This window comes from Saccopteryx bilineata, chromosome 2, assembly GCF_036850765.1.
Source record: "Saccopteryx bilineata isolate mSacBil1 chromosome 2, mSacBil1_pri_phased_curated, whole genome shotgun sequence".
NCBI classification, from domain to species: domain Eukaryota; kingdom Metazoa; phylum Chordata; class Mammalia; order Chiroptera; family Emballonuridae; genus Saccopteryx; species Saccopteryx bilineata.
The window spans coordinates 333,037,238-333,178,473 of NC_089491.1; the positions used below are offsets into that span (position 1 = coordinate 333,037,238).

The window sequence follows — 141,236 nt, forward strand, 5'->3', positions numbered from 1 at the left end:
AGAGGTCAGGGATGTGTGGTTCCAGTAACCACCCATCATTACTAATGTCCTCGGCAAATCCACGAACTCCCCAAACCCTGGAGGCTCTCAAAGGGGCACCATCTACCCTGCTTCCTCCCAGGTCAGAAGATCAAATACAATTGAAGTCTACTCCACCCCTTAGATTTTTCCCAGGTCAAGGGCCCATGCCTGCACTTGAGCCATTCACATCTTCTTTCCTAGCAAGCACTGCATGAGGGCCAAAGTGGGTCCTGTGAGGGTAGGCCCCCACCTTTTTGGGGCCACGGACTGGTTTAATGTCAGAAAATATTTTCACAAACTGGCCTTTATGGTGGGACAGATCAATGTATCACGTGACCGAGACAAGCGTCAAGAGTGAGTCTTAGGCCCTGACCGGTTGGCTCAGTGGTAGAGCGTCGGCCTGGCGTGCAGGAGTCCCGGGTTCAATTCCCGGCTAGGGCACATAGGAGAAGTGCCCATCCGCTTCTCCACCCCTCCCCCTCTCCTTCCTCTCTGTCTCTCTCTTCCCCTCCCGCAGCTGAGGCTCCATTGGAGCAAAAGATGGCCCGGGCGCTGGGGATGGCTCCTTGGCCTCTGCCCCAGGCGCCAGAGTGGCTCTGGTCTCGACAGAGCAACGCCCCAGATGGGCAGAGCATCGCCCCCTGGTGGGCGTGCAGGGTGGATCCCGGTCGGGCGCATGCGGGAGTCTGTCTGACTGCCTCTCTGTTTCCAGCTTCAGAAAAATACAAAAAAAAAAAAAAGAGAGTGAGTCTTAGTCGGATGTAACAGAGGGAATCTGGTCATTTTTTAAAAAATAAAACATCGTTCAGACTTAAATATAAGTAAAATGGAAATAATGTAAGTTATTTATTCTTTCTGTGCGGACTGGTACCAAATAGCCCACGGACTGGCACCAGTCCGCGGCCTGGGGGTTGGGGACCACTGCCTTAGAGCACTTACTTTGGAAAACATGTTGTTGGAAGTGCTTTCTCTTTTTTTGAAATGTACACACATCTCTTTAAAAGCTGATTAAGCCTCTTGCTGGCTTTTTGACCAGGCTGGACAGAGAATCGTGTCTTTGAAATGTAATCATCCAGGAAGACAGTGACCTGTCGCCTAGCTTCTGGGAGAAGAGGAGACCCTGACCTCCGCTCAAGTCACAGAACTAGCTCTTGTATAAACAGATAAGGGGTTTATTTTTCCTTTAATGAAGTCAATTAGCACATACAGACGGCCACCCCATTAACCGGGTGACTCTAGGATGAACTGTTCATGACCAACAGTGCAGTCATTCTTACCTGATGGGTTATAGCTGCTCATCTGTAGTCCTGGCCACCTCTTAGCAGAGAGACTGGGATGGGCGTCACATTCCGGGGTGAAACTTATTCAATAGGAAAGCTCTTGGGAGGAGATTTTGTTTTAAACTGAATTTCCCCAGCAATTCCCACACTCTTCTAAAAGAGTTCAGGGCAATGCCTTGCTCAGGCCCTTTGTGGGGGAAGCAATCAGCTCAGTCAAGGTCAGATCCTGGAGCCTGAGGTCACCTGAAAGAAACAGGCTCTACTTCACCCTGGACCAGCCTCGGCAGCTGGCCTGGGCCCCCAGCCCCCAGCTGGCTCTCCTCTTCGCCCTGGGTTCACCTTGCTGTCTTTTAGGCATTGATTGTTCAACTTGTTTTTTGTGTTTTTTTTTTCCCTTCGGAATAACAGTCCTATTCAGCAGTTCTCCTCCACTCTGCGTACAAAGCCTGCCTGGAGCAGATGCACAGCAGAGGTGCACAGACACGGTTTCCGTCTGCCGGTCCCCTTAGCTCCTGGAGGGAGCCTCATTCACCTGGACCCCATTCATGACAATTTTTTCATCACTTTTCTAGGCAAAGACTATAGCACTTGGCTTTTTTCTGTGAGGAAAGATTATGTCAAGTAAATTTGTCAACGAATCTGCTGGGAAGCATTTCGTTGACTTGAGAGCGGTCATTCTTTCTGAACATTTAACAGCATCTTTGCACACTGGGCTGTTGGGTGGTGATCCTGTTTCTCCTTTGTCCTCCGTCCTTTGTCCCCACAGCCAGCTGAGAGGTCAGCAAGGGACAGGCCCCAGGCACCTGGGCTCTGCCCTGGCCAGGCTGCGGCCCGTCAGCTGAGCAAAGGAGGCCATTTGGTTCAACAAGTCCCCAGAGTCTGATTTCAACACTGGCTGCACTTTTATCACCTGGAAAATTTTAAGGCATTTATGATAATGCACATATTTCACCCCAGAGTTTCTACCTTAATGATCCGTAGAGGTGCTCAGCTTAAACGCTCCCACGTGGTTCTAAGGGGAGTGGGGTGGGGCCTCCTCCTGTCCGGCCCCTTCCTGGGGGCTCCTGAGGCGCAGCGCAGCGTAAGCCAGGCCTTTTCTACCTGCATACTCATTAAAGCAGACAGAGCTTTTTAAAAAGACTGATGCCTGGCTCGAAGCTTAGAGATTCTTATTTTGCTAGGCAGGGTTGAGACTTGGGCACCTCTCGAGTCTAGATAACCAACTGGAAAAGGGAAAGCCCTGACCTCTCAGTTAGACTGACCAGGACTGGAATAGGGGCTCTGCTGGGCAACTTTGAACAAGTTAGTTAACCTCTCTGAGCCTCATTCCTAACACTAGAAAGGTGTTACCCACCTTGCAGGATTGATTACAGCCAACACACATGGGGACTTCCTCTACCCCGCCATATGGCATGGGTGGGTGAAATGTCTTAATAACCCTATCTTGTAGAAATTTACAATCAGTAATTAACTGTCCTACCAACAAAAACTCAGTTTTTATCAATAAAAAGGTCCAAGGAACTGAGGATGCCAGGGCCTACTTTTCCTCCCTGTCTTTGGAAAGAGTTCTGATAGCTGCTTCTTATCTCATAAAACTCAAATTTCAGTTCATTAAACCTTCCTTGGCGTAATTTATACTTCAGGGAAACTCTTTCCATGTATTTAAAGTCCTGCATATTGGACCTCATTCTAAAGAAACAAATTCTTTTCTATTAGAAATAATCATATTCTATTGCAATATAAACACGGAACATGAGCCTAAAACTAAAATCTGGTCGCATGGGCCCTAGCCTAGACTATGTGTGTGCCTTTGGCAGTGCCCCTCACCTCTCTTTGTCTCCATTTGCTCAACAGAATTTTAGACTGAGGTTCCAAAAGTGATGTTGAAAACACTGTTGCTACTGTGAAGGGTGTGTGACTCTGCAGCTCGTGCAATACCCCAGGCAGAAGAACGAGGTTTCAGAGCTCTGCAAAGGTGTGAGCGAGGGGCAGCGGAAGAGCCTCCTTCTCCCCGTGTGCCCTGCCGTCAATGTTTGTCATTCTGCTGGTACTGCACTCCACCAGCTGGTGAGAAGGATGAGGATACAATGGATGTGGATTCTCCCGCCTGCCCTCACTAGACTGTGGGCTGGGAGATCCGATAACTCCTGCACGTAGCAAACTTAACACACAGTAGAAACAAGTCCAGCTGTTGGTCAAGGCGGGCTTGCTGAAGGACATAGTGTTTTGACTGTGTCTTGAGGAGGAGCCAGAGAGGCTTCTGTCCCAGTGGCAAGGATGCCAAGGAACCCAGGATGCAAATTGGTTGGAGTGGAGGGGGCACAGAGAACCCATGGGAAATAGATAGGAAGGGCAGGCAGGCAGATCCTGGGGGTTTGGGATGGCTTTAGGGTACTCCTAGAGATGAAATCACTAGTCAAAGGCCTTTGGTGCACATTGCTCAAGTGGCCTCCAGAAAGGGTGCTCGAATGTACACTTCACAGGCAATGAGGCGCCAGCAGCCTTAACCTGCAAATGTGGATGAAGAAGTGCAGGGGCTGAGTTGGTGTGGAGGTTGTTGTTATGTCAGTTCAATAAATATTTAGCAGCCACTGGGTTGGGTGTGCGGGTGCAGAGATGAACAGACACATTCCTGCCCTCGGGGCGGACACTCAACCCACAGCCCCGCGATGTAGGAAGACCTGGGCTCTCTGAAAGCTACAAGCAAGTGTGTGAGCTGGAAAGAGCCAGTCCTTCCTGGGTACTTCCTCTTCGAGGCACCTCGCTCACTTCTGCGGTGGTGTTTACATGATACCCCCAGTTTTCTTCGGTTTACCTGACTCTCCAAGGGGCAGTTACACTTCCGGGCTGCAAATCGGCTCCCTCCACTTTCTGCCAGTCCGGCTCCCAGCCACAGTTCTTCAGCATTAGGAGAATTTCCAAGGTGCTTGGTGGCAACTGCCCGGCACCCTACAAGTGGTATAATTGAGCTTTCTCAGTTCTGCGGGTAAGACAGCTGGCACTGGGGTGGGCGGGGGGTGGTCTTATCCAGGAAGCCCTTGCAGTAGGCAGCCAAGGCCTTAAAATACAAACACCCATTGACCCAGCTTTTAGAAATGATTCTATGTAAACAAGATTGGGAAGCAGCCCAAGTTCCCATGAACAGATAAGTGGATCAAAAAGCAGTGGTGTGTTTCTATCATGGGATACTATATGGCTATAAAAAAGAAGGAAATCTTACCTTTTGTGATAGCATGGACGAACCTGGAGAGCACTAGGCTAAGTTAAATAAGCCAGGCAGAGTAAGACAAGTATCGTATGATTTCACTGATATGTGAACGCTAATGAATAAAATAAACTAATAAGCAAAATAAAAACAGACTCCTAAATCTAGAGACAGACTGACAGCTGTCAGAGAGGAAGTGTGTTGGGAGGCTGGATTACAGAAGGTGAAGGGATTAAGCAAAAAACAAAACAAAACAAAACAACACAACACCTCATAGACACAGACAACAGTATGGTGGTCATCAGAGGGAAAAGGGCATGGGGGAGGTAGAAGAGGGTAAAGGAGGAATAAATAATGATGGAAGGAGACTTGACTTTGGGTGGTAGACGTACAATACAGTGTACAGATAATGTATTACAAATATCGATTGACTTACGACCTATGCAACTTACAACCATTCGACTTTACGACCACAATCGCTAGCCACAACTGCTCCACGTCTGGCAGTGCAAGCGTTGCCCAGCTGGACTTACGACAGTGCGGACCAGCTTCCGGCAGCACTACCATCTCTGCGTGCACCATTTCAACTGTTATCCTAAACTAGGTACAGCAATTTGTGTTTTGTGTCTTGGATATTTTTCATCAAACCCCTCCCAAGATGTCTACCAAGAGGAAATTGTCTTTGCAAATATTAAACCAGTTGTACTGGTAATGCAGTGTTTTACTTAAACCTGACGAATGTAAAAATAAGAAACAAAATGGGCCTGGCCTGTGGTGGCGCAGTAGATAAAGCTTCAGCCTGGAATGCCAAGATTGCCAGTTCGAAACCCTGGGCTTCCCTGGTCAAGGCACATACAGCAAGCAAGCAATGAACAACTAACATGAAGCAACTATGTTGTTACTTCCCACTTCATGCTTCCCTTTCTTTCCTGTCTCTGTAAAATCAATAAAGTATTTTTAAAAAATGGTGTAGAGATGATACAAATGGCATAAAATAAAGAAAATTATGATATATAACAATAATGAAAGAAAATTATGATAAAATATGACTTTAAGATTTTTATAACATCATTTCACAGTACTCTACATATAGCGTACTCAACTTACGACCAAATCATGTTATGACCGGTCTGTCAGAACCAGTCGTGGTTGTAAGTCGAGCACTAGCTGTATAACACTGTACACCTGAAACCTATGTAATTTTATTAAATAATGTCACTCCAATAAATTCAATAAAAGTTAAAAAAATAAAATATCAAAAAAATCCCACCAAAAAACAAGAAAGCAGGAGAAAAAAAAAGGAGAGAAAAGAAATCTTAAGAAAGTAAGCATAAAATTATCTACAAGATTTATCTACAAGATTATGCATGAAATGTACCTATAGATTTATCCACAAGATTATGCGTGAAAACATTGTGACATTGTGTATGAGAAGAAAAAAATCACTGAAAATGATCTGCGCTGACAGCTGCCCAGGGGGCTGGCTAAGGGGGTGGAGGGATTGAGGGAAAAAAAAGAAAGAAAAGAAGAAAATAATCTGAATTTTTCAGCCATACGGATTGGTAAATAATTTATAGCATAATTGTATAATGCCAGAGTTGTAAGTTATATCACGGAAGACTATTTAATGAATGACATGAAAAGAAATTGACAACAATCAAAAATGTCACATTGCAATACAGTATGTACTGTAGAGAACAAAAGTATGTCTACACCTCTGTAGAGACACAGGGAAGAGAGAACAGTTACATACAAAAACACAACTTCAGTGAGTTCAGAGTAGTGGAATTATAAGAAATTTAAATGATCTTCTCTGGATGTTTTCTACAGGAAATTATTTGTATAATCAGAATATAAAAATACTCTATTCTGTAAAGTGACATCTGAGACATGCCCAGGCAGGAGCTAGGTGCTGGGTGCTGGGGGCCACACTGCTGGAAGAGCCAGGCTTGGGGTTCTCCAGAGCCCTGGGGGCCATGCTGCTCAGCCCCGCAGGATGACACGCAGCAACCCCGCTGTGCACTGTGCTGCTGGACTGATGCCCTCGGTGCCTTGCCTCAGTCCTGGGCATAGAGGTCTTCTTGCTCCTCGGCCTCATTGCAGGACACGGTGGGACAAGCCAAGACTCAGGCCCTGTGGTTGCACAAAAGCAGGATGAGTGGATTTTCAGATCACTATGTTCCCCTGGCGGAGCAGGCGCATTTGAACTCTTTCCCTATCTGACCTGCTCACCCACACAAAACAGGCACTTTCTTTAGGGAGCCCTCCAGACTAACCCACCACCATGTTCTGTGCTCTGAATGCCCTTGCCCTAATTGATCACAATAATTAACACTGCTTGAGTGGCCACTGAGTGCTTTACTTGTAACAACCCAAATTATCCTCACAACATCCCCATGAGGTAGTCCAGAAATGCTCTCATTACCAATAAGGAAACTGAGGCAGAGCGTAAGTGACTTACCCAAAACCACATGCTAATAGACAGCAGAGCTGGGATTCTAACCCAAGTGGTGTGGCCCTAGGGCCTGCCCTCGGTGACACCATGCCATACAGCCTCCCTGGCAGACAGTTGGTGTCACAGTCATGTTTCCATGGTGACTTTGTTGTTCCTGGAGTTTCCCTGGAAGACTGTGAACTCCTCAAGGGTAAGAGCGATGCCTTTCACTTCCACACAGTACCTTCAGTAACAGGATGCCAGCTCCTTTACTGCTCTGACTGCAGCAGAAGCCGGTGTGCCCTGTTGAGCTAGGCTCTAGCTGCTCCAGGCAATCAGTATTAAATAAAACACCTGTTAGGGACAAGCACTGGGCCGGAGGCTCAGGAGGTATTAGATCTTAACCTTCTGTAGGATCGAAAGCTTCTTGCTGCCTCTCCACAGTATCTTCCCAAAGACCTGTTCAGCCCCCGGGGTACCTGGGTAGGGTTCAGCTCTATGAAGGCTCATGGCCTGAGTCCTTCCACTCCAACAGGAAAGAGAGATCAGGTGAGAGCAAGAGCACACAGCCCAGACGGTGAGCCTGTCGGAGTCGACCTCTTGGCTATCATTTCATTCTTCTGAGTTTCCAGGCTGGATTCCAAACCAGGATGTACAAGTTGTCACCAAAGTCTGGGCAAAGCAGCACAGCCATGTTACAGGGGTGATCTCTGCGGGGCTGGATCGGGGATGTCTTTCCTCACGGCGCTGCTTCTTTGTATGGTCTAACTTTCTGCGATAAACATGCTTTCTTGGGCAATTAAATAATTAAACAGAGGGGAAGTCACTGTTCTTGCTCTGTTGTTTGCAAGACTCTTTCCCCAGCCTTCTGCTAAGATTGCTAAGCTCCGGGTTGCCCTCTCTTCCATGTGGCTTTCTCAGAGCTCGGCTGCACCCAGCCCAAATTGTTAACCCACAGAATTATGAGCTAGATAAAGGGTCTTTGCTTTAAGTCACTAGGTTTTGGGGGTCGTCTGTCATGTAGCTCACTGGATCTGTAAGATGGTGTTTGCTGACTGGAACAAGGGTGCTCTGAAGACCATCTTTTGACTTCTTGGGTGCAACTGCAGGCATTCTGATGGGGGGTTAAAAACATCCTCTAAAATTGGGGGTTTGTTTTTTATTACTTTGTTTAAGAAGGTTTATAGTGGAGGAGAGAGAGGGGGTAGAAGAAAAGAAGACAAGGAAAAGACAAGAGAGGAATAGAGAGAAAGAAAAGACAAGGTTACATAACCAGCTCGGATCCTTCCTGGCGAAGGTCCCGCCAGAGCCCAGCCAGGAGGACAGCTTGGCCAAAGGAGGCTGAAACCATCTGTCCAAGTGGGTTTCCTCCCCCACTTCCTCCAATACCTGTGCACACAGCCTGCTTGTGAGACTGGCCCGGCCCTGGCTGGATAGCTCAGTTTTTTGGAGCATTGTCCTGAAGCACAGAGGTTGCCAGTTCGATCCCCGGTCACGGCACACACAGGAGCAGAGCAATGTTCCTGTTTCTCTTTCTCTCTGTCTCACTTCCTCTCTCTCTCTCTCTTTCTCTCTGTCTCACTTCCTCTATCTCTAAAATCAATACAATAAACATTAAAAAGAAAAAAAAAATACTGACCAGGACCAGGGCATAGCGTGGAACTGTCTATACCCTAAAAAAAAAAAAGCTCATGGCTTTTTCATTTTTATAGTGCCCACCAACTCTAATGTTCAATTATTGTCTGTGGATGGAAAGTCAGTGTTTTGAGGAGTTTAATAAACACAATGAATCGTTTATTAATGAACAAAATCATCAGGCAGAACTAGAGGGAGTGAAAAATAGGTCAGACCCAAGAGGGAGGGAATGACAATGTGAGTGTGGCCTCACGGAAGCCAGTGCCTCCCTCTGGGGCACCGCTGGCCCTCCTCTGCTTTGTCAAGCTGCAGTCTTCACCCCAGCCTGTCGAAGGTGTGTGCGCACAGAATGCACTGTCGTATTTAGTCAGGTGTTTATTCCATGTGTATTTACTGAGGGCCCACTATGTGCTAGCACTGCTAAAAACTAGGAGCACAAAAATTTGCTCGAAGTTTTACTTAACAGTTCATAGTGCCCTTGTTATGCGTCAGTCCCTAGGCTGGGTATGGGCAGACCCAGACTTGACTTTCACGGAAATTGTATTCTCCTGTTGGAGACCAAAGAATAGACAAATTTGAAATCAGCTAATTGATTGATCACAATTTTTGACTGATGCTATGTAGAAATAAACAGGGTGCTCTGACAGATGATAATAGGGAGAACGTCAGTCATTAGCAGAAGGAACTCAAACCATTCATGCCTCTGACGTTTAAGGAGCCCTTAGTATGGATCAGGCACTGTGCCAGGGGCTGGGAATAGAGGTGAGTAAAGTATATATGTGGCCCCTGCCCTTGGGGAGCTCACCCCTAAGAGGCCACATATATACTTAAAGAACCAATCCAGTACACTTTAGCTTGGGAAAATAATATATCCATCATTTGACTGAATTATCCAGTTGCTTTTTCAGTCCAATCCATCATTGTGTGTAGACCCCCCCTTCCTCAAGGTAGATTGGAAGGGATATTTGTCACAAGAGGAGCTGCTTGGTTGGGATGACCTAAAATCAGAACAGAGATGTAACCTTTGTCTACCTTTCTTCCCCTCCACAGGACACACCACCAACAGTTGTTCCACAAAGCACAGAGCCCTGTGAGGACACCTTCATCCCCCAGCCTACCCACATGAGCCCGCAGCACATGACTGATGTGAGATTTTCCACTGACATCAGTGCAGAACAGTAAGGACCATCTCAACTGAGAACTGTCACATCGAATGCTGCCACTTGCTAGATAAGTCCCGCGCCTGCTCTGAATCTCACTCTCCTCCTGTGACACGGGCCTGGGGCCTGCCCTGCCTCTTTCTGTGTTAAGTCAAATGAGATCAGGGGAGTGATGGGAGGGGAAAAAAGCAATATTCAAAATCAAATTGTTAAAATTACCTTTTAAAAAAAATTGAGAAGGTTGTCAGGACTCAAACAAACAAACAAAAATTTTTAGTCTGATTATTTAATAATTAAGTCGTGTCGATCAGAAGTTTGATAATACACCATAGTTGAGTACTGTAGCAGTGATTTTCAATGAGTGTGCCGCAAGAATTTTTAAAACATTCAATACCTGACTATTTAGTCAAGGGCACTGACCTCTTTTCTCTTAGATTTTCAAAAAAAAAAGAAAAAGAAAAAGAAAAAAGAAAATAAAGAAAAATTAAGGCAGTCAATATAGCAATAGCCATCTGTGTGAATGAAGCAAAATTATACCTATTTTTTTCAGATTGTCAAAAAATAAATTTTTTGATGTGCCACAGAATTTTAGTAATTAGTTTCTGTGTGCCATGAGATGATGAAGGTTGAAAACTGCTGTGCTTAATTTTAACAAGCACTATTGGTTGTGTACCCAAGAGCATTTGTTCTCCCCTTCCAAGCTCATGGAACCCCAATCTCAGGTAAGGACAGAGCTCTGCTTCACCTACCCTGATCTACTCCCGCCCCAGAGGAAGGATTCTGATTGGTCTAACTCAGTCATGGCAATCACCTTCCCTTTTGTCAGTGAATGGTCTAGGTATGGACATATGTCCCAGTTCTAGTCAATGACAAATAAGGGAAAATCTGATTCCCCTCCCCCAACTTGAAGCAAAATTCCAAGAATAGAGGACATGAAGCCTGAACAGGTAGCATCGTATTGCAACTATGAAGCAATAAGCACAGGGCACAATGGAAAAATAGAAGATCGCTCTGGTCAGGTAGCAAAGTTGGTAATAGTGTCGTCCTGACATGCCAAGGCTGTGGGTTCGATCCCCAGTCAGGGCACATACAAGAATCAACCAATTAATGTATAAGTGGAACAACAAATTGATATTTCTTTCTCTCTCTCTCTGCCCCTAAAAATCAATTTTAAAAGGAAGAAGAAAAAGAAGACGATCAGAAGGAGCAGGATTCTCGATGATGCCACCAAATACCGCCTTTGCCCTCTTCCAGGCTTCCAGATAATTAAGTGTTGTTAATGCTTAAGTCACTGTTTTTTGCAGCCAATTGTAAATTGGTGCAATCTCTGAGGAATGTAACTTGGCAGTATATTTCTACATTGAATGTGAATATACTCTGACTCAACGATTCTACTTATCAAAAAATCCCCTGCAGATATACTCACAATGTGCTCAAATAAGTATATTTAAATAAGTTAATTACAACATTATGTATATCTATTATGGTGCAACCATAAAATGAAATCTATGCTGACTCTTAAAAGATCGCCACAGCTCTGTGCATGTCGGTAAGAAATTGTATTATAGTACATCGAGCGAAAGAGCGAGTTCAATAATGGTTGAAGCTGGATGATGGGTACATGGAGATTAGTTACACCATTTTTTCTCATAAATGCATTATGGAAATTTAAAATTTTTCAAAAAAAAAAAAAAGTTAAAGCAAGGGGCAGGACCAGTATAGTACAACATAATTTGTGTGAGTGTGAGTGTGAGTGTGAGTGTGAGTGTGTGTGTGTGTGCTTAAAGAAAATAGGTGTATGAAGGATGGGAAAAGAATGTCCACGAAAGAACACACCAGAAGCTAGTAACAACCATTACATCTAAGGAGAGAAGTTAGGGGGATGGAAACTGAGTTTTCATATCTCATTGTCCCTTTTGAAATTTTTTGAAATAAAATATTTTATCATATAACAATGTTTTATTTAAAAATATAATAATGTATTAATCGGCCAAATGTAAAAATATAAGTAGGTGGTAGGTAGACAGACAGTCCACATTGTCTGTATTCTCACAATGCTGCCTGATGTTCACATAGTAACTCTGGTCCCAGGCCACCCTGTGACTATAAAGAGAATAATACTGGGACAAGTCACCTGGGGCTGCCAAGGTCCCTGCAAATAAGCGAAGCCCTTACTCAGAACCAAGTTACAAAGATGTTGGGGACAAGGAAAACGTAATTGTAGTGAGGGTTACAGCCTGTATATGGAAACAATACAAAACATCATTTCTGTGGAAACTACAAAATTTCTCTTTAAAATGTAATTCCATTGCAGACACTTTTTAAAAGCAGAACGGCACAAAGAAGAGATTGAAATCCTCCCTAATCTCTGTCCCCATAGTGACAACATCTTCAGTGCAAGTGTGTGGACACGCGTACGAGCAGAAAACACACACCGTTTTTTAATCTGATTCTTATCAGATCACAAAATAGAATTATTTTTTTCCTACATTATTAACTATTATTTCACAACATAACTTTTAATGTGTGCATATTACTCTCATGTGGCTTTTCCCAATAATCTTACCAATTTCCTATGTTGGACAGGCAGTAGGTTTCCCACCTTTTGGAAGCAGTATAATTATAAATCAGAGTCGATGCTAACAATTTCTGATTTTCACAAATCTATAGCTCACTTTCCTTCCTTCCTTCCTTCCTTCCTTCCTTCCTTCCTTCCTTCCTTCCTTCCTTCCTTCCTTCTATAAATAGTTATTAAGAGCAAAACAACCAGGCTCAAACAAAGCAACTCTAAAATACATTTTTTGAGATATTTTGGAGAAATCTGAATGTATAAATTGGAACTCTCATGATGTTAAAGAATTACAATTGTGTTATAATCATCCTGCAGTTATATACAAATGCTTCCTTATTTTTTAGAGCTACACACTGAAGCATTGAAGGATAAAATGTCATGATGTTTATAATTTGCTTTCAAATATTTTAGTCAAAAAATAAATGAGGCAAATGCGGAAAAAGAATAATTGTTAAATCTGGGCGATTGATATATTGCCTACTTTTCTCTGTACTTAAAAGTTTCATTTAAAAATATATCTTAAGAATGAAAGCCTGTGTGCCAGGCACTGGGCTCTGACCGGAGGATATAGTAGTGGACAAAGCAACCCCCTGCCGGCCCGGGGAGCAGCAGCCTGTGCAGTTTCCAGTGCAAAGTGGCGAGGCCCTGTGTGAACCTGGCTTTCCTTGTCCACTCCACACCTCCATCACTGCAGGTTTTCCTCAAATTTTAAAAACCTACCCTCCCAGTGGCCTTGAGTCTAGGAATCCCCAAACTCTGGTGGGCTGACGTTGCGTGTCAAAAGTCAGCTCTGTGGTGCGTGGTGCCTCTGAGGTTCAGTTCAGCAAACTTTTCCTAGGCACCCACGTGTGCCTGGCATTGTAAGGGCACCAGGACATAAAAGGTGTGTTCGCTCTCCCCTTACAACCTCGGGGAGGAGGCGGAACAAGTCACCCAAACCAGCTGGAGGTAGGGAGAGTTGCCGGGGAGGGCGCCTCAGAGGAGCCCCCACTGCCACCCGTCTCCCAGAGGCCGCGCCAGAGCCTCCGACCGGACCTGGAGGATTTCTGGCTCCTGCCGGCGGTCCTCAAACTTGCGGGATTACCCGAGGATGCGCGCGTGGCTCCTGGCGCAGCGGAGTCCCTCCCTCGAGGCCCCGGGCCCGCAGCCGCTCTGTCCGGCGCTGCCCACGACGTGGGGCGGGAGCTGGCGCTCAGGGTGCTCGGGGCAGTTGCGGGCAGTTGCGCAAGTTGTGCCCTGGCAGCTATAAGAGGGGCGGGAAGGCATGGAGCCCCGGAGGAGTCGCGGAGCCGCTGCGAGGTAAGGCCCCAGGCGCTCTCCTTTCACCTTTGCGGGTCACCTCTCTCCACCCCACGTCAGCGCCCCGGGGAAACTGAGGCGGGTGACGGGCAGGGAGGAGGGCTTGGTTCTGGACCATGCTAGCTTTGCACTGAGTTCTCACCATAGGAAAGGCTACTGGGAGCGGGGGAGCACTGAATTCGGAGCTGGGCTGTGTCTGTGCCCACCGGGCAGGAATCTATGCGCAGGGAGCCAGAGAGCATAGGGAAATGGTCAGAGCCACCAGCCCAGCCTCTGAGATGCTTTGGAAATTACCTTGAGCTCATCCCCAAAGATCAGGGTAGCTGGCTCCCACCTGAGGGTGTGCAATAAAGTTGAGGTTTTAGGGAATGCAGGGGTATCCAGTTTTTGAGCACTAGATATAACCTTGTTCTGTGGATAAGAATTCAGGCATTATTTTCAAGCATGTGGGGGGGGGGCTCTGAATGTGAGGGGTTATGTAAGGTAGAGGCCGGGGACCAGGATACCCATGAAGGATAGGAGGGTAGAAAAGGCGTCAGGAAGAAATTAAGTCTTCCAGAGAGACTGTGCTGGGTCTTACCACTTCTGGTCTCAAAGCTGTGTAAATGGCTTCCTCATGACGGATAAAGCAGGGTTTCTGTGTGGCGACAGAACAGGTCATGGGCAAGGCCTGTTGCTCACATTCTCACTGTTACTATGTCCCTGGCCAAGACCACCAAATACACCTGTTGGCAGGGGGGGCCCAGATGAGCCCTGCCAGGCCCACCGATAGCCTCTGCCTTCGTCCGTGGCTTGATTTAGATTTCACTGTGGGTGTGGTTGCTTTTACACTCCGGTTTCTACAGCTTGAAGATGCTGGCACCTTAGAAGAGTGACTCATGAATACAGTTAGATCTGAGTGCGACAAGTGGCCTGGTCATCACTGAGAATGGCAGCTTTGGAAAGACAAGATAACTGTTTTCTGCTGGAAGGATGGTCTTCAGGGGAGGTGGGGCAGGGGGCAGGAGCTTGGAGGAACACCACAAGAACATGACACCCCTTTGTAGGGACTGAGCTCCATTGTGTTTGTCCTGTGTGTATATATGCTTCCAAAGCGAGCACTGTGTTTGTTCTATAGAGTTCTGTGGTGGGTAGCAGTCCGCTGGGACTGGTGGGAGAGAGGGCACCCAATCTCTTTGGTCTGCAGGACCATTATTGCTCTCATTCTAATGTCCTCGTGAACAGAAAAGCCAGGTTGACCGTGTCTCTGGTTTTGGTAGCGGGATAAAGCAAGAGAAAACGGTGCATATTTTTAGGTTCTTTCCTTTTCAAGCATTTGAGGACATTGGGCTGAGGGGAATGAGTCCATGTTGGCCGAAGGAGTCTTTCTCATATTTTGTACATATTATGCTCAGAAGAACTCTTCTTGGTATTTGGAGGAAATATTTTCCTCCCCCTCTGTTCCAGGAAATGGCTCCAAGCATCAAGGACAGAGCCAGGGAAATTGCAATTAATTCGGCCCATCAACCCCAGGCAGATGCCTGTCGTGTCTGAGTGGCCCATGCAGGGTGCGGAGGTGGCCAGTTGGGAGAGCTCTCCTCACAGAGCCTGGCTCATGGTCCCTACTCCAGCCTAGATGCCACCCAGGTGTATGTGATGGTCAGGGAGAGAGAAAGGGTCCCAGGAGACAAAGTCCTTGTGTTGTGTGCACCCTCAAATAGCCGACATGTGATTTAAAAAAATCTAGGCAATTTCTCCTGCGATCAGTTCATCAGTAGCCCCCGTCCCCACCAACAGTAGGATCCCAGTGGCGGTGGCTCTGTTTCTGGGCCTGCCAGCCAAGAGCCTTGGAATTCTTCTTTGTCCACACAGGTGTCTCAGAGAAATAGAGAGATTGTTTCTGCTTAGAAACAACACACCCGATCCCTGGGCCCACGGAAGCCTTTGCACTTACTTCACGCGTGACAATGGAAATGCCTTGCTTCTCAGCAGACTGCATTTTACAGTCTCTCCTGCTCAGTTTATCAGCTTCTGGGAAGCAAATCTGTGATCAGTGCCAGTGCCACCATCTCATCCCATAGACTATTTCATTCCCAATTGTGTGCACATTGCATTTGTACTGTGGGGTGCCCCAGGCTGGGGTGCCAAGGAAGAGGGGAGAAGCCACAGGGAAGACAGGAGGGCAGAGCAGAGGTCTCTGAGAAGGGTGGGGGCCCAGAGCACAGGAGCAGGAACCAGGATGATGAATGGAACCAAGACCGGGGGCACCTGCGACAACAGTCAAGATGGAGCACAATCCAGGAAGCCGAAGGGAATTGGGCCAACGTGGTCCTAGAGGACATTTACAAGGGGCAGAAAGCTGACCAAGGTCCCAGTGGAAGGGAGACCTGGGTGCTAAAGCATCTCCTGTCTTCATTAAGAAAGCTTTTAGGAATTTCTGCTGGGCCAAAGTGAATTCTGGGATGTGACATTAAGATGGCTCCTCCCAGTCATTCCCCCATTATTGGGTGTCAGCCAGGGGCCCCTGCCCAATTACTGACAAGTTAATCAGAGAAAACTTCTTTTCACTCTTTTCTGATGCCATGTATAAATTAGTTAGCATTAAGTTTGACCGCATTTACCAGAGACCCCAAATAACAGTGGCTTCACCAAGACAGAGGTTATATCTCTTACTCAGTCCAAAGCCAGTGTGTCATCTCAGTTCCACCGAGTCCTCAGCGATCTGGGCTCCTCCAGCTCCCTACTCTCTACTCTTAAGGTCAGTCAGGCTGTAGTCCTCATGACCCAAGATGGCGCCCAAACGCTGGCTACTGCATCCACAGTTCAGGTATCGGGATGGAGGAAGGGATAGCACACAGCATGAGAGCTGCCACATGGCGGCTCTTTGTATTGAATTGGCCATGATTTAGTCACATGGCCATACCTAGTTGGGAGAAGCTGGGAACTGTACTACTTATTCTGGATGGCTACATCCCTATCTAAACTTGGATGTCCTATTACTTGGGAAGAAGGGAAGACTAAATTAAAAACAACTAGCAGCCTCTGCAAAAAAGGGTTAGGCATACGGGTGTGTGTGTGTGTATGTGTGTGTTACGTGTTGTGTGTTAGTGGGCCAAATTCTCTCCATCACTTTGATCTCAGATGGACCTGTTACCATTTTTTCCTGCAGCCCTCATGGAGGCCTAACCCTGGCCTCTCCTCTCAGGCAGACTCAGCTGCAGCTTCTCAATTCCACGTTTCAAGGAATGGCAGTTTGTTCTCAGCATCCACTGAAGCATATTAGCAGTGGTGATAGAGAGGGCTTGTAAACTGTTTTTCCATTAAGGTATTACAGGGTGGCCATTATGTGAGAACTACTAAAACCAGAGTTAATCTGGTAATAAATTCTCTTGGGAAGGAGGGGTCGTTAACACATAAATCCTAGAAAAGGATAGGATTCAATCTTGTGCACGGTGGCAAGACTCAGAAATACCAGGCACCCTGTTGAGATGGCCCAGGGGAGGCAACAGGCCAAATGCTTGATTTGGGGTTGGCTACAGGTACAGGTAGTGTTGCTGAAGAATTTCAAGCCCTGCCCAGTAATTACACAATTCAAAAACAGCTGGTATTTAACATACTCACATGCATACACACCCCGGCAGGAGCATTCCAGGTTCATGTCGTTTACCGTTTGAGCCAGGTGATGGTCTCAGTTCCATTTTACAGATCAGAACGGATGATTTAGGGAAGTTAAGTGTCTTTCCCAGAGACACACAGCTAACAAGAGCAGAGCTAGCAGCTGAAGCCTCAGGGTCTAACCACTATGCCATCCACCATTGCTAGGGTTTTGTGGGATCACACTGGGGGGTTAGCATCATTTAACTCTGTTCCACAAAGATTTGGTGGAAATGTTTATTCAGGTAATAAGTAGTTAATAGAAGATTTAACTTTTTAAGAGAGCAAACACAAAAACATCTGAAATGCTTCCCTCCCATATTACCAAGTATTTTTTATATTTTAAGTTGATAGCAGGGTACAATCTCATAACTTCATCCTAGAGCGGGATATTTGCTCCCAAATGCCATGGTCCCAGGATCTGCCTTTGGCTGAGTGTTGGAGTGATTTATAATTTGGATTTTACCTTGAAGGCTAGAGAAATGGGGGGAGGAGGGTAGAACGGGCCCCAGCCTTGAAGAATATGAATTCTGACCCTGCCACTTACCTGTTTGACTTTAGGCAAGTTGAATGCAGCTCCTTGAGCCTCATTTTCCCCTTCTATAAAATTCAGATTTGGCCTGACCTGTGGTGGCACAGTGGATAAAGCGTCGACCTGGAAATGCTGAGGTCGCCGGTTCGAAACCCTGGGCCTGCCTGGTCAAGGCACATATGGGAGTTGATGCTTCCAGCTCCTCCCCCCTTCTCTCTCTCTGTCTCTCTGTCCTCTGTCTCTCTCCTCTCTAAAAAAAAATAAAATAAATAAATAAAATTAAATTTAAAAAAGTTATTAAAAAAATTAAAAAAAATAAAATAAAATTCAGATTAAAAAATAGCTTTATTCAAATATTATAAATAGTATATAAACAGACTGCTGATTCTTACTACATTGCCAAGCTATGAATTATAGTAATAATGCCACCTGTGGACAGAAAATGTCTTATCTGTTTTTATCAGGATCCAGATGAGGCAGAAAAAAAAAATCAGAGATTAACTTTTTTGCCATCTCCAGACCCTTTGTGCTAAAATTTATTTACATTTAATTATTATTTCAAGTTCATCCACATACACTTAGCATGGATCATTGGCCACAGGCTCACAAACATTTAACTTGATTACTTGTTGCCTCATTGCCTCATGTATCTCATTAAAACTTTGCAGCTTAATCAGGGATCAGCATATTGTTAATTTTGGAACTCAGGGTTCTGTGATGCTGAAAGTTTCCAGTATTCTGGGGGACCGTGTTATATAGTGTCTCCCGCCTCTGTGCCTTTGCATCTGCTGCTTTCTTGGTGATTATGGAAACCACTTTCTACTCTTTCTCACTCCTGCTCAGTCTTTAATACCCAGCTCAGGTGATACCTCTTCCAGGAACCCCCACCCCCCTTGACTCCTGTTGAACTTGTCCTTCTTACAAAGCTCTTTTTTCCTTAATTGGAATGGCCTGTTTACCTGTTTGTCTCTCTTACCAAACTGTAATCCACTTAAAGGTAGAGGAACCTGTTGTTCACTATTGTATCCTTGGGGCTGAGATCTGCCTGTGACATACTGTCAGACCTTCCATAAGTGCTGGTTGGACTTAGGCTCCCAGTGGGAGAGAGGGGAAGCAATAAAGCCAGTGACCAATGTCCTCAGCAGGCTGCAGTGAGAGCAACCGGAGGACAAGGAAATAATCTCTAATAATGGGGCAGTAATACAGCACATTTCACGATACCTTCACAGCGCTCTCAACACGCATGATCCAATTTGATCCTTATAAAAGCCTGAGGACAGGTATATTGCAGGGGATAAAAGGTGGAGTTTTTAGCAGTTATATGATTTGCCTCAAGTCTTACTGCTGGTAAATGGCTGGATGTAAACCCGACTTTAAAAGTTTACTCTCTTCCCCAAATCAAACAATGAGATCACATCATCATCACCATGTCTGTTTGCTTGCACGCTGGCTTACTGCTTTGCAGTCTACAGCACACCTCCTTGTGGTTTTATTGACCAGGCCTCGCCTCTTCCTAAGGAAATGCTTTTTATTAATGCATGTCTAGATAATGAATTATCTTTGACTCTGAATAAATGATAGCCAGGGCAGAAAGCAAATCTCATTTTTATCCACATCCAATAATGTGGTTGGGAACAGGACATATGGGTGATTTCTGAGCAGCAGCAGCTTGCAATATGTGGTTCCTTTTGTTTTCAGGCCCAAGAAGCACATCTGGGAAGAAAAATGCATTGCGGACCCCTGTGCCGATTGCTGTGGCTTTGGCTCTGTCTGTTCTACGCGAAAGCTCTGCCCATCCAGAAAGTTCAGGGTGACACCAAAGCCCTCATCAAGACGATTGTCGCCAGGATCAATGACATTTCACACACGGTAGGCAGAGTCTGGGGAGACAGAATAGAACTGTGGCTGGCCTGTGGGGAAACTCGGACCTCAGAGGTTAGCAGAGGCCTGTGCAGTGACATGTAGGGGCCAAGATGGCCTTGAATCTTTCTACTGTACCAACAGCTGCCTCCTCTCTTCTCCCATCAGTCTCCGCCTTTTTACTCTTCTTCCTCCCCGACTGGAATCCTAGTGCCTAGGACCAGAGGAAGCTGGAAATGTTGTGTGTCCCACTGGCTGGTGACCAGACCCCCAGGAGCACCTCTCTGGGATCTCCATCAGATCTCTAGAATGTGCTTATCAGTAGGCATTCTTCCTAGTTGTAGCTGAGTCCTGACCCTTAGAAGGACTCCCCATTATTGCCAATCCTGCCTGCCAAGATCACTCAAAAGAGCAAGTCTACCCTCTTTCAGATATAACCCTCTGAGTATTTGCAAAGAGCTATCAATGTCCCTCGGGCCTTTGCGCTGGGACCCAACGGCTTAGCCCTTCTGGCATTTCCCACTGCTCTTCTCATCTCCGGTTCCCAGCTGGAAAATCTTAGGCTAGTTCCTCAATGTCTTTAAGCCTTGGTTTCATCATCTAGATAATGGGACTCTCAATATAGTCTTCATAAGGTCATTATGAGATTAATTTAGAGAAAGCAAGTGACCTCCCACTCCCCACCCCTGCAGAAGCAGAACTAAATGTGCCCGCATCAAAGGTGTGTGGTTGTGGTTTCTGATAGTCCCCAGCCTTAAAAGCCTGCTCTTTGCCCTGTGTGGACTTCCATGTCTCCTGGTCACTGTGGATGTGTGACAGTGGCCTAGGGAAGGGAGAAGTCAGGTGACCAGAAGCAGAAACAACTCAAAGCTAGAAAAGAGTCTTGAGCATTTCACAGAGAGAAACCCTTACGCCTCCTGGCTTTCAAAACAGTCATTTGACAAAGCTGCACATGGTAGGTCCAGAGTGTCCCTCTTGTGTGCTGTAGGGAGTGAGTGTCATGGGCAGCTGGGAAGGGGAGCCCCTCCTGGTAACCAGTTATTGGAGCAGAGGAGAGAGACTGAACACTCGCTGGGGACGGCCTAATGGCGTGAGGTCCGTGGGGGACCTGACTGGAAGGGAGGAATTTACTGAGGAGGAAGGGAATGAAGATGCCTGGGGAGGAGGGGATTAGGGAGGATTCCAGTGCCTGGAGAAGAGACTTAACTCAATACAAAATAGGGCATCATGGCCGGTTCTACGGCAGAGGCCACTTGGTGAAAGAAATGACCTGCGAAGGTTGGTCTGGGAGTGGAGGTCTGGGTTTGGGAAGGCTAAGAGGACAGAAGACTAGGAGGCCAGCTTAGCGGCTTGGCAGCCAACTGGACACAAGAGGTGAGGTCCTAGGCCAGGATGGTGCAGAAGGGGGAATGGAAGTAGCTGAGGGAAAAAACACTCCAAGGAGAGGCTTTAGGGCATGGACGTGTCTCCTGCCTCTCTGAGCTCTCGCTCTCCCTCTTCCTCCTGCACAGCAGTCGGTCTCCTCCAAACAGAGGGTCACTGGTTTGGACTTCATTCCTGGGCTCCACCCAGTCCCGAGTTTGTCCAAGATGGAACAGACATTGGCGATCTACCAGCAAGTCCTCATCAATCTGCCTTCCAAAAATGTGATCCAAATATCTAATGACCTGGAGAACCTCCAGGAACTTCTCCACGTGCTGGCCTTCTCCAACAACTGCCCCCTTTCCCAGACCAGGGATCTGAAGAACTTGGAGGGCCTGGGTGGTGTTCTGGAAGCCTCAGTCTACTCCACAGAGGTCGTGGTCCTGAACAGGCTGCGGCAGTCTCTGCAGGGCATGCTACAGCAACTGGACTACAGCCCCAAGTGCTGAGGCCTGGGAGGCTTGGGGAGGGCCTCTGCGGACAGCTTTTATCCGGTCCTCCAGTCCCCTTTCTTTCTCACTCCTCCAAGTCACCCTTCCAAAGGTCACTTCTGCCTGGACTTGGCCATAGCCAACAGCCAGTTATTCAGGCTAAAGGATCCCCCAAAGCACAGGGCTGACAACATGAGCGCACCTGGCATTGCATGAGTCAGGCTGGGTCTGCAGATCAGCCTTGAGAAGTTCCAGGTTTTCAAATAAGTGAATAAATAACTAAAACCCAAACAAACAGCCCTGGCCAGGTAGCTCCGTTGGTTAGAGCGTCATCCTGATACGCCAAGGTTGTGGGTTCCATTCCTGGTCAGGGAATAGGCAAGAATCAACCAATGAATGCATAAATAAATGGAAGAGCAAACTGATGTTTCTCCCCCCCGCCCTTTCTCAAACTGATCAATAAATAAAAAACATTTTTTAAAAACCCAAGCAAAGATATGCAACTCAATAACGGGCTCAACCAGATACACAGGCCTGGTCTCGTTGCAGGCACTGAGCGGTCACCTCTGCTGTGCATTTGTATCAGAAAATTTTAACCCAAGTCCCGGTGTGGACTCGGGGGCTGGCCCATCCAAGGGGGTCACCTCTGTGGGTGATTTAAGGATCCTCCTCCCACAAAACATCTTGTTGATTGCACTGGATATTTAATGACATAATGACCCAGCACAGTGTCTAGTTCACAGAAGATGTGCATGAAGCTTCTTCCCTTCATCTCACAATTAGCAACAGACTTCAAATGTCAGTGACCCAGGACCAGGAGTACACGGGCACAACTCACCTTTGGGTAGACGACAGAGGCCGAGTCCCTCCTGTGTGCCAGCTTAGGTAGGGAGGAAGGGGAGACCCGAGCAGGGGACAGTCAGATGTGGCTGGAACAGCCTAAGTGGGTCACTTGGCAGCTGGGGGAAGTGGCTGGCTTCTGTGTCAGTCAAGACTCCTTTGGTTGCCAGTGACAGAAAGTCAAGGCAAACCAAATAAACTATGAAAAGGAGAGAATGTTTTTGGCCCGTGTTACTGAGAAGTCTAGGCCATGATCCATCTCTTACAACACATTCCTTTGCACTGATCCCCCGGGACCTAGACGGTGCCGGTGCCATGACCCACCCCAGCCCCTGCCTGCCTAGGTAACAGGCTTGAGGACAATGTGTTTGCTCCTTTGGTGGCCACCAGGGACTGTCTGAGTTGTCCTGTATCTGATCAGTCACGAGCCTGAGAAGCCCCTGTCCTCCTCCTCCCAGCCCCAGTGGCTCAGGAGGCCAGTGCACAGTAATGGGTCTCCGAGAAAAGGCCTAGAGATGCCATGCCCTCCTCTGTGGGCTGACTGCCAGGGCAGCGTGGAAGGGCACATCCTCAGAGCGTCCTTCCAGACCCTTTTCCATCTCCAGGCATTCTCTTGCATCCCCTGAGGCAGCAGCTCACACCTGCCGAACAGCTGGTGGAGTCTGGGGGCAGCACCTGGCGCGTTCAACCTCCAGTGTCAGGGCTTTTGGAGAATGTAGTGAGCAAAGCATCAGGCCCATGCAGCAGGACCTTTCAGAAGACCCCATCCCAGATGCTTGCTGCACAACAGCATTCAACCAAAAATAAGCATACGTCATTTTTACAAAAGGACTGAGCTTTCAACCTCAGGACCTAAGGCTAGTGATGCTTGACTATGCAAATCCACGTGGGTTAAGTTTGCTGGTCTACTGTCATCCTCAGTCCCGAGAGGTCCTGGCCCTGGGAATTTACTTTCTCTGGCCTGCAGATGGGAGATGAGGATGTAAAGACAGTAACAGAGACCCCTGCCCCCGCCCCGGTGCCAGGCAATCACCGCCACCCCATCTCCCAGCCCAGAGGGTGCCTAACCCTTAGGCAAGTTATATAACCTCTCTTTCCCTCAATTTATCATCTGTGCATGGGAGGAATAACATCACCTTCCTCGCAGGTCTTCAGAAGATTAAATGATAAAGTGTTTGGGAAGCTAATAGCCCAATGACTGATTTACAAAAAGCACTTAATAAATCATGTAGTTATTAATATTAATGAGTCAGGGAAGCAAAAGGAATGGGAATTGCTTAGTAGAGTCTGATGTCCTGGTCACGTCTGAGAGCAGCTGCAGCTGTGAGGTGCCATTCCCTGGCACAGCGCTCCTCGAACCTCTCCACCGTGATCCGTGGGGGCCCTCGCAGCCCATGGGGGGCAGCCTGGTAGTGAGGGGAGAGCGACACCCCTGGTGGGGCCGGTCTCAACCAACCAGTGGGGATGAGGCTCTGTGAACACATGCCTCAGCCTATCACCCTCTGTGGAGGCAATTCGGAGGCGCACTGTGCCCAGATTGAGCGCTGGATGCCTCCACCAGCCACCACATCAACGAGGCCCTCTGGGTTGGCTCTTCCTCCTCGTCTGTCTCACTCACACCTTATGATAACTGAATCGAGAAAAGATCAGGTTAACAAACGAGTCTTGGTTATTAAATATTTTCTTCATAAGATGTCTTTATACAACAACGGAGCCTGATGTTGGCAGGTCTTCCCTCCCCTGAGCTCCCATAGGCCCTGTGCACGAGGTCAGAACACAGCATTTCTGTAGGGGTTTCACCACTGGCCCCTGGGGCCCTGCCCTGGGCTGTGTGCCTCTGTGGGCAAGGCCACCCCCCATGCCTGGCCATAGTGTCTGGCACAGCACGGGTTCTCTGAGCAAAGGAATTGAGACGCTTGTATAACAAGCCCATTATTCACATGCAGGCAAATTCTGCAAAAATTAAAATAAAATTAAAAAGCCTGACAACAATCCTAACCCTTAAAGCTTAAACTTCTTATTAGAATTCTGCTCACTCTTCATTTTCTCAGCAAACTTCTTTTTGAGATCAAAGACCTAGGTCCCAACCAACTGTACAAAGACAGCTCTGAGACAATGACAGAAATTTGAATATGGATTCTGTTTTAGGTTATGATAAGGAATTACTGTTAATTTGATTAGCTATGGTGATGATATAGTGATTAATTATGTTTAAATGCTACCCTATTTATTAGAGATTCAGACTGAAGTAGGTTAGGGTACAATGAGATGATATCTGGAATTTGTCTTAAAATGCTTCAGGAAAATACATATATTAGATACAATTAGATAAACAAGATCAGCAAAAGTGTTGATAATTGTTAACCCTGGGTGACAGGCACACAACAGTTCATTATTCCAGGCCCTCTACTTTTGGGTAAGATTTCCAGAGTAAACATTTTGGGGGGAAGATTCCCTTGGCCCCGGTACTACTGCCTGGACATTCTGCATTCTTCAGAAGGAAGGAGTGGGGGTGGGGTGGAAGGAGACTCGAATACAATGTAGAGCCAAGTTATATTTAACTCCACATTTGATTTCACTGCTTGGCAGATGTCCCAGGACCTGGGGGGGATGGCAGACTGTCAGTGTGGGTGTGAAGTAGCGAACTTAAACAGAGATTTAGCAAATCAAACAAGGAGAGAGTGACAAGAGCCAGCTGCAAGATGTTGCAAAGGCAAGTCCCGCTGCTCTGCTCGTAAGGAAAAACTAAGGGAGCAAACTCAGGGCCTCGAGCTCGGCCTCATCTCTCTCGGCCTTAGGGTGCCCTGTGGAAGCTGCAGAATGCCCCTTCTCCCTCCCCAAGGGGAATCATGGTGTCCCCACTGCGGTGAGCCTTCCGTATTAAATATATTGCATAGGAAGAGACGCCTCAGACAGGGAAATGGGATTCTTGTCTATTTTTTCCCATTTAAGCTATTGGAAAAAAAGTACTTTGCCCCTACCTTCAAAACCTTATCCCTGGAGCTAGCCAGTAAGACTTATTCCATTCCTCACTGGCTTACTTCATACTCCTCCTAAATCAGGAGCAGACCATTACCACCCTGCCCCCCAAATACACATCCTTTACATCAGCTTCAGGGGCCTCAAAGAGTACAGAGCAGGGCAGGCCAAAGGACCCATTCATACAGTGGGTTAGGCTTCCCCCTTGGGATAGGCCAAGCCCCTTGGCACTGGATGTTGCTGAACCTCAGACAGGACCTTCCTGTCAAAACCAGGGTTTCATCTCAGCTGGATGTCCCCCCAAACTATCACAGACCAGAAAACCAACACTGAAGATAGCTCTCCCACCATTTTTGGACCATAATTCCTAAGGAAATGCCGACCCTCACTTCACCTTTTCTGTTTATAAAACGTGTGTCTTTTTATCTGAGGGAGAACTAGAAGGTGCAGTGTGAGTCATAGGAAGTAAGCTTCCCCTCAGTGGGCCCCCATCCTGAGAAGGTATTGGAAGCCTCCAATACTTTCTTCACTTGGGCTTGAACCTTTCTGACTCAAAAATCTAAACGTGGTCTTCACAACCCAATAATTATTTGGAGATCATGACAACAATTCAGGAAACCCCCCTCCATACTTCAGGATGGAAGGGCTTATGACCTTTCTACATTTGGAGTAGCAATGGAGGGTGTTTATTATTTATCCCTTGTATTGGCTGGTGGGAACAAGACTGGCTTAGAGTCTCATTGCCCAAAGACTCATATTTGAGGCTTAGAACCTGAGCCTTTGAATTTGTAATACCTAGGCTGGCTATCTATTTATCTATCTATCCACACACGCATAGATATAGAAAAAGGACCCAGTCATTTTACTCTGCCTTCCCCAGCCTGAGTGAAGGCTTTCCTGGATGATCAGCTTATGTGCTGCTAGGAGATTTCTATTCTAGAAGCTTCTGCCAGGTGGCAGAGAAAAATCGCAAATGCCAGAAACTCATCTGTTTGAAAGAAGATTTTATCCCATAGGAGAAAAACCCAATCATTCCTTCTCCCAGTTGGAATATCTGCAGTTACCCACTTCTCATAAACGGAAAAAGAATGCCAGGAGTAATCAAACGACTTCATTCAAGGAGCCCAATGCAGCCCAGCACCAATCTCTTTGAAAAGCCCCATATGGAAAGATATAAATTCAATTTGTCTTGTCTAGGAGGAAAATGAGTTTTAAATATGTCAAATCAAACATATGTTATGTATAGACTTTAGTGATCCAGAAAAATGCCTTGAGGAAAAGAATTACTCCGAAAATTGTAAGTATTTAAGTTGTCAAAGAACTGGGAATGTATGCCATAATCCGAGCATGGAAATCCACACTCACTCACATGTCCCAGACTGGGCCCCGAAGAACCCACTGGCTGAGATAGAGCCCTGGTTCCTCAGGGCCAGCCCAGGTGGCGTCCTTCAGTGACATCTCCTGACTGCCTCCCAGGACCTGTGACTTCAACATCTTCCTGCTGGGCTCCATTGCCAAGGCCTGAAGAACTCAGGTCTGCCCCGTGGAGCCACCCTGGCTGGGTAAGACGGTGGGGGAGAGAGTGAAAAAGGGGCCTAGTTCCCACTGGTTTCCCGAGCCCGATAGACACTGATGCTATTTAAAAGTCACTTTGCAAACCCTGACGGGCACTGGTTGTTCTCCTTCTAAGACTTGGGGGAAACAGACTTCAGGGACTAGAACTTTTTTTTTAATTTATTGATTTTGGTGAGAATGGAAAAGATAGAGAGAGAGAGAGAAACAGGAACATCAAGCTGGTCCTGTATGTGCCCTGACTGGGGATTGAACTGACAACATCTGCACTTCGGAATGATGTTCTAAACAACTGAGCCACCTGGCCAGGGCAGGGACTGGAGTTCTAATACTAACTCTGCCAGTAGCTGGCTGGTGCCAAGGGTCTTGGATAAGTCTCTTCCCCATTGCTAGTTCTTAGTTGGTAGTACAAAGACTTGGATTTAAATGACATCCACAATAAATGAATACACTGAATAGTAAATAAATAATTAATTAACATCCAGGGTCTCTTTCAATTCCATCGTTAAGATTTTTTTCATTTTGTTCTCTTTTTCTTTTAAGGGTCTATAGAGCATTGTGGGTAAGAACACAGACTTTCAAATCAATCTGCATGGGTTTGAATTTCAGCTCTATTACTTTCTAACTATGACTTTGAGCAAGTAACTTAACCTCTCTGTGCTTCCATTTTCACTCCTGGAAAATGAAGATAATAATATCTATCCGATTACCTTGTGAAAAGGTTAGCAAAGGCTTTGAGTGAGTCCTGACACATAGCTATTATTTACTGAGCAATTACTATGTGCCCCACTCTGAACTAAGCCTAGTAGATACAGAAATGAGCCAGAATGCCATGGTGGTTGCTTTCCAGAATACTATTGTCCCCTAGAAAAATGTGGCTCGGGAAGTCCCTCTCTTTTTTTTAAATTTAGAAATTAAATTTAATGGAATGCCACTGATCAGTGAGAGTACATAGGTTTCAGGTGAACATCTCTATAGCATTTGAACTGTTGATTGCATTGTGTGCCCATCACCCAAAGTCAGATCATTTTCTGTCACCGTATATTTTTCCGTCTTTACTGAAGCCATTCTTTTATGTCTCTAAGGGTGGGGTGACTTCTGGCATTCTGCCTTTGGCATAGGGTCAGGCATGGACCAAGTCCCCTGCAAGTTATGGAAGAACACATCAGCTGCCTGACATTTCAATTGTTTTCCTTCCCTGCTTCTTTATTGCTCTTTTGCTCCCAATTAATCCTGAAATCTAACTTCAAAGCTAATAAAAATGAAAAACTCCTGCAAAAGAGCCTTTGCTCCCCCTCCTTCACCCCCTCTCTAATTTTCTCCCCAGTCTCCTCTTATTCCTATTGCCTCACTTGGCCTCACAACCACGCTCCACTTGCCCTGTTTGGGGAGCTAGGAGATCCCTTGGTGCCTCTCTGCCCTCCTAAGAACACACTCTGGCCTTGCTCTTCCTAGAACCCAGCCCTGCCAGAATCTCCTTGCTTAGTGAGGACATTGGCTGTGGGAACATTCAGCTTTGTTTTCCCAGGGGGCAGGTGGAGGCGGTGGCCAGAGGGATTGCTCAGTTCCTGCATAGTCAGCGGGGAAGGTAATAATGATTGATTTGGGCACTGCTAAATGCAGATGTGTCCCCAGCCCAGGAGAGAGGACAAGCAGCTGCTGTCTCAGGGGCCAGCTGCAGCCCGCAAGGGGGCCCAGGAACAAGAAGGGGGCCCTGGCCCAGAACAGGCAACCCCTTGGTCCCATACAGCGTCTTGGAGGTCTGGAGCCAACCTGCCCAGCGCTGCCAGCCAGGAGGGCTGGTTGATGGATGCCTTTAATAGACATGTTAGAAAGCTGGCAGGCCAAGTGTTTACACCCAAATGCACACTGACTGTTTAAGGAATTCCCAAATCCCTCGCTGGAGCCTAGATTATGAAAAACATTTCTAGAGGAATCCTGTGGCCTCCTTTATCAATATCCTCAACCTTCAGCTGCCCGGGGCTGGGAGGATGGGGGAAGGGCAGCCCTTTAGCTGATTCCAGCGGGTTCTGGGGCAGGACAATTACATTCTGGCATGTGAAGAGCTGCAGTAAAGATAACTGGCAAACATTTCCTGAGTGCTCACTCTGTGCCAGGCACTGTGCTAGGCCCAGGAGAAACAAAAGCCATTAGGAGAAAATAGAGGAGCTCTTAGACAGTGGGCAGACTGCTGCACAGAGCGGAGAGGAGGCTCCCAGGGCTGTGGGAAACACACAAAGGTGATCTTTGGTGTCCTGGTGCCCCGGCTGGGACAGCTAGGAGTGCCCGCCCCCACTCCCTCACCTCTGTAGGTGCCAGAGTCCTTTTACAGTTTTAGTGACTAATGAAGGGTTCCTTCTAGCATGATTGTTTTTTAAAGGTTTTTATATATTGACTTTACAGAAGGGTGTGGAGCGAGAAGTATCAACTCACAGTTGCTTCACTTTAGTTGTTCATCAGTTGCTTGTCATATATGCCTTAACCAGGCAATCCCAAGGTTTCAAACAAGTAACCTCAGCATTCCAGGTCGACGATCTATCTACTGCACCACCACGGGCCAGGCTAGCATGATTTCTTTAAAGAGGAAATTCTTGAAGTCCCCCCCCCACACACACACACAATCCTCCAATAGTAAAAGGGATTGGGAACTATAATGGCAAAGTTTTAGGAATCCTAACAGATCTAGGAAGGAAGAGGAATTTAGGGGGTGGGGGTCCTCAATAAATCACACCTTGCCAGTGTCAGGATATTTGGGATATAACACCATGCCTTGTCATCCTAGCTGGGTGAACGGGCCAAGTCACCAAAGCTCTCCAGTCTCTCTCAGAGCTTCTGTGCTGTTTAGATGACAGGATGCGTAGGACTGGAAAGGGGCAAGTGCAGGACTTGGGCACCGCTGGCAGGCCCCACCTGTGGGGCCTTTCTGTCTTCACCCCACAGTGGTGGTGCACCCCCTTCTCACATACCATTGGTCTCCCATGCCAGGCTGCCAATCCTTTAAATTTAACCACCAATTTGTTAACAGCACCTGGTGGCTGCCCAACAAACGCTGGCAAATCCTCCCCTCTCCAAACATGGCCATGACGCTGCATCAGGACACCATCCCTCTCATGCCATTCCCCAACTGTCACCGCCAGGTGGTTCTTGGCCAGGAGACCCAGCCTCGACCCTCATGCCCCACGTCTGGGGAACACAACTTCACGTCTGATGCCCACCTCTGTCCCTCCCAGAAACAGTCGCGTTCCAGAGCGGTGGCCGGGGGTTTCTGCTTCACCTCTGGACTCCTAAGGGGGTAGGCAGGAAGGGAGGTCCGCGGCTCTAAGAGGGTTTACAAGGGCCCCCACTCTAGAGTGTCAGACACTGGCTAATCCTGATGCTAGGTGGCCCTGGCAAAACGCATTCACTTATCTAGGCCTGTTTCCTCATCTGGAAAATCCACCTACATGGACTCCATTTCTGAGGTCTACTCTAGATACACTATTCTATGAGTTCGTAAATAAATGTTCCGGGTGGCAGGGCACCCGATCAGTCATCCAGCAGCCACAATACTTTGCCCTCGAGCCAACACACCAGTCTAACAAGTTTGAAAAACAAGTTTATTTCGTGTGCCAACCCAGGTCTGTGGGCACGTCCCGAGCGCTGCGCTGAGAGGGAGCTTGAAGCCTTGCCTGGGTCCATCAGGACACTGGATGGTTCGGCGTTAAACCCAGAAAGGGGGTTAAGAATTTCATAAGGATAGAATCGAATTGGAGGAGACAGCTGATCCCCAAATCCTTCTGAAACCGGAGCCCACCCTGTGTTTATTTTATCCAGCGGCCAAAGGGCAAGAGAGGGTCCCGGAGGGGCTGGCTCTCCTCACCGGGAGGCGCGGGCGCGTCCATGTCTCCTGCGCGCCCGGGACCGAGCGCTAATTTGCTGGTCCGGGAAGAGAATTCCACCCGCTCAGCAAATTTCCCTGTATTGTTGTTGGCTTTGTCTGTTCGCATTCAACCGCCCCTCCCCTGTTTTCTTTTTTCCCTTGAATCAGCAATGCCAAGCCCAGCGAAGCAGATGTAGTGAAAGGGGAGAAACATGCCTGGGACGCCCCTCGGTCCCTTTGCCTTGTTCGCGGGCGAGCCCCGCGCTCCGGGGACCCGCGCCGTGGAGGAACGCTGGCTGGAGAGGGCTAGACGCTGCACCGAAGAGGGAGGCGACGGTCACCTGTGGTTCCCTGGCGCCCTGCCTGCCTGCCTGCAGCTCCCCTCTCCATAAAGGCTCCGTTTTCTCCAGCTCATTGACGCCTCCCCCATGACTTCAGACCCTTTATTAATGAGGGCTGCATATTTAACTCAGTTCATGTTCACTACAACTAGGTGAGTAGGTCCTATCATTATCCCACACTATCACCGTTAGTGGTCAAGCCAAACAATAGTAATAAAATAATAATCAGAGTAGAGCAAACCAGTAATTTTTCATAAGATTTGAAGGGATATTTGGGAGGTCCCTGCCCACAAAATTACTATTCTACACTCAGGTCTAAAAAAAAAAAAAAAAAAAAAAAAAAAAAAATCTATCAATTTAAGTATTTAGGATAATGTCCCAAGCAATATTGGGGATATACTTATACTAAAAATTTGTCTGTTGTTTATCTGGAACATACTTATACTAAAACATGATCCATGGTATGTTTTGAAATTCAAATTTAACTGGGCACCCTGACCGGCTGGCTTGGTGAATAGAGCATGGGCCCAGGGTGTGGATGTGCCAGGTTTGATCCCCAAACAGGATACCCATAAGAGGTGACCATCTGCTCCTCTTCCCTCCCAACAGCCAGTGGCTCCATTGGTTCCAGTGTTGCCCTGGGCGCTGAGGATGGCTCCATTGATTTGAGCATAGGCTGCAGATGGGGGTTGCCCAATGAATCCCAGTGGGGTGCATGCAGGAGTCTGCCTTTCTATCTCCCCTCTACTCACTTAAAAAAAATTTTTTTAAACTGGGTGCCCTGTGTTTTTCTTTGCTACATCTAACAATCTAGCCCTGAGAGCCTGTTACTGAGGCTGCAAAGGGTCTCCCCTACCCAGAAAAGTCCTCTCCAGGCACAGCCACAGACCCCTTAGCTGTGGGGGGCCTGAGGTGGCCCCTGTTTCTGCTCCATCCTACTCAGTCCACTCAGGATCTCGTCTTCCTCCTCCCCCAGTGCCGCAGCCCAATCCCAGGCTCACAGCCCCACCCACCCCAGCCCGTGTGAGCAGTTTACCCCAGAGCAGCCATCTAGGGTGCAGCAAAAGGAGACCCCTTGGTGTGGGAGCCCGGTGAGCCAATCCCTCCAGCTGGACCTTTTAGAGCCTGAGCTTCTTCCTAAGGGCCCCTTTCTTGCCCCACCAGGGAGATGAGTAGTCCGGCCTCCTAGACAACATGGGGGGAGGGGGGTCAGGCTGTAGAGCAGTGGCAAGAGACTGATTCAGCCTCCAACTGAAAACTGCTCCCTTGCGCTCAAGCACTCAGAGCCTCCATTTCCTCACCTGTGAAACAGGGATATTAATACTCAGCTCATCACTCCATTGCCATGAGAGTTAGAAGAGAGAAGGTAAATGCCTCGAGAATGAATAATGGACAATACTTGCAGACCGGTGACATTCCTGCCCACCTTCCTCCAATTCGGGGGCTGCTTGGGCAGCATTTACACCTTTGTTACAAATATCCCCCAGTGAACAGTATATGAGCTGTAAATGTCAATGATCAGGGTGCCAATAGGCCACAGACCAAACCTTCTGGAAACAAGACTCCCAGCTTTGGTACTTTCTGACCCATTGCTAACTCAGAGGGCAGATGCATCCGCCTATCGGGGAGCCCTTGGGATTGAAAACATCATGCAAATATCACCAAGGTGATGACTGCCTTCTAGGCAGAGGACTCTGGGAGACCTTAGCCCAGTCTCTAGGATTCTATCCTCTCCTCTGGGGGTCCCCAGCACAGTTCTCTCTTGGGGCAGAGCTTCCTCCTGGATCACAGCCATGAGGCCTTGGTGCCAGCGTGGACAGGACAGACTGAGACTGGCAGTAGCCAGGCCTTGGGTAGAACCTACCTGGCACTGTAACTGGATCAGTGTGTTTTTGTTTTTTTTGGTGTTTTTTTTTTTGTATTTTTCTGAAGCTGGAAATGGGGAGAGACAGTCAGACAGACTCCCGCATGCGCCCGACCGGGATCCACCCGGCACGCCCACCAGGGGCGACACTCTGCCCACCAGGGGGCGATGCTCTGCCCCTCCAGGGCATCGCTCTGCCGTGACCAGAGCCACTTTAGTACCTGGGGCAGAGGCCAAGGAGCCATCCCCAGCGCCCGGGCCATCTTTGCTCCAATGGAGCCTTGTCTGCGGGAGGGGAAGAGAGAGACAGAGAGGAAGGAGGGGGTGGGGGTGGAGAAGCAAATGGGCGCTTCTCCTATGTGCCCTAGCCAGGAATCGAACCTGGGTCCCCCACGCGCCAGGCCGACGCTCTACCGCTGAGCCAACCGGCCAGGGCCTGGATCAGTGTGTTTTTAGCTGAAAATCCCAAAGCTGAGGGCTGCCTCCATCCACTCATTCCCAGACATACATTGGCACGTTTCCCCCAGCACTGCAGATGGGGACACAGGACAAATACAGACAGCCTGGACTTCAGGAACTTAGAGCTGGTCCTTCACACGCTACCTCTCCTGATCGCCTCTCCACTAAACCCCACCACGGAAAATAAAAACAAATAAATGAAATAAAACAGCGCAGCTCTGGGCTGACAGCTTCCCCTCCCACTGTCCCAGATTCTCTGAGATATAGAGTCTTGTCCAAAGCCCTTCCCTGCACACCCCTAATCCCATCCTGATGTCAGGGAGGAGACAGGGAAAGAGTAAGAGGCTTCACCGCAAGCTTTGGGGTGTCTGTGCTGAACTCCCAGCAGACTTTCCCAAAGACCTGACTCAGGCAAAGACTTTTTTTTTTTTGTATTTTTCTGAAGTTGGAAACGGGGAGAGACAGTCAGACAGACTCCCGCATGCGCCCGACCGGGATCCACCCGGCACGCCCACCAGGGGCAACGCTCTGCCCACCAGGGGGCGATGCTCTGCCCCTCCGGGGCATCGCTCTGCCGCAACCAGAGCCACTCTAGCGCCTGGAGCAGAGGCCAAGGAACCATCCCCAGCGCCCAGGCCATCTTTGCTCCAATGGAGCCTTGTCTGCGGGAGGGGAAGAGAGAGACAGAGAGGAAGGAGGGGGGGTGGAGAAGCAAATGGGCACTTCTCCTATGTGCCCTGGCCGGGAATCGAATCCAGGTCCCCAGTACGCCAGGCCAACGCTCTACCGCTGAGCCAACCGGCCAGGGCAAGCAAAAACTTTTTTCAGGCAGCCCACATTCATTGAGAGTCTTTATGTGCCACACCCAAGGGACACAGGAGCAAACAGGACAATGGGTCTCTGACCCAATGGAGCTTACAGTCTAGCAGGAGAACATAACAATCCAATAACAAATGAGATAATAATAGCTACATAAATAATAATTAGATTAGTAAAACAATGTGACGGTAGTTATACTGGGAGAAGTAAAATTGTTAGAGCATGAAGCAGGGGTCCCAGCCGAACCTAGAGGTCCGGGTCAGAAAAGGCTCCCCAAAGAAGAGGAGAGCTGAGATCTGAGGGTGGAGCCGGGGTTCTCCAGGCGAAGGGTCAGGAGGGATAGAATGTCTTAGAGTTCCCAGAGCAAGAGGAAGGTCCTGGAACCTTGAAAACATGCTAAGTGGGGAAAAAAGTGCCAGACACAAAAGGCTGCATGTTGTGTGATTCCATTGATATAAATGTCCAGAATCAGTAAATCCACAGAGAAAGAAAGTAGATTAGTGGTTGCCAGGGAGGGAAGGGGAAATAAAGAGTGACTTATAGTGGGTTTGGATTTCTTTTGGGGGTAATAAAAATGTTGTAGAATTAGACAGTGGTGATGATTGCATAACCTTGTGACTACTAAAAACCACTGAATTTTACACTTTAAAATGGTCAGTGAAATGGTATGTGAATTATACCTCAATTTAGAAAGGTGGAGGGCATGGAGGGAGGGCCCACGGAACAACTGAATGAAGCTTACATTGGATGAAAGGCCAGGCCAGATCCTGCAGGACCACCTTCAGACCGACTTGCTCTGAGGGCTGTGGACCCCAGGGGAAGGTCTGAAGCCAGGGAGTTACATGGTCGGTTGGCACTTTGGGAAGGTCACTCTGGCTGCAGTGAGATGGATTCACTGAATGATGGGTAGAAAGATCAGCTAAGAGGATGCTGCCATCATCCAGATGATGGGTCGTGGGGACCTGAACCAGGGGCGGCAGAGAAGGAGAAAGGCAGGATTCAAGTGAGAGACAGGAAGCAGATGGGACCGAGCTCCGGGATTGCTGGGTGTGAAGGGAGGGCTGGAAGGGGGAGGGGCGGAGGCGCTGAGGCACATGGCACCGAGGGAGACTACTAGATAACGCTGGAGAGTGTTCGGGGCCATCACTTCAAGATATTAAATGCCTCTAATCAAAAAGGCTAGTGGGCTTGCTTGAGAATCTAAATTACCCCAGGGACCAGGCTAAATTCTTGCCTTTGCAATTATTATTATTATTATTATTTTCTACAGAGAGAGGAAGGGAGAGAGACTGAGAGAGAGAGAGAAACTCCTATTTATTGTTCCACTCATTTATGCCGACGTTGGTTGGCTCTTTTATGTGCCCTGACTGAAGATCGAACCCACCACCTTGCATGTTGGGACAACACTCTGGCCAACTGAGCGACCCGGCCAGGGCTCTGCCTTTGCAATTCTTAAACTGTCATAAAAGTCTGAAATTTTATGACACTGCAGAATGCATCTCAAATTATAGGACAAAGAGAAACAAAGAAAACAAGGAGCATCCAGACCATCCTCTCAGTTCACGGGACCAGCATTGTCTGCGCATCCACAGCTTCCAGGCACGAGTGGCTGCTTACGGGGCTAGTCTGAGGGAGAAAGTGTCAAAAGCAAAGTGGGTGACAACCAGAAGGCGGGAGGCAGGACAGATTTTAACTAGACAAGTCTGATTTCTTTTAGGACCCTAATGGGGACCCAGGAAATCCTCTGCTCGAACCCTGGGAGTGAATGGATGGTGGGGAGTTCTCTCAAGTGGCAAAAACTCAGTCTTGTTTATTCAAATATGAGTTTGTGGTACCCAGCCCATTGTCTTACATATGGTAGGTTAGTAGGTGCTCAGCAAATGTTTGTAGAATCAAATAGCATTTGTTTAAAAAGAGAGAGAGGCCCTGGCCTTGTGGCTCAGTAGATCAAGAATCATCCCATCCTGCCAAGGTCACGGGTTCAATCCCAGGTCAGGTCATGTACAAGAAGCAATCAATAAGTACACAACTAAGTGGAACAACTAAGAGAAACAATAAGATCTCTCTCTTCCTCTCCCTCCACCCTATAATCAATGGGAAAAAGAAAAAGATAGGGTTCAAATAATGGGTTGGGGACCTGCATGGATTGGGGACCTGCTATGTGTTCCCCTTCTAGCCAGATTTTAATTTTAAGATGGGAGAGAGAAGGAAATATTAGCACAGTTAGCTTTCTAACGAGGGACTTCCAGGTCTCAGTGGAAGGTTTCTTATCAATGGAGAAAAGGTGGGAAGAGCCTTCCCTTTGCTTCTCAGATTACCCCAGGGAGCAGGGGCAGGCAGTTGTCACCGCTGTTAGCTCAGCAGCTAGTGAGTGTGGTGACCTGAGCTGACCCCGTTTTGACCTCACCGCTGCCTTTGGAGGGGGTACTGTTATCCACCAGGACCTTCTGCCCTTGGAGACTGAGCCCATCACCCCACACCAGCCCCCACACCCTGGGACTGAATTCACAGCAAGCAGCCCCTTCCTCTCATCATTTAGAGCTCCCTTCCAGTGATCCCTTTGGACAAGCACCTGCTCCATCTGGTCCCAAAGCTTATGCCAAATCACGTTCTTGTTCCGTAGGTAGGGGCGGGGGATGGAAAAATCCACAGCTTCCACTTTGAAAAGATCTTCAATGTGGGGGCAAGGGAGAGGGCAAGGAAGAGAGAAGTATAAGAAATGATTCAGAAATAGCTGAACTTTGAAAAACAGCAGAAAAAAATATTTCGGGTGCTGCAGAGAAGTATATTTTCAAGTGAAACTGTGCCAAGGGACTGAAAAATTGCTTGTGAGCAGAGGACATGAGCCCAGGGAGCCATTGCCCTGACGGGGCCGACGGAAGAACTGCTGGGAGGGCAGTTTGCTCAGAGGCAGCAAAGGGAACTTTGAGCACATTCTTAATCACTAAATTCCAGGAGATCACCCAATTCTACAGCTACTAAATAACGTGACCACTAAAAATGATACACACCAAATGCGACAGCCACTAAGTACTGTGGCCACTACACACTCCAGGCACGAAAAACTATAGACACTAAATACTTAAAGACTCTAAATACTTTTAGACACTAAATGCTACAGATAGTAAATATTGCAGACGTTAAATGCTACCGATGCTAAATATGGGCACTAAATACTCCAGATACTAAACACTTTCAGGCACTAAATACTACAAAACTAAATACTACAGAAACTAAATGCTATAGACTCTAAGTGCTACAGATGCTAAAAAGCTACAGGTACTAAATATTATAGGCACAAAATACTATAACTACGAATACTGCAGTGACTGAATCCTACACCTGAGAAAATTCTAGTATAATGACTAATAACTGGGCTTAAGGAAGACCAATAATGTTTGTTAAAGACTAATAGTCTTGGGACCCCTGAATTCACCCATTGACCCCAATGTCTGGTAGCCAAGGTAGAATGACAATGGGGTGGTCTGGTGGCAAGTTGGGACTGAAGGGTGGGGAGAGGAAGAAAGGTGTTCGTCTGGTCACTTCCACAAGAGCACGGACTCCTCCTTCTCCTCTGGGCCTGGGGCAGGCCTTGCAGGGCTCTCTCTGAGTGTGAGTCCTCCCTCCAGGCTGGAAGCCAGCTCCCTCTGCCCTAGCCCCTGGAGCGGGGCCAAGAGAGGACCCTGTCCTCCTCACACACAGCCACAGCCTCCACCCCAACCTAGCTTAGGGGAGGAGTGAGATTTCTTTCCAGTTTGGTTGTCCCTTTGGCATGCAGAACCGTTTCTACTCTTACTCACTGATATGAGATTGGCTAACTTCCAAGAGGGTGTGTTCTAAGAGTCAAAAGCAGGTCTTCCAAGTCTCAGAAATTGCGCAATGTCACTTTTGCCACATTCTATTGGCGAAAAGAAGTCATTGGACCATCTCATACTTAAGGAGGGAAAAACACATTCCATCCTTCAATGGAAGGAGTAGCAACGAATGTGCAGCCATCTTGAATCCATTGCAGCAGGTATAGAGAATGCTGTGGTGTGCCACTGCATTAGTCGGGGTTCTCCAGAGAAACAGAACCAACAGGAGATGATAGATAGATAGATAGATAGATAGATAGATGATAGATAGATAGATAGATAGATCATCTATCTCTCTTATATTTACTATAAGGATCGGTTCACACAATTATGGAGGCTGAGAAGTCCAAGGTCTGCAGTAATGAAGCTGGAGACCCAGGAGAACCAATGGTTAGATCCAGTCTGCATCTGAGTCAAAGGCAGGAGAAAACTGATGCTCAAACACAGTCAGGAAGAGGAAAAAATTTATTATGCAGCCCTTTAATCTATTCACCCTTTCAACAGACTGAGTGAGATCCATTCACACTGGAGACAGAAAGAGGTAGGAATATGCTCTACTCAGTTCACAGATTCCAATGTTGATCACAGCAAAAAACACCCTCCCAGATACACCCAGAGTAACAGTTAACCAAATATCTGGGTGCTCATGGCTAAATCAATTTGACACATAAAATCAAACATCTCAGCCATCCAGCTCCCCCTTCAGATGGAGGCATTTGTTTTCCTGCTGAGCGTGTTGGCTGCTCACAGCTGGGTCTCTCTCCAGAAATTTTTCTCACCTACCTCAGAGGACAGCCTTCATCTAATGACTTGTATATATGGGAGACACCAGAGCTCAGCCCCCTTATCTCCGCAGGGCCATTTCCCAGCTTTAGATCTCTCCCATGGGATCAACAGATGACTCTGTTGTCACTATAGATGCTCCTCGACTTATGATGGAGTTACATCCCAATAAATCCATTGTAAGTTGAAAATTAACATAAGTCAAAAACTCATTTAATGTACCTAACCTGCTGAACATCATAGCTTAACCTATCCTATCCTTAAACGTGCTTAGAACACTTATATTAGTCTACAGTTGTGCAAAATACCTAACACAAAGCCTGTTTTAGAAGGCTCAGCATCGTAAGAGAGTACCATATTGCATAGCACCAGCTGAGGAAAGATCAAACTTCAAAATCTGAAGTACAGTTTCTACTGAATGTGTTTTGCTTTTGCAACCATCATTTAGTAGAGGACCATCGATCTATCACAGTTCAACTTGTCCCAATTGACTTGCCTCCCTCCCTTACAGATGCTGCTGTCAAAGTTCTCCCCAATAATCAGACACAAATCCCTGTCTCCAACTGTTCCCCATGAGCCTGACCAAGCCAGAGGAGAGGCTGAGCTCTGACTGGGCATGTACCAGCTTAGACAGGCTCTGGAATGGAACTGGAGACTTCTGCAGGCAGCAGGATTTAGGAGGCTGAAGTATGAGGGAGAGGTCATGGCCCATGATAGAGTAAGTTGAAAAAGAAGATCAGGGGGTGAAAACGAAGTAAACACTGACCCAAACAATCTGCTTCTATAATAATTTAGGTTGCCTCCAAGTTCCATTGTTACAAATGAAAACCACTGCAATATATCTTGATACCTAAATTCTTTGGTCCACGGTTCTGATCACTTCTTTTGGGACAGATTTAGAGCAATGAAACTATGAATTGAAGAACATAAGCACTTTTGAGGCTGCCAGAACTTTCCCAGGTCCCTATTCACACTGAATTCAGACAGCAGTCTCCTTCAGCCAAACTCTTAAATTTATGAGACATGATTTAGGGAAAGTCATTGATTCAACTAGAGAGTTAATTATTCATTTGAATTGGTTTGTGCAAAAGGCTCCAGAGAGCCTACAAGAATAAATTGAAAAGCTATTAGAACTAACAGGGGAATTTAATAAAGTGGCTATATGCAAAATTCCATAGCTTCCTCATCAACTAGAAATAACCAATTAGGAAATATAATGAGGGTGGAGGGAGCAGAGAACATAATCACAATAGCAACAACAATAACAAAATACCTAGGTTTGACTTTATGGACGAATGTGAGAAATGGGAAAACGCTTATCTTAAAAATTTGGTAACTTCTATCAAACACCTGGAATAGTTCATCAGATGGAAAGGCATGCTAAGTTCTTAATGGGAAGGCTGGATATGTTGCAAAGCTAACTTGCAGATTTAACACAGTCCAACTGGCAGGAAGGTGGGGAGGAAAGAGACAAATATACGGTGACAGATAATGATTTGACTTTGGATGATGGGCACACAATGCAATCAACAGTTCAAATGCTAGAGTGATGTTTACCTGAAACCTATGTGTATTCTTATTCATCAATTCAAAATTTCATTTTTTATCACTCCATTAAGTTTTATTTTATTATACACACACACACATATTTTAGAGAGAGGGAGAGTGACAGAGATGAGAAGCATCCTTGCAGCATTATAGTTGTTCATTGATTGCTTTCTCATATGTGCCTTGACAGGGGAACTCCAGGCAAGCTAGTGACCCCTTGCTCAAACCAGTGACCTTAGGCTTCAAGCCATCAACCATAGGGTCATGTCTATGATCCCACACTCAAGCCCATGACCCCACGCTCAAGCTGGTGAGCCTAGGCTCAAGCCTGATGAGCCCGCTCTCAAGCGGTGACCTGGGGGTTTCGAACCTGGGTCCTCAGCGTCCCAGGCAGAGGCTCTATCACTGCACCATCCCTGGTCAGGCTAAATTTAATTTCTTAAAAATAAATAAATAAAAGCCCTGGCGCGATAGCTCTATAGCTCTGCTGGTTATCGCACGCACAGAAGGGCGGAAGCTGCAGGTTTGATCCCGGGTCAGGGCACACACATGGACAGATCTATGTTCCGCGGAGGGATCTGTGGACACACCTGTTCGCAGAGAAACCTCACTCAGTTAATTAGCCCAAGTTCCTGATGGCTCCTGTGTTCTGAGCCTGGTGAAAACGGGTGGGTTGCTTGAGTAGGCGGTGGATTTCCTGTCCCAGAAGGTCTGCAAACAGAGGGAAAGGGACATCTTGCCTTCCTACACGGCTCTACCTTCTGCTGTCCTCATCTGGGCCTCTGGGTGTGGGGATAGGGGTGGCAGCCGCGTTTGACTTCGGAGCTGAGCTTTGCTCTCGCCTGACACACTGGGTGCTCAGCGACCATCAGCCGCTTTAGGAACTGTTATTTGAGTTTGCGGAGGCAAAGGGTTCCCCTGGGCTAGCTGCACCCACACACAGCTGGCTGCCTGCCGGGCAGGAGCCGGCAGCAGTCCCTGCAGGGAGGGAGCGAGGGTATGAGATTTCCTGAGCAGCCACTTCAATCTTAATGACCCTTTAATAGTCCTCGTCAAATTGCCAGGGCTCTCCCCAGAGGTTTTCATAACTATGAAAAATAAATAGCCATTATCTAACCTCCAGGGGAATGAGGATGTCTGCAAATTCCAGGAAAGGCAGTTATAAAACCGAGTAGAGCCAGTGCACCCTGTGGGTATTGGCAACCCCAACACAAAGCCAAGGTAGGGAGCTCTGGCTACTGCCAAGAACATCGCAAAATAAATACATTCACGGCTCAAACTGTCTTTTCAGCTATTGTTATGTATCGGGTACAGTTGGCCTCTGGTAGCACAGGAAAGACAGAGGAAAATAACACTACAAAAATATGTGATGGATACATGGTGATGGAAGACGATTTTACTTTGGGTGGTGGGCGCACAGTGCAGAATACAGGTCACGCATCGTAGGAATTTACACTTGAAACCTATGTGACCCTTTTAACCAACATCACCCCAATAAATTTAAATTTTAAAAATTAATTAATTAATTTTTTAAAATATGTGATGACTGGTTTCTGTTGCCCAGAGGTTGGGGGGAAAAAAGCTGGTCAAGCAAATGAAATTAATTTTTAAGTTAATAATTAGTTATAAAAACCTAGCATTATTCATTACACAGAGGAAGTTTTGAAAGGTTTTATTGTCATCCAAAGAACGTGTGAGAAGAAGAATGTCCTGCCTGACCTGTGGTAGTGAAGTGGACAGAGCTTCAGCCTGGAATGCTGAGGTCACTGGTTTGAAACCCTGGGCTTGCCCGGTCAAGGCACATATGACAAACAAGCAATTTCACTAAAGTGAAACAACTATGAGTTGAAACATCTTGCTCCTGCCCTCCTCTGTAAACTCAATAAGTAAAATCTTTTTTTATTAATTTTTATTTATGTATTTATTTATTTATTTATTTTGGAGAAGAGAGAGAGAGTGAGAAAGAGAGAGAGAGAGAGAGAGAGAGAGAGAGAAAGGGGGGAGGAGCAGGAAGCATCAACTCCCATATGTGCCTTGACCAGACAAGTGCAGGGTTTTGAACCGGCGACCTCAGCATTCCAGGTCGATGCTTTATCCACTGCGCCACCACAGGTCAGGCCAATAAGTAAAATCTTAATAAAAAAAAGAAAACAAATTCCTTCCTTTTCTTACCATGTACCACGAAAAAGAGAAAACATTTTTTACCCTGAAAAAACATTTGGTGTGCCTGACCTGTGCTGGCTCAGTGGATAGAGCGTTGACCTGGAATGCTGAGGTTGTGGGTTCAAAACCCCCAGCTTGCTGGGTCAAGACACATGCCAGAAGCAGCTACTATGAGTTGATGCTTCCTGTTCCTTCCCCCTGTCCCCCTTCTCTCTCTCTTTCTTCTCTCTAAAATCAATAAATAAAATCTTAAAAAAATAAACTGGTGTAGCTGACAAAAAGTGATTTCAGATACAAGAGAGTTCCTTAAATAGGCCCCAGGGACAGAGCTATGAGCCAGCTCAGAGGCCTGCTCTGGTCCTAGCACAGGCAGCCAAGGGACCTTAGGGGGTGACCTTCTGTTGCCATCAGCCGTGAGACTGGGATGGGCACAACTGCCAGAATTGTTGCCAAGATCACCTGAGAGAAGAGATACGAAAGAGCTTTGAAAAACCCTGCGCAGGCGTTCTTCATCTGAAATGAGGAGTGCTCAAACCCAGCCCCTGTAATGGGGACAGTGTGATCACACCTTTGAACACTGGACTGAGCCCCTGTCACAGCTGGACCCCCTTTCTCAGGCAAGCTGTGCCCCCTTCTCCAGTGGCCAGGCTGCCCCACCCTGCCAGGAAGGGCCGGGAATGAAGGAAGGAGACCGTTCTCTTCCCGCTCTCTCTCATCTGGAGAAAAATGTAAAGTCAGGAGAGGAATGGAGGGCCCCACCATTGCTGTCCCACTCACCCCTCGGGTCTCTACCTAGGGATGGAGAGGCCCCAGGTGCCCAGCCCTGCTTCAGGAAGCCCCCAGGTCCCAGGCTGAGGCTGTTTGGCAGTGCCCAGCCCTGCCTTTGCCCACATTCGACTCTTGGTCTAGAGCCTGTGGCTGTGACCCTGCCCACTTCCAACAGCCACAGGCTCTTCCGGCCGCGTCATCAAGGAGCTGGTTACAAGCAGAGCAAGGGAAGCCCATGACCCCTCAGGAGGCTCTCTTTTGTACCAGTAGGGAAACCTAGGCCCCTGGGGGTTAAGGCCATAGGGCAGCAGAGGTCGGATCAGCACTGGCTTGGGAATTAGACAACTGGCCCGTTTCGTGGTCCTTCCCTGTCTGGTCCTCAGTCTCCCTATTTCTGAAGTGGAGATCGCAGTCATCAATCTGCCTAACACGTGAGGGGTCTCACTTGAAGAGGGAAGATGCTTTGGGACTTCAAGTGGGCACTGCTGGCTAGGAAGGGGCCAAAGCGCCCTGCCTCTAAGTTGTCCGCCAGTTTCTTTGTGGTGTTGCCCACCTCTGAAGCAGCAGCAACAGCCTGCTTTGCTCCCCAGAACCCTGCTGTGGAGCTGGTCGTGTTGAGGTCTGGCTAACCTCACGCACTCTGACAACTGATGGCCACTGTGCTACTGGGGGGGAGGAGTATTTGTTGGGGTGCTTTTACAAGTAAATTATAATTCTGACACCAACCACAATTCTGTACCCAGCTCCGATGTTGGCTTTTTTCCCCCACACTAAGCAATTCTCCCACACCACCTGGCTGTCTTACAATTCAACTCAATTCTAATACTACCTACCTGGAGATAGGGTCAGATCCCACAGATTAAGGGCTCAGTCCTGCAAGACTATCCTCAATTCCACCTTGGATGCCAATTGCAAATCTAGGTTGTCACCTGTGTGCTTTTCTGACTGGTGGGCTATAGACTGGAGGGTCCACCAATCCCCTCCTTGGGTTCAATTAATTTGCTAGAGCAACCCGCAGAACTCAGAGAAACATTTTTCATACTAAATTACTGGTTTATTATAAAAAGAATATAACAACCTGATGGAAGAGATGCACAGGGCAAAGCTGTGGTGAAAAGATAGGAGCTTCCATGCCCTCTCTAGAGGCACCATTCTCCCCGGTCTCCACCGGTTCCCCAACCTGGAAGCTCTCCAAACCCAGTCCTTTGGGTGTTTTATGGAGGTTTCCTTATATAGTCTGATTGATTAATTCATTGACCGTTGGTGATTGGTTCAACCTCCAGCCATTCTCTCCTCCCCTGTCAGAAGGTGGGACTAAAAGTTCCAATCTTCTAATCACATGGTTGGTTCTCCCAGAAAAGACCAAATATACTGTATGTTTCTTATAAATAATAATATCGTATTATCTTAGGACAGTGCCCCGAATCCTGTCCTCTTATTGCAAATAGTATAGGAACAATGCTCTGGACCTCACTCCCTATCTGAGGTGCCAGCCTTCCCCAACACGGGCTAGAATACAAAGACAGCATCTTTTCTGCAGTGTCATTCAAAGGGACACCCTCATCAAAAGTACAATGCTTGAGTATCTTTTGGTTGAAAAGTGTGAGCAGACAGTGCCAGGTCAAACCCAAGAGAGAGGAAAGGGGAGGGGAAACGGAGAGAGGCTGAAAATGAGAAGGGGACTCTTGAGAATCAGTTTCTTACTAGTGGGCTTTTTGCACACAGTCTTTACCATGTAGCCCTGTACCTGAGTGCTGAGTCTCTGCCAGAGGCCTCAGGCAGCAGGGCTGGACAGGAATGGGATCAGCTCTGGCCACAAAGAAGGATTGAGCAACATCTGAGGGAAGTTGCTGGTGGACTGAGGCCCAGACAGTGCAGGGAAAATGAAAAGGAAAGAGTGAAAGGAGCTGACATTTACTGAGCACCTGCTATGCGGAATGAGGCTGAGTAAGAAAAAGAGAAAGTGAAAATATTCAATACATAAAATGGCCCCTGGCTGGGTAGCTCAGTTGGTTAGAGCATTGCCCCGATGTGCCAAAGTCACAGGTTCGATCCCTGGTCAGGGTGCATACAAGAGTCAACCAATGAATGCATAAATAAGTGGAACAACAAATTGACGTTTCTCTCTCTATCTCTTTCTCAAATCAATGAATTTTTTTAAAACATGTTTTTAAAAGAAAATACATAAAATGACAGACAGGTTAGGGAGAGATCACTGCAGCAAGTGACGGTTTAGTATCTCCCTCATTGTCATTCTCCTCAATAACCGATTATTAAGGACAGCCATATGCCAGGCCGGGGTTGGGGTTTCAGGGAGTGAGTTCTGGCCATCCGGGGCCTCCCAGTCTGCTTGGGGAGACAAGACCTACTAAAGAAATGACGAGTCAGCCACAGTACCTATCAAGTGAGTGGAGGCCAACCAGGAAGTGTGTCAGGGACTGAGAAAGGGATTGCATTGCCCTGGGATGGTTGGGGTCCCCAGAGAGAAATCAGCCTTCAGTCTGAACTTGAATGCTGGACTAGATGGCACTTGAGTGGAGACAGACAAATCGGTGTGGACAGGCAGTGCGAGAAGAACACAGGTGGTGTGTTCAAGAGGCCATAACCAGCAGTTTATTTTTCTTTTTCCTATCACTTTGTATTTCGAGACCCTTTCACATCCATCACCTCAGGAAATGGCTCTTTGTCCTTCACAAGCCTGGGTCAGCCCTGGGACAGATGGCCTTCTGTGCATTCAGTGGAGTTAAATGAGCCCCTTCTATGTGTAAATCATTGTTAAATACTGCCAGGTGTGCTGAAAGTGTAAAATATAGTCCCTGCCCCCAAGGACAGAGAGGATTTCCCTTCTGTCACATGGCCAGTGCACAGGATTCCGGGAGTCTGACAGGGCAACGGACTCTGGGCAGCCTGGACCAATCCACGGCAAACTGGATTGGCTATCTATCAACATGCTCCATTGGGGGGGGGGGTGCAGGGATCCACAAGGTATCAGTGACTCTGCAGTTTTCCTCTCAGAACTGGTGACCAGCTCAGTCAGTCTTGTCTTTCACTTTCTTCCCAGTATGTCTCTCCACAAACACAGAGGCTTGTCTGCAGCCAAACACCAGTTTGAAATCAGAAGCCAAAGTAATTGCAAATGTACCTGTAGCTTACCTGTGGCTGGGCCACTGAATAGTACTCTGCAATTAATTCTGGAAAGGAAGAGGACGGGAGAAAAAGCAGCAAAATAAAGCAATGCATGTGGGTCGCCTCTCAACTGGTCACCCTTGGGCAGAAGGAAGTCTTTCCGTGGCTGAGAAAAACAAAGCAAGCTAATCCTGGCCCTACAAGTGCCAGTTCGGGCTGAGGGGGGGGGGGGGGCAGGAGTAGAGCATCACCTGAGACAAATTGAAATACAGACGTCTCGTGGGCACCCTCACAGTCTGCTGATGGGGCTACTGCTGTGCACAGTCTACGGAGACGTGTAGGAGCTTCCTGAGTTGCATAAGCAGAGTTGCCACCCATGTAACAGACCTGGCAGACACTTGTCCATCACTTCACAAAAGGTGAGTCACTGGAGTATTAGGCAAAGAACTGGCTATTTGAGTCAGCCGGAGGGCAGAAGATTCCGGGCAGTCAGCACTCCTTGTGGCGTATTTGACTCCCTGCTTCCTCAGATAACTAAGGCCAAATGGATGGTGAAAAGAGGGTCTCTGGAGCCTTCAGGTCCTGGGTCTGAATTTTTAGTTGAAAAACCTCTTTTCAAGGCAAAAACATACTAACGAACGTCTGGGAGAATTTCGAAGAATGAATTCGTGTGCCCTGTGTACCAGAGGAAGCGGTAGCTCGCATCTGAAGACAGCTGAAGAGTAATCTTCGTTGCTGGCTAACCCCGGAGGAAGGACTGCACATCCTGGATCAGCAGGGAGCTGTTCCTCAAAACAACAAGAACAAAAATCCCGGCCACCAGCCAGCACAGATCCTTAAGATTCTTTATTGAAAGGAACTAAGTCTGAGCCAGGCTACTGTGTATCCAAACAGGAAAATGCTACTGAAACTTGATGGTTTTGTCTGATGGCCTTCAGTCTTGGATGTTGACAAAAATGTTTGATATTGTTTTAGTGCAAGAGGGGGGAGAGGGAGGGAGAGATGAAAAGCATCAACTCATAGTTGTGGCACTTTTAGTTGTTCATTGATTGCTTTCTCATACATACCTTGACCAGGGGCTCCAGCCAAGCTGGTGACCACTTGCTAAAGCCAGTGACCTTTGGGTTCAAGCAGGCGACCCTGCACTCAAGCCAGATAAGCTCATGCTCAAGCTGCCAACCTCAGAGTTTCGAACCTGGGTCCTCAGCGTCCCAGGCCAGCGCTCTAGCCACTGCGCCACTGCCTTGTCAGGCAGATATTGTTTTTTAACCAAGTTTAATCATAAAGCTCCATTTTAGCCTGACCGGGCGGTGGCACAATGGATAGAGTGTTGAACTGGGATGCGGAAGACCCAGGTTCGAGACCGCGAGGTTGCCAGCTTGAGCGTGGGCTCGTCTGGTTTGAGCAAAGCTCACCAGGTTGGACCCAAGGTCGCTGGCTCGAGCAAGGGGTGACTCGGTCAGCTGAAGTCCCCCAGGTCAAGGCACGTATGAGAAAGCAATCAATGAACAACTAAAGGTGCCGCAATGAAGGACTGATGTTTCTCATTTCTCTCCCTTCCTGTATGCCCCTCTCTCTGTCTCTGTCACTAAATAAAGTGAAGCCGCTATAAGTTGATACTTCTCATTCTATACCTTCTGCTCTCTGTAAAATCAATAAATAAAATCTTTAAAACAAAAATCTTTAAAAAAAACCAAACTCCATTTTATGATATATCAGGTTCTAAAGTGAGTAAGCAAGCACAGCCCTCGTTGCATTAATGCTCCTGGGTAGGGTAAGTGGAGCTGCCCAGACACCCCAGATTAAGGTGTGCCAAAGGAGGACACCACACAAGGAAACTGCTTGTTGAGAAAGAAGATAATTTGTGCTGTTACTTTTTAATTCCTTTATTTTTATTCATCTATTTTTGTGAGAGAGAGAGAAAAGGGCAGAGAGGGACAGATAGGGACAGACAGACAGGAAGGGAGAGAGATGAGAAGCATCAATTCTTCATTGTGGTGCCTTCTCATTGATTGCTTTCTCATACATGTCTTGACTGGGGGGCTACAGCCAAGCCAGTGACCCCTTGCTCAAGCCAGCGACCTTGGGCTTCAAGCCAGTGACCTTTGGGCTCAACCCAGCAACCATGCAATGCAGTCATGTTAATGATCCCACGTTCAAGCCAACACCCCACGTTTAAGCCAGCGACCTCATGCTCAAGCTGGTGAGCCCATGCTCAGGCAGGATGAGCCCATTTGAACCTGGGTCCTCCGCGTCCCAGTCCGACACTCTGTCCACTGCGCCACCGCCTAGTCAGGCTGTCCTATTACTTTTTTAAGAGAACTGTGCAATAACTTTCCAAGCCATTGAATGTTTCAAACATCCTGCATTGCTAAAGCTGATAGAAGAAATATTTAGATCTAAGAAAACCCAGCAAATCTATCTAAATGAACACTAATTTCCATCTATACTAAATGTTAATTTATAGATATTTGTATACTAGGAGTAAAAGTGTCTTGTGAGCAGATGAGTTGGCCACAGGAAAGCAGATCAGCCCTCAGACAGGTTGTGAATCCTCGATGTGTATACTTAATAAAGCACCTAACTCCCTCCACAGTGCAGACTTGGGAACAATGCATTGCCAAGTTATTGCAGGAACATTTCAAAGTCCTCAAGTCATACTGTCTCGAGATAACTGGAGATAAAGCCCCTGTCCTTTAGTTCTTTCCGAAAGGTTTAAATATTTTCATGGTCTCTGCTTTATCTGTCTTTAAACCAATTAAGGGTATTTTTGAGCATTCATTGGTTTCCCAAGATACTGCAATGAAATAGCCATATCCCTGGGTCAGCGATCGTTCTGAAGAAAGCATCATTTATTATTGCACCAGACAGGAATAGGGAATCAAGAACTCTGGGCTATATTTCACTTTCTCTGGCCTACTGAGTACTGTTTTTTCCATTGCTCCTTTATTTTTTATTTAAAAAATATCTAGTTGATATCTACTATGTGCCAGGCTGGATTCTAGGTGCTGTGTCTACAGGAACGAACAAGAGATCAAGTCCCTCTCACAACACAAACTAAGGGAAACAAATATCTTCAGGTAGAGAGGAGTGCTAGAAAAAAAATAATAGCAAGTAATAAAATTCAGAGCTGGCAGAACAGAGGGGAGGGGAAGAAGAGCCCTACTTCAGTCCGGGTAAAGTTCTAGGAGGCAGGAGGCAACAGCTCAGTGCAGATCTGCGCAATAACCTAAAGAAGGGAGGGAAAAGTTTTCCAGGCCAGGAAAACCAGGACAAAGCCTCTGAGGTGGTAAGGAGGCTCTGAGGTGGTAAGGAGGCATGCCCATGACATGCCCCACTTGTCTGGGCTTTCTTAATTCCTGCAGGATGTAGGACTGGGACGGAATTAGTTAGGGATGTCGAAAATGGTCATTAATGTGCTTCCTTGTACTGGCCCCAAACCCAAGTCCATGTGACTTTTATTCATCTGCCCCTTACACCCTTCTGGGCTCTACCAACAGCCACTACACTGCAAGAATTCTCATCTAAAGCAGGTCAGTACCATTTACTTATCTGACTTTTAACTTTTTATTATGGAAAATTTCAAATGTCCACAAAAGCAGAGAGAATAGTATACATCTTTATTTACCCACGACCAACTTCAACAATAACCAACTCACGATCAGTTTAGCTTCCATCTATATGTGGAACTTAATGGACACAATAAACCGAGGAACAAAACAGAAGCAGAGGCGTGGACACAGGGAACAGATGGACAGCTGTCAGAGGGAAGGGGGGAGGGGAATGGATCAAAGGTGAAGGGACTAGCAAAACTGTATACACATAACACACATGTACAGTCAGCAGGGTAGCAACAGTGAGAGGAAAAGGAGGGGTGGAGGTAGGGGAGGGGTCGGGGGTGGGGGGCAGAAAGAGACTGTATGGGGGGCACGATGAGGTATGTAGACGCTGTTATATTGAGTAGGACACTTGAAACCATGCCAACACGATAAATTAAAAAATATTTAGTTTCCATCTGACATTTTGATTTCCTTGGTCAACTTCATCATTACATTTGTCTCACAGGTGTGCTCCAGCCAGCTCAGAGAACATCCCATTTCCACTAATACAGCCTAACAGTCCTATTCCATCGTGGTGGCTCTACTGCTCCTTCATAATGCAAAATCAGTTGCCTCAAACTCTCCCATCAGAGCTTGTGCAGCAGGGTTTCTGGACCTAAGTGAGGAGATTTAGGTTCGTTCCCTGTGACTTTCATCTTGTCAGATCCGGTCCATCCCTTCATGCTGTCGTGACTCTTTGGACCCTGATTTTCTGTCCCCATCGCTCCCAGCTTTTGTGACATTGTAAATTCTGAAAAGTAATGAAAGTCATCTCTACCTCCTCTGAGGTTAGAGAAAGAATAGAAACATGCATAAGAATTAAAAAAAAAAGTTTAGTGCCAGGAAGGATCACACAAAACCTGTAGTGAAACTCCTCATTCCATAGATGAGGAGACTAGGACCCAGAGTCTGTCTGGTTCAAGGCCATCCATCAGGTAATGGAAGGCCCGGCGAGACCTTTGGCCACCCTACCTCTGTCCTCAGGGGAGACGCCCAATGAAAGAATATGCAGGTGACCAGCCAGGCTAGTGTCTGTGGACCACTGCAAACTGATCTCTTGTCAACTACCAACAATAACTCACTCATTTGGCAAATAATGGTCACACGCTCCTCCCCGCCAGGCCTCAAGGCCCTCACTGCTTCCCGTTTCTCCCGCCCTCAGAGATTAGGCTGCGAGTCACTTTTCTGGGCTTTCCTAATCAATTCCTGCAGTATGTAGGACTCTGTGACTGAATTAGTTAGGGATGTCAAAAATGGTCATAAATAATAAAGGATTCGCATATATTAGAAACAAGAGTCTGTTGTTCAGAAAGCCACAAAACATCTTATTTAGAGAAGACACTTAAAATATACATCTTAAAACTTCAGCACTCAAGAATGTATTTTACAGTTGTTTCCATTAGAGAAACAGAATTAAATGGGTGATGACTGTAGACACGACTCCACGTGAGAAACGAGATAACGCGCACGAAGGATCACGATGTTTCCTGAGGTTTCTCTTCACAGGTAACGAGCCACAGAGTCCAGGCGTGCACAGCCTGCGGAGCCCCCAACACATGGCAGTGCGCTTGGGGGTTTCTTTCCCTCAGTAAGTGACCCCAGGGGTGGGAAGGAGACCGGGAGCTTCACCAAGGGGCGCGCAACCCAGCTTCTTCTCCGGTCTGCCAGCACCGTCAACTGTCAAACCACTTGCTCCTCTTTGCGAGAGGCAATCCCTTAGAAGGTCCCAATAATTTCTGCTTATATTGTTCCACCAGCTGGTTGAAGCGAAGTTCTGTCTTATTTCCCTTAGCTTTTCCCTTGGGTGCCTATAAATGAAAAGAAAGGAAACAAAAGTAAGTCAATTTCAATCAGTAAGGCCACCAACTGAGAAAGTAAGTAAGGTACAGAGATCTGTCCACCAAAAGAAGGGGATGCCAGGAAGTGACCCTTGGAGAGAAAAACCCTCGAAAAATCATCCATTGGTAAGAGGTCAGACCACGTGTGCCTCAGAGAAGGGCCCCAAAGCACCACTCAGCTGTTCTGGAGGCTGCTCCCCAAAGCTCCCTTGATCTCCTCACAGACGAGCCAGCTCCGGGTCCAGCTGTTTACTCACTGGGATCACTGCTTATGGGAGTTTGGAGACAGAGGAGTGCGGGCAGTATGTGTAGGTTCAAGACTTCCCAGACATACAGATATTTTTGAGAGTGATGAGAAACTAATGCTTCTTGTACCCGTAAAAGAAAGGGACTAGGGCCTGACCAGGCGGTGGCGCAGTGGATAGAACATTGGACTAGGATGCCGAGGACCCAGGTTCGAGACCCTGAGGTCGCCAGCTTGAGCGTGGGCTCATCTGGTTTGAGCAAAAGCTCACCAGCTTGGACCCAAGGTCGCTGGCTCGAGCAAGGAGTTACTCAGTCTGCTGTAGCCCCACGGTCAAGGCACATATGAGAAAGCAATCAATGAACAACTAAGGTGTCACAATGCGCAATGAAAAACTAATGATTGATGCTTCTCATCTCTCTGTTCCTGTCTGTCTGTCCCTGTCTATCCCTCTCTCTGACTCTGTCTCTGTAAAAAAAAAAAAAAAAAAAAAGAAAAGAAAAGAAAGGGACTAGGGAAAGAGAAGGAAAGCTTGACTTCAAGTGTTCAGGAACTGAGGACTCTTTTCTCCGGAAAGGAACTGGGCCCCTTGGGAAGACGGCGAATGCCAGGCCCAGGAAGAGGTGTCAGGTGAGCCAGGACATTGGCTGTACTGGAGCAGAGACACCAACCAAGATGGGTCAGCTCGGAGGGGCTCAACCTGACGGGGCTTCTGTTGGCCTAATGTGGAAAAATATAATGACTGCATCTGATGAACACACGTCAAGTATATAATAACTCAGGAATACACAATACCATAAAGTGTTACTGGTCACCATAGGAGGTTGATAGTGCAAAAACTCACTATTCTGGAAACTCAGGATAAAGAGGAAAAAAAATCAACATTAATCCTGCCTTTCCTGTACAAAGGGTATTTCACAGTAAGAGTTGAAAAACAACTCTTTTTTCTAGAATTCTACTAAAAACAATGCAAAAGGATAAAATTAGAAAATCATCATTCTACAAGCCATATTGAAATAATGAATCTAGACAGCAATCCTCAACGGAGCTAAAACCATTAGGTATGCAGTCGATGGGAGACTTTACAAAGGGGGGGCAAGGTGGACGCTCCCTAACCTACCGACAAAGCTGAGCAGCACCAAAGTGGGGCAGTCAGACAGCAGATGCCGCGTGATGAGACGCAACAGAGAGCACCTGGCACCCCCTGGGAGATACTTCTGTGGAGAACGCCAAGCGGCACTGAACCCAGCCTCAGGTCCCGCGACCAGTGCACAGGCAGTACGGGCTGTTGCAGGAGTGAGTTCAACGGCACCATGAGGAAGCCAAGCAGCTAAACTCAACATGTAGGCGTTCTAAAAGGTTCTGGTCTCCCCCACAAATTAACAGCATGGAAAAATGGGGCTGATGAGGAAAACTGGCTATTATAGAGGAAAAAAATTAAGATATAAAAACCAAATGTAATATGTGGACTTTGAACCCTGATTTATACTAACCAACTACTAACATATTATGGCAGCAGCTCCATGGGGCCATGTTAACATGGGCTGTATATTAGATGACATTAGGGGCTTCTTATTAATTTCATTAGCTGTCATAATGGCTGTGTGTGTGTGTGTGTGTGTGTGTGTGTGTGTAAGCAAGCCCTGATCAGTTGGAAATGCATTCTGAAGTATTTTTCTGAACAACAAACATGTCCACATGAGGCACATTTCCACGTGAAATAGAGCTTGCTTTAAAATATCGGGCAAAGGGAGTGTGTGGGGGATAGATAGGTAAAACAGGATAAATTGTTGAAGCACAGTAACTGATACGTGGGGCTTGTTTTCCAGGCTCCCCACTCTCAGGACTGTGCAGGCCTCCCTACCTGCTAATCAGCTGCAGCCAGCACGCAGCTGCAGTGGGGAAGCCGTCTCCCTGTTGCTCCCTGAGGCACCAGAGCCCCTCCCATCCCCGCAGAGCCTGCCAGGCCGAAGCCTTGTGCGCTGCAGACCCACCTGCTTGGGAGGTAATTTCTGCTTCTTCTGCTTCTGCTGGTTTGTCTCGGGCTTTGGCTTCTTGGGAGGAAGAGGCTTCACTTTGCCTTTGTCCCGCAGCCTGAAACAACACAGTCAAGTGGCACCCTGAGTTCTTCCTCTAATTGGCACCCCTGAGGATCTCTCAGCCAAGAAGATAAAATGCCTTTTCTTACACTAGCTTTTCTAAGACCGTGAGCAGTCATTCTAAAAAGGGATACTGTAACAGAATGTCCTAAGGCTCAGCATTTGTATATTTGTTTTTTGTTTTGGCTTAAAACCTCAAGAGAATCTCAAACACCCTTCATTTATTTAACAAGTATTTTTTTTCAAAGATAGACTTTTGCTCACAGCACTAATCTGTTGTCCCACACAAACTGACAGCCGGCCGTGTGGGCAGGAGGAAGCTCTTCAGAAGAGGAGGGGGGCAGGAACGCCCCCTCTGGAAGGCTCCTCCAAGGCCCCTCTGCCAGTCCTGTTCTGGCCCCCATGCCGCCCAGGAATGATGCCTCTGCATGTGTTTTAACCAGTAAAACGTGGGACAGGCCCTGCACTGAGCAGCCCTGTCATGCAGACAAACACCACAAAGAGGAGAGCTAAGCAAGAACAAACCCTCTCAGGGGCCACCACTGCTCTTGGCCACCGTCCTGCTCCTCACCTAATTTTTGGGCCTCTGTGTGAGGGCAGCACCAGGACCTTTCTTCTCTTCTTCCCATCAGGCAACTCCACCTGCTCCACTTCAGCCTTGGTCTGGAATCCTGCCCAGGAGACAGAGCCCGCCCTCCCCTTCTGTTCAGGGGGAGCCTGGCTCTGCTCCTGCCTGCGCTGCTGAGCTGCTTTCCGGGGCCGGTCTTTTCCATGCTCTGGCTGCTCCTGCTGGGGCTCACCAGGTGCAGACTTGGATTTTACTTTTTGCTGCATAAAACAAAAGACCTCCGTCTGGTTTCTGGATGAGGTTTGTGTGCTGAAACACTCAGCACAAGAGGAGCTTTGTGTGAGCTTGGTGAAAAAAGGGGAATTCTTCCCCCTAAAAGTCAGCAACTACAGGAAAGGAAACACAAGTAGTTCACAGGCCCTAATACAGTAAAACATGGTTATTGAGTGGGGCACAAAATAACCATTTCCTTTCCATATGCAGAAATGGGAGGGAAGTGTATACATGCACAATCCATGAAAGTCAACAGAAGAAAAAAAAAGAAAAGCTAGTAGCATGGACAGTTACCAAAGGAGAAATAAATGCATAATGGGAATACCAAAGAAGGAAAGGAACAGAAGAGATATCTGAAGTAATAGGGCTGAGAATTTTCAAAAATTAACGACAGCCTGACCAGGCGGTGGCACAGTGGATAGAGCATTGGACTGGGATGTGGAGGACCCAGGTTCGAGACCCCAAGGTCGCCAGCTTGAGCACAGGCTCATCTGGTTTGAGCAAAGCTCACCAGCTTGGGCCCAAGATCACTGGCTCAATCAAGGGGTCACTCAGTCTGCTGAAGGCCCACGGTCAAGGCACATATGAGAAAGCAATCAATGAACAACTAGGGTGTTGCAACAAAAAACTGATGATTGATGCTTCTCATCTCTCTCCGTTCCTGTCTGTCTGTCCCTATCTGTCCTTCTCTCTGACGCTCTCTCTCTCTGTCTCTTTAATAAAAAAATTTAAAAAAAAGTAATGACAGACATTAAACCACAGATCCAGGGAGCTCAACACATAACAAACAAGATAAATACCAAAAAATCCACACCTCAGCATATTATATCAAACTGCAAGACATCAGAAAGAGAAATTCCTGAAAGAAGACAGGGTAGAAGGAAATCCCTTACCTACAGAGAAACAGGGATATGATATGTTGGATTCCTCTGCAGAAACAATGTAAACAAGAAAAGAATAGAGTGAAATATTTAAAGTTTGGGGGAGAAAATCACCAACCTAGGATTCTGTATAAATATAATTATCCCTCAAAAGTGAAAGAGAAATAAAGATTTTCTTAGACAAAATTTAAAGAAACCAATCATCAGTAGATTTTCGCCTTGTGAAAAATACCCAATTAATTTCCTCAGGGAAGAAAAATGACCTAAGTCAGAAACTCAAATCCACATAAAGATAGGAAGAGCAGGCCCTGGCCGGTTGGCTCAGTGGTAGAGCATTGGCCTGGCATGTGAAAGTCCTGGGTTTGATTCCTGGCCAGGGCACACAGGAGAAGCGCCCATCTGCTTCTCCACCCCTCCCCCTCTCCTTCCTTTCTGTCTCTCTCTTCCCCTCCTGCAGCCCAAGGCTCCATTGGAGCAAAGTTGGCCCGGGCTCTGAGGATGGCTCCATGGCCTCTGCCACAGGTGCTAGAATGGCTCTGGTTGCAACTGGAGCAATGCCCCAGATGGGCAGAGCATTGCCCCCAAGCAGGCATGCCGGTGGATCCCAGTCAGGCACATGTGGGAGACTGTCTCTCTGTCTCCCACTTCTCACTTCAGTAAAACACACACACACACACAAAAAAAAAAGGAAAGAAGATGAGAAGAAGGTACTGTGAGATGGAAGGCAGAGGGGATGGCACAAATTGATGTCGCACTGATGTGGAAAATGAAAGAGAAGATTCACATGAATAATGTTATGTTATTTTCTCCTTTTCACTTTAAAGAGCAATATGTACATAAGTGTGGGAACAAAGCCATCTGAATTCCATTTTTTTAAGGCAGTAGCTTCAGATTCACCTTCTGAAGCAATGACTTAAAGGCAGTAAATAAACCTAGGATAACAAAGTTGCCTTGAACAGGAACCAGATCCCAGGTTTTCCAACCCAGGGCATTGCATTAGTCACTGAACCCACTCCTCTACTGGTCATGCTCATGCTATCCACCACAAAGACTGCAAATGGCCCTGGCCGGTTGGCTCAGCGGTAGAGCGTCGGCCTAGCGTGCGGAGGACCCGGGTTTGATTCCTGGCCAGGGCACACAGGAGAAGCGCCCATTTGCTTCTCCACCCCTCCGCCGCACCTTCCTCTCTGTCTCTCTCTTCCCCTCCCGCAGCCAAGGCTCCATTGGAGCAAAAATGGCCCGGGCGCTGGGGATGGCTCTGTGGCCTCTGCCTCAGGTGCTAGAGTGGCTCTGGTCGCAACATGGCGAAGCCCAGGATGGGCAGAGCATCGCCCCATGGTGGGCGTGCCGGGTGGATCCCGGTCGGGCGCATGCGGGAGTCTGTCTGACTGTCTCTCCCCGTTTCCAGCTTCAGAAAAATACAAAAAAAAAAAAAAAAAAAAAAAGACTACAAATGTTTGGTATATGTGTGAGCTAAGGTATTACAACAATGTCAGCTGTAAGAGCTTTGGTATGGAGAATAGTGTGGTCCCGCCCTGGTCGGGTGACTAAGTGGACAGAGCAACCTCCTGGCCAACTAAGGTTGTGGGTTTGATCCCTGGTCAGGGCACATACAAGAAGCAGCCAATGAGTGAACAACTGAATGGAACAAATGAGTGAAACAACGTCTCTCCCCTTCTCTCTTTCTCTCTCTCTCTCAAATCAATGGGGAAAAAAAAGAGAGAGAGAGAAATCCAGTCCTATATCCCCTGGCAGAAGATGGGCACGAGAATGAGTATTGATTGAGCACTGACCATGCACATGCGAGACAGCTTACACGTATTAACTCATTTAATCCTCATTAATCATGTGAGGCAGATGCTGTTAATCCCATTTTACAAACTGGAAAACGAGGCTGAGGGAGGTAATAACTTCCCAAGGAGCTCAGAAAACAGCAGAGGCTGACTTTTAACACAAGTATTCCTGTTCCCAAAGCTCCTTCTTTCCTCTGCACTACACTAGATTAAAAACCACAGCACTAAATGATCAGGCATCACACTTGTGAAGCCAGTGAGGAAGAAAGTCTGTTTCTCCTCTCTCCTTCCTCTCCCTTCTGTGGCGCTCCCACGGGCAGGCCAGCGGAGGAGAGGGGGCCTGGAGAACGCCAGGGAACTGAGAGCAAAGGGAACACAAAACCTAGAGAGGAAGGGACCTACTTCAAGGGGGCAGAACCACAAACTGAACAGAACAGGAGTTTAAATATGACCTTTAAAAACTGTTTTAACTGAACTGTACACTTAAAAAGTTTTGTTATGAGTCATGGACCACAATTTTTAAAAACACACAGAGATAAAGCATTTGAGGTCTGTACCTGGCTGCGCTGGATCCTCAGTTCTTTTATTTTAAGCTTCCTTCGATCTTCCAAAGAGAACTCCACTATTGGTCTCTGTGTCAGGAGACAGAATGCACTCATTAGACTTCTTCATTTCTGAGTGCAATGGCTGCTCACTTACTCTGCTTAGAGGTAAGGGGCCAGTTGTGCAAGCAGTCTATCCAATTTAGAGGTCCTGCCAATCATCTGATTACCTGAGTCACTGCTCAGTGCCTCCATCAACTTGCTACTCTTTCCCATCGCTCAGATGTCAGAGAGGACACTGAACACGGAGGAGAGGAATGGTTTTCTGCAAATGGGCCCCAGGGGAACGTCTCTCCGCACAGGGTGAGGCTCACCTTCTGAGGCCCAAAGACTTCTGGGTTGTTGTTGATGTGGCGCAGGGCTGCCAGGGCGTGCTCGTGCTCCTGGAACTCTGCAAAGGCGTAGCCCAGGGACTGACCCTTCACCTTCCCGTGAACGCCTCTGAGGTCTCGCATCACCTTACACTAGGAGGACGAGAAAAAGAATCAGTAATGATAGGACGAGGAGCCTAAACAGATTCAATGAGAATCACGCTGTTGGGACAGATTCTTCATCTGGATCACAGTAAGAGTTGTCCTTGTGAATACTGAGAGCACAGAACAAATTAAAGAGATATTGTCATGTCTTCTAAGAGTTTGTAGACATCAATACCAACCTACAAATTAGCATGCATATAAAACAAACTTTCTAAGGAAACAGTGTAACAGCTAATACTGACAATAGGTACAAGTTGAGAAGTCCATGGCACCTGTTATATATCAAAGTGTCACTGAGGATGAAGTGTAGTCCCTAGATCTCATCATTGTAGAAACCACGCAGAAAGGAAATTACTGAAGAAGGGAAGGACGAAAGCCTGGTGGCTTTAGGTAAGAAAAACAGTTCAGGCTCCGGGCAGAGCCTGCGCAACATGCAGCCTCGAAAACACAAGAAGAAGTTTCAGCTGTCTTTGCTTGGCACTCAGATCCTCGGACGTGACCTTTCCCTAAATCCTTACGCTGAATGTTAGGCATCCTGGGGCACTGAGATACAGAAAGGAATTCTAGGGACACGATCATTCACAGGCTATTATTCCTAGGAGCTGAAGTTCTCATTTAATGGAGAGGCCTGGGCATGAGGCACAGCTGGGTGCTGCGTGTGGTAAACATTCAGTATCCACTGTGCCTAGAACTGTGCCATTCACCACAGGGAAATCAAGAAAAGCATAAAATGAGGCTCCTGTCCTCAAGAGGCTTACTCTCTTGCTGACACACTATACTTACACATATAAAAGAATTAAAGAGAAAACTCAAGATAAGGCCAATATTGTAAAACACATAAATTTCTCTAAATGATGACAGGTTTTAAATGTGCAGACACTTACTAAGCGTTGTGGATGTTGATATGAGAAATTACACAACTGACCCCTATACCAGTAACACTTCGAACAGTTTTACCAAGAGTGGTGTCAGATATGTGCTGATACGTTCACATTCTCTCACATAATTTCCCAAATACCAATACCATACATTTTGGTGAGGCTCTCAGGGATTAGGGAACGTTTATGGTGATCACATTGAGCAAAGCAGACGCCTCATACTGGTTGTATCGCTTTTTCAGTAATACTGATTGACAGGCGACTATGTGCCAGGTACTATCCCAAGGATTGGGAACGAATGAGATGACGTTTGCCCTCAAAGAGCTCAGTCTGGTTAGAGAAATGACTGACAGACAATTACAGGACAGTGTGATAGTAAGTGCTATGACACAGGTGTGCATAGGGCGCTGTGGAGGACACGGAGAGGTCTCTGTTGTCACAGTGATATCTAAGCAAGTCTTGGTGTGAATCCACCGTTTGTTTAACAAGGAGCTGAAGACCTGTGTGGCTCCCTGTGCTCCCCACAGGGACTGAGGACTCTTACCACAGGCTAGGAGCCTAAATGGTGATATAACACTCTTCTAAGGAGCAAAGCACACAGGTTCTTTTCTCTGCAAGAAAATTTATATTACAGCACCTGGTATAATGTGGAGCACACAGCAGGCACTCAATAAATGCTTGCTAAAGAACTTCACTAGGGCAGAGACTCCCTTACCTTCTACTGCCATTTGATCAGCTGTGAAAGGCAGTTCTTAAAAGAGGGAAAAAAGGAAGGAAGTAAAACTGCCAAACTCAGCCCTGTCTGCTGACAATATGTCCCGAAGAAAATCCGTCAATGTGCTCGCCCCGGAGCCGGACACCAGACGTGCGACCTGACCCAGGCTGAGTGCGGGGGCTCTGAGAGGCAGGGCCACGCTCACCTCCTTGAGGCGCACGCCCTTCTCCCCTCTGGTGGCATTCAGCAGCAGTTTTCTGAGCTGTCTGTCATCCACGGCCTTGGGGAGGTTATGCAGGCACAGTCTGGTGCAGGAGACAAAGATATTCTGGTCCTTCAGTTTCTGATGCTTCAGTAGCTCGAACTGAAAGAACAACAAATTGTTAACAATCCAACCCATCCTTTAAAAAGGCAGGCTCACAGTTCTCCAAAAGGAAAGAACCATGACCCCGTCCAATAACTACACACATAGAAAAAAGGAGGAAAATGGCCCACCCTGCAGCCTTACAATGCCCAGCATAGGGGGAAAAGGTGATGGTTGTTAACTCCTTTAGCTTCTTCTTGTCTGAGAAGCTTTTACATGTCCTTCGATTAGAAATGATAGTTCTGTTGGGTACAGTAATCTTGTTTGTAGGTCCTTGCTTTTCATCACTTTGAATATTTCTTGCCATTCTCTTCTGGCCTGCAAAGAAATCAGCTGACAGTCTTATGGGAGCTCCCTTGTAGGTAACTAGCTGCTTTTCAGATTCCCCGTCTTTGGCCTTCTGCATTTTAATTATGATGTGTCTTGGTGTGGGCCTCTTTCAGGTCATCTCTTTTGGGCCTCTCTGCACTTCCTGGACTGGTGTGTCTATTTCCTTCACTAAGTTAGGGAACTTTTCTGTCATTATTTCTCCACATAGGTTTTTAATTTCAGGTTCTCTCTCTTCTCCTTCTGGCATCCCATGATGTGAATGTTGTCATACTTAAGGTTGTCCTTTATATGATCCTCATTTTTTTGGATTCTTTTTTTCTTTTTGCTGCTCTGATTGGCTGTTTTCTACCTCCTTATATTCCTTATGATTCTCAGCTTCATCTACTCTACTGTTGACTCCCTCTATTCTTCATTTCAGTTATTGTATCCTTCATTTCTGGCTGGTTCTTTTTTATAGTTTCTACGTCCTTTTCCATGCTGTTGAAGTTCTCTCTAAGCTCCCTGAGCATCCTTATAACCATTGTTTTTAACTCTGTATCTGGTAGTTTGCTTGCGCAATTTCATTTAGCTCCTTTTCTGGAGATTTCTCCCATTCTTCCATCTGGGGCCTGTTTTCTTGTCTCCTTTGGCTGCTTCCCTGTGTTTGTTTCTCTATGTTAGGTAGAGCTGCTCCATCTCCGAGACTTGGTAGGGTGGCCTTGTATACTTGGTGCGCTGTAGGGCCCAGTGGCACAGCCTCCCCAGTCACCCAAACTGTCGGTACACCCCTGCGTGGGCTGTGGACACTGTGCTGTTGTAGTTGGGCCTTGACCGCTGTTGGAGATACTGGGAGGGATGGATCACCCAGTGATCCCTGACTGGCTGTGAAGACCACTGCAACTACAGCAGAGGGGAACTGTGCAGAAGTAGACCAAGCCTTACTGTGGCTTCTTCATTAAACCCCTACTTATAGGACTTCCATTCAGCTACTGCAGGTGGGTTTGAATGAAGGTTGGTCTGTAGTTTAGTTGTATTTTGATGTGGTTGGTTGTCGGAAGATTTGAGCATCACATTTTTTACATGAAATTTTTTCAGCCGCAATTTTTTTCACCTACAAAGTGAAACTTTTAGATCAAAATATAATACCAATCTCTCAGCAGTGGAAGAAGGCCAAAATGAAGACATATACATAAAATCCTGACCTCAAAACTTGGCCCAGAGTAAATAGTAAATAATCCTGTTGTTAACATTTATTCCCAGTCCTGATCTATCCACCAACTCAAACTATCTAGTCCTTCCAAAAGGAAATGGAATTTAAAGAACACCTGAGAAAATTCTGTCCCGTCTCTACTCTGCCACCTTGAGGCGAAGGAAAGTCCCTGACCACAGAAATGAATTCTGCTTCTAGAACGCCAGCCTCGCCTACGCTGCACAAATGCGGATCCCGGCGCAGCCTGTCTCTAAAAGAAAAGAACGACATTCTTCTCCTGATTTGCTTTTTAAATTAGATTACTAAAAAACTGTTGTAAATTAAACTCCTTTCATCAAGTCTTCTCATTCCTGCTGCTCCTTGTTTGGCAACAGCACCAACAAATCACAAAATAAACAGATACTCTGGAAATGAATAGCAGGGGGATATTTGAAGAGGCCTAAGTGTGACAGTCTGATTTTACTTCCAGGAAAAGCTATGAATTACAATGCGTATAATCTAGTGAGCTTTTGGCTAGAAAAATTCATTCTAAGAGAAAATTAACTGTGTCACGACTGCACTGTGATCAGAAAAGGGCAAATAATGCCCCCAAATTCCATCACTTTTCCAGACGCTCACCACCACAAAAGGCTGAGACACTGGTCTAGACAGGCTGCTGGACACAGAGAGGACACTCTGCCTCTGAGTGGCATTGTGTGTTCACCTCTGTCCATCATCTTCTGTTCTTTGAGGTTTCACAGCTAATTCTGTTCATGATTACACAGCTCTACCATTCTAGGTTGAATGAGCTTTCTGAAAGTAAGCTATAGGGCAAAAGTAAGTTACTGGGAACTAACATTACCAAGAAGCTGAGGAATTCAATGGCATCAGTTAAAAGTGGAAACTCCCATAATACAAAGCTTTCCAAAAATGATCTTATAATCTGGGACATCATCATCCTCCCCCAAATTGACATCTCAACTATCCCAAGACCCACAGCTACCTCCTTCCCTACTCACTCCAGCCTACTCTGAACTTACTTTCTTATGTTATTCTGCATTTATACTGACACCTAATTATACATAGCCCTAGCTACTAAGTGTCTACTGCATGGTCTCCAAGCATACTATTCAGCAAACATCTACTGCTGAGCATCAGGAAAATAAAGAGTAAGATGCAGTTCTTAAAAAGGCATATAGTGCTGACACAATGTTTGTATAATGTTGGGTGACTTGCTGATTCACCTGTGTGCTTCTTTTCTCTCCAACAACAATATAAGCATGGCCTGTCACCGATACCTGGCTCTTTGATGAGCACCTCTATCGCTCCATGATTGGTATTTATTCATTTATAATGAGTCATGCTGAACCTGAAGGCTGGTGCCCAACCTACTCACCCGTTCTCTTTTGGCCATATCAGCAGCGCTCACACCCTCAGCAGCCTTCGTCCCAGCACGAATCACTGCAGAAAGAGGGAAAAAGGCCAAGACATCAGCAAGGGAATTGTCTGAGCAACAAGAGGAATGTGATTTGAATGATGCAAGCTGCTTGTACAGGCCCCAGAGGACTATGCTGGCCAGGACATAGAGGCATTCGGGTAGGGCCAGAAATAGGCTACAGGGCTAAGTTCTCGGCTCGGAGCTGCTCTCAAGGACTAACACTCTGAACATTTTGTGATTTTGTTCTTCTTTTCCTTCCCTCCCTGCAAAGAAGCTTCAGCTACATGCCCAACCTCAGGCAGAAAGGCCTAGAAGAGATTCTGAAAATAAGTACATTTTTGGCATTTGGATTGCAAACATGCCCCACCCATAACCTGCCCTGGCATTTCAATGCTTGTCAGTATTGGGGGGCCACTGGTAAGTGGTGAAAACAGCCACATCACCCTATAGAGGCCTTGTGTCAGAGGGGCCTGGCCTGACTTGACCAGTCCAGGCTGTGCGGCAGGTGGGCTGACAAACACTGCATGGCCCAGAGGAAGGGGTTTGCTCTTTTTTTAAATTAAAGTGAATTTCTGATTATCTTTCTGGCATTAGGAAAAAGGTATTCAGTGAACATTTTAAATTCATGAATATCCAAAAGAGTATTTTAGTTATAATTTTCACTCCTTCAGAAAATGTCTTACTAGAAATGATGACAAGAAGCAGAAGTAATTTGAGTGTTTCCTCCCTCTTTGCCCTGCCAACCCTCTGATGGAAAGGTCTAAAGGCAAGCAGGAAGAAAAGACAAGATGGTTCATCTACAAATTGAGTGGAGATTTCCTAACAGAGAGCCACATTTGCTAAAGTGGAGCAAATAATATGGCACTGCTAAAGAGGACACGGGGGTTTCCATGTAAAACATGCTCCCAAACCTACTACTGCTGGGTCACTGTCACAGCACAGGGCCCACCACCCAGAGGCCTGGTTACCGGCTCCCTGCCACTACTCACAGCCTTCCCGGGCCAGGTAGAGGTTCCGGGTTCCGGTCGGCTTCTTCACCTTCTTTGTCCGGAGCTGCGCAGCCTCATCACGGGTCACTGCCAAGTCAACCTTGAGCCGCCGGCCATCCAGTTTGAGCCCACCACCCTGTAAGAGAATGCAACTCTCTCTCTCACAACACTACGCACCTGACAAGGAACACCAAGGAGAGGGAGACAGCGGGCAAAGGTCAGGTATGGAACCCAACGCAAGGTGCTCTGGCCCAGCTGGCAGTATTTACTAGAGCTGTGCAAAAGGCCAGGTGTGTACTTAGGGCAGTCAGCAGTAAATAATTTATTTTGTGGGAGATGATTAGGCCCAAAGTAGCCCCAAATTGATCTGTAAACAGGCAAATTTTTTTTCCTCCATTTTTCCAAAGCTGGAAACGGGGAGGCAGTCAGACAGACTCCCGCATGCGCCCGACCAGGATCCACCCGGCATGCCCACCAGGGGGTGATGTTCTGCCCCTCTGGGGCATCGCTCTGTTGCATCCAGAGCCACTCTAGTGCCTCAGGCAGAGGCCACAGAGCCATCCCCAGCGCCCGGGCCATCTTTGCTCCAATGGAGCCTCGGCTGCGGGAGGGGAAGAGAGAGACAGAGAGGAAGGAGAGGGGGAGGGGTGGAGAAGCAGATGGGCGCTTCTCCTGTGTGCCCTGGCCGGGAATTAAACCCGGGACTCCTGCACGCCAGGCCGACGCTCTACCGCTGAGCCAACCGGCCAGGGCCCTAAACAGGCAAATTTTTAGTGACCTAAAGAAAGCTAATGAAATGGTAGTATTTACTCAAGAAAATTTAACAATGGCAATACAAGACAACGATCTGAAAACAAGTTATACTTGCTTATGGAACACACAGAAAACGTCCCCAGGGCCCACACACTTTCTCTCTCAAGCACTTACTACACTTCATAGATGGCCTAATCCCTTCTTGTTCCAGCCCTTCCTGTTATCATCCTGGGACAGAGACTGACACAGACCGTGATCAGTAAGTATCATGCACATCCTTCTACCTGTTCTTGCCTATACGACAGGAATAGTAACGGTACTATAGTAGGCCTGTGACACACTAAATGCTCAATAAATGTTAACTTTCCTATTACTACATTATTGACACTACATTAATAATAAAGCTTTGCATAAATGTCAGCAGTGGCCCTATGAACCATTGCTGCCTAAGTTACGGGGTTAAGGAAAGGTCTTCCTTACCTCAGTCTCTAAAGCAGCAGCTTCAAGGCATTTCTGAGCTGCTTCTTGAGTCATGAACTGAGCAAATGCACAACCTGCACAGAGAGACAAAATTAAGTGAGATACAAAAGTCCCACAGCCCACCAGGCAGCCAGAGACAACACGCAGGCAGTGGCCAGCTGACACAGTGGGAGGAGTGATAGCACCCTTTTAACCGAAGGGTCAAAGACAGACAAAATAGTACATCTGCTCACAATAAAATTTTATTACTTTCTTCATCTCTTCCAATGCTCCTAGAACTTCAGTCTTGGTAATAAATATAAGAAATGCTGGAGACGGGGTCACTGACTTGAGCATGGGATCATAGACATGACCCCATGGTCGCTGGCTTGAGCCCAAGGTGGCTTGCTTGAGCAAGGGGTTACTTGCTCGGCTGCAGCCCCCCGGTCAAGGCTCATATGAGAAAGCAGTCAATAAACAAGTAAGGAGACTAAGGAGCCACAACAAAGAATTGATGCTTCTCATCTCTCTCCCTTCCTGTCTGTCTATCCCTATCTGTCCCTCTCTTTGTCGCTCTGTCTCTGTCACCAAAAAAAAAAAAAAGAAAGAAAGAAAGAAAAGAAATGCTGGAGAAATGCCAGTTTTCTATTTTATTAGCATCACAAAATGAATAACACTTTATTCAGCATCACTTACTACATGCCTATTACAGGATTTAAAAATGAGGCAGCAACCACTTAACCCTGAAATTAATTACAGACCTCAGTGTCACCATTGTTACTTGGGAGGCATTAGATAAGGGGACACCGACCTCTTGGAGCAGCAGGCCCACCCTCTGTCTCTGTCAGATGAATGTCGCAGCGAACCAGAAACCTACGAGCTCAATCCTTAATTCATGCTCCAGAATTTCCACAGGCACACCTTCCATTGGCCAGCTGCAGCGTCAACCAACCCATCCTAATTTCTGCTATTTAGAAAAAGCAGCTTTTAGAAGCAAAGAAAAAGGTTCATCTTATAATAAACTCCAAAAAAAGAAATATGTTTCATAATATTGTGTTAGTATTCCCTCATATATGAAAACAACATTCATTTCCTAGAGCTACTGGGCACTGATCTTTTGTTCCCTGTAAGAATGAGTGGCAGCAGACTAGAAAGGGCACAGGGGCCAGCCAACCGGGTCACCTCTCCATTACAGTACTAGGCAGGTGGCACTGTCCCTAAAAGACCGGCTGCCTCAGAATAAGGGCATGGTCCTTAGCTCTTTCTATTGATCCCCAGCATCTACCATAATCTCAGGCATAAAAACTCAATATGAAGAAACAAAACAATAAAGAAGTAAGGGGAAGAAAATGTTTCTAATAGGCACATTAGCCTATTTGTCCAATATGCAAAAAATGTGTCCTCTCTGAATGGGTAAGAATTTTATTATTGGAATCTCCAGGATCACTACTGGGTTCAGTCTTAAGATCTCCCTTCAAAGTCTGCAGATGGTATTTAGCTCTCCAGGCGGTGAAATGTCCGGCTGACAGGGATAAACTGGAGGCGGCGGCCAAGGCTCTGGAAGTGAATAGGCAGAAGACGCGCCAGAAAAATTCCATATGAGCTAGGGAAGGACGTGTGTTAAGAAAAAAATAATGAAAGCTATGCTTATTAACAGCATGAACTCTCAGCTAACATTAACAAACCAAGACAGAAACTGCAGCAAGTCAACTGCAGACTATATTCTGAAAATATCAACCTAATACGCCACGCGCGCAGGAGAAGTAAAGACATCTTCACAATAAAGTAATATACTCCCATACTTGTACATTGTATGCAACATTCTATGTAATTCTAGTTGTGCATTCTTAGAGAAACATACTGGAAATGGAGAAGGTCCAAGAAATATAATTGAACATCAGAGAGCTTAAGGCACCTTAAGTGATTATTCTAGTTGAACCCACTAATTTTATAGATAAGAAACTGAAGCCCACAGTAGTTAAATGATTTGCCAAAACTCACCCAGCTGGTCTGTGGCTTAGCTGGGATTAGATCCCTAATCTCCAGGAAGCAGTTCAATTTTCTTTCTATCATATGGCCTGTGTACATCTTTTCTCTCTATGTAAAACCCAAAAATGCTCCAATCTCATCAGTTTGGAAAATAAGAAGATTTAGAACATAGGTTATTAATCCATGGATGGGCTCCAGAGCCCACAAACCTCAGCAGTGGCATTTTTCTTAGAGTATCTAGCAGTGGTAGTCAACCTTTTTATATCTACCGCCCACTTTTGTATCTCTGTTAGTAGTAAAATTTCCTAACTGCCCACCGGTTCCACAGTAATGGTGATTTATAAAGTAGGGAAGTAACTTTACTTTATAAAATTTATAAAGCAGAGTTACAGCAAGTTAAAGCATATAATAATAATTATTTACCAAGTACTTTATGTCAGATTTTCGCTAAGTTTGGCAGAATAAATCTTTATAAAACAACTTACTATAGTTAAATTTATCTTTTTATTTAAACTTTGGTTGCTCCGCTACCGCCCACCATGAAAGCTGGAACACCCACTAGTGGGTGGTAGGGACTAGGTTGACTACCACTGGTTTATAGCTTTAGGTAAATCACAAAGGAATCAAGAATGAATGAATGAAGAATTCACTGCTTGCCTGACTAGTGGTGGTGCAGTAAACGAAACACTGACCTCGGACGCCGAGGTCCCAGGTTCAAAAGCCTGAGGTCACCAGCTTGAGTGCGGGCTCATCTGGCCTCAGTGCAGGCTCACTGGCTTGAGCACAGGGTCATTAGGTCGAGCGTGAAATCATCGACATAAACCCAAGGTCACTGTCTGAGCAAGGGGATACTGGCTCAGCTAAAGACCCTGTCAAGGTATGTATGAGAAGCAATCAATGAACAACTAAGGTGCCACAATTATGAGTTGATGCTTCTCATCTCTCTCCCTACCTGTCTCTCTCTCTCTCACTAAAAAAAAAAAAAGAAAAGAAAAAAGAAGAATAAAGGAAAAAAAATTTACTGCTTTAGGACAGTGATTTTCAACTTTTCTATCTCATGGCACACATAAACTAATTACTAAAATTCTGCAGCACACCAAAAACTGCATTTTTTGCCAAAGTGACAAAAAAAAATAGGTATAGTTTTGACTCATTCACACAGGACAGCTACTGTTGGGTTGGCTGTTGTCATTTTTTTATTTGACAATCTAAGGGAAAAGAGGTCAGTGCCCCTGACAAAACAGTCAGGTATTACATGCTTTGAAAATTCTTATGACATACTAGTTGAAAATCGCTGAATGGGCTGAAAAGATGCTTACCTAACAACAATAATTCTAAAATGAGAAGTGGTCAACCCTGGAAGCTCAAAAGAAATAGCTTCAGGGGGAAAAACAAAAGGCAGCACTCTTGTTACATAGTTTTCTTTCTAATTGTTGCCACTGTGACAAAGTTTCTGTTTCGGTCTCTAACAAACACAACTGAAAAAGATCCCAGTGATGTCAAGCAATGTGGAATGATTAATACCCAGGAAATGCTATCACATCTGAAACTTAAAGAACCAAATGGAATTCATTATCCTAAAGTAAATAGGCAAGGGCTTAAAAAGCTTAGACAAAATTATGCCTGGCAGCCTCGTGAAAGATACGGAATTTGACCTCATGGAAGAAAACCCCAGACCAGAACATCCTTGGTGCTTCTATGGGCCACATCGGATGGGGGCTGAATGTGCACCCCTCAGAGGGCACACATCATGCTCTCATGTAACCTCATTAGTGCCCACGGCAGTGGTCTCAACTCTTTCAGGGTCTGACCAGTTGACAGCCGATACCTTTAGAATGCTCTGTGTCTGGATGCAAGACAATGCGGACATATTTAAGATCTCCAAATTGCTGAAGGAGCTCCCCAAGTTCTTCTTCCTCTGAATCAAAGGACAGGTTTCTATGAAAGACAATTAGGTCACAAGAAAGGTCAATTACAAAAGTGAGATACTATGTTCTGGTCACAAAATGAGTGAGTCAGACACCAACTGGACTGGTTGCTTTCCTCATGACCACCTTTCTCTTGTTCAGGAATAGCACCACCAGCGGTGGCCTCCGCTGGCCAAGCGTCTGATATAGGACTCTGTCTCTTCACCTTCCTATGTCAATCAGATTCTCTCTCCCAGGAATTTAACACTTGAACAGACATATACAGAGACCAGAAATTATAGATGCAGATTCACTTCAAAACAGCAGGACTGCCTGACCTGTGGTGGCGCAGTGGATAAAGCGTCGACCTGGAAATGCTGAGGTCCGGTTCGAAACCCTGGGCTTGCCTGGTCAAGGCACATAAGGGAGTTGATGCTTCCAGCTCCTCCCCACCTTCTCTCTCTCTACCTCTCTGTCTTTCTCTCTCCTCTCTAAAATGAATTAAAAAAACCCAAAAAACAGCAGGACTGCCACCCAAGGGAAACCTCCAGGGAGCTGAAAATTTTCTTATTTGATCTGGGTGGTGGTTATATGGATATATGGATATAGCCTTTCAATATAAACACATATGTAAATATATATACACTCATATGTAAGTATGAAAATTTTTGATGAGTTGTAAGGCACTTTACAGAAACCGTTCTACTTTAAGTTAAAAAAATGGCGCAGTGTCCTCAGAGAGAAGACCCGCAGCAGCGCCCAGACCTGCCCCGAGTTCCATCCCCTTCTTGAGATCTGCTCTTTGACACTCTGATTCTGAGAACCAACCTAAAGTTTACTCAACAAACCCAATTTTTCATTTAAAAAGAAGCCAGAATTAGTTTCCCATATTACAAACCAAAAAACTCACAGTAGACTAATGAGAAAAGTCAAGTGTGTGTCTCTCTCTGGATTAGCCATTTTCTCTTGTGTTCTCTGAAATCCAGGTTTCAGTTAAAATTTTACAAAAGTCATAGCCCTGGCCGGTTGGCTCAGTGGTAGAGCGTCGGCCTGGCGTGCAGGAGTTCCAGGTTCGATTCCCAGCCAGGGCACACAGGAGAAGCACCCATCTGCTTCTCCACCCCTCCCCCTCTCCTTCCTCTCTGTCTCTCTCTTCCCCTCCCGCAGCCGAGGCTCCATTGGAGCAAAGTTGGCCCAGGTGCTGAGGATGGCTCTATGGCCTCTGCCTCAGGCGCTGGAATGGCTCTGGTTGCAGCAGAGCGACGCCCCAGATGGGCAGAGCATCGCCCCCTGGTGGGCATGCCGGGTGGATCCTGGTCGGGTATATGCAGGTGTCTGACTGCCTCCCGTTTCCAGCTTCAGAAAAATACAAAAAAAAAAAAAAAAAAAGAAAGAAAAGTTTTAAAACTAGGAAGTTGCATGTTTTTTTAGCATTAGAAAAAAAAATATTTTACAAAAGTCAGAAAATCCTTCAAGTGAAGACATTAGAAAGTAAACACTGGTAGTTACAAAACAGTAGCAGGAATGTAAAGTACAGCAGAGGAAATCTACTCAGTAATATTGTCATAACTACATATGCTGCCAGGTGGGGACCAGACTTACCAGGCAGATCACTTCAAAAATTATATAACTGTCTAGCCACCAAGTAGTATAACCCAAACTCATATAAAGTAACACTGAATATCAACTGTAATTTAAATTTTTTTTAAAATTAAAATTTTTAAAAAAAAGAAAAGCCTTCAAAATAACTCAGAAACAAACATGGTAAAGTTGAGTGGCTAAAAAAATAAAACTATGTATTTCTCTCCATGGGATTAAAAAATGTTGGAAGGAGATTTTGTTCTACTAAATTTCAACACAGTGTAGAGTCCTCATTTCCCCAGCTAAGCACAGCCTGCTGGGGTAAGAAAAGTACCAAGTAAATATCTACAATTTTACTTCTCTTAAACCCAGTTAACAGCCCCATAAATGATTCTATCTTATGGAGTAAATTACATAAAAACGTTCTGCAATAGGATACATTCTAGCTACATTACTTCTTCTAATTTGCTTCATCATGTGCATGGTTTTCTTTTTTCCATCCCTGTACCTTCCTAAGTTGTTTGTTAATTTAAAAGATGCACAAGGAACAGTACCCGTTGTTCTGTGGTCGAGGCCTCTAAGTGTGCTGTTCCCTCCTTCCTGCTGGAACCCTCTGTGAGCACATTACTTATATGGCGATTCCAGATAACACAGAAAAAAGATTTAAGGAGAAACATGCTCTCAAGGAAGAAAATGGGTTACGGCACAGAATGTATAGGCTGAGCTCATCCTTGTCAATATTTATGACGATGTGGGTAGTGTGTGGGTGTTCTCTGAGTACTGACTAGGATGAATATTTTTGTGTCCTTTTCTACATTTATTTCCTAAGTCTCCTACACTAAACATAAATTGCTTGTATAATAAAAACAATCTTAAAAGATTGTACAAGAGGATAAAGTACACCACTCTAAAGATTCAAATGGCCCTGCACATTGGTGCCTAAGAAAGAACAAGAAGACACATTTGAGGTGTGTGAAGATACCCTGCCCTTCTGAAGATGCCAATCTACAGTAGGACTAACATAGCAATGGCACCGTGAAATAAAACCCATCTGCACTGAATGACTCCCTTCCTCAGCTTCCCCAGAAACAGAGGGGATGCCTCACTTTACTCTGGACTCGACTTGAAAAGGTAAGTGAGAGCCCTGGCCGGTTGGCTCAGCGGTAGAGCGTTGGCCTGGTGTGTGGGGGACCCAGGTTCGATTCCCAGCCAGGGCACATAGGAGAAGCGCCCATTTGCTTCTCCACCCCCCCCCCTTCCTCTCTGTCTCTCTCTTCCCCTCCCGCAGCCAAGGCTCCATTGGAGCAAAGATGGCCCGGGCACTGGGGATGGCTCCTTGGCCTCTGCCCCAGGCGCTAGAGTGGCTCTGGTCTCGGCAGAGCGATGCCCCGGAGGGGCAGAGCATCGCCCCTGGTGGGCATGCCGGGTGGATCCCGGTCGGGCGCATGTGGGAGTCTGTCTGACTCTCTCTCCCCGTTTCCAGCTTCAGAAAAATACAAAAAAAAAAAAAAAGGTAAGTGAGGCAGGAAGAGAGAAATTGTTTGGGATAAGCATTGTAACCCCTCACCAAGACTCCCCTAAAAACAAAGGCCAGCAAGCAAGATGCTTCTAACGCCTGTGGAACTGACTTATTCCAAATGATGCCACGTCAACAACAAAGAACGAGATCTAAGTGAGAACAAGATATAATGACTTCTGCTATTTATGCTGTATATACAATTCTGATTCTCCTCTGTCGCTCATTGTTTGTTATGTTCCTAGAGCCAGAGGTGCTAATGGTCCTAGAGGCGGCTAACTTTCTGGCCTAGCTAATAGAACTAGTCTACTAGTGCAAAAAAGAAATAAAAAAGAAGAAGGAAAAGGAAGTGAAGGAGGAAAGAAAAATCTATGATGGCAATACAAGCAGAGCAGTTCTTGAAGTAACAAGGCATACCTTATGAATACAGTTTTCCCTTCATTCACATCAGATGGCAACTTCCTCTTCTTTTTCTTTGAGACATGCACATCTAAAGTACAAAGAAAAACAAACTGAAAAATATTAGCGTAAGCCATACAATAAAGGGCTAACTTAAATATATTAAGATCCTGCATAAATCAATAAGGAAAGATCCAATTAGAAATGAACAAATAAATATATGAAAAGATGCTCAAACTCACTCATAATTAATTTTAAAAATCACAAGAAATGAGATATTGTTTTTCACCAATAGATTGGCAAAACAAAACTAAACAACAACAAAAAACCCAGATGAAATCCAATGTGATAAGGGTGTGGGGAGAAAAGAGACATCCATATACTGCTGTAAAAATGTAAACATTTTTTTTTTTTACCGGGACAGAGAGAGAGTCAGAGAGAGGGACAGATAGAGACAGACAGACAGGAACAGAGAGAGATGAGAAGCATCAATCATCAGTTTTTTGTTGCAACACCTTAGTTCAGGGGTCGGGAACCTATGGCTCGCGAGCCAGATGTGGCTCTTTTGATGGCTGCATCTGGCTCGCAGACAAATCTTTAATAAAAATAATGTTAAAAATATAAAACATTCTCGCCTGACCAGGCGGTGACGCAGTGGATAGAGCGTCAGACTGGGATGCAGAGGACCCAGGTTCGAGACCCAAAGGTCGCCAGCTTGAGTGCGGGTTTATCTGGTTTGAGCAAAAGCTCACCAGCTTGGACCCAAGGTTGCTGGCTTGAGCAAGGGGTTACCCAGTCTGCTGAAGGCCTGCAGTCAAGGTACATATGAGAAAGCAATCAATGAACAACAAAGGTGTCACAACAAAAAACTGATGACTGATGCTTCTCATCTCTCTCTGTTCCTGTCTGTCTGTCCCTATCTATCCCTCTCTCTGACTCTATCTCTGTAAAAAATAAAAAATAAATAAAACATTCTCATGTATTACAATCCATTCATTTCCTACCACTCATGTTCATGGTTGCGAGTGGCTGGAGCCAATCACAGCTGTCCTCCGGGACACCACCAAATTTTTATTGGATAATGTGTAACGTACACGGGTCGTTGTATGGCTCTCATGGAATTACATTTTAAAATATGTGGCATTCATGGCTCTTTCAGCCAAAAAGATTCCCAACCCCTGCCTTAGTTGTGCCTTAGTTGTTCATTGATTGCTTTCTCATATGTGCCTTGACCGCAGGCCTTCAGCAGACTGAGTAACCCCTTACTCGAGCCAGTGACTTTGGGTCCAAGCTGGTAAGCTTTTTGCTCAAGCCAGATGAGCCCACGCTCAAGCTGGCAATCTCAGAGTCTCGAACCTGGGTCTTCCGCATCCCAGTCCAATGCTCTATCCACTGCGCCACCACCTGGTCAGGCAAAACATTTTGGAAATATAAAAGATGGAGAACATTTGAGAAGAAAAATACATATTCACACATACTATATTGTATGTGTGTGTTTTTATCTCTATAGGCATTAACTACCTTAAAATACACCAGAAACATATAACATTGGTTGTCTCTGGGGACAGACCCTAAGTGGCTGAAGATCTGGAAACAAGGGAGACTCATAGTTTTTAAGAATAGACATACATGCTTATATATACAGAGAAACTTTCTGGGAAGATACAAAGTAACAGTGGTTACTTTGGCGGATCTTGGAAAATCGGTGAGGAATTTTTACTTTCTATACTATACTGAAATACAGTGTATTTTTTACTAATGTTCTCTCATTACTAAGTACTAGTCCATAATTTTTTCAAGTGAAAGAATGGTAATAGCTGAATCCGGTTGTAGAATGCAAGGTCTCATAGTCCCTTCAGTATAAAACTTTCTTTGATACAAAGCTATATCTACCATTCTCTCCTCATGAAAAAAGCTTCCTTCTTCAGATTTCTTACATGGTCCAGCCAATACGCCAGACTTCCGGGAAAGGAAGCCGAAGGGAGTGACCTGATAAGTAAATAAAAACCTCCCTCTAGACCAGGGGTCCCCAAACTTTCTACACAGGGGGCCAGCTTACTGTCCTTCAGACCGTTGGAGGGCCGGACTATAAAAAAACTATGAACAAATCCCTATGCACACTGCACATATCTTATTTTAAAGTAAAAAAACAAAACGGGAACAAATACAATTTTTAAAATAAAGAACAAGTACATTTAAATCAACAAACTGACCAGTATTTCAATGGGAACTATGCTCCTCTCACTGACCACCAATGAAAGAGGTGCCCCTTCTGGAAGTGTGGCGAGGGCTGGATAAATGGCCTCAGGGGGCCGCATGTGGCCCTCGGCCGTAGTTTGGGGACGCCTGCTCTAGACAAACTAAAGGACCAGTTATTGGCCCCTCCTCGCTCTGTAATGATCTGCTTCCCTCAACAAATGCATTGAGTTTACTCAACATTCTTGATAAACATAGCAATAGGGATTGGTTAGGTTTACAAAATGCTCCAACAGGTCCTTTATCCCAATTGCTACTCAAAAGAGTTCTTTAAAATCCATCTTAGTCTTAGAAGTAATATCCTGTTGACCCAGTTATTCATTCATTTGGATAATCAAGAGAGAGAGGTAGGCCCTGGCCAGGTAACTCAGTTGGTTAGGGCATCGTCCCAATAAACCACAGTTGCAGGTTCAGTCCCTGATCAGGGCACACAGAAGAGTCAACCAGTGAATGTGTAAATAAGTGGAACAATATAAATCAACCTCTCACTCTCTCTAAAATCAATTATAAAAAAAAAAGTTTTTAAAAAGAGAGAAAGGTAGTACCTAAGCATTATGCTACATTTTAAATTCCCTAGGAAACCTAACCCTCAAACAACACTCCAAACTCATTCAAAAAACAAATACAAAAAAAATCTTTAGAAGGAATACAAAGTTTTCATCTTCAGCATTTCAACATCAATTTGACAGAACACCTTCAGGGTCCTATAAGAGGCCTGCACTGCACGGGGCACACGTCTCAGAGTTCATTTAAACTTGGAGATCCCAGGCAAACCTTCATCCTCTTGCTCTTCAGTGTTGGTGTCGCTCTGAGCCAGTTCCTCTCCACTCTCAACACCATCACTTTCCTCCAGGTCGCTGTCCCCGTCAGAATGATCCTCGTCACTGCTTTCTGTGGGCGCTGCTCTCCCGACAGCTCTGCAAGGGCACAGTTCAGAACTAAGGGCCCGGGCGGACATGGGGGGAGCCAGCTTCATTGCACATGTCATTCTGCAATAACGGGGGTGGGAAAAGCCGTTACCCCGCCCCCACAGAGACAACCCTGACTCTCCCTCTGCTGTCTCAGCAGGCTGAGCTGCTTACCTCTTGTGAATGTGCACAGGCTCGGTCACCTCTGAGTCTTTCTTCTCCTCTTCGTCATCATTGTCGTTGTCGTCGTCATCCTCCTCCTCCTCCTCCTCTTCCTCATCATGCTCATGGTCACCCTCTGCTTTCCTGCCATTCACTTTACCTAATTTCTGATGCTTAGCTTCAGGACTCTTCTCACCTACACAGGGAGGTAAAGAGAATTAGGAATTCAGTATCTAAAATAAGGTTATTTTAACAAGAACAATAGTACCTTTAAGTTCCTAGTTCCTTCAGGTTTACAGAATCTCACATATTTTTCTTGCTGCATAGAATAAGTATTAAGAAAAAAAAAAAATCAAACAATAACAAAAGCCCCTCATCACTGAGATTCCCCTGGAGTTTGTCCCATTCATTCATCCAACGCCTGAAGGTTATCTGGCTCAGAATGAAAGAAGCAATAACTGAGTCTCCAAAAACAGCCTACCACCATGCTCCACAGCATGAACTTTAACCCTGTGAGTAGTGAGTTTTTTCATGCTTGCTGACACCCAGGAGTGAGCTTTTTTTCAAAAAATGAAATTAGTTCTAGTTACAGTTTTATTAACTTAAAATCATGTTTGTTTGATAACCAATTTATGGAAATGAGAAGAACATACATTTACCTTTTTTTAATGTTGCCTTACATATGTATGATTGTACTCAGGATGGTCAGGAGGCACGAGGACGTACATGAATGTTTGTACTACTCAAAGGGTTAATCTCGGGGAATTCTGTTCTCTGAGCTCCTGGTTGCCTAAAGCTGACTGTTTGCTAAACAAAATGCAGGTTTTAAGTTTCCCTATTCTTAATATTCCATCACTCCTCATTCTGAAAAGCAATGAGCTCAGACCCACTCCTCACTCACACTCACACCCACATCCGGGAGTGGGCTGGGACCAGATCACCAGATGAGACAATATGAATTGACAAACAGCTCTGGGTTTCTGAGCCAGCAGGATTCAGAGCTTTTCTTACTCTTTAGTCTCATTTTGGGGGGTAATCTTATGCTTTGGAATCTCCAGCCCAATATTCTCATTGACAAGCAGGTTCCCTTATATTTTTACTATCGAGTTATTTCTGCACTCACCCCAAAACATACAACCCCTCATACCCAATGCCACCACATCTTACCTGGGACAGAGGCAGACTGTGTGGTTTTATATTTATCCTTTGCCACCGCCCAATCCACAGCTACTGTCCGCCCTGTTAGACAGGAAAGCAACATCTTTTAACATTTCTATCTCCTGTAAATGACTTCTTATTCATCAAAGACAAATAGCATACAAAAGGAGAAAAAAAACCCTGCTAATTCAGAGAATGGTGGTCCTAAAATAAAACTCCTAGTAGCTGTCTATTCTTTTTAAGCCTTTTTATCAATGAACAGAAATTCTGCCACCACCACCTGGGATAACACAGAATTTAATAAAATAATTAGAACAATGCAAGTTTCCAGTTAGACTAGCAAGAGGCAAAATAGGCTTTCTAGACTAATTTGCAGCATAATCAGAAGTCAGGAAGTCTCTAAGCCAATCCCTTGTTTAGTTCCAGGTAAATCATACCCAGAGTAGCCTCACTGTCGGTTCAACAGCCCACAGATGCTGAATAAAATCTCAAATCCCACATCCTCTCGATAGCAACCTGCATCTTACAGAGATTATTTCAGGGACATTTTTTCATTAGGAATTTAAAAGAGCATTTGTCACCAAATAAAAGAGAGAGAATAATGACATGGGTTCTTTCGAGTTTAATCCTAAGAAATATTTCACCAAAATAGTAGGAGTGAGACTCTCAACAATGCAAATACCTTCTGAAAATGTAGAAAGTGGGTTACTGTGCTAATTCATGCAAACACCAGAAATATCTGGGAAATGGTATAGATATAGAAAACTTACCCTTTATCTCTTTCATGTTCATGCTTTTGAGAGCTTTTCCTGCTTCTAGGAGGTTTTTAAACTGAACAAAAGCAAAACCACGCATCTTTCCATCTGTATGAAAATGTACAAAGATGTTAGAAGCCGCAGATGGGAAGCCAACAGACCTAAGAAGGATATTACAGCAACCCAGGCTGGCAAGATGGCCCACAACCTACCAATCAGCCAGACCCTTGACCAAAGCTTATGTCCTCCTGCTGAGTATATCCTGAGTTGGGCCTGGAGAGAGCAATGCATTTTCTGAAACTGTAACTTATAAAACTAGTTCTAACTAAATATACCATCAGGCCCTGGCTGGGTAGCTCAGTGGATAAAATGTCATCTTTGCACACCGAGGTCATGGGTTCACACCCCGGTTAGGGCACATACAAGAAGCAATCAATAAGTACACAACTGCCTGACCAGGTGGTGGCACAGTGGATAGAGCATCGGACTAGGAAACAGAGGGCCCAAGTTTGAAATCTCGAGGTCACCAGCTTGAGCACAGGCTCATCTGGTTTAAGCAAGGTTCACCAGCTTGAGCCCAAGGTCGCTGGCTTGAGCAAGGGGTTACTCGCTCTGTTATAGTCCCCTCCCCCCACTCCCCGTCAAGGCACATATGAGAAAGCAATCAATGAACTACTAAGGTGCCACAGCAAAGAACTGATGCTTCTCATCTCTCTCCCTTCCTGTCGGTCTGTCCCTATCTGTCCCTCTGTTTCTCTCTGTGTCTGTCACAAAAGAAAATACCACCAGCACTTTTTTTAATTTTTACAGAGACAGAGAGAGAGTCAGAGAGAAGGATAGATAGGGACAGACAGGCAGGAATGGAAAGAGATGAGAAGCATCCATCATCAGTTTTTTGTTGCGACACCTTAGTTGTTCATTGATTGCTTTCTCATATGTGCCTTGACCACGGGCCTTCAGCAGACTGAGTAACCCCTTGCTCGAGCCAGCGACCTTGGGTCCAAGCTGGTGAGCTTTGCTCAAACCAGATGAGCCCATGCTCAAGTTGGCGACCTCAAGGTCTTGAACCTGGGTCCTCCGCATCCTAGTCCGACGCTCTATCCACTGCGCCACTACCCAGTCAGGGCCACCAGCACTATTACATGAGTTTTTATTACTCGTCAAGCACTATGCCTAATACTTTATATATATATATATATCACATTATCTGGGGCTCACAAAGTGTATGACATGAACCTTGAATTTCCATTAGTGCTTAGTTCAAGAGTGATATAGACAAAGACCATTACATTAAATAATAGTAATCTAATTCACCCCAAATGAAGGTGCGCAGTACCTGGCTTTCTAGGGATGTTAACTTCCAGGACAGCTCCATATTGAGCAAAAACTGTCTTTAAGTCATCTTCTGAACACTGAGGACAAAAGTAAAGAAAGAAAGCAAGATTAGCCCAGCAAATAAACATAGCATATTACTCAAATTAGTTCATTAGAAAGAACTTGACTATTCTTACTCCTTTTTTACTTTTGAAAGGACAAACATTTCTAAATAAAAGAAATCTTGTTTTGTATCAGAGAAACAAACTGGACAGATATCAGAGAGCACTTCCTCCCCACCCTTTCTCAGGAAGGCATCTTCCCTTACTGCAGGGGTCCCCAAACTACGGCCCACGGGCCGCATGCGACCCCCTGAGGCCATTTATCCGGCCCCCACCGTACTTTGGAAGGGGCACCTCTTTCATTGGTGGTCAGTGAGAGGAGCACATTGACCATCCCATTAGCCAAAAGCAGGCCCATAGTTCCCATTGAAATACTAGTCAGTTTGTTGATTTAAATTTACTTGTTCTAAAAAAAAAAAAAAATTTACTTGTTCTTTATTTTAAATATTGTATTTGTTCCCGTTTTGGTTTTTTTACTTTAAAATAAGAGATATGCAGTGTGCATATGGTCTGAGGGACAGTGAACTGGCCCCCTGTGTAAAAAGTTTGGGGACCCCTGCCTTACTGTCTTAATAAGTACTTGTTTATACAGGTCCATTTTCTAAATTCAACAAGGCCAAAATTCATTCCCAAAATGCATCATGTCCAATTTACCTTGTGGTGAGGAGTTCCGCCCATGAGCACCAACACCTTTCAGAACAGACAGCGTTAGCAGTCTCTGTCACTCACCTTAAAGCTCAGATTCCGAATAATTAATCTGGCTTTCTTGTCTGCCACTTTGGCTTTTCTAGGCTTCTGCTCCTTCTTTGGGGACTCTGGATTTTATTTAAAAAAGTACAAGGGAATGAAATAAGTGTGTACTCCAAAACCACCCATATCTAGGCTCAGAACATCACAGGAAAAAAGCTGCTAGCGACAGATGACATTTACTGCAGGGTCAGGATGGCAGCACCCAGGACCACCAGGTTTTCCAGACTTAGATAGAAACAAAAGACTAACACAAGTCACAAAACACATTGGGTGATTTTGAATGGCAAAAGCAAATTCAGGAAAGCTTTAAATTTATATAGAAGCATCCCCACCCCCACCCTGCCATTCCATCTCCTCCTCACCCTGGGAGAAAACTCACCATTTCCACCCTTTTCTTTTGACTTGTTCCTTAGTTTCTTCTTGGCAACACTCACGTTGATCTTGCAGCCTTCAAAGGTGGCAATCTCCTTGAGGGCCCTCTGAACATCTTCCAGCATAGAAAAAGTGACATAGCCAAAGCCTCGACACGCCTTACTTCCTGAGCAGGAAGGGGGTGGGGGAGAGATAATCAATTACCTGAATTAATTCTTCATTACCAGATTCCACCATTATCATGGCCACAGAGAAGACTATTAGGACCAAGCAAATGAATAGTTGTAAAATAAAAACTGTAACCTGCCTTTGCCTTTTTTGGTATGCTTTTATTTAATTTAACATTTAATTTAACATTCAAAGCTAGTAGTTTCCCACCTCAGAGTAAAAGCCAAAGTCCTTGCAATGGCCTATGAGGTCCTACATGATCTGATACCCAGATTTCATCTCCTAATTCCTTCACTCCACTTCAGTCCAGTCTCCCCGGTCTCCATGCTACTCCTCCATATACCAGGCACAGTCCTGTTCAGTATCCTTGAGCTTGAAGTTTCCTCTGCCTAGACCCCAACCCCCAACCCCCAAAAGACACATGTTCACTCTCTCACCTCCAGGCCTTCCCTGGCTACTCTATCTGTAACTGACGCTACACTACACCCCTTATACATTCCCCCAACACACTCACACACACACACTCCCTCTCCTTCCCTAACTTATGTTTCTCGTTAATATTTACCACCATTATCACTATGTATTTTGACTATTTGTTTACTGGTTGTCTTCCCTGTCTTGAATAAGAGCAAGGTGTTTGGTTTGGTTTTTGCACACTGCTGTATCCCTGGGACCTAAAACAATGCCTGGCACATAGTAGGCATTCAATAAATATATCTAAATAACTGAGAAAATGAATAACATGTTGGTTAAGAACTCTGGGTCTGGTGATCAAATTCTGGGTCTGCTACTTTGTAGCCATACAAACTTAGCTAAAGCTACCAAATTTCCCTAAGCGCTACATTCCTGGTCTGTAGAATGGGGTTAAGACTCTCTACCTAACAATAATGCTGAGAAAATTAAATGAGATAATATGTGTGGAACTCAGCACTGTACGTGGCAATCAGCTGACTCTCAAGCCTTACTGATGTTTCATTGGAACGTAGCTAATTTCACTGTTAAATAAGATCTTGTATGTGAGTGTGCATAATAAAAGGAAAGCGCTAAACTTAAGGGAATGTTTTGATTTTCAGAAAGAGCCCTATGGACTCATTTAGGACAGAGTCAGTTCGGAAAGAAAATTCCCAGACCCTTCTTTCACGGACGGCTAAAGAATTACCGCAAAGTTAAGTTTGGGAAGGTGTCCTTACCCACCTCCCCCCATCCTGCCCTGGCACCCCGGCCTCCTACCTTTCTCAGTCACCACGCCCCCTACCTTTCTCGGTCACCACGAAGCACTGCTTCACCGGCCCCACCTGACTGAACAGCTCCTCCAGCTGCTCACTGCGGGCGGACGAAGGGAGGCGGCTCACAAACAGGGTCAGCCCGGCCATGAGGCCGGGAAACAGAGGCACCCTTGGCTGCGAATGAACCAAACCGCAGCACGCGTGTCCAGGCACAGACCACGCCGAATAGACAGGAGATTCCGGAAGTGCTCTTTACTCAAAAGAGTCCGAAGGGAAACGTGGTGGGACGCGGACAATACGTTCCGGAATAAAAAGAAAAATGGTGACACCCGGGGCGGAGCTTCTCGTACAAGCACTGCTCCACCCACCCACCCACCCCCAACCTCCCGCCTCGGCTTCTCAGCTTTTTACCCTGCTTAAAAATCTCACTTCCACCATCCCAAATTTACCAGGACAGGCAGAAGGCGTATTTGCCCGCGGCCTAACCCAGGATCTGACATCCATATAATGGATGTTTGATAAATCGTTTCTTAAGTGACACCACAGATTCCCAGATTACGTGTACAAAATGTACCCAGAATGCACGTAGACACAGGTACAGCACACATATCATTCAAACAATTTTCATGTTCTCAGAGAATGTGAGACATCTGTCACACTGTAACGTAACTATCAACTGTTCTATAACTGTTCGCAGAGAAAGTATAGCTGTTAAAGTACACATAGAAAACATCGTATGCTGGGTAACTCGGTTTGTTAGAGTCCTTCCAGTACACCAAGTTTGTGGTTCGATCGGGAAAGGGCACAGACAGGAATAAACCAATGAATGCATAAACAAGTGGAACAACAAATAGATATTTCTCTCTCTTTTCCTTTTCTCTTTAAAATCAATAATAATAATGAAATAGATTGTACACAATTATTCTTTCAATAAATATTTACTAAGATCATATTATGTGTCAGGCACGAGGGATAAAATTGGTGAGAAAAGGGGGTGAGCAGTGGAGACAGGACCTGACCAGTGGTGGTGCAGTGGATAGTGCGTAGACCTGGAACACTGAGGTTCCAGTTTTGGAAACGGAGGTTGCAGGCTTCAGAGCAGGCTCATCTGGCTTGAGCACAGGTTCACCAGCTTGAGCACGGGGTCATTGGCTTGAGCAAGGGATCATCAAAATAATCCCATCAAAATGATCATTTTGATGATCCCATAGTCACTGGCTTTAGCCCAAAGGTTACTGACTTGAGCCCAAAGGTCACTGGCTTGAGCCCAAGGTCACTGGTTTGAGCTAAGGGGCACTGGCTCGATTGGAGACCCCTGATCAAGGCACCTATGAGAAGCAATCAGTGAACAACTTAAGTGACACAACTAAGAGTTGATGCTTTTCTTTTTTTTTTTACAGAGGCAGAGATAGACAGGGACAGACAGACAGGAACAGAGAGAGATGAGAAGCATCAATCATCAGTTTCTCGTTGCGCGTTGCGACTTCTTAGTTGTTCATTGATTGCTTTCTCACATGTGCCTTGACCGTGGGCCTTCAGCAGACCGAGTAACCCCTTGCTGGAGCCAGCGACCTTGGGTCCAAGCTGGCGAGCTCTTTGCTCAAGCCAGATGAGCCCGCGCGCGACCTCGGAGTCTCGAACCTGGGTACTTCCGCATCCCAGTCCGACGCTCTATCCACTGTGCCACCGCCTGGTCAGGCAAGAGTTGATGCTTTTCATTTCTCTTCCTTCCTTTCTATCTCACTAAAAACTGGGGAAGAGAGGCTGTAAGGTCGCTGCTTTCATGGAGAATACAATCCGTGTGAGTAGACAGATAGCAATAAAAAATTACAAACGAATCATAGCACATATACTGCAAGATCACATGAGTACACACCCAAAGCAGATGTAACATCCAGTTTATACACAGACCTACAATCCAGGTCCTACCAGAGACAGAGATCTTCCCTCAGGTCTGCTTATCAGACAGACACAGGCTAAGGGAATTTCACTGGTCAGGAGATCTCAGTGCTCCTGGATCCTGAAACACAGAGAATGTTTGCCACCTCATTGGGCTCAGGAACTGACCTGAGTGCAAAACTGCAGCACCCTGTGCACAATCCAGCTGAAAAAGTACCCAGTGCATTTGTTAAATTATTTTTAAATGATATAACCTGAATACATAGTAGTAAAACTTCAAAAAGTGCAAATGGTACAGTGAAAAGTAACTTCCATTTTCTCCCCAAACCGCATTTACTTTCAATAAATTATGGATGGATGATGTCTGGTTTAATGGGGAGGTGGAGAACACAACATCAGATTTATGAAGACCTAGATCCAAGTAAGTATTGTAATATATACTTAAAAGAAAATGCCACGGTTATTTTGAAACACATAACTCAGGAGAGAAAGTATTGAAATACCAAACAGATTATTAAGGCTATGGAGTTAATCCCATCTGGGATAAAGAGAGACAAATAGAAGGAAATGGGATGGGTTGTTCAAAGAGGGTTGGGTTGCACATTCCTTCCTTTTTTTCTCCTCCTCTCCTGCCTCCTCAACCACCTTAGCAATCATAATTCCATCCCCAAAGATTAAACTGCAAGCCTCAGGGCCCCGGCTATGGGGAGGCCTTCCCAGTCCTGGCTACAGTGTGCACAGGAAAGAGAACCCAAAGAAGGTTGAGCCAACATTCCATTGGGACACCCCCTACAATGCTAGGTTTTAAGTATTTAGAACCCAAACCTTCCTTCAAGTACAAAATGAAACTGTGTCCCTATGTCCATCAGGGGGCAGCAGCCAACCGCAGTATAGAGCAGTTTTGTGCCCAAGGGGTGGATAACAACGCAGCTGACACTTTTTATACTGCTCAAATTTCAGACCTGGCCCCCCATCTTAGCCTCCCAGTCTCAGCCTCAGCCCCTTCTCCTCCTATCCATTCATATCAGGGATGCCACATGGTTCTTTAATCAGGAATATTTGCTCATCCATCTACCCAGAACACATGCAGGGTTCTTTATTAAATAGCAGGGATTGTGGTATCCTGTACCACACCAGCAACGCGGCTTCCAGGGGAAATAAACTGCGGGCCTTTCTCTCATCCATCACTGTGCAGGAGTGAGGAAAGGAAGTATATACAAGAGGCTTGGTCTGTTCTCAGCCAGTCTCTTCAAAAGCCCCATCCCTCTGGCTCCACTCCCCGCTGCAAGCCAAATCTTCTTATATCACTGCACACTTGTTCACAGCACTTCTAATAACTGTTACTAGTTACTTGTTCTACTGTAATTCTTTATAAGAGTAACACTTTAGTGTCTGCCTTCCCCAAAAGGCTTCCAACTGTTTAAGTTCAGGCTAGCATCACCTTGTTCACCTCTCTGGTCCCAGCACCTAGCACATTGTAAGCATCCAATAAAATGTCTTAAAGAAATTGAATGAATGAAGGTGAGTTTCTCTCTCTGTCCCCTACAGTGCTCAGAATGGGAACTGAAGGATGTATGCTTCAGGATTACCGAGACTCCTCTGGAAAGCCCGCTTTGGGTAAGAGCTGAATTATGAGACAAAAGAGAAGGGTTGTCTCACTGATGTCTCAGCCTCTATATAAAGTCAAAGGTAATGCTTTGGGAAAAGTATTGGAACTGGTAAACAACCAGCTGTATTCCCCTGCACTGCCTCCCATCTCACCAGCCCCACTCAGAGCTTCCAGACAGAAAAGCTGTGTGTGTGTGTGTGTGTATGTGTGTGTGTGTGGTGTGTGTGTGTGTGAGAGAGAGAGAGAGAGAGAGAGAGACTGACTGACTGGGGTATTGGAAGCTTGAACCCAAAAAACCCTTGATGGGGAGAGTGAATGAACAGCTAGCAAGGATGGCAGAGAGAAGTCGACCATGGGCAGAGGCAAACAGCGAGCACCCCTTCCATGACACAAAGCAGCTCCAATGCTGGGGCACTACAGCCACTACGACACCAGTGAGAAATGCCTGTAATTAGGAGGCTGGCAGTTCTCTGGGCCTCAGCCCAGAGTGACGATGCAGCAAGAATTTCTGAGCCAAGCCGAGCCAGGTGATGGAGGAGACACAGTCAGAACCATTCCAGTACCAACCCTCAGCCATGCCTGCCTCACCAGCCTCTCATTTTCTTCCTGAAGATGATTGCTCACTCCCTACCCCACCCCCAGGCACCACTGATTCCCCTCCTCCTTCTGAGGTCCCAGGCCCTGTACACTCCTCTCAGCCAAAACAGATCTTCATGTGCAAGGAGAGCAGTGCTTTGATTCTCCGACTAGTGCACTGGGTCTGATCTCCCTCTTGGCTTCCCTCTTGGCTCCCTCCCTTCCCTTCTCAAATTCCCACCAGCTGATGGACAGAGTTGGAAGAAAACCCACTCCTATTTCTGTTTTTCCACTTCAAGCCTAGTATGTGTGCCCCTGTAGGTTTCCCTGTAATGTGCAGGACATCTGCCAAAACACTGCCAGATTTTTGTTTTCAAACCTAATGTATGACCCCATTTTAGTGCCGCTCTGAACTTCTTGCATTTTAGCCAAATGATAAATGCACGCTACAGAACCCAGAGCCAAATGCTCTGGACGAGGAAAGGATTACTGAGTGCTGGTGGTTTGGAGGTATTTGTGGATCTCTGCACTGTGAGTTACTGCTTTGGTAAGTAGGATGTGGCCGGGGTTTGGGGACGACAGGCTTTCTTCAGGGAGGATCTGCACCTATGGGAGGTAGGTGTTCTCCAAGGGACTGTGAGTGTAACCTTGAAAGGGTCCTGTTGGTAGGTGGAGCAGGTGTGAATTACTCTGGAAATATGGCAGGGAGATTTCTCGGGATCCCCGCTCAAGGTGATCAAGCCCTTGATATGTGTATTAACCTTTCCACGAAGAACTTTACCACTAACTAGTCCCTAGCCCTCCGCCCACCAGGACCTGAAGCCAGGCTCCTAGGAATGCAGACATTTCTCCCAGACTGTAGAGTTTCTGCCTTACCTTTCAGGGCCACATTCCATCTCTAAAAAACCCACTTCCCAGAGAGTCAAAGGACCTTCCCTCTTTCCAGCCACAGGACAAGACTCCTTGAAGTTGAGAGTAACGACCCCTGGGGTCTGAGATGGACCCACCCCACCCAAATGCTGCTTCTCTTCCAGTTCTTACAGAACCCACTGCTGCTCTTGCCTCATCCAAGCTTTTCCAAGATTAGACTTTGTCCTCTGAAAATATTTTATTGATAAATTAACTCTGATAGCTCCCACTTCCCACCCAACAGCTGTAGAGGCTCCTAGATGGGCAGGGACCCTTCTATAGGGAAAGGTCATGTGGAGGACAGGGAGTCTCACGCAGGGATGGGATTCCTGGGCATGGTAGAGGTGGTGGGGGCCTGAGGGCCAACCAGAGGCCCCTCTCGCTCAGCACCAGAGTGCAGAGTGATGGTCAGGAGTGGAGCACCTTGGAGCTTTATTGCTGGTGAATGCCAAGGAAAGTGGGACCCCTGCAAGCCTAGAATTGCAGCTGAGGGCATCAGCACCCAGGGCTCCAGAGAGGTGGCACTAATTCCCAATCAACAGGGCCTGGCTGTTGACCCACCCACCCAGGAGCCCCTGGGTGGGGAAGGAGACAAAGAGAGGTATCTGAGCCAGGCAGGATTGGGGAAGGGTTACAGTGTGCAGGTCTCGGGCAGAGCAGGTGCCAGAAGGGGGCTTATGGCTGGCATGAGGGGGCTTCCTCTTTACAGGTCTATGGTGTCGCTGCCCATGCTCAGCTCGTCTATCTGTCGGCAGGCGTCCAGGAATTGCTCCTGCAGCAAGGCCTCTTCAGCCTGCAGCTCCGGAGCAGGCTCTGGGGAGTCACGGGAAGGGGGAGATAGGGCCTGGTAGGATCCTGAGGCTGGGAGGCTGGGGCTGCTTCCTGAGGGCCGCGGGGGGCTGAGGACGCAGACCAGCGGACAGCGCGGGGGCCTGTCTGGGCTCGAGCACAGCAGCATGGACGAGCTGTCCCGGGAGAGTCCGCCGCAAAGCGAGCCTGACGATGCGCTACTGCCCGCGGGCCAGGCCCCGGGGGAGGGAAGCTCCGGGGGCGCCGGGGAGCCCCGGGCCTCCGCAGACCTCCCACTGGGCCCAGCCCCCGCCTTTGCCCCCAGCGAGGCGGCGCTGTAGAGGCCGAGCCCGGGCAGGGCTTCCCCAAAGGCGGGGCCCTGGAAGAGGCCCGGCGCGAGCAAGGCCTCGCTGCAGAGGGCCTCCTCGATGCTGCGCCGCAGGTTGATTGGGGAGGGCGGGCGGAAGTCCACGGTGTAGTCGCTGCTTGGGGAGGAGGCCGGCGAAGGGGCCGGGTTGGCCGCTGCCCCCTCGAAGCCCCGGCAGGCGCCTCCTTGGAGGAGGAGGTCAGGCCCCGGCCCCGCCAAGGCGCACAGCTGCAGCAGCTCCGCGTCGCCACGTGCGATGGCGCTACCCGAAGGCTCCTTGTCCGGGGGCCCGGGGACCCAGCGTCCGGGCAGCAGCGGAGCCGCGTGGCCGGGGGACAAGCGGAAGAGTTTGGCCCAGCAGCGCGGTGGCACGCGGGGGCTGCAGAGCGCGGGGTAGAGGCCCAGCAGCGCCAAGGGGAGCGCGACGCCCACCTCGCCCAGGCGCAGGCCCAGCTGGAAGGCCCACCAGGGCCAGGGCCCCTCCAGGCCCGGCTGGCCACCGTAGCCCAGGGCGTGCAGCACCTCGTAGCCCTGCAGGGCCCCGCTCAGCAGCCCGAAGGTCCCGGCCACCGGGGCCGTGCGCGCCGCGCGCCGCCAGGAGTCCCGCGGGCCGAAGGGGCTGCGCGCCGGCGGCAGCGGGGTGGCGCCCTTGAGGCCGGCCCCGCCCAGGGGCGCCCCGGCCCGCCGCCGGCGGCCCCGCCAGCAGGACAGCGCCAGCAGCAGCGCGGACAGCAGGGCGGCCAGGAGGGCGTGCAGCCCGCGGGAGGCCAGCCTCAGGGGCCTCAGCGGGCCGTGGGCCGCGCTCCCGAGGGCGGCGGCGGCCGCCAGCGCCAGCCCCAGCAGCAGCAGCGCGGCCAGGCCGGCGGGGCAGCGCGGTGGGCGCGGCCGGGCCAGCAGCAGGCAGGCCAGGCCCAGGCCGGCAGCCAGGCAGGGCAGCGGCAGGTCCTGCAGCAGCAGCCAGGCCAGCGTGGGCAGTCGCTCGCGGTGCCCGTAGGCGTCGTAGAAAAGCGGGAAAGCCCGCGTGGTCCCAGCCGAGAGCAGGAGCACGTCCAGCAGCGCCAGACAGGGAGCGCCGGGCGGGCAGCGCCAGGGCAAGAGCGCCAGCGCCAGCAGGGCCAGCAGGGCCACCAGGCCGAAGAGGGCGCCTAACCCGTACACATGGGCCTCCCAGGCCAACCCCCAGCGAGCCCTGGCCTCTGCCCAGTCGGCCTCCAGGGTCAAGAAAAAGAGATGCAAGGGGGCCTCAGGAGGCTGCCCCTCGCCTTCAGGCGGTTCTCCAACACTGCAGGACCCTGACTCACACTCTGGCTGCACAGAAGGGCTCCCAGGGCTGGCAGGAGAGGGGTCATCTGGGCCAGAGGTGGTGATGGTGGCATCTGTAGGCAAAGAACATTTGTCTGAAGCAGTCGTGCAGCCTGCCCCTGCCCCTCCTGTTCTGCCACAACCAGTAGCCCGTATGAGGTCAGAGTCCTCACAGCATCCAGGACACACTTGTCTTCAATATGAGACTCACCCAACCTCTCACCTCTTGGCCACCCACCTTGCCCTCCCCCATCAAACTCCTCACCAGTAGTTTCAGCCTTCATGGCTCTCCCCCACCCCATCCTAACCCTGGCTGTCTGTTTCTCTTCCTCACTGTCTAGTTCTACTGTGAATAGTTTTTCTTAAGAAGTCCCAAAATTGTACAACTGTAAGGGACTGCAGAAGTTCCCTCTAGTTCAGTTCTCCTACCGGAAAGGAAGCTTCATAAGAAGAAGATTTTTTGTTTGCTTTGCTCACATCGGAGCCTAAAATGGTGCCTGGCACAGAATTGGCACTGAACAGATACACACTGAATAAATAAATCCCATTATTTGTCAGATGAAGATACTAAGAGTCTGCTGAGAGGCAAAATGACTCATCCAAGGTCACAAATAGGCAGAGCTGCCACTAGACTCCATATTGGAGCCCTAGTCTGAGCCCCTTTCCACAATTTCAGAGCATCTTCCTAATACTAGGTTGCTTACCTCTTGTTCTGCACCTCTGCCTCCCAGCTCCCACCATGGTCCTAATAAAAGCTCCCCTGCCCTTTTTCAACTGTTTCCTCCTTCTCCCAGTCTCTTTAGGAAAAGCTCTCTCTCTCTCTCTCTCTCTCTCTCTCTCGTGCACTCTTGCTCACACGCGCACACACATGCAGCAGGAGAGGTGAGCCACTCCTGTCCCCACCCAGCACCCTAAGAACACCTTTCCTATTCACTGGCCTTCCTGCTTGCTACACTGCCCCCCACCCTCAGCCTACCCATGGCTGAGATCCCTATCCTGACTCAATCACAAAGCCATTGGTCTAATGCTCTGAATATAGATGCCCCTTTGATTCTAGCCCCATTTCATAGAAGGTGACATTAAGATGGACTCCCCTAGGTCTCAAGGCTACCCTTGAACCCCTAGGAAGGAACAACTGGGAGATCATAGTAGGATAAATGCCATCTGAGTGAGTGAGCCCCTCAGGCATTGTTCTGGGGTCCATCTACTCAGGTCTCCCAGCCGCATCCTTTGCTCCAACATCTTCCTCACATCCTGAGGCAAAAGGAAGTCAAGCAAGAGTAGGCAGAGGTCCCTAATTCTACTCTCCTGAAACAAGAGAGGGGGTAGAAAGAGTTATATCCACCCCTGGCCAGGTAGTTCAGTTGGTTAGAGCATCGTCCCATACACCAAGGTTGCAGGTTCAATCCCCAGCCACAATGCATAAATAAGTGGGGCAATAAATCTCTCTCTCTCTCTCTCTCTCACTTCCTCTCTCCCCCTTCCTTTCTCTCTAAAATCAATAAATTTAAAAATAAAAGGGAAAAATTTTAAAAGAAAGAGTTAGACCCAAGGATCCTCCCCATGGCCAAGCAGCAAGGGAGAATGCTGGAGACTGAACCTCTGCCTACTCCAGCAGCAGGCTCAGCAGAACTGCAGCTGCAGGCAGGGATGGCAGTGAAGGATGGGGACAGCCTGGTGGCGATGGGAGGTGCAGAGAAGGCAGTTGTAGAATGGAGGGGCCTCCTGACAACCAGACTCCTGCCTCAAATGCCTGGACATGCCTCAGAGAGAGGAGGGGAAGGTAAAATCAGACAACTGCGGCAGGTGGAGAAATAGCAGCCAAAAACTTAAATATCCACAGCTCACTGCCTACTGCACATGGCAGCAAGTCTGAGGCTATTAAGAGGATGAATGTGTGCAAAGCTGTTTGGAGTGCCTGGTGCATAATAAGCATTCAATATATGACTGTCGGTGTCATCATTACAGGCTAATGTCTATCACCAATCATCAGTTTGTGTTTGTGTGAGTGTGACCATTTCTGGCCTCAAACTAGTTCTTGATTCAACCAACAAGACTGTTGTCCCTTAGCACATCTTAAACTTGCTTAGAAAATCCACGATGAGTCAAATGAGTGAACAGCGACACATTCCCACTTTGTAAACCCTATTTGAAGAACACCAATTTGAATGGACTGACCATCCCTGAACACTTAATGAAGACTGAGCCATGAGTTAAGAACACAGCTGGAAAGGGACAGCTTGCTGAGGAGGGGCCGGCTCAAGTCTGACATTAGCAGACACATGCTCCCTCCCTCATCCTCATTCCTTAATCCTCTCAGTGGCCCTTGACCACCCACTTTTGCAAAGTAGAAGAGTTTGCCTGGTCTTTCCTTGATGTTGGTGGGCCTGCAGAGAGGCAGGGAGACCATGCCAGGAGCTTCACCCTCTACACCAACCAGCCTGCCGTCCCGCATGCCTCCCCCTTGCTCACTGTACACACAAGTGCAGCTCTCAGAGGTCTGCTCCACTTCTCACTCGGTGGCCACAGGAAGCCCCATCTCTCACTTCTGTCCCAAAACACTATGACAATTAGAGCAAGTTTCAACATACTGAGGAAGCCAGAAAATAGGCAAAGAATAGGCACAGCTCAGCTGTTAGAGGAGGGAGTTCTAACAAAGTGCCCCGCTGCCAGGGGGCAGGGCATGCCCACTGTGCACAGCACGGGGCCACGTGTGGGTCAGGACAGGTGAAGAAGACCCATGTTCTGCCTTTAAAGGGTCCACTTGACCTTAGCCCCTATCTCCCTATTCAAGGCTTCCCCAGGAGAAGCCCTCAGTTTCCTCCAGAAGAGCCAAAAAGATAGTGACCTCCCAGGATCCCTCTGCTGAGCAGGCCTCCCTTACAAGATGGTTCCACTCTGGCCCTGCGACCCCTCTTGACCTCAGAAACAAGCGAGTGAGGAGATGAGATGTCAACGTGAGTAACTGGTGAGGTCGGAGCTAGCTGGGAGTTGGGAGAGGGGCCGGCTGGATTTATGGAAAAGTCAGGCCTGATTATCCAGCAGCTGCCCAGATCAAAGGGCTGGGGGATCAGGGGCTCAGCTCTGGATGCGGGAAGAGGCAGCCTGCTCAGTGTCCTGGCCCCATCCCCCCACCCCACCCCTACCTCCAGGATTATGGAGAGTTGATATTTTTTGTGAGGTTGACATTTGAAATATTTAGCAACTGGAAATGGCACAGGTGCCAACCAGGGTGGTCAGGGGGCGGAAGAGAGTCCTCAGGGGCCAAAGGGCAATGGGTAAAGCCTTTCAATGTGTTAACAACCTATACAACTGTTTTCCCTGTATACTGGCTGAACACAGCCTCTGTCCAAAGTGAAGGGGACCCAATGCAAAGGGACAGAAGCCCTGGGGCCAAAAGTTAACCCCAGACCTAGGTTAGAGAGGTCCTAGAGGAGACACTGAGAAGCTCCCTTTGTTCCCTAACTGATTAACACTACTCTCCACACACATACCGCTGGCTTGAGCAAGGCCCCTTGGCCTTCTCTCCGAGAGGACTGTAGCTCTCTTGGACTTATCCAAGAGGAATAATCAGGAAGAGGCTGGGTTCCTGCAGCCATCAGTGAGGAGGGGGAAGGAGGATGGTGCCAGTGAGCTCTTCTGATACTGTCCAGACTCATTAAACCTGCCTGGCTAGTGCTGTCACCAAGGCTGACAGACTGCCAGCCAGCATCCTTCCCCCGAGGCCACAGAGCCTGCCCCCAACCCCACACAGCAGAGCCTGCCCCTGCTACACGCTGGGCTGCATGGGAAGGAGACAGCAGCCTCCTGGCCTGCGTGGCCGGGAGTGTGGGGGCCACGCAGGAGTAAGCCAGAGTCAGGGGGTGTGTCAGGTCTGGGGCTGCAGGAAACGTGGAGACCAGTGGTTTCCACTGCTGACCTGGCTGGGCCTGGAAGCCCCTCTCCATGGCTCCCATGGCCTCACCTACCAGATCCTCTCCCCGACCAGCGAGCCTTCGGTCCTGTGGGTTATGTGCTAGCCCATCACCTCCTGAGGCCAGGGTTTGTGGTGTCTGGGAGGTAGGGTCTGTGTGTATATTTGTGATGAAGTAGGGGAATAGGCAAGGTTAACAGCTACTATTTCATGAGTTTCTACTTAGTGCCCAACCTCAAGCCAGGAGTTTACATTATCTGGAAGCTTCACAATAACAAAATAGTTACAATTATTAAACTCAGAGATATATGAGAAAATTTAGGCTCAGAGACACTAGGTAACCTGCCCCAAGGTCACCCAGCAGATTAGTAAGTGAACTGGGATTCAAACCCAAGCCTCAAGATTTCGGAGCCCCTGGGCTTCCCAGCTTGTCTGTGTGCTTTCTTGAACAAGGACAGCATCCATCTGTCTCCTCAAGACCTTCAATGTGTTCCCAGCTAGGGGCCCGGCCCTGCCCATATCTGAGCAAACGTCATGTCAGATCAGACAGCAAGGGAGGGAGCCCCAAGGTTGGGGTGGGTGGGGAATCAGGCCGGGCAGACTGTTGTGGAGGGTGGGGTTGGTGCTGAGGCTGTGGAAAAAATGAAGCGTTCCGGTGTCTGTTTGCCCCTGATACATTTGTCTACATCCTGCTCTGCCTGTGATTGCAAAACTCCTGGAGGATACTTAACTCTATGTGGGGCTGTCCCCAGCAACACTTGTTCTCAGACCATTAATATGTATCTCCCTGTGATGATGAAGAGAACAGTGGTTGTGATTATGATGACAATGAAACAAAAGGGTCAAAGAACACCAATTAGTGGTTAGCATGTAGTAAGTGCTCAATAAATGTCAAGTTCAAATAAATAGGACACTTACCAAGTGATGCCGTTGCCGTTGCAATCGAGGCAGAGCTTAGGAAAGCAGTTGGGTCTAGTGGGCCTGGGCTTGGGAGCTTGCTGTCCAGGGAGGATGGAGGCGGGGACAGACTGGTGCCAGAGAATCCTGCAAATGGAGCATGGGGTTTGAGTGCCATGTTACCAGCCAGCCTTCGCCTCTGGGCTTTTGGTGGAAAGCCTGTCCTTCTCCAGAACTTGCCCTAAGAGAGCCATTGTTCCAGGACTTATAGCCACATGTCCACCAGAAGCTAAGCTCCGAGGACCAAACCAGACTCAGTATGGCAAAGGGGAAATTCCCTCCTGGGAGCAGTGGCCCTTGTCCCAGGGCCTGGAGGGAGCAATGCAGACCTCACCTTGAGTCAAAGAAGAAAAGGAGTGCTGGTTAGGCCCCTGGTAAAGCACCAGACCTGAAGAGGTATTCTGTGTTTGTTGCAATGAAATAAACACTCACCTGGAGAATCCGAGACACTGGAGGCGGGGCTTGGGAATGTAGTGGGCTCTGGGGGGTTCGTGCCTGAGAAGTTCCGGAGTGGGGACAGAGTGGTGCCAAAGAACCCTGCAGAAGGAGCCCAGGCTGAAGCTTCCTCCTGCCTGCCAGGCAGCTCAGCAGGGGCTTTCCTCAGGGTGGAGTGGGTACTCACCGAAGGGTCCCAGGCGCCCAGCAATCTCTGCCAGACTGGCCCGCAGGCTAGGCAGCAGGGGCAGCGTTCGATGCCCGAGCGTGGGGTCTGCGCCTGCCCGCAGCGCCATGTCAAACTTCAGCTCCAGCTCAGTCTGGTGGGGCCTGGCGGCACTGGATGGAGGTGCGGTAGCCATCAGAGTAGTGTCCCAGGTCACAGTGCCCATCCTGGGCTGATAGGAGGCAGTAGGCCGGTTGGTGGGCCCAGAGAGGGGGGATGTGGATTCTAGAGGCAGGGAGGAGGACCAGGGTATAGGGCTGCCTTCAGCAGATCCCCACTCTGGGGGGGAGTTCGCAAGGGAACCCACCAGCAGTTCCCAAAGGGGATCAGTCCTCAGTCCACTGGCCACCTCTTCCTCGAGCTCCTGGCTTGGCCCAGGGGAGAGGGGCTGGGTCTCCGTGACAGGGCTCCCCCAGGCAGCGGCAGGTCCCCGAAGGTGGAATTTGAAGTTAAGTCCCAGGTTGAGAGACAGCATAGAGGCCTCACTCTGAGGTGGTGGGGTCAAGGTGGTGAGAGGGGCACCCGGGACGGAGGAAGCAGCCTGGGGGCCCACAGGAACAGCAAGCAGGACCCCGCAGAACAGCCCCAGCCCCAGACAGCCATGCCCTGCCATGGCCCCACTTGGTCTCAGGTGGCCTTGGTGGGCAGGGGACTCAGTTCTTCAGCACCTTTTGAACACGAAGGTCCTGGAGAGAGGAGAGGTACCATGAGGAGAGCCCTGGCTCTCTAGGATGAAATGCCCCAGACAGAGGTTCCTGGTCACAGAGAAGCAGGTGCTGGGGGCAGGATGTGAAGGGTTTTGCCCAAGGAGAGCTGCCAGTTCCTAACTCCATTCAGGCCTTAGCACAAATCCCTCCCTTACAGTTTCCCTAAGGTTCCCTCTCCCTAAATCCCTGCCTCCCCCACCTGCTCAATTTGGGGACTGGAGTGTGACCGCAACCAGCTGCTCTCATTCTTGACTGATAGTAGATGGATGGACTTGACTCCCAGACTCAGATCCTCCTCTCCCCCTCTTCTATCCTCCCTTGCACCCGCAAATATTTATTGAGGCTACTATGTGCCCAGCACCCTCTGGTAATACAACTGTGAACAAGCTGACCCTCCATGGCGAATCTCAACCTATTCCCACCCCCATCGCGGGGCCCAACCTAAGATGATGGCCCTCTGCTCACTCGGATCTGGAGTACAGGGCTCTGGGAGGGGCAAAGCCAGGGCTGAGTGAGCTGGCAGAGATGGAGAAGGCAGCCTGGCTCCGGGTCTGGCAGAAGCTCTGTGCCTTCAGCCTTTCCTCTCTTTCCCGGGTTTTGGCCTCCCTTCCCCTTAACCCTAGGAGTATTTGGGGGATGGGCAACTTGCCCATCCCTGGCTTCCTGGGGAAGATGGCCAGGCAAGCAAGCTAGGCTTGGGGCTGCTGCGGGAGACTCCTACCCCTCCCCAGGACCCCTCAACCTGCACACACATCTGGTGGGCAGGGGAGGATGAGCCAGGGACACATGTGCACCCTGCACCCTTACATCACACACACACAACCACACCTAGCGCCCATGGCACACTCACCCACTCACCCTTCACACAGCCCTGCACACAAGTGCGCGTGCACACACACATTCAGTCCTGCCTAGCCCCCCTCCCTCCTATGTGGGTTCAGACCCAAGCTTTATGCTCCCATCCTCCCAGTCACACGCGCACACGCGCACGCATACACACCCCTACCTCACAGACACACACAGTATATACAATCGCACTGAGCGGCACACACCCCTACACACATTCACACATTCCTTACAGACACATCACACACCCCTTGCGGACACACATCATCCACATCATCCCCACCCCCTGACACACACCCCTACTCACACACCGTGCAGACACACACACACTCCTCCTGCACGACTAGCCGACCTGCTCCTCTCGCTCTCTCCCAGAGGCGGGTCTCCTCTGCTAAGTCCCCGCAGAAGGGACTGTCGCGGCGGCCCCGCGCCCAGGTACGCAACGCTCCACGGAGTCTCTCCGGTTCTCTCGGTCGCGCCCGATGCCCCTCGGCTCGTCCTGGCACCCACGGCTTCGCCAACGCGCTGCCCCGGGTCTGGCCCGGCTCGGCCCGCTGCCCGCAACGCTGTCCCCAGGCGGGCGGCCCGGCCCACTCCGCGCTCCCTCCCGCGGCGCCGCCTCCTGGCTGTGCCGCCCGCGCCGGGGCTCCGCGGCAGCCGCGCTCGGACCGCCCTCCCACCCTCGCTCCCGCCCTACCCTCCCGCTCCCTACTCCTCCCACCACCCACCCCCGCGGGCCCCGGGCCGCCCCCCACCCCGGCCAGGAGGCGGGCACGCACGTCTGTGCCCGTCTCCCCCACGCGTGCTCATTCACCCAGAGCTGCCCATCAGCCGCGGCGGGCGCGGGCACCTCGTTCTCAGCCTGGCGCTGGCAGCCACACACTCCCAGGGCGGCCCATCACACACCCATCCACAAGCATGCCTTCCCCGGGAAGCACCCGCGGGCCACAGCACTGCGCGAGCGCTTGTGTGTGTGTGTTGTGTGTGTGTGTGTGTGTGCGCGCGCGCGCTCTCTCCCAGAGCGGGCCACACACACACACACACACACACACACGCACACACACCGCAGCCGGCGCCACAATTACACTGCATGCAAGAAAAGCCACTACGTGTATTAAGCCGTGAGTACAAGTATAATAGGCACTTCTACACCTTTTATCTTGTGAAGTCTTCTCCACAACCCTGTGAGTGTTCCCATTTCACAGATAGGTAAACTAAGGCTCTGAAGTGACGAATATGCCCAAGGTTACACAGCTTGCAGAGCCTTGAACTCAGTGTCTCTGCTGCCCTCTCCACCACCTGGGTCACTTGCAACAGTTGTACTGCTACAGGAAGTACCTCCCACAGGCACAGGTGGACTGGTGAATGTCAATTTATGGGTGCAACATTTCTTTTTGCTAAAACTGATTTCTCAAAAATACTTGGAATTTCAGAAATGCCTGCCAGAGAGAAAGGTAAGCTACCCTGCTTGTGAGAGGACACTTACAAATTGTTTCCAATTGGGAGCAGGAGGAGAACAGTGAAGTGGAAGAAAGAGTGTGCAGACTCAGGAATATAGGGAGCCCGGGCCCACAGTGCCACAGTGATGAAGATGACTAAAGAGCTGGATGATCACTGTGAATACTTCATGGGTCTATTTATGCTGTCTCAGTGACTGATTTTAAGTGGGGCTGACTCATTTATGTTGCCTTGAGTTTCTAAATCCCTTCAAGTGTTCCTCCAAAAATGCTAGTGTTTAAAAGTATCAGGGGGACCCTACCCTGGTTGGTAAACTCAGTTGGTTAGAGCATCGTCCACATAGGCCAAGATTGTGGGTTCGATCTCTGGTCAGGGCACATACAAGAATCAACCGATGAATGCATCAATAAGTGGAGCAACAGCCTGGCCTGTGGTGGCACAGTGGATAAAGTGTCAACCTGGAATGCTGAGGTTGCTGGTTCAAAACCCTGGGCTTGCACGGTCAAAGCACATACACGCTCCTCCCCCACTGCCTTTCTCTGTCTCTCCTCTCTCTAAAATCAATAAATAAAATCTTTTTTTTAAAAAAGGTGGAACAACAAATTATTGTCTCTCTTGCTCCCTTCCTTTCTTTCTAAAAATCAATAAATAAAAGAATTATTATTATTATTCTGGGGCCCAAATGGGCAATGCATTGCATTTTAGAAAGGCATCCAATTTGATTTTGGGTGCAAAATACAAATGACATATTATCAAATTGTACACTTGAAACCTATATACTTTTATTAACCAATATCATCCCAATAAATTTAATTAAATTTTTAAATAAAAAAGGCATCTTATCACAGAATTTCCCCAATTGATATACGATAAGAGCAAACCACCAATTGAGCTCCTCTCCAGGCAATGTCAACGGGTGAAGCCTGAGATTTATTCTGGATCTTGAGACAATTGCAAAGGGTATCACCTCAGGGTTCACTGCAGGGTCTGGTCCTTTTTAGGGGCTGCCTGGAGGCTGCATGCTGAGATTCAGCCTCTGGTTTTCCCTTATATACTGAATAAAAGTCATCCCGCTAGAGACATTTTCCTCAAATTCTCTTCATTGAAAGGCTCATTTCCTACTAGTCATGTTCACTTAAAGACTTTTAAATGGAAAGACAGAAATAAACAAACCCCGGTATATTAAAATAGCAATTGTCCGTGAGCAAGTAGGGTTATGCCCAGGAATTATATTTTTTAAAATATATTGAAAAGGGAAGTTAGGGCTCCCTGGGTTAAGATGGTGATTGAATGCATAGTTCTAATTTCAGTCCCTCCCCAAACCCCACTAAAATGTCAATAAAGAGCCTGACCTGTGGTGGCGCAGTGGATAAAGCGTTGACCTGGAAATGCTGAGGTCGCCGGTTCGAAACCCTGGGCTTGCCTGGTCAAGGCACATATGGGAGTTGATGCTTCCAGCTCCTCCTCCCCTTCTCTCTGTCTCGCTCTCCTTCCTCTCTCTCTCTCTCTCTCTCTCTCCCTCTCTCTCTCCTCTCTAAAAATGAATAAATAAATAAAAAAAATTAAAAAAAATGTCAATAAAGAGATTTTGAAATCAAGAAATAAACCTACAAGGATGGAAAGAACAGAAAAAGAGACAACAGCCACAACATTTTTGAAACAGAATGGCAGAGACCTATGCAGTTACTGACTTATCAGCCCCGAAGAAACAGCTGACATGTTAGAAGGCACAGAAACTGGCAATCTGTGGTACCTCTGGAACTGTGGGAAAAGTTGCTAATATAAAGACCACAAAGAGAAAAAGTTGGATCTCTAGATCTCGTCCCCAACTCCAAGCCACTGGACAATAGCCCCACCACTATCCCAGCCAGAACCTGGAGGATTTACCTTTGAAGAAGGTAAGATAGAGCAGTGGTCCTCAACCCCGGGGCCACGGACCGGTACCGGTCCATGGGCCATTTGGTACCGGTCCACAGAGAAGGAATAAATAACTTACATTATATCTGTTTTATTTATATTTAAGTCTGAACGATGTTTTATTTTTTAAAAAATGACCAGATTCCCTCTGTTACATCCGTCTAAGACTCACTCTTGACACTTGTCTCTGTCACGTGATACATTTATCCATCCCACCCTAAAGGCCAGTCCGTGAAAATATTTTCTGACATTAAACCGGTCCATGGTCCAAAAAAGGTTGGAGACCACTGAGATAGAGGATATCTGGGTTGGAGAAACTTCAAGTACAGTTATGAATGAAGACACCATACTGAAAACTGTGAAAGCAAGGGGATGGGACAACCATGTCATGTGGAGTGCTGAGTGCAGAGATCCCGAGCCTTCTCTCACCATCAGGCTCCCAAAGCACTAAGAGCAGGTCATCTGGGCAAGAAACTGGAAGACTCTCTCTCTCTACTCTAGGGTGTGTCACTAGCCCAAGAAGAAAGGCCTAAAGATACCGACATGGGCATCTCCCCAGCTATATCACCCAACACTGTCAAACCCAACCTGTGAGCTCAGCCTTTGACTAACCTCTCCTCCAGCCCTGCAAACTTAACCATGGCCAAAGATTACCCGATGTCCAGGAAATTTTCTAATGCTGAAGAGAGAAATGAAACAAAGAACCAGAAAAAGTAACTTGGAGGAAACAAGTTATACAGAGAAAAAAAGATGTCAAGAATACCATTGTGCCTGACCAGGCGGTGGCGCAGTGGACAGAGCGTCAGACCGGGATGCCGAGGAGCGTCAGACCGGGATGCCGAGGACCCCGGGATTTGAGACCCCGAGGTCGCCAGCTTGAACGCAGGCTCATCTGGCTTGAGCAAAAAGCTCACCAGCTTGGTTGGACCCAAGGTCGCTGGCTTGAGCAAGGGGTTACTCGGTCTGCTGAAGGCCCGTGGTCAAGGCACATATGAGAAAGCAATCAATGAACAACTAAGGTGTCACAATGCGCAACGAAAAACTAATGATTGGTGCTTCTTATCTCTCCGTTTCTGTCTGTCTATCCCTCTCTCTGAAAAAAAACAAAGAAAAAAATAAAAATAAATTTATAAAAAAAGACCATTGTTAATAATAGCCTTTGAAAGATAAGAGAAGATACAGTATCCATGAAACAAGAACAAGATGCTATACAAAGAAACATCCCAAGAATAGCAAGAGCAACAATTATATCTTGAAAAATAAAACCTCAACAGCAGAAATAATAACATTAATAGAAAGAGGAAGATAATGTTGATTAAATCTCCCTAGAAAGTAAAGCAAACATACTAAGAGATAAAGTGTAAAGGTGATAAAAGATAAGAGGACAATTCTAGGAGTTCATCATCAAAATAATAGAAGTTTCAAAAAGAAAAGAAAAAAATAGATGAAAACAGAAAAAAGGAAATCACCAATGAACTAATTTGAAGAAATTTTCCAGAACAGAAGAAAATGAGTTGTGAGATCATAAGGGTGGGTCCACTAAGACCCAGCACTGTGGATGAAAATCCACACCAAGACAAATTAAAAAGAAGAATCTAGAAACTTCCAGAAAAAAGAAAGAAAGAAAGAAAGAAAGAAAGAAAGAAAGAAAGAAAGAAAGAAAGAAAGAAAGAAGCAATGTCCAAAGGATTAGCTATCTGAAAGGCTTTAGGTTTCTCAACAGCAACACTAGAAGTTAAAAGCAATGCTTTCAAAATGCTGAAGAAAACTTACTTTCAACATAGAATTTATATCCATTTAAGCTGTCAATCAAGTAAAATTATAGAATATATACGTTTTCGGACATATGAGATTTCAAAAGGTTTACCTCTGATGCACCGTTTCTGGAAAAGCTACTAGAGAAAATGCTCCACCAAAACCAGAAAGTAAACCAAACACAGAGAGAGAGAGAGAGAAAGAGAGGGAGAGAGAGAGAATGTGGATGCAGGACACAGGAGACCCACCATAGGCAGAGACAAAGCGGGGTCCTTGAAAGACAGAGAAGGGGGACACCAGGATGTCAGCTGTGTATCACAAGCACACCGGGTCAGATTGGAGCAGTGTGACCAATTCAGGAGATGTTGATGGCTGTCATCACCGAGATCCTTGATGCCAGCATACTGTCCTTGGAACCTCAGGTCAGAATTTTGGGTGAGCCTGCTCCATTTCTTATTTGTACTTACCCATGTCTTGACCAACTACAATAACACTACTATTCTCCCCTCCATGTCCTGCCGCCTGCTCAGGGAATGTTCCACTTTGACCTGCTCCTGAGATGAGGAGATGAGAGTGAGCTCAAACAGTCAGCACAAAGCAGCCCACTGCCCCGACAAGATTCCATCCAGTCAGCCAAGGTCTGTTTGACACTACAGCCCTCGCTTTGGTGAGCCTTCTGTTTCCCAGGACTCCCTCCTGACCTTGCTCACTGACAATCCCAGAAAAGGTTGTTGTAGACACTTAGAGAAACCAAAGCCACACCAAGACCCAGAGGCTCCACGGCAGCTCTTCTCCCTGAAGTCTTCATCCGGCACAAGTTTGTCCTTTCCTTTCTCTGTTAGGATTATGCTTGCTGCTCAGCATTGTGTGGAAACATACACAAACGTGATGAAACCAGAAACAAAGCAAGGGAAGGATTAACCTAAAACTCAAGAGGTTCTATCCCTGGGGTGGGGTAGGCAACAAAGTGTGGTTATGACTGGGAGAGAAGAATTCAGGGTTTCTAAGATAGTGGTGATGTTCTATTTCTTTCCCTATGTGGTGAATACATGGGTGTTCATTTTATTATTTTTTAAAATATATACTTTTTAAGTTTTTTGTATACACTTTTATGTACTCCTCTGAATGATGATACATTTCTCAATATCAATTTAAATGCTACTGGAGCATTTTCTCTAGTAGCTTTTCCAGAAACGGTGCATTGAAGGTAAACCTTTTGAAATCTCATATATCTGAAAACATATATATTCTATAATTTTACTTGATTGACAGCTTAAATGAATATAAATTCTATGTTGAAAGTAAGTTTTCTTCAGCACTTTGAAATCAACAGGCCAACTTAAAAAACTTTAATAAATTTTTAAAAGGCATTTTTAAAAATTAATGATGAAACCTATCTCCTAAATTGATAAAAATTCTATTTCAAAGAATAACTAACCCTAAATTTTACAGAAAAATAAAACTTCCTTAAAATTAGAAATGGAGATTCTGCTATTAATGCTGACATTTAACTTGGGTTTGCCAACTGTTGTCAATGCAAAAAGATGTGAAGAAAACAAGGAGAAAGACGAAAAGGAAGAGGAGGAGGAGAAGTAATAAGTGTCAATATTGGGAAAGAGTAAAAGGGAAGGCAAAATGCCATTACGTTGTGAAACATTTGGAAAACATTAGAAAAAAATGTAATTAGATTAAAGCTAAGCAGTCCCATCAATAGCTTTTCCCTATAAGGACTGGAAGAAAAGGCACGTTTTATATAGGCAGAATACATTAAAGAAAGAAAGGAACTTTCTACTAAAGAAAAAGAATCTAGTGGCGCAGTGGGATAAAGCGTCGACCTGGAATGCTGAGGTCGCCTGTTCGATACCCTGGGCTTGCCTAGTCAAGGCACGTATGGGAGTTGATGCTTCCTGCTCCTCCCCTTTCTCTCTCTCTCTCTCTCTCCTCTCTGAAAATTGAATAAATAAAATCTTTTAAAAAAATAAAATAAAATAAAGAAAAAGAATCTAGGTGAAGAAAACTACAAAACTTTATTGAGAGATATAAAAGAGGCCTCAATAAATCCTTTCACAACGTGTATGTATATCAAATCATCACATTATACTGTTTACATGTATTACAACTGTATTTGTCAGTAATACCTCAATAAAGCTGAAAAAAAGGAAAAGACCTTGATAAATGGAGAAACATCTTGTTTCCGGATCAACCCCTCCATATTTTATAAGGTCATTAAATTCTTTATTTATATGTTGAGTATTAGTCCAATTAAAATAAAATAACCCTGGCCAAGTAGCTCAGGTGGTTAAAGTGTTGTTCCAATACACCGAGTTTGCGGGTTCAATCCCCCATCAGGGCACATAAAAGAATCAACCAATGAATGCATACATAAGTGGAATAACAAATCAGTGTTTCTCTCTCTAAAATTAATAAACACAATTTTTAAAAAGTTTTTAAAAATAAAATATCACTGAGATTTTTAAAATTTGAAATAATTGTTCTAAAGCTCATCTGTAAGACTAACAGGCAAAAATATTTAAATTCTTTTCCTTTGGCAAAGGAAGAGTGGCAAATAGGTTGTATGGCAAAAATTTGTTCTTTCGGGTAGTATGTATTCATTTACATAAATATTGAACTATATTACAAAGCTGCAATGACTTAAAATCCTTTACATAAACATTAAACTATGTTATGTAGCTATAATGGTCTTTTACAAAATTGATTCTGGCACAAGAATCAACAGAAAGGTTAAAGCAATGGGAAGAGGGACTAACCAGCCCTGGCCGGTTGGCTCAGCGGTAGAGCGTCGGCCTAGCGTGCGGAGGACCCGGGTTCGATTCCCGGCCAGGGCACATAGGAGAAGCGCCCATTTGCTTCTCCACCCCTCCGCCGCACCTTCCTCTCTGTCTCTCTCTTCCCCTCCCGCAGCCAAGGCTCCATTGGAGCAAAAGATGGCCCGGGCGCTGGGGATGGCTCTGTGGCCTCTGCCCCAGGCGCTAGAGTGGCTCTGGTCGCAATATGGCGACACCAAGGAGGGTCGCAACATGGCGACGCCCAGGATGGGCAGAGCATCGCCCCCTGGTGGGCAGAGCGTCGCCCCCTGGTGGGCGTGCCGGGTGGATCCCGGTCGGGCGCATGCGGGAGTCTGTCTGACTGTCTCTCCCTGTTTCCAGCTTCAGAAAAATGAAAAAAAAAAAAAAAAAGAGGGACTAACCAAATGGCTGCCCCATCTCTCTGCTCCTCACAGCAGAAATTCTCCAGAGTTGTTTGCACCACCATCTCCACTGCCTGACCTCCTCCTGCCGTCCAGCTTCCATCTCAATGCTCTGCCAAACAACCCTTGCTAAGTCCAATGGACCCGAATCTTCTTCCTTGACCTTCCGGAAACAGTAGACCCATCAGTCACTTCTCCTCGCTCACTCACTCCTCTTGATTCTGGAGACAATAATAAATGAACATCACTTCATCTGCTTACTTACCAACTGTTTATCTTCTTTGGTGAGCAGTCTTTCAGATCTTTGGCCTATTTTTTTATTGAATTATTCATTTTCTTATTGTTGAGTTTTTAATTTTATTTCAGAGAGAGAGAGATCAATTTGTTGTTCCACCCATTTGTGCATTCAGTGGTTGATTCCTGTGTGTGCCCTGACCAGGGATTGGACCCACAACCTTGGCATATTGGGACAACACTCCATCCAACTGAGCTACTCAGCCAGGGATTATTGTTGAGTTTTAAGTGTTCTTTGTATATTTTGGATAAGTCCTTTATTAGATATGTCTTTTGGAAATATTTTCTCCCAGTCTGTGATTTGTTCATAGATTATCCAAACCCCTCCATCATCCAAGAATCGTGTGCTCTGCCTGGCTTGGCTAACATCTTCCTTGGAGCCACTTCCCTGTCTAGCCTTCCTGAGCTCAGCTGTTCTCTCTCACTCCCTCTCCATCCACGTTAAGAGGCTTTCTGCCCCTTTTCCCAGGACAGAGGGTACACATTCCAGGGATACTCCTAGGAGGGGACAGTGGACCAGGAACAGCATAGAACTCAGGCATTAGTCACTTGGGAGTGGGGTTTGGCTTGCTCTTGACAGCAGTGGGGGGTTCTCAGCCCAGCTCTGTGGGACAATGCCCTGGGGGGGGGTCAGAACACCTTCCCAGAACCCAGAAGACCAGTATCTGCAGGCAACTGCCTGCTCTCTCCAAGACAGATGAAGAAGAATGAGGGTGAGTGAGAAGTAAACTGGTGAGGTAAAGGAGGTTTAAGGAATAGAGACAGGAACCCAGAAGCCTACCCTACGCTGCTCTGGTCCCCACCTCCTTACCTCCTGTGGCTGGCTCATGGTTGGGGGAGGGGGGCTCTGGGGCAGGCTGGCAGAGGGTCCCTCCAGTGAGTCTCTCTGTATCTTTAGCTCTTGGGGATCAGGAGTGGATAGGGCAAGGGTCAGGGAGTCTGCTGCACACTTTACTTTGTAATTTAAAAAACAAAACAATTCTTTAGTCTTTTGACAAGCATAGCTGTTCCCAATGTCTATTTTGTGGGTTTCTATATCCTTGTTTCCACAGCTCTTAGTCTTAACTCAATCTTATTGTTATTTTTAAATTTTTATTTATTGATTTTATTTATTTATATTTTAAAATATATGATTTATTTTTTGTATTTATTGATTTTAGAGAGAGAGGAAGGGAGAAAGAGAGAGACAGAGAGAGAGAGAGAGAGAGAGAGAGAAACACCAATGTGTTGTTCCACTTACTCATGCACTCATTGGTTGATTCCTTGTACGTGCCCTGACCGAGGATCAAACCACAACCTTGGTGTTTGGGATGATGCTCTAAGCAACTGAGCTACTGGCCAGGGCCTTAACTCAACCTTATTGTTTTCCAATGTGTCAGATTCCTCATTTGCAAAATGGGAGTAATAATAGTTCTCCCTTCACAGAGTTACCAGGAGCACTAAATTAGTATATAAGAAGTCCTTTGAACACATAAAAATACTATACACATGCTTGCTACTACAATACTATGTTGTCAGGTTCCAGGAGTGACAAAGCCGCAGGGGCGAGGGGGCGTGGAGGAGGTGGGGAAGTTTGGGGACTGTGAACAGAAGAGATTGATGGGGGATAGGGATACCAGGAGGGGTGTGGGGACAAGAGAGGGATGGCAGTGGCTAGGAGAGAAGGCTTCCTACTAGGGATGATTACAAGGTGTGCTCTCTCCAGCAGGTAAAGCTAACAAGGCTGTGGTGGGTAGGAGCTGTGATGCCATCTGCAAAGTTGATCTGTTCACGTTTTTAGGGCAGAGGAGGCCCCAGGGGAAAGTGTCCTGGTTCTCATATCCTTGTGAGAAAGCACAGTCCCTTCTTAGAGCAAAGGTCCCCTAATCGGCCCCTCCCACCTTGTTGCAGAGCCATGGACCACCCAGGCACAGAGCTGTGGGGTGGCGGGCAGGTGATAGGTCAGGGGCTGCACTGGGGGGGTCCTGCTACAAGCCCCTCCCCCCACACCAACTCCAGTGGGAGCAAATCTCAGCTGGGTTTGGCTTTTTGACAGCCTGAAGCCTTCCCACAAGTGCCTGAGGGACTCAGCTGTTTCCACAGCAGGGGAATGGAGACTACTGTCCTGAACCCTTCTGCCTGTGACCCTCCCACTCCCTGGTAATGTCCCCATCCTGCAGATGCTTGGAGGACACAAAGGAGCAACTGAGGGGTCTGCGGGGCTGGGGGGGGAGGACACAGAGCTACTGTGGCATCATCCATGTGAGGTCTGGTCAGGCCGTTGTGGTGGAAGGTGCTGGAAGGTGCTGGAAGGCGCACCTCTCTCCCTCTAGCGCCAGTGGAGAAGCCGGCAGCCCCAATGCAGGCCAGGCTGCCCCAGCTCCCTGTGCAAGCCTCCCTCCTCCCTCTGGCCAAGGGCTGGGAGGAACCTCACAGCAATCTCTGGTCCTCATCTCAGCCCTCCTCCCCAGTTCCTGATACCTGAGGCCTCCGTTATGTAAATGACAGAATCACTAAGTGGTAAAGTTAGTGCTGGGGACACTCACCTACCAAGGGCCTGGGCTGGGCCAGAAGTGAGGGGCAGGACATGCTCTCCGCCGGGGGCTTCCCTCACCCCACCCCGTTCATCAAACTGTATCTATAATTCTGGAACCGTAACAATGAGTCCGAATCAGCCCTACCTGGGAGGCCTGTGTTCCAGTCCCATGTTGGGCAGTTCTGTGAAGAAAGCCACGCCCCTTCTCCCAGGGCTGGGCCAGGGCTGATAGGAGGGTGAAGTCATGTCTGCGAAGGCAAAGACAGGAAAAGGCTGGAGGGTGGGGACCACCGGGAGTTCAGGGCAGGCAGGAGTGTGGGAGGCGCTAAGGGAACCCAGAGGCGGACATTGAGAAGCTGAGGTGAGGAGAGACTGCTTCATCTGGACACCCCGGGCAAGGCTGTGTACTTCCCTGAGGAACCAGACTCTGCAAAGTAAAGGACAGGGCCTGAGTGGCAGGGGCAAGGGGTTGGTATATTGTGAGAGCTCAAAAAATGTTGACTCATTAAGTGAATGCCAGGGAGAAGGGTACAATGGTGGGCCCTCTATTCACAGTGTGCTCCGTGGACCAGCACCTTCCACACACACCCCACACACACACACACCGGGTCTCGGCCCCAGGGGCTGAGTGAACCTTGGTTAGAGGCTGGTTTAGAGACAGGAGCCTGGGAAAGGGGGTGAGGGCAGACCCCAGAGCAGGGTGTCTTGATCCTCGGAGATAGAACTGCCTCTAAATCTGGTGGAAGTTCTCCTCCCTCTGCCCAAACAACTGGCCAGACAGACACACTCTTGTACACACACAGCAAGGGGTCAGACATCCTGCAACACCCATCGATGCACTTCAGCCCACAAAATCCTCTCTCTCTTTCTATCCTAAGTACCCAATCTCTGTGTCACAGGCCAGGGCCCCAAGGGCTAAAGCACAGGCCAAAAGGTGAACCCAAAGAACCCAAAGCCAAATCTAAGGTGTTTGTGTGGAGTTTCCAGAAGGGAGAGGCTTATTTCTGGTCTGGGGAGGCAGCATTGGGGTTGCGACAAGCCCACAGGCCGTGGAGCTGGCCGGGCTCTCCATCTTTACCACGGGCATCCATGCCTACCTCCTAGGGGCAGTGTGAGATAACGTCAGTGGTAAATGCGCCACAAACACTCCCTAGCACTATGGAGGAAGTGAGCATCCTGCCTAGGTGTGGGAAGTTGGATAATGGCCCTCCTGAAAAGCCCTCGTCCTCATCTCCAGCACCTGAGCCAATGTCACCTCATGTGGCAAAAGGGGCTTTGCAGATGTGACTACCTGAAGGGTTTTGAGTTGAGGAGATTACTGTGGATTATCTGGCTGGGCCCAATGTAACCACGAGACTTTGTAAGAGGGAGCCGGGGGGGGGTCAGAGTCACAGCCAATGTGAAAATGGAAGCAGAGGTCAGAAAGAAAGATGGAGGAAGGGGCCACAAGTCACAGAATCCACATGGTCTCTAGAAGCTGGAAAATGTGAGATAAAGGACCCTCCCCTAAAGCCTCCCTGGGGCACAGCCTAGAGAACCTCTTTCAGCCTTCCAACCTAACTATAAGACAGTAAATGTGTGTTGTTTTAAGCTTCTAAGTGTGTGGTAAGTTGTTACAGCAGCAACAGGAAACTAATACTTACATGAGGCTTTGCCAGAGAGGCCAGAGCCTGCTGGGGTAAAGCTGCAGTGCAGGGGAGAGGTGAGAAGGAAACTTCTGCAGCCAAGCAAGGCAAGGAGTAAGCCTGTGAACAGAGGCACACAGAGTGCTCAGCCCGTGACCTCACCCTTGGCCAGCGCAGCTGCCCTGGCATCCGGACGCCTGTCAGCCCGGGCTTACATGCCTCACTGGGCCAGAAAGGGATCCCTGTGTAGCCAGGCCCCAGGCGAGGGTGGGGGTGTGGCAAAGGAGGCTGGTGCCAGGGGAGGGAGCCCAATCAGCCCCGGGGCTGCAAAGGCCACACGAGTAGAGGGAGGAGGCCAGCAGGGGCTGGCCAGGTGCCAAGTCACCCAGGTTCCCTGCCAGCTCAATCCTGCGCTAGTTCTCTCCTGCTGGGCAGGAGGCACACTCATCCTCTCTTCTTTTTCCTTCTCTGACCCTGGGCTCTCCCCTGGGAAAGTGGAAGAAGTAAGAACTTTAGGGTTAGAGAGGGAGTGGTGGGGTCACAATCTCCTCTCCGTGGTCAAGTGGCTGGGCAACCTTGGGCAAATCACTTGGCATCTCTGAGCCTGTGTTCACCTCTGGAAAGGAGGATGATAATAGCCTCTACTTCATATATTCATATACTATGTATACACATATATATTTATATCTCCTATTGGTTTTGTTTCTCTGGAAAATCCAAGCTAAAACAGGGAGTCACAAGTTCAGTGTTGATACGCCGAGGTTGCAGGTTCTATCCCCAGTCAGGGCACATACAAGAATCAACCAACAAATGCATAAACAAGTGAAACAACAAATTGATGTTTTTCTCTCTTTCTAAAGTCAATCAATAAATAAAATTAAAAAGAGAAATAAAAAGGAAGTTCAGTGATGGTTGCATTCAGCATGAGATTCTGGTAGATATGGAGTAAGCGAGGCGATGTAATCACAAGGGAGTGAGAGAAGATTAGGTCTCCGGGCTGAATCTGAATCCTCCAAGCACCGTCCCTTGACCCAGTTGAAGCTGGCTTTCTCCTCACACAACTGGTGAAATGGAATCGTTTCCTGCTTCTCCCCAGAATAGGGCTGCCGCTTGGTGTCCCTCTTGGAGAGCTCTCCTGTCCTTCATTTCTCTAGAAGGTTCACTTAACATCCAGAATGCCTAAGTCCCCTCCCCTCCCACCCAGTGGTCCTACGACAGAGGGGAGCCTGAGCAGAGGACGCCCCACATAGGCAGGGCAAGGGGAGCCATGAGGGAAAGGGAGGATCGGTTTTGTCTCTGATCCACGGCCCGCTGCTCTCAGTCTCCCAACAGGCCTTGCCCTCTGCCCCTTGGAGGTTTGGACACGTCACACCCACCAGGAGGTGGAGTGAAGTGGACAGAGGGAGGACATGTAGGTAGGTCCAGCCCCCTCATCGGCTCCACCTCTTACCAGCTGTGACTTGAGAAGTCACTCTCTCTCGCAGGCTCGCATCCCCACCCTAATAAAGGAATACGTGCTACTGCCTTATAGGGTCGCTGAGGCTAAGCCGCACCCATCAGTGACTGGCGCTCGGTAATACATGACAGCAGAGAACAAGTCTTTCAGACTCCCGTCCCCACCCCCAGCCAGCCTCTCTTGTTTCTCCAGATTCGATTATTTTACCCCTATGTCTCCCCTGTTCTTCAGAAGCCTTATTGTACTATGGACGCGGGCAATCAAGGAATGGTTGCCAAGGGCAGGGCTTTTAAAACGGCTGCCTGTTGCCTAGGAAACTGCCCCACTCCCGTTCCCTGGGGTCCCACACGTCGATGAGTCTTGGCGCCACCTGCTGGATTCAATGCCACACGGCTCCTAAAGAACCCAGACCTGGGAGTCCCAGGTCCAGAGCAGGAACACCCTCTGCCCCCGCCCCCGCCCCTGTTCTCCTCCAAATCTCTCCATCATAGAAGACACTTCTTTTCTTTGTGTCCCTAGATTTTCCCAGGGACCAGGGGTATGGAAAGGAATTGGAAGCACCACAGACCACAGGGAGGGGTGGAAGCCGTGTCCTTCCCTATAGAAGGACCAAGGACACAGGAGCAGGAGGACTTCTGGTAGTGTGAGGTCTGAAGGAAGCCCCTTCCCCTTAATTGATCTCCTGAAGCTCAGAGTCCGCAGTGTAAACACGCATTTTCTTCCCCACTAGCCTGCTCTCCACAGGGAAGGAGCAGTGGAAAGGAGGAGGTTAAAGTTGGGGGCAGGAGCGACGTGTGGGGTCACAGCAAGGTCCTTACACAACATCCCCTCTGGCTCCCTCCTCCCTCCCAACTGCTCTGCCCCGCTGGTGTCCCTGGCCCTGACTTCCCTTTTCTTCCCTGGGGAGAACCTTCTCAGCCACCTTGACAGCTTGTTGGAGCATCTGCCTCAAAAGGAGTCTGGGAGAAGCGGAGGCTGCGGGAGCCCAGGTCTCCTGCCGGCTCGCCGGCCGTGGCACCCTGAGCCCAGCCCTGAAAGGTGAAGGGTGGCATGGAGCAGCTGGTGTGTGCAGTCACAGACAGGAAGCTGCTGGGAAGCCTGGAGCAGGGCTGGGGAGGGGGTTGCTCCTCTTTCCCCCGATAGGATCACAGGTAGAGAAACTGAGGCACATGGACAGGGAAAGGCTGGCCTCTATCTGTCTTGGGCTATTACTGCACTGTACCTTGTTATTCAGATGCCTCCACCCTGACTGTAGCTGAGCTGGGGCATAGCTGACTTGGGAGCCAGGCACCTAGAGGCTATTGTGGCCAGTAGGTTTAAGAGGGGGTAGAGCAGGAGGCTGGGGACCCAAGTCTCCACTGGTCCCAGACCCAAACCCATGGTCTCCACCTCCCCGAGCTGAGCTGGACAGTAAAGGACCCTAGAGGTGACTCCCACAGCCTTCAGGTAAGGGGCCTTGCCCGAGGACAGTGGGTGTGGGGAGCAGGCTTGTGGGACTGGGGCCTGAGAGGGGTTACGGAGAGCTACATGCTTTACCCTGTGACAGGTGGCCTGCCTCCAAAGTCTCCTCAGCTGAAGGCAGAGGGATGCTGGGGGTGAGGTGGGATGAGGTAGATAGGATTGGTTCACAACCCTGTAGAAAAGGGGAGCCTTGTGTAAAGCAGGAGAGGACCCAAAGAGGCTGGGGTTGGGGCTCCGCTCAGAGGACTAGTCCGGCCCTTCCTAGCTACCTGGCCATGCTGTCTGAGAGCGCTGTTTCGACCTGAAGGTGTGGAAGGAAAAGTGAGGGCCGAGGTAAAGGGCTCCCGACACTCTTCGTACACCTGTCCTCCATGTGTGGCAGCCAGGGCCCTCCCGCTCCACCTGCACTGCAGGTCCCGCCTCCCAGGGTCCTCTGGGCCCTGCTCCTGCTCCTCCTGCTCCCGCAAGCCAGGGACCTACAGCTCTATCTGGCCTGCGACTTGGCCATGCTGGCGTGGAGAGCTAACACAAACAACAAAAATGGGCAGAGCCATTTCCTGGGGCAGGTGGAGAGGGTGCTGGCATCGCTTGGCCTGGGCTCTGGCCAGCTGCCTGCCCTCTCCCGGGGTGGCTACACTTCGGCCCAGACACCACTGCTCACGAGCCAGGACCTGAGCGTGACCTGGCTCCTGCAGGGCCACATCTTTAACAGCCTGGGCAGTCTGGTCTGCTCAGTGCTGGGTGAGTGTGCCAGGGTGAGGGTGAGAGGGCACCAGGGCCTTACAAACCAGGATGAACCCCAAGTGGACATGCTGTGCTGACCATCGGGGCTATGATCTGCATCTATCCCAGATGTGACTCTGGACTGCCTCTGAATGTCCACCTGACATGGCCTTCCTACCCTCTGTCCCACCTGGGCCTCCTCCACTATGGCTGCATTTACACCCAGAGGGAGCATGTTGTTTGGGTCCAGGCTGGCACCCACTCATCTCCGGCTCCTGTTCTCCGTGGCGGAGGTGAGGGGCAGACAGGACATGTAAGACTCATGTCCTGAGCACCCGTAAGCTCTCACATAATCCCCACAATGAGCCATGATGTGAGTGCTGTCATCTGAAATTCTTTTCTCAGGGCACATGCTTTGGAAAGAGCCTCAGAACTCACGTATGTGTGAACTTCCTCTAAACAAGTAATTCTCCAACTTTGGTAACCGTTGGACTCACCCGAGGCTGGGGACAATTCACAGGCCCAGACCCCATCCCACTCCAGGAGCCTGGCCTCTGGGCTTGTCTTAGCTCTCCAGGGGACTCTACACACACTGAAGTTTGAGGATCACTATGTCAAAACTTCCCCTGAGGTCAGAGAGGAGCTTCCTCTGGAAGGGCCAAGCTAATGCTAACATACCCGAACTTACTGGAAGGTCATCGTTGTAAGGTAAACCATTCCATTGGTCAGCTCTAATTGACCAATTAGGTCTAGTTCAAAAGGAAAATTCTCCCTTGGAACCACTCACACTCTTGATGCAGAGTGACGCGGCAATTCTCTCAAAACCCTTAGATCTTTCCCATTCTCAGTGGTAGGTCAAGCTGCTTCCTGTGGGGTTTTGGTAAACCAATGTGCATGACAAACCATGAAATGTGGTTTCATTTTGGTCCATCTCCTCTCATCTTTTACCATGCCCTGGTGTGGTTTCATTTTGGTCCATCTCCTCTCATCTTTTACCATGCCCTGGTCTCTGCGTAGCCTTCTCCCACCCCGCTGGGTCACGCTGGACGTTAGGAGTTCACAGAGGCCACAGGCTCCAGGGCACCAGGCCTCCAGGGACTCAATGGACCAGTCACTTTGCAACCACTCCTGGAGCAGTTGTTGAACCAGCTCTGAGCCCACCAACAGCCCTGCCGTCCAGCTCTTTCCTTCTCTTTCCTGATGGTGCCCCAAAGCTGGACGGTGCCACAGTGAAAGGTTGGCCCCACTCCGAGTGGCTCTTCAGAAGGACCTGGGGGAGGGCAGGAGATGGCATGGCATGGCACGCCAGGTGTGGGCTGAGGCCACCATCCCTGCAGCCACGAGAGTATCCACCCCTCACTACGAACACTTCTGCTCCTGTTTATTCCCAACACCAGAGCGTCCCAGGACATCTTCCTCGCTTCTGCCCCAAGCAGGGACAGCTGTGTGACCACTGCCCAACTACAACAACAGAGGCAGAGGGGGACAGTGTGAACGTCCTAGGACCCCCAGCTCTCGGGGAGTTCAGCAGCCCATGCGCCAGGGCTGTCCCTGCAGGAGGGGTTTGAGGCTGGGAGGTGGGGCTGGAGCCGCACATGAATAAGGGGCACTACCCCCCTCTACTTAGTGCCCACAGGTGTGTCAGCTGATGAGACCGAGGCCCTAGGCCAGGTGCTCACAGCCATGCTTTGGTTCCACGTGTGCCGGCTGTGCCGCCTGGCATTATGAGGCTGTGGTAGGTGCTTTGTGGCAGCAGGAGTGAAGCCTCCGATGATCCCCTGTCCAGCACTGCCCCCCTGCACATGCTGCTGGCCAGCTGACAGGTCTGGGAGGCTTCCCACCACGTGGCCCACCTGCCCCAGCAGCCCCTGGGGCACCGCAGCGCCCTCATCCCCTTCCCAGGGAGGCCAGGTCTGCCCCCCACCCGCCAAGGCCCGACTAATGGGGCTCTGGGCTACCCAGCTCACACACCAGGATGGGGCCAGCTGCCCAGTGGACAAGGGACCAAGACAGGATGGGAGAGGCTTTGTGACCTCTTGATTTATTCAGATTATTTAATATACAATGACGTAACTGTGACCCAAAGTGTGCAAAGTTAAAGCCTTCGACTGCAGCTGAGAGGAGAGGGCAGGCATGGTACAACTGGGGATGAGTCAAGAAAGACAGACTGCCTCCTCCCCAGGACAGGGGACAGGGAGAGGCCTGAGGAGCAGGTCGCCTAGGCCCAGGGGAAGGGGGCAGAGACCTCCCTCTGGCCTAGGTCAGGAGCCCAGAAGTGCCCGTGGCTGAGGGGGCAGCAGCCCAGGCAGGGGCCAGAGGCAGGGCCGGGAGAGCACCATTTCTGGGTTGGGGGGGGAGGGAGGTACCCTACAGGGGAAGCCAGGAGGGGCCACCTGCCCCAGGGGAGGGAGCCAGGCCGGAGCAGGCTGCAGGGAGAGACCTGAGGCAGGCACAGGGCCTGAGAGCCCAGGCTGGTGGGCTCAGGGGGACTGAAGACAGGGGGGCCTGGTGGGGCCCCCAGGGCGGGCAGGCCCCGGGAAGTCCTGACTCTGCGGGAGGTGCCCAGGGAGGGGCCACAGACCCTCAGGGCCTCCCCTTCTCTCTCCTGAAAGGAGCTGGGGAACCCGTAGTGCAAATCTGTGGGCTGCTCAGTTATGGACGGAGGCTGTGCCTAATGGGGGACCCTGGGGCGCACCCCCTCCGCCACCTCGGCCTCCATCACCGTCCTCAGTACAGCCGCTTCTCGTAACTGCGGGGACAAGGCAAGAGGGAACTGAAAGTGGGCATGTGGCACCTGCTCCCTTCCCAGACTCCCTTGCCCAGGCCTGCAGGTGCCAGGTGGCCCCAGGTGCAGGAGAGGCAGTGAACCGCAAAGCCCTGCCTCTCAGCCATGGGGGGAGAAGAGCAGGCCCTATGCCTCTGTCCTCCCAGGACCAGAGACAGCCACGCTCCTGGCCACAGCCACAGCTGAGTGGACTGTCCTCAGTGCCAGGGTGGAGAGCCAGCTCAGGAAGGCATGGCTCATCCTCACAGAGCGAGCTCAGACCAAGCTGAACCTCGGCTGCCCCAGTCTCTACCTCACCCCTGCATAAGTAGCCTCAGCCCCTGTGGTCACTGGGTCCAGTCCAAGACAGAGCAGCCTCAGGCCTGTGGTCAGGAACATCTCTCTGTATGCCACAAGGGGATGCTTCTGCCGGAGGAGGGGCCACTGCGGGCTGCCCCCACCACGGTGCTAGTCCTGGCGTCCCTGCCCCATGATGACACCCCCGATACAATGCCCCTACCCCACCCCCAGCCCAAGTCCCACCCAAAGTGCCCCTGCTCTACTCTACGCTTGGCCCGGGCAGCGCGGTTACTTACACGGCAGATAGGTATAGCTACGGGAGGGTGGGGCAGAAAGAGACACAGGTTAGATGCCCGCCTATGCCTGGGGGACAGGCTCTCTAGAACAGGTGGGGCCACATGCCTGCTACCACTGCTGCCAACTAACACTGCCCCCACCCGTAGTTGCCCCAGCGCTGGCCCTGCCGCCTGCCTCTCTGCCCTTCTCCCCGCCTGCCTGAGGGCTTGTGCCCCAGCCTACACCTGCCTGCCTGGGGCTGCCACCGGCAGGAGTGCCCAACACTGCCAGCTCCTGCCACCAGCCAGCAAGCTTCTAAGGAAGCAACAGACCGGGAGCCTAGGAAGGACTATCGGCCACTCTCTTGTCCTGCTCAGGAAGATGCCCAAGGGGTAGGAACAGGCCTGCCCACCTAGGGGCAAAAAGAACAGGGTTCAAGGGTGGGCAGGGCCTGTAGCAGAGAGTGATGGGGACATCCTGCACCAGCAGGGGGCACCATCCCTGTTGCCCGCAGTCCATGGGGCCCCTGAACCTCAGCGCAGGCTCTGAACCACAGCCCCACCTGCCCGACCCAGTGCCAGCCAGCTGGGGCGAGGAGGCCACCCCACTTACGAGTGTAGACCGTGAACGCCACCCTCAATCTGAGCCGACATGGTCCGCTTCTCAAACTTGAGCTCTCCTGAGTACATCATGGACCTGCAGGCCAGTCGGTTGGGGGAGCAGGTCAGGGCACCAAGGGCACAGGGGAGGGAGGGGAAGAGAAAGAGAGAGAGGAAGGAAGCAGAGATGGAGGTGGCTGAGTGCCTCCCAGGTGCCCCCTGCACCCCCCCATACCCCCCCCTTCGCTACACCACCCCGACCCCATATCACAGCACTCACCGCAGGACAGACAGGCTCCGGGCACCGATGTCCTGGCAGCCATGCTGGATTCCCGCTATGAGGTAGGGCACGAACTTCTGAATGGAGCCTTTGTCCTGGATGGAGCCTGAGACACCCTGTGCGATCTTCACCTTATCCCCCTCACTGCATGGAGGGCACACAGAGACTGAGCCAGGCAGCCCATGTCTCAGGGACCCCACCCCACTTCTCAAGGGCACCAACACAGGGGCTGCCACTCAGAAGGACCACCCCCAAAGCAGCCACGCCCACTTTCCAAAAGTATAATGTGGAGATTCGGTATGATCCTGGGAAGCCAAGAGCTTGTGCAGACCCTTGAAGGGCTTTGGGCAGACCCTTGAAGGGTATGGGCGGGCCCTTGAAGGGTATGGGCGGACCCTTGAAGGGCTATGGGCGGACCCTTGAAGGGCTATGGGCGGACCCTTGAAGGGTATGGGCGGACCCTTGAAGGGCTATGGGCGGACCCTTGAAGGGCTATGGGCGGACCCTTGAAGAGTATGGGAGGACCCTTGAAGGGCTATGGGCGGATGTGCCTGGGGTCAGGGGCTCAGGGAAGGGCACCTGAAGTATCGCTTCTGGCTGCTGCTGCTCTTCTCCATGGCATCCAAGGAGCCCATGCCCCTGTACTTCTTGAGCCTCACCCCATCTGAGAAGAAGTACTCACCTGGGGCCTCCGTGGTGGCAGCGAGCAGGGAGCCCATCATCACTGTGGTGGGGGAGGGGCGGGGTCAGTGGCTCTAGCCCACAGGCCTCCTACTGCCCCTGCCCAGCTCCCAGCCCCCCACCAGTCTGGCCAATCCCCAGCAAACACCCTCACCTGTGGATGCTCCAAGGGCCAGGGCCTTAACCACATGCCCCACGGTCTGGATGCCACCGTCAGCTATGACTGGTACCCCAAAGCGCCGGGCGTACTCAGCCACCTTATACACAGCAGTACCCTGAGGCCGACCACAGGCCATCACTGTGGGAGGGGACACAAGACAGAGATATCAATGGCAACAGAGGGGCCAGGCACAGGGCTGGATGATGTTTCGGGAGCACAAGATGGGTGGCAGCCAGTAACACTTGGGTGATTGTCACCCTGGGGACCCAGAACACCCCACCCATGACAGTGCTATGGGGAATTCTGATGGAGGACGGTTTGGTACTGGCCTTCAGAGTATTGCGCCCTCCACACTGGTGCCCTCGGGCCTGGTGGTCCCCAGGCCCACCTCTCTTCATACAAGTTCCCCTTTAAGGCTTTCATCTGGAAAGCCTGTTACTAGACTTGGGTAGCCATGGTCTCCTTTGGGATATTGTCTTGCATTTGTTTAATTGTGCAAAGTCCTTAAGCATGAGGCTTCAAGTGGGAATTCTAATGAACCAGCACTACTCTGGGGAGGGATGCTAAGCCAGGTAAAGTAGGGAAGAGGTCTTCTTCAGAGGGGATGCTTTGTGCCTATTGCTTCCCAAGGTTTAGAACAGTGCCTGACACATAGCAGATGCTTGACTGATATTGTTAAGTGACTGAGCGGAAGGCCCACGTTTCACCATGGTGGTCAATTAAGGTGAAGGGTAGAAACTTAAAAGCATAGGCTCTAAAGGTCAAAAAGGGAGAGGTTTTAAGCAGAGAAGCCCAAAATGATATCTGTGTTGTAGAAATGACCCTCACTAGAGGGGCCAGATCCATCCCTGCAGGCCAAGCAAGGACCCACCAGTCAGACATCAGTATCCAGGGAGCAGGCCTTATCCACACGGGGACACATGTCAGGGTCCCCCTCTCCCCCTCTGCGTGTTTGGGAATCTGCCCTGCACAAGGCTTTGTGACTGAGTGGAACCCTCTCCCTCGCTGTCATCACATGGTGATAAGGTACATGTCCTTAGACATTCAAGGACATGCTGCCTCCATGTCTTAAGTGTCTGCCTTGTCACAAAGCTAATCTAAACCCTGAGTAAGCTTCCAACAAGCACCCCAGAGAAGCAGCCATACCAGCCTTGGGCCTCCACCTGGGCCTTCTTGACCAGAATCTGAGAAGCAGGTTGGCGCACACCTAAAACTCTCAGAAATCTCATCTTACACATGCCCCCCCAAGTCTGTGGGCCAAACAGGCGGAGTCTGAGCCTGTGTTACCCCTGAACCCACCATCCCAAGAAGGGGCCTGGCAGAGAGAACTTGGCATGCACCGTGGGATGAGAGTGAGGCCCTGAGGCCTGTGCAGGGCCAGTGGGATGTTCTAAGTGGCAGTCAGTCTTCTGACACCCACCTTCTTGGGTGATGCAGATAGAGCCACAGCCCATGCCCACACGCAGCCCATCCACACCGGCATCGATCAGATTCTTGGCCTGAGCTGCTGTCACCACTAGGGGGCATGGCAGGGAAAGAGGAACAGTGTGAGGATGCCCCCGCCCTGCCCTGGGGCTCCCCAGGACCCCCGTCTAGCACTCCTACAGTGACCACAGCCCATTTATTCAGCCCCCCGCCCCCACGTAGAGGTGATGCCACCACCTTGGGATGCTGACGGACAGGAAGCTACACAGTGAGGGGGCAAGAAGGCCAGGGGTGAGGGGGCTCCACACTCACCATTCCCCCCAATCACCTGGAGGTGGGGGTACTTCTGCTTGATATAGTGCACCATGGCGATCTGGTACTCAGAGTTCCCCTGGGATGAGTCCTGAGAGGAGGGGACAGAACAACTCAGGCTATGACAACTGAAGGGGGAAGGGGACCTGGAGGGACCAAACTCCTGAAATCACATGAAAAGTGTAGTGAGAATGCTCTCTCTCTCCCTCTGTTTTTTTCTGGGAAGACAACAGACAGCTCTCAGCTCATTCTCAAAAGAGCCTGCTTTCCCCCAAAAGGTTAAGCAGACAAAGCCCTTCCACAGCCACTGATGGACTGGACCCCACAGCAAGGTTGCCTGGGTCCTATCCTGTTCCCACCAACTCACTAACCAAATGGAAGCACTTAACCTCTTGAGCTTCCGGTCCCTCATCTGATGGGGGGTGTAGCCACTGTACCCCAGGGAGTGGCTGGGTTAAATGAGACATAAAGGTCTTAGCGCAGGGCCTGGCAATAGCGAGTTTCTCCAAGGTGAGCTGTAGCCATTAAGGTCAATGGACAAACAGCCCAGAAGGCCCTCCGAGGGGCTCACAGTTGGTCTGCATGGTCAGAGTACCATGGACACTCTTCATTCTGGCTCCAGGCTTAATTAGAGGCGAACCCAGACCTTCCTAAGTAAGCCCCCACTCTACTGACCCACTCCGGCTCCAGGGCGGTGCCCGTACCAGCACTATGACATCAGTGCCTGCCTGGGTAAGCAGGTCCAGGCGGTACTTGTCATCCTCACGGGTGCCCACAGCCGCCCCACACAGCAGTTGCTTGTGGGAATCCTTGGAGGCTAGAGGGTAGTCCCGGTTCTTCTTCAGGTCAGTGCGGGCAATGATGGCCACCAGCTCGTCGCGGTCATTGACAATGGGCAGCTTCCCTGAGGAGGAAGGCAGAAGTGAGATGAAGGAGCAGCCTCTGGGGGATGGGGGTTGAGGTGGACCACGTCAGAGATTCCACTGAAGTACCCAAACCAACCACTAGGGGACAGCACCCACCCAGAAAGCGCTCCTAGAGACCTGCACCTATTCCCTAGGAACAGGAAGCAAAGAAAGCTTGCAGCCAGGTGGGTTCCTGGAGCTCTTCCTGCCCTGGGGTGGGGTGGGCAATCCCTGAGCACTGGCAGCCTTTCACCTGCGGGGCCACAGGCCACAGTGGTTGAAAACTCCTCACCAGGGCACAAACGTGAGGCTGTTGTGCAGGGAGGAACACGTGCCCTGTACAATACTACCCCCAGAGAATAATCCAGATCGGGCCAGGGAAGCATGTCCCAGTGTCTCCCATAGGGACCTAATGAACGCTATGTCAATAGCCCTAATGTCAAAGAAATTTAACTGCAGGACTTCTCAGAGCCTTTAATAAGCTAATGTACAAATATACTGCTTACAAATATTAGGGGATATTTAAAAATGAATATGAAACAAAAAAAGAAGCATTTGATTTTTTTTTAAGTAAACAAGGACATCATGACAAGTCAAAGAAAGTTGTTTGATTATGCAAATGAGATGCAAAACCAACTTTTATTTCATTGGTGAAAATGCACAATACAAAAGGCTGAAAGTACTGGAGTATCTGCATGTCCCCTGATCCCCTAATTTTTGTGACCAGTGTATTTATAGTAATATAGAAAAGAGCATTTTTCAGACTTATAGGACTACAGAGCCCTTTTTTTGTGATAAACATTTCAGAATACTAGTCTTTTTTTGGGGGGGGGGGAGGTGAGGAGTACTGTGAAGATGCTGAACAAGGGACAGGCTTTCCTAAGCCAAGAAGAGGACCTCAGTAATCATGCTCCAGCCTGGGGTTAGTCAAATCTTCCCCAAGGCCCCGTCTGGTTGCCGGGATAACTTGCAAAGGCTGTGAAGGAACAGGGGGCTGGGGTACAGGGATCCTGGCTGGCAGGGGGGGAGGAGGGCTTGAGTCTTCTGCCTACTCCCTGGTACCTTTCTTGCTGCGCTGCAGGATTTCATTTGCCTCTTTCAATGTTACACCCGCTGGGGCCACCACCAGCTCATTCCGTGTTGTCATCACCTGTGGGGCCAGGAACATTTGCCTGCAGGTTGGCAGGTGAGAGAGAAGGGAACCAGACCTCCCTCTGGTCCCTGGTCACAGGCACCTGGGGTCTCACTCTGTCCCGCCACACGTTCCCCGCCCTACAGGTACCTCACTGAGGAGGGTGGTGTGGTCCTTCTCTGCGAGGAAGTCGATGTCTCGGGAAGTGACGATGCCCACCAGCTTGCTGCCCATGGTGCCCATCTCAGTGATAGGGATGCCAGAGAAGCCATGCCGAGTCTTGGCCTCCAGCACGTCGCCCACGGTGTGCGAGGGGCTCAGCACCACGGGGTCCGTGATGAAGCCCTGTTCAAATTTCTGTGGGCAGAGATGGGGAGGGAAAGGAGGTGTTGCACAGCCTGGTCACAGGGGGGCAGAAGGTGTCCTGTCCACAGGAAGCCAGGGACTCCATGGGGCAAGGGGCCAGCGGAAGTGAGGGCTGGGCCCTGTGTCCCCATTGTGGAGAAGGGCAGACAAGGCCCCACAGCAACCAGCTAAGGAATGCACCAGCCTGCAGGGCTGGAAAGAGAGGTTGAGAGGTCTGTGAGTTGGGGGCCACCAGGTGACACTTTCTTTCTGGGAATGAGCCTGGTACTTGCCTTGACCTTCCGCACCTCATTGGCCTGGAACTCCGGAGTGCAGTTGTGGTGAATGAAACCAATACCGCCCATCAGCTGGGGTGGAACGGAAGCATGGTCAGCACCAGGGGCCCGCTCCTCCTCACTCTGCAAGCCCCACCTCTGTTTCCAATTCCTCCTGATGCCAGCCCATCCTATTCAGTCCCCTCAACGTGGGATCTCCACCCCGGTGCCCAACTCACAGCCATAGCAATGGCCATGTCAGCCTCTGTCACAGTGTCCATGGGGGAGGAGATCAGCGGCGTCTTCAGTGTGATCTTCCGAGTCAGAGCTGAAGTCAGGTCCTGAGGATGGAGGCACAGTCTAGGTGAAGAGTTTTATCATTCACTCAGCAAACATTTACTGAGCTCCTACATGTACCCGGTATCACGACAGGCCTGGGAATTCAGCAGTGAACAAGGCAGATGAGGCCCCTGCTCTCTCTCCAGAATTTAAATTCTACTTGGAAGTAGAAGATAAGCATGAAACACATGTACAAAATGACTTCAGTCAGGATAAAGGCTCCGAAGGAAAGCAAGAAGGCAAAGTGACCACCGGAAGAGGGGTGCGGTGGTCAGGGAAGCCTCTTTCTTGAGAGATGAAAAGTAGAAGCCAATCAAAGTCTGAGGGATTGTCATTCCAGGCAGAGGGAGCTGTTCGTGAGGTCAGACTCTGAGTCCCAGTCTTCCTGGGGTGCATTTAAGAAAGAAAAAGGTGAATGAAATAGAGGAAAGGGAGAGTGGGGGAGGGGCAGGGCAAGAAAGCATAGCCTTGAAAGCCAGTGGGAGCAGTTTAGACTAGATTCTGAGATGAAAAGCCATTGGGGGCCAGGGGGGTCAGGCAGAGGAGAGACATGATCTGATTTATATTTTAAAGAAGTCACTCAGGCTCCAATGTGGACAATAGATTCTAGGTGACAAGGCCCGAGGCAGAGGGACTGCCAAAGATGCTGATGACTGGGAGGGAGAAGGCCTGGGAAGGAGTCTTTAGGCAATCCAGGGGAGGGGATGACTCGGGGACTACAGCTCAAGGGGAGGCCAGGGCGGCAAGGACACATTTGGGAGGCACCTTCCTCTGAACGTACATAGGGCCAGATCAAGAGATTCAGGCCAACAGCTGTGGGTACCAGACCCCAGAAGACTCAGACACAGGTTTAAGTATATAATTTTTAGAGATTTATAGGCCCCTAAAGTCCATCCACAGATCCTGGGGTTCAGAACCCTGGCCCCACAGTCTAGAAAACTCCTCCTTCTCCTCTCCCATCACACCACAGAAGAGCCACAGCCTTCCGGACAGAGGCCACAGGACAGGAGACCCTTGATGGCTGGGAGGAATCTTTTCTACCCCTCCCTTAATAGCACGCTGCCCAGGGTCTGGCACAAAACCAGGGTGCTTGGTAAACTTTGTTAAATTGAACAGCTGAACCAACAAGGCTTCCTGGTTGCTGTCATAAGGCAAATACACAGAATAGCCCAAATTTCCCCCTAAAAATCTGTTTGGCTCAGCAATGGCTGCACAGGCTGGACCTACACTTCCCCAGTGTATAAGTGATCTGGGCACACTCAGGCCCTCCTCTCTGGTCTTTCATAAGAATCACACCCAAGTAAATACCAATGATAAAAGAAACATTATTATTATTATTATTATTATTATTTATTTTTACTGTGTGAATTTATCACAGAATAATTTATCACAGAATAAGCTTTTCTGTGAAATGACTTACATCCATCAGCACTACCCCCCATGGATTCTGGAAATGTGTCCTATGTTAGTTATGTAAAGGGTACTGTTCGTTTACTTGGCTTATAGCTGAGCCACTCTGGCAAGCAAGGCACTGTGCTTCCTTGTATTTGTCAAAAATCAAACTTCTGGAAACCCTCTTGCCAGTTCTTGTACATTTGGATCCGTGAACAAGTCTATCCACCCCATTCAGAGTCTCCATAATATGCCCTGGCTGGGTAGCTCAGTTGGTTAGAGTGTCATCTTGATACACTGAGGTTGCAAGTTCAATCCCCAGTTAGGGCACAAAGAAGAATCAACCCATGAATGCATAAATGAGTAAAAGAACCAATTAATGTTTCTCTCTCTGTCCCTTTTCTCTCTCTAAAATCAATAAATAAAAAATTTAAAAATATATTTAAAAAAACTCTCCATAATTTTACTGGCTTCTACCATGTCCTTGCTCAGCATTTTAGACAAAACCTAATCCCCTTCAGGTCTACGGTAATAAGGCAGCCACACACACACACAACCTTTACAGGGCCTTTTGAACCTCATGGCAGGCTCTGTCAGTAAACAGAGGCACTCTGGCCCTGGGCCAGGCCCATCACTCAGGACACCCTGAGTCCCCACAGCTGCCTCTGCCCTGTTAAGCATAATCCATTGCACTGGGCCAGCTTCTGTGGCAGCAATAAAGGCTACATCCACCACATTCCCAGGAAATCTCTCCCACACGCTGCCTTTGAGCAAGAAATCAACCCCTTCCACCAAATGCACAGCCCCTCTCTCTCTGGTCAGCAGGTACTCACCACCTCATCAGCTATGAAGTCTATGAATCCTGGGAGAATCAGGAAGTCGCTATGAAGAGAGAAGAGTGAGTGTTGCTGGGTGAGTCCCTGAAAGTAGTGGCCTGCCATGCCAGGGGAGGCAGCATGGGATGGGGAGAGGGGAGAGGCTGGAGCCCCTATGGCCCCCGCTGCCCCTTCCGGCAGTGCCCCTCACTGGAATCCTGCTGACTCCAGCGCAGAGAACTACAGCCAAAGGCAGCGGCAGGTCTATGGACCTAGGGCGCCACCGAGGCAGCTGGCCCAAAATGCTCATTGTCTCCAGGGCTGAGTTCGTCAAGGAACAGAGAAGTTCCCATCCATAATGGCACATACTGCAGGTACAGTGCCTGCTCTTGAAAACTTCTCAATCTTGATGGGAGGACAGTAAGTCAACATGGAATGAACCTGAGAACAATTTAGAAGTGCAGCATGATATGAACACCACACAGACGAGGACACGCTGCACACAGCCAAGCGTCAGGGCTGCTCAATCACACAGGTTTCAGAACGGCTCAAGGGACCCCAGGGGGCTGAGTACCGGCTGGCCGGGCATGTTCTGACAGTGCATTGGTAAGCATTCGCCCAGCTAGGCTGAAGCAACCACAGTCAGGGTCTGAGATGGAAAAGGGGAGGAAGGGGCCTTCCAGGTAGGACCAGAACCCTGCCAAAGTGTGGCAGCTGCCAACACTGGAGTGGGCCAGGGTCACAGCAAACCCAGAAGGGGAGAGCAGGCCCACACAGGTGTAAGCACAGTACCACAGCCCTCGGACCCTGCTGCGCTCAATCCACCTGAAATCACAGAACAGACACACCCCAAAGCAAATGTCCCGCACACGTCAGGAACATTCCCCACCCCACTAAGCAAAGCAGCAGGCACTCCGCACAGGAAGGAAAAGCAACTAGGTGAAGGGGAGGGGTTGGGTCTTTAACCTGCCCCCAGGCCAAGATCAACTCCTAGCAATTTCTCTAGGGAGTTTCCCTCCGCAGACCTCAGTGAAAAATATATCAAAGAGATACTCTCCCCCCTCATCAAAGACTACCAAAGAAATAAACATTTTAACCACCCAAGCCCTATGGCAGCTCTTCTTTCTGTAGAGCGAAGCAGCTTTGTGGCTCTCTTAGAGGCTAGAGAAGAAGTGTAAGAGTCTGGGCCCCTTGGCATTTTCTAGGTAATATATACACCCCTCACCTGGTCCATATCCCAGCTACGGGCAGGCAGGAAACACTCCTCTGGAGTGACTGGGTATCTTGGTGTCTAGGGAAACTACCTGCTCTGCAGGAGCGCTCACAGGCAAGGACTGGGACTGGCAGGAGACAGGGCAGGGGTGCTCCTGGCTGTCCAGTATCCCCACGCTGCCCCAGTCCCAGGTTCTGATGCTCTTTCCTGGCATGGACACAGTCCTGCAGCCAGGAGGAAGAGCTATAGCCAGGCCTGCAGCGGGCAGGACAACTGGCTCAGGGCCCATGGAAAAGCAAACTAAGCCAGAGGCAAATAGATAGACCTTAACCTCTTCCAAAATCCCAGGTGGGGTGGGCTTGGGGGTGGCAGTCACAGAATACTCATGCTCACGGAGACACTAGTGCTAACCTGTGGGCCGGCAATGTCACAAGTGGAAAGAGGACTGGATGATGGAAAAAAGGAGACATCCCACTGTCCAGCTGGGCCTCTCCTGGGGCATCACCCAAGCAGATGTCTTAGCTGGGCTCCAAACCCCCTCTGCCCTCCTAGTGACTCTGCGAGTGACAGAGTGAGGATGTCCTAAACCAAGGTCTGGGAAAAGTCTTCATAACTCCCACATCCCGTGTTCTCACACGCCCCAAGACCCCTTCATGAAGCCAAGCTGCCCACGAGAGGGGGAGGGGGCCAGGCCAGACCCGGATCTAGCCAGAAACGGGGCATGGAACCCAGAGGCCGTGATGTCGCTGTGCTACATCCGTCTGCTTTTGGCACGGGCCGCCTTCCTTCCCTTGCCCAGCCTCCCCACTCTTCCTCCACCCCAAGTCGCTCGTATCCGGCCAGGGAACGCAGTTGTCACCGGAGGGGGAGCGATGCACGTGTAGGGCCGCAGTCTGGAGACCGCGGCGCGTTGGTTCGCAAGTAGGACCGAGACCCCCCGCGCTTACTTGTAGGTGAGACCGTCGGCGTTGGCGAAGAGCTGCTGCGCAGTGAGCCCATCCTCGGGCACGTAGCCGGTGCCGCCGCTGATCAGGTAATCCGCCATGCTGCTGGGAGACACCGCGACCCGACATAAACACCCGCGCGGGCCGCCCCGCTGCAGCTCGGGCTGCTGCTCCTGCTGCTGCTGCTGCTGACGCTGACGCCGCGGCCACGCTGCAGCCGCGGGCCTGGCCGGCCGGGGGCGGGGGCTGCGGCAGCAGCCGCCCGAACCCAGGGCGCCGCCCTCTCTTCCTGCCCCTCCCCCAGGAGTCCACCGCCTCCGCCCCGCGCTGCACAAAGGGCCCAGCAGAGCCGGGCCCAGCCGCCACCGTGTGTGCGCGCACCCGCTCCCGCACTCCCTAGGCTGCCTACACTGGCACACTGGCCCAGTGTACCAGGGCTGGGGCAGGGGATGCGGGTCCAGTGGAGGAGGGCGCTGAGCCAGACCGGGACACGCCCCCTCTGCCGCTGCTGGTCCCGCCTCCGAGGCTTCTTGCGGCGCGACCCCAGGCTTGCCCTTGCCTGGACCACTCGGGTCTACTCTGCTTCCACTGATCTGAGTCTCCCCTGGCCCTACTCCCCGCCCCGAGAGGTACCTATAACACGGCTTGTCTTTTAGCAAGACTAAGGCCCAGACTCTGATCAGGAGTCCAGAGTCCTGAGGAACTGTCTGGGCCAACAGCTCCTCAACACACAGGACTTGGAAGGTGGCACCTTCCTTGCAGTGTAGCTCGTCCTTCCCCGCCCCTCCACCAAGACCGACATCATTCCTAGAGGGAAGGCACTTTTTTTTAAATTGATTTAGAAAGAGAGAAGAAAGGAGAGGGAAAGAAAAAACCACTGATTTGTTGTTATTTATGCATTCATTGGTTGATTCTTGTATGTGCCCTGACCAAGGATCAAACCGCAACACTGGCTATTGGGAAGATGCTTGAACCAACTGAGCTACCCAGCCAGGGCAGAGGGAGGGCATTCTTAACTCTTAACAATGACACTCCCTGACCTTTGGGTGGCATTGAAGCCCTCTGCCATTTACAAAGCCTTTTTTTTTTTTTTTTTTTTTTTTGAAGGGGAGAGAGAAAGAGACGGAGGGAAGAAAGGAGAGAGATGAGAAGCATCAACTCATAGTTGGGGCAACTCATTGATTGCTTCTCATATATGCCTTGACTGGGGGGTTCCAGCTGAGTCAGTGACTCCTCCTTGCTCAAGCCAGTGATCTTGGGCTTCAAGTCAGTGACCTTTGGGCTCAAGCCAGCGACCATGAGTTCATGTCTATGATCCCACGTTCAAGCCGGTGACCCCATGCTCAAGCTGGTGAACCTGCAGTTGAGCCAGATGAGTGGCGACTTTGGGGTTTCAAACCTGGGACCTCAGCATCACAAGTTGATACCCCATCTACTGCACCACCACCGATCAGGCTACAAGGCATTTTCATAAATGATCACATACACTCTACTAAGTTGCCAATTGTTAGATATTCCCCACTTTACAGAGACAAAACCTACAGTTCAGAAAGCAAGGAGTTGGGGGTACTGCCTCTGACTCCTGTCCAGTGATTTCAGTCTGGCATCCCTGTCCCCAGCTCAGAAAGTGTTATGGATACTGGAGGGAGAAGTTTGTTTTAATTTGAGAGGGTAGTGTGGTGGGAAGAAGAGGAAGGACCACAGGTCTGGTTTAGGCAGGTAAATCTCCATATAAACTAGGACAAAAGCTAGAAGTTTAGTGTTTCTAAAGGCCCAGCAAGACCTAGATTCCAACGTGGGGGCAGTAAGATTAGGTAGCAAATTGATTCACATGGGGGAAGGTAGGGTGGCAGGGGGCAGACCCTCCCTCTTAGATGATGATAACTGCTAATGCCACTCCCTGACCAAAGCTAGAGTAGATTCCCCACCCAGACTTCACCCTTCCTCCCTCCTCTTCCTGTGGTCCTCACAGCTCACTTGTTAGGTGAGATAAAGGCTGGGCAAGAACACAGTCCTCTCCCTGGCAAGGTGTCTGTCTGTGGTGCTCCCTCCCTCCCTCCCCAGCACTGGGAGGCTGGGTTTGTTTACCTCAAAGCTGTGTAGCAGCAGCCAGGCCCAGGGGAGGCTCCTTGGAAGCGCCCTGGGATGCCCAGCCTCCCCCAATGATGCCCCCAGGACCCTGTGAGGAAAACACAGACTGTTCCATCTGTGTGCAGAGGGGAGGGAAGGCTTCCCACAGAGTGAGGGCAATGAGGCCTATGAGGCTCGAAATGCTGGAGGGGTTCACAGATTCCACAGTGTCCTCTTTCCTCTTACTGTGGGGAGTAGGAACACCACAGACCCCCACCACTAGTGGAGCTCTCCTCCCCACCAGTGGACCCCCAAAGTGAGATCCTGCTGGGGGCCTCTGAAGGCCCTCTGGCAGTGGCAGGAAGGGAGCTGGCCTGCTGGGATTCTCTGCTGAGGCTAGTATGCCATGCACACATAGGAGCACTTCTGATTCCTCTACGCCTATAGACCCATCTGGAGGGCATATGCCATATAGGGGAAAGGGATTATCCTGAAGGGACCAGCACTATGACCTCTTACTGGTCACCTAGAGGCAGAATAGTGAGACCAGCTAAAGAAAGCTCCCTGGCCATTCAGAGTTACTCTGGGTAATGGCATTGCAGGCAGAGCACCGGCTGTCCAGTGGTCTCTGGGTCTCTAAGGAAGCCTGCTCTGGATCCCCTAAAGCATGGGCCAGAAATGGCTAGAGTACTATTTAGTGTTCCATAAGGGCTGGAGTCAAGGACAACACCTCTAGTGACATGTGCCCCAGCCAAGAACTTGGACCCAGGGGAGGAGGCTGCTAGGCTGAGTTGTGGAAAGGCTCCCCTTCCTGGTGACAACAGATCTCACAGCCCTACTCCCCTTCTCTGCTGCCCCACACCCCTCTGGCTTTGACCTGTCAGGGCTCCTCATTACTCTAAGCTGCTGGGCTCGGCCCTGGGTTAGGCTGTCCTTTTCCAGAGACTGCTAATCCCCCCCTGCACCCCCCCACACACTCCTCCTCCCTCTTCCTGATCTTCCCTAGCTGCTTCCTCCATGGGGAGGAGGCCCCAACCAGTGGGCCTCCTCCGCCCAAGGAAGGGCTCTTGGTCCCCTGAGACTCCCCACCTAGCAGCTGTGAGGGCAGCAGGACAGGACAACAGGCCTAAGCCCCTTCCAGCCCCTTCTTGGGGTAGCAGGGAACTGGTATCCTAGCTGGGCGCCCAGGTCCATGCGAAGAGCCCAGAGGTCTTTATCTGTTCTGGGTTGTTTGAATGGACAAGATTTCAAAACATTTTTTAGGAAAGGATTGGGTGTGTTGTGTGTGAGGGGGAGGGGGAATGGCAATAGCAACACTGATAGTTGAGATGGGACAGGGGACATGGCTTGCCCAAGTACAAGCCAGAGAGCAATAACTCTGACTTCAAACCCAGGACTTCTTTCTCATGGAACCCTGTCCTCTTCCCACAGCTCTAAGCCAGCAGATGGAGGTCTAGCCAGCAGCTTTTGAATCTCATTACACCACCTGCCTGAGGCTCAGGGTTTTTGGGGGGTGGAATGGGAGCTCAGATTTTATACAGGCTCTCTGGAGCCTGGTGTGAGGTGGGGATGACCCTTGGGTGCAGAGAAAGCCTGGTCTGAGCTCTGAAATGATACTTTGGCAATAACTGCTCTTGCCAAGGCACTGCCTCCATCAAGCCCCAGGTGCTCCAGCCCACTCCCTCACCTCCTGCGGCCTCTCCCTATCACCCTGCACTCTGAGTCCCCGTAGCTGGATTTCTAGAAGGGTAGGAAAGAGGGCTGCCCAAATCTAAATCAATTCTAGAGAGACAACCTGGGGTGGGGTGGAGGGAAGCAGGCTCCACCCAGCAGCCCCTTAAACTGTTAAAAGTTCTTACATAATCAGCCAGCCCCTGTGCAGAGCTGCAGGGCTAATTACCCCAGTCCCCCTCCCCCCAAAAAAAAGCCCACAAAAACTCAGCTTCCAGGTCACCTCTCCAAGCCGCTGAGCACCAACAGATGGGGCAGAGAAAGAAGTCCAAATCCTCTGGACCGGAAGGACAGTGGGATTGCATTTCAAGCTGTGATACAATCCAGAGATTAGCCACTGTCTCATTTTCAGCCAGTCCCCTGGGGCCCAGCTCAACACCCACTCTTCCTCCAGTGACCCTTACAGACCCCAGCAGACTAAAGGTAGGAGTGGGTCTTGGTTCTTAGAAGAGACCCTGAGGTGAGCTGCTCTGGCAGCCTCATCAGACTTCAGTGAATGGTGAGGAGGGGATAGGGTCCGCACCGAGCTCTGAGGTCATCCATCTGGACACCTAACCTACACCTGCAAGTAAGAAGGCTCTGAAGATAGTTCCAGGAGGACACCGCTAAGGAGGAGTAAGCAAAGTTGGACAGGGACTCCAACAAGCACTGCTCGAACCTCTGGAGTCAAAACCACTTGGACCAGGTGTCGTCGGGTGTGTAGTAGAAGTCTGATCTAAGGCTAAGATTTTAGGGAGTGTTTTTCCGATCTGCTCCCCGGTGCAACGCAGCACCAAACCTTTTTCACAGTGCCCGCCTGCATGCCCCAGCCAAAGCTGGGTGCGCGGCGTCCGAGCCTGGTTTTAGGTAGTTAGAGGTTGAGGCGGTAAGAGGGCAAGGGTGGTGGGCTCTGCCCCTCCCTCCCCCGCAGCGCCGCCGGGTTCCCGGAGCCGCCGCGCCCTCCCCGGATGCGCCCCGCGCGCTCTGCCCTGGGCGTCACCTCTCGGGCTCGTAGCCGGCCTGCAGCAGGCGGGCGCTGTACCGCTGCGCCACCGTCTCGTGTCCCGGGTGTTGCCGGGTTCCAGGCTCCGGAACAGCGGCAGCTTTGCCTCCCTGCAGCGGTGGCGGGAGCGGCCCCTCCATGCGGAGGCCACGGCTCCGGGAGGGCAGGAGCCTCTCCGCCTGGAGGTCCACCGAGCCGCCGCTGGGAAGTGAGCGCAGCCTAGCGGGGTCGGAGAGGGAGCCGGACCTCAAGGGCGGGGCCTGTGTTCAGGGGGCGGGGCAGCTCGGGGGAGGGAACACAGCGCTCTTCTCCGCCCCTCCACGCGGATGCGTGGTTCAGCCGGTCTCTCCCATGCAGGAATCGGCGAGGGGACTTCTGCCGCTTCCCCGCGTTCCGGACCTTCCAGGTTCTCCTGGTTCAACCTGAGGAAAACTAGAATAGGAAAGGAGTGCAAAATGTCTCCAGGGGTCGGGGTTTTCCTCGTGTTTTGTGCGGGTCCCCCTACGCGTTACAAACGTTAGCACGTTACTTTGGAGCGCCTCCTACCGGTCAGCCGCAGACCTTCCTCGCCAGTGCAACAGAGGCAGGGACCACCCACCTCCCTTTTGCCTGTGCACCCTCTGCCTATACAAGACACCCTTAGACGGGAGGAAAAGTAGATTTTCCTCATCAGTTCTTACCGGCTACTACCTGAAGAAGGAAGAGATAAGGCTGCAGGCTTCTTATGGAACTGGCGTTGCCTGCCCTTGTTTGAGGTACCCCACAACCAGGGAGTGGGGCTGAGTGCACAGGTGCACAAACTTGTTCACCTACTAACTGGTAAGCACACCTTTTCCTATTTCACCATTGTCATCATTATGGACTAGTGATTGAGCACCTAGCAAAAGTGACAAGGAAAAAGTAAGAGTTCTTGCCCTCAGGCACTTTCTTTGAGAAGACAGTAAATAAAATAAACAGCTCTTATACCAAATACTTTTTTTAAAACTGACAATCTGGCCTGACCAGGCGGTGGCGCATTGGATAGAGCAACGGACTGGGATGCAGAGGACCCAGGTTCGAGACTTCGTGGTCGCCAGCTTGAGCACAGGCTCATCTGGTTTGAGCAAGGCTCACCAGCTTGAGCCCAAGGTCGCTGGCTCGAGCAAGGGGTCACTCGGTCTGCTGGAGCCCCCAGTCAAGGCATATTGAGAAAGCAATCAATGTACAACTAAAGTGTCACAACGAAGAATTGATGCTTCTCATCGCTCTCCTCCCTTCCTGTCTGTCCCTATCTGTCCCTCTCTCTGACTCTCTCTGTCGAAAAAACAAACAAACAAAAAAATCTAACAATCTTCCCTGGCCCATTAGCTCAATCAGTTAGAACATCCTCCCAAAACATCAAGGTTTGGGAGTTCATCCTAGGTCAGGATACGTATGAGAAGTGGCCAATGAATGAGTGCACATCTAAGTGGAAGAAAAATAAATGCTTCTCTCTTTTTCTCTTTCCTTTTCTCTCTCTGTCTCTCTAAAACCAACCAGTTAATTTTTATTTTTAAAAAAACCACACCCAAAGAAACCCTGGCAATATGAGGGAGCAAATGGCAAATACTGAATGATTGGGGGTGCATTTCAAAGAGGCATAGTTGCCCTGGCCAGGTAGCTAGAGCATTGTCCCAATGTGCCAGAGTTGCAGAGGGGACATACAGGAAAATCAACCAATGAATGCATAACTAAGTGGAACAACAAATTGATGTTTCTCTCTCTCTCTCTCTCTCTCTCTCTCATCAAATAAAAAAATTTTTAAAAGAGGCATAAATATGGGCCAGCAACTATTCATAATGAAAATTAAAATTTTATAATGATAAGATCTTCAATTTTATCCTACCTGGTACCTTATCCTATACATATACACACCCACTCCCCAGAATCAGGATTAAAACAGTTTCTCTGACTCAGCCCACTGTGAAATTTGTCACTGTTAATGCCATTCTAGACAAGCTATTTGCTATAAACTGAAATTTGCATTCCTTCACAATTCCTGTGTTAAAATCCAATTGCCAGTGTGATGGTATTTGTTAAGGTGGGACCTTTGGGAAATGCTTAGGTCATGAGAATGGAGCTTTCATGAATGGGATGAGTACCTTTATAAAAGAGACTTCAAAGAGCTCCCTTGCCCCCTTTGTCATGCAAGGGTGGCATCTATGAGCCATAAAGTGAGCTCAGACTAGATGCATTGAATCTGCCAATGCCTTGATCTTGGATGTCTAAGCCTCTAGAAGTGTGAGAAGTAAATGTTGTTTAAGCCACTCAGTTTGTGTTTGTGGTATTTTTTCGTTCTTTTTAAAATTGATTTCAGAGAGAGAGGAAGGGGGGGGAGAGAAACATTAATTTGTTGTTCCACTTACTTATGCATTCATTGGTTGATTCTTATATGTGCTTTCACCAGAATTGAACCTGTAATCTTAGCATATTGGGACAATGCTCTAACCAACTGAGCCATCAGGCTAGGGCTCTGAGATATGTTTGTTATAGCAGCCTGAATATTTAGGCTGAATATAGCAGCCAAAGACAATTATGTAACAAGATTATTTCCATGTCTCTAGTAGATCTCTCAAAGAGGAAAAGGTGGACAGATCTAAGTTGTATACAATGAAAAAGCCACTTTTCTGATCTCTATTCATGAACTGCTTATTCTATACACAAAAGAACCAGCACACAGGTTTATAACTAAACAAGAGAGGTCTAGAATCTATCAGAGGACAATTAGGTAAGCCTCCATCCAAATCTGGCCTTTTTAAGCCACTTAAGTCATGAACCCTCTCTGAACCTCAGTTTCCTCATCTTTCAAATGGGATTAATAATATTTATCTCATAAGGTTGCTTTGCCATTAACAAGATAACACATAAAGTTCCTGGCTTGTAGTAAGCTCTTAATAAACAGAAGTAATGATTATTGTAAACTAAGGAAGCTGTAGCTAAATTCTGCACTTTTGACCCATAACCAATTCAATATATTATCATTTCTATTGCATATTCATTAACAAATGTTTATCGGATACATCCCATGTGCCACCTCGATGCTGAGAGTCCAATGGCAAGCAAAATGGTGATGGTCTCTGCTGTCATGGGCCGTAAAGTCCATGGGGACAGAGAGAAAAGCAGACAGAAGACAATGTGAGGCCCTGGCTGGGTGGCTCAGTGGGTAAAGTGTCGACCCAGTGCACCAGGATTCAACCCTCAGTCAGGACACACACAAGAAGCAATGAACAAGTGCGCAACTAGAAACAATGAATTGATGTTTCTCTTTCTCTCTTTCTCCCTTCCCCCTCCCTTTCTTTCCCTTTTCTCTTTCTCAAATCAATAGAAAAACTAAAAAGAAAGAAAAGACAATGTAAAGAGGGCTCTGATGGGTAGAACACCCTGCCATACAGCCCAACTCATGGGCAACACACTTGGCCAGTTGATCTGAGAAAGAAATGTCAGGCTCCACTTCAAAGGCCCTGGAAGTAGAATATGATAAATAATTGACATAATGTGTGGGCCTGAATCCCGATTGAGACCTGATGCTCACTATAGAGTGGCTCTGTCTTTTCTCCAGAGCTCGTTGACTACAAATGAGATTTGCCAGCAAACTATTCATTGAAACAATCACATTTTGATGGGCTAACCCAAGGGCCTTGGCATTTCATATGAAGGGATTTTACCTGTAGGAAGGTCTAGCAAAATGGTTCTCATGGGGACATTTGGCAGTGTCTGGGAACATTTCTGATCGTCCTAAGGGGGGAGGGAGTATATTACCAGTATCTAGTGGGTAGAGACAGAAATGCCACTAAATATCCTACATTTTACAGGACAGTCCTTTGCAACAAAGAGTTACGGGTCCAAATGTCAGTGGTGCTGAGGTTGAGGAACCGTGATCTAGAGCAACTATTTAAAGAAGCCAGAACTAAAGCAAAACTTTAAATCTTCCTAAAGCCAGCAGAATATTGGACCATTTCAGTTTTTCTGTACACAAAAAAGCTACGTATCCTCCCTGGGCCTGTTTCCTCCTCTGAGAAATGAGAGTATGGGATTAGATCTTGTAGAAAGTCTTATCCAGCTTGAAACAAAGTATATGAATCAATGTATGTATAACATTAGGATGCAATTAACACAGGAGCTATAAAATTGAGGGGTGGAAGCCAGTCCAGGTGCTAGTCTGTCTACACTCCCTCACCTTCCGGGCTTCTGAAGTCAGGTGCATAGTCCGTTTATCAAAAATATATGGAGCCCTAGCCAGATAGTTCAGTTGGTTAGAGCATCCTCCCCATATGCCAAGGTTGTGGGTTTGATCCCTGGTCAGGGTACATATAAGAATAAACCAATGAATGCATAAATAAGTGGAACAACAAATCAATGTTTCTGTCTCCCCCTTCCTCTCTTTCCTAAAAAAAAAAAAAAAAAAAAAAAAAAAAAGAAGCCTGACCTGTGGTGGCGCAGTAGATAAAGCCTCGACCTGGAAATGCTGAGGTCGCGGTTCAAAACCCTGGGCTTGCCTGGTCAAGGCACATATGGGAGTTGATGCTTCCAGCTCCTCCCCCCTTCTCTCTCTCTGTCTCTCTCTCTCCCTCTCTCTCTCATCTCTAAAAATGAATAAATAATAAAAAAAGTAAAGTAAAAAAAAAATCAATAAAATAAAAAGATTTGAAATGTATGGAAAGGAAAACCTTCTATGGGCAAGGCACTGTGCTTAAGTGTTAGAGGGGTGTGAAGAGGAATTTGATAGTTTTTGGTCTTGAGTTTCCCACAACGTAGGAGGGAGGAAAAAGCAAAAATAACCATAATATTAGAGCAAAAGTAACAGCAGGGAGGCCAATTGCTCGAGCCTTAAGAAATCTTCCTAGTAACTCTTATGTTCTCTTCCCTCATAGGGAAGCCGAGACCATCAGCAGAAAGTCTCATACAAGGTACCTATAGCCCATTGCACTGGACTTCAAAGGATGGTTCAGATTATTTTATAATTCAGATTTTGATCTAAATAAGTATCACTTGCAATACACGAAGTTAACTTGGAAATATTTTTGTTATGGGTTCCATTTAGTGTAACAAAATTTCTTCAGTAGATATAGCAAAGTTCCTTGCTAATGAATTGTTTCTAAGATTTGATTGTGGGAAAAGAGTGGACTGACCTTTTAGGAGAAAATATTAATATCTCCATCCCATCAAAGTATAACATAGGCCTAAAGTTAGCTACAATAATTTCTATTTGTACCTTTAATGTTTGAAAAGTGTGTATTGATTTGTTCAACGGATAGTGGTTTTTTTTTTAATTTATTGTGTTGACATGGTTCAAGTGTCCCACTCAACACAACACCCTCTACGTGTCGCATCTCTTCATGCTCCATGCAATGTTCAACAGATAGTTATGGAGCACATGACATGTATGTATAACAGTGTGCCGGGCAGAATAAGGCATTCAAAAGAATCTAGCCACGAAATCAAAATATTAAAAGCAAAATAGTAAAGAAGATAACGGTTCTCAACTGAGGCGATTTTGCACTCCAGGGTTTATTTAGCGATGTCTGGAGGCATTTTTGGTTGTCACAACTGAAGGGGTACTGCTGACATCTAGTGGGTAGAGGCCAGGAATGCTGCTGGACTTCCTAAAATGCACAGGATAGCCCTTCACAACAAAGAATTACCCAGCTCAAAATATCAGTAGTGCAGAAGTTGAGAACCCCAGATATAAAGCAGTTACACGCGTCTGGGGAATGTTACCTCTGGGAACCAGAGAAATTGAAAGAAGAGACCAACCACTATCAGAAGGAGGAATCAGGGAAGGTTTCACAGGGGAGAAAGAATAGACTGGGTCTTTGGAGGAATTGGGATTTAAGAAGAGAGGGACCTGGAGGGGACATTCTAAGGAGGAAACACAGCATGAGCAAAAGCTGAGGCGAGTGAGTGAGCTGGGACAGTTCTGGGACAGCGACCAGGCCATCTAGATAGAGCATTATCTCCATTCCACAGTCTGGGGGTTGGGTCAGGCAAGCATCTCCTGGTATCTCCGTGTGACTTATGTAAAAAGCAAAGGAGAGAGAGGAGCTCCGGGTAGTCCTGACCTGGGGCTCAGAGCTGGTCTTCTTCTTGCTTGGCCCTGGGCTTTCCCTACTGGGGTCCATTTTACCTGAGCCAGAGACCCACCTTGCCCTGCGACCTGCCACAAAGATCTACCACCGCATCACCCCAAACAGAAACTTTCTTCTCCTCTGAATCCAGCTGGACTACTCTGTTTCTTTTTTTTTTTAATATACTTTTATTTTTTTTTTATTTTTTTATTTTTTTATTTTTTCCGAAGCTGGAAACGGGGAGAGACAATCAGACAGACTCCCGCATGCGCCTGACCAGGATCCACCCGGCACGCTCACCAGGGGCGCTGCTCTGCCCACCAGGGGGCGATGCTCTGCCCCTCCGGGGCGTGGCTCTGCCATGACCAGAGCCACTCTAGCGCCTGGGGCAGAGGCCAAGGAGCCATCCTCAGTGCCCGGGCCATCTTTGCTCCAATGGAGCCTTGGCTGCGGGAGGGGAAGAGAGAGACAGAGAGGAAGGAGGGGGGGTGGTGGAGAAGCAGATGGGCGCTTCTCCTATGTGCCCTGGCCGGGAATTGAACCCAGGTCCCCCACACGCCAGGCCAACGCTCTACCGCTGAGCCAACTGGCCAGGGCCCCTACTCTGTTTCTTGATTTGAAAAGACATTCTAGCCAGGCCTGTGGTGGCACAGTGGATAAACCTTCAGCCTGGAACGCCAAGGTTGTCAGTTCGAAACCCTGGGCTTGCCTGGTCAAGGCACATACAACAAGCAAGCAATGAACAACTAACATGAGGCAACTATGAGTTGATACTTCCCATTTCATGCTCCCTTTTCTCTCCTGTCTTTGTAAAATCAATAAATAAAGTATTTTTAAAAAAAGAAAAAAGAAAAGACATCCTACAGCCTGACCAGTGGTGGCACAGTGGTTAAGGTATCAACCCTAGAATGCTGAGGTTGCCAGTTCCAAAACCCAAGGTCGTAGGTTCATTAGCCTGGGGTTGTGGCCTGAGTGGAGGATCCCCAGCTCACCAGCTTGAGCCCAAAGGTCTCTGGAATGAAAATCCCAAGGTCACTGGCTTGAGCAAGGGGACACTGGCATGGCCCCGGTCAAGACACATATGAGAAGCTCAATGTACAACTAAAGTGAAAGCAACTATGAGTTGATGCTTCTCATCTCTTTCTCTCCCTTCCTGAGTGTCTCTCAAACTCTCAATCTCAAATAAATAAATAAATAAATTTTAAAAATCAACATTTAAAATAAAAGACACCCTATGAAAACCTGAACATACACAGGTCTTAAGCAAAAAATGGAGAAAGAAGCTGGTAGAAAAAGGACCCACGTTTACAAGAGCACACACACACAGTTGATATGGAGCATCAGCCAACAGGCTAGCTGGGGAAGAGGAGCCACTGGTCAGTATAACAGCTTCTGGTGGCTGTGACACTGTCATCAGGAGCCAAGAAGCCACAAGCACAGGAGAGTGGGGGAGGGGGAGGCTGGGACTGGTTAGACAGTGTTGCCAGAGGAGGTGAAATGGGGAGAAAATCTCAGCTGGTGGAGCAAAAGGGAAGACCCAGAGTTTCCTGCTTAGACAGAGGAGCTGGGCACAGGTACCAGAAGGGCGAAGGCTGGTGTGCATCTGAGGAGGAGGGACCAGGTCCCGGGGATTATCACACAGCCTCACTTTCTATAGCACCTCCTTGCACCCATGACCACGGCACCCTCTGCGCTGAGATACCCTTCCCCTCACCCCCAGGGGCACAGGTGGCACAAGAGCCTATCCTTGGAGGCAGTCTGCCCACCCTCCCTCGCTTTTATTTCCAACTGTTTCCCAGCCTGGCCTCACAGAAAAATGTAAGCAATGAGCAAACTTCACTTTGCTCTTGCCTGGGAGGCCCTGACATTATCACAGCCACAACAAGCCTGGCCTTCACCCCAAGCTGCGCTTGCCTCTTGCCTAGAGCTTGAAAGCACAGGGTTGCAGGGGCTGGTGCTGCCGGTGTGGGCCCAGGCCACTGGCCACCGGGCCATCGCTGGCCTGGGGAGTGGCTGCTCTGGATACCTTTCAGTCCCCGGAGTTCTCGAGTTTAATAAGATCCCTGTCCTCTCTCCCTCCCTATCTCAGCCCCTGCCTTCCTCTGCCTAAGGTCAGAGTGGGCGAGCAGGGCAGAGGCAGGAAGGGGAGAGGTGACAGGGGCCTCCACCTTAAGGAGAAAGCCTGGATGTTGGGGCCAGGGCGGCCACAGGCCAGTAGTCCAGGCCAGCCTCACTCCCCCCAGCCCCAACCTCTCTCTGCCCCTGCCCCAGGCTCTGCGTCCCACCGCCCCATCCATCCAAGGCACTTCTGGGAGCATCCCTTCCCCAACCTGCTCCCAGGCCTTGAGACCCTGTTGGTTCCCACGTGCTTCATCTCCCTCCTGCCCTGCCCACTCCCTGTGACACACCTGAGGGGACGTGGGAAAGGAATGACCAATTCTCCTGTTTCCACCAGCCCTACAACTCAGACCCCAGCTCAGTCCTCAGCACCAGTGTGCGGACTGCCCAGGTTTCCTGCTGGAGACTTGAGCCCCCAGGGCTCTGCTGTAGGCCTCCAGCCCCACCTGGTTACCTGTAGGCTGCAGCTATATCCACAGCCCCACCTTCCTCTCCTATAGCTGCAGGTGCCCGGCAGGCAGCTCTGGAGTCCCCAGAGAGGGTTAAGGCACCAAAGTACCAGAAAGAGCCAACTTGGGGCCAGATGGGGAGGCAACATCTCTCCTCCCTCCAAGGTACAGAAGTGGGCCTGATGATCCT

At 48.6% G+C, this 141,236-nt stretch overlaps 4 protein-coding genes across 15 annotated transcripts; 1 reads left to right on the forward strand and 3 right to left on the reverse strand.

Annotated features, from left to right (window-relative positions):
• Window positions 1-13,586: 13,586 nt before the first annotated feature.
• On the forward strand, window positions 13,587-21,905 carry LEP (leptin). 2 transcript variants are annotated; one of them, XM_066255252.1, is made up of 3 exons: window positions 13,587-13,606; window positions 19,470-19,640; window positions 21,143-21,905. In XM_066255252.1, the coding sequence occupies exons 2-3, from the start codon at window positions 19,497-19,499 to the stop codon at window positions 21,500-21,502; spliced, it is 504 nt and encodes a 167-aa protein (XP_066111349.1). In that variant the 5' UTR covers window positions 13,587-13,606; window positions 19,470-19,496; the 3' UTR covers window positions 21,503-21,905. The 2 variants fall into 2 exon arrangements, with proteins under 2 accessions (XP_066111349.1, XP_066111350.1); XM_066255253.1 differs by having other exon boundaries at window positions 21,146-21,905.
• A 28,153-nt stretch (window positions 21,906-50,058) lies between these two features.
• RBM28 (RNA binding motif protein 28) lies at window positions 50,059-82,745 on the reverse strand. The gene is made up of 19 exons (XM_066262226.1): window positions 82,539-82,745; window positions 81,123-81,281; window positions 80,723-80,808; window positions 79,894-79,969; window positions 78,573-78,665; window positions 77,812-77,883; window positions 76,657-76,840; window positions 76,349-76,491; window positions 73,337-73,409; window positions 69,744-69,853; window positions 65,948-66,021; window positions 64,715-64,850; window positions 63,684-63,748; window positions 60,631-60,789; window positions 58,671-58,820; window positions 58,312-58,386; window positions 54,811-55,067; window positions 54,135-54,234; window positions 50,059-51,866 (listed from the first exon to the last, which is right to left on the reverse strand). The coding sequence occupies exons 1-19, from the start codon at window positions 82,654-82,656 to the stop codon at window positions 51,732-51,734; spliced, it is 2,265 nt and encodes a 754-aa protein (XP_066118323.1). The 5' UTR covers window positions 82,657-82,745; the 3' UTR covers window positions 50,059-51,731.
• A 4,954-nt stretch (window positions 82,746-87,699) lies between these two features.
• On the reverse strand, window positions 87,700-109,930 carry PRRT4 (proline rich transmembrane protein 4). Of its 3 annotated transcripts, XM_066262228.1 has the most exons (6): window positions 109,835-109,930; window positions 108,337-108,439; window positions 95,453-96,177; window positions 95,263-95,367; window positions 94,792-94,917; window positions 87,700-90,034 (listed from the first exon to the last, which is right to left on the reverse strand). In XM_066262228.1, exons 3-6 carry the CDS (start codon window positions 96,102-96,104, stop codon window positions 88,206-88,208), a joined length of 2,712 nt encoding a protein of 903 aa, XP_066118325.1. In that variant the 5' UTR covers window positions 96,105-96,177; window positions 108,337-108,439; window positions 109,835-109,930; the 3' UTR covers window positions 87,700-88,205. The 3 variants fall into 3 exon arrangements, with proteins under 3 accessions (XP_066118325.1, XP_066118324.1, XP_066118326.1); XM_066262227.1 differs by lacking the exons at window positions 108,337-108,439; window positions 109,835-109,930 and adding an exon at window positions 97,397-97,571; XM_066262229.1 differs by lacking the exons at window positions 95,263-95,367; window positions 108,337-108,439; window positions 109,835-109,930 and adding an exon at window positions 97,397-97,571.
• A 5,538-nt stretch (window positions 109,931-115,468) lies between these two features.
• Window positions 115,469-132,631, reverse strand: IMPDH1 (inosine monophosphate dehydrogenase 1). Of its 9 annotated transcripts, none has more exons than XM_066262231.1 (16): window positions 132,394-132,631; window positions 129,702-129,792; window positions 127,617-127,718; window positions 123,150-123,251; window positions 122,929-123,003; window positions 122,441-122,647; window positions 122,221-122,308; window positions 120,958-121,157; window positions 120,254-120,344; window positions 119,937-120,032; window positions 118,511-118,654; window positions 118,255-118,399; window positions 117,676-117,819; window positions 117,409-117,492; window positions 116,817-116,833; window positions 115,469-116,205 (listed from the first exon to the last, which is right to left on the reverse strand). In XM_066262231.1, the coding sequence occupies exons 1-16, from the start codon at window positions 132,534-132,536 to the stop codon at window positions 116,105-116,107; spliced, it is 1,830 nt and encodes a 609-aa protein (XP_066118328.1). In that variant the 5' UTR covers window positions 132,537-132,631; the 3' UTR covers window positions 115,469-116,104. The 9 variants fall into 9 exon arrangements, with proteins under 9 accessions (XP_066118328.1, XP_066118330.1, XP_066118329.1 ...); XM_066262233.1 differs by lacking the exon at window positions 129,702-129,792 and adding an exon at window positions 125,475-125,523 and having other exon boundaries at window positions 127,617-127,715; window positions 132,394-132,628; XM_066262232.1 differs by lacking the exon at window positions 129,702-129,792 and adding an exon at window positions 125,475-125,523 and having other exon boundaries at window positions 132,394-132,628.
• Window positions 132,632-141,236: the final 8,605 nt, after the last annotated feature.

Excerpts from the sequence above, each read along its gene's own strand:
- LEP (XM_066255252.1), top strand. The coding sequence starts at position 19,497 with ATGCATTGCGGACCCCTGTGCCGATTGCTGTGGCTTTGGCTCTGTCTG. Across the intron at positions 19,641-21,142 it reads TCAATGACATTTCACACACG|CAGTCGGTCTCCTCCAAACA; the intron begins GTAGGCAGAGTC and ends CCTCCTGCACAG.
- RBM28 (XM_066262226.1), bottom strand. The coding sequence starts at position 82,656 with ATGGCCGGGCTGACCCTGTTTGTGAGCCGCCTCCCTTCGTCCGCCCGC. Across the intron at positions 76,841-77,811 it reads ACAGTCTGCCTCTGTCCCAG|GTGAGAAGAGTCCTGAAGCT; the intron begins GTAAGATGTGGT and ends CTCCCTGTGTAG. Across the intron at positions 69,854-73,336 it reads GGGAAAACTGTATTCATAAG|AAACCTGTCCTTTGATTCAG; the intron begins GTATGCCTTGTT and ends TGTCTTTCATAG.
- PRRT4 (XM_066262228.1), bottom strand. The coding sequence starts at position 96,104 with ATGGCAGGGCATGGCTGTCTGGGGCTGGGGCTGTTCTGCGGGGTCCTG. Across the intron at positions 95,368-95,452 it reads TGGGCGCCTGGGACCCTTCG|GGTTCTTTGGCACCACTCTG; the intron begins GTGAGTACCCAC and ends CTCCTTCTGCAG. Across the intron at positions 90,035-94,791 it reads AACGGCAACGGCATCACTTG|ATGCCACCATCACCACCTCT; the intron begins GTAAGTGTCCTA and ends CTTTGCCTACAG.
- IMPDH1 (XM_066262231.1), bottom strand. The coding sequence starts at position 132,536 with ATGGAGGGGCCGCTCCCGCCACCGCTGCAGGGAGGCAAAGCTGCCGCT. Across the intron at positions 120,345-120,957 it reads GCACTGATGTCATAGTGCTG|GACTCATCCCAGGGGAACTC; the intron begins GTACGGGCACCG and ends CCCTCCTCTCAG. Across the intron at positions 118,400-118,510 it reads GGCCCTTGGAGCATCCACAG|TGATGATGGGCTCCCTGCTC; the intron begins GTGAGGGTGTTT and ends CCCCCACCACAG.